This window comes from Pieris napi, chromosome 5 (genome assembly GCF_905475465.1).
Source record: "Pieris napi chromosome 5, ilPieNapi1.2, whole genome shotgun sequence".
Lineage (NCBI taxonomy): Eukaryota > Metazoa > Arthropoda > Insecta > Lepidoptera > Pieridae > Pieris > Pieris napi.
Window position 1 is genome coordinate 1,618,090 of NC_062238.1, and position 122,275 is coordinate 1,740,364.

Sequence of the window (122,275 nt, forward strand, 5' to 3'; positions counted from 1 at the left end):
TAATACCACCCGTAACACCTCGATGTACGTCGTTCTGGGCGTTTTGCCGCGCACCAGCACCGAGGAATCAGCTGCCCACTTAAGTATTTTCGAACCAATTCGACTCAGGGTCCTTCAAGAAAAGAGCGTATCAATTCTTACAAGGCCGGCAACGCATTCGCGAGCTCTGTAGTAGCAGTGTCCATGGGCGGCGGTATCACTTAACATCAGGTGAGCCTTCTGCTCGTTGGCCCCCTGTCCTTAAAAAAAAAAGTACGACCAGTGATATTTCTTTGTATATTTTGTATTTATTCTATCCTATATCTGTAGTAATAACTGTTATGATAGTTGTTAATAATTATTACTGTTAAAAAATGTAAAAAAAAAATCCGTGGCGCTGCAACCTCTTTAGGTCTGCCTCAGATTTCTGAATCTATTTCATGATCATTTTTCAATCTAATAGGCAAGTAGGTGATCAGCCTCCTGTGCCTGACACACGCCGTAGATTTTTTGGAAAAATACAGAATAAGTTTTTGCTTCTTAACGGAAACTTGGGGTCATAACTTCAGTATGACATTAACATGGCGCTAATTAATATGTATTTATGACTATAATAAATATGTAATCATATGAATAATGCATAACAAATGATTTTTCTGAATAAGTCTAATCGCATTGTTTTATCTATTAATTCGTCTTCTTCTGTCCAATCCTGCTTACGCTTTGATGAAAAGAAACAGAGCACTTTAGTTAAAATGGAAAATTATGCATTTAGAGTAATTTTTTTGTGAATAATGGGATAGATTTTTTACTCTTAAGATGACATCTAATATCAATACATATTTAGATCAGTGTACTAACTGATAACCTACCTGCTTTTTAAAAACTAGTTTATTATTACAAATTTGAAGATTTCAGGCACATTATTAGACGGTTACATCAATGTACAAACAAATTTAGAAATTGATTAAATGCGATTTTTTTACAATTATGTATGTATTTTTATATAAAGTTGAGGTCATGCCAAAGAAGAATGGAAAGAAGCATGGCAACACTGAGACATCGAAAAAGAGCAGAAGAGATAAGATCAGCGACCAAAGTAGAGGACATTATAAAGAAAATAAGGCAATTGAAATGGCGCTTGACCGGGCACATGACGAGAGATAGCAGGTTGAAATTGACAAAAATAGTTACAGAATGGCAACCACGTCATGGAAAAAGGAAAAGAGGAAGACAGAGCAAGAGATGGGCACACTATATAAAGAGAATAGGAGGCACAACTTGGACAAGAAGAGCTAACATCAGAAAAGAATGGAAGCAGCTGGAAGAGGCCTATGTGTCACAGGACACGCCGACTACGTAAAACGGGTCAAGTGACGTATTAGATTAAGTTTTATTTATGATTTAGAATTAATTTTTGTATGTAACTTAAATAAGTATTTATAATATAATTTACTGGTTGTCAGCAATAAAGGCTTAATAACTAAATAATAAAATAAAATATTTATGTAATTATATTTTAAACGAATCAAGTTTTCCGTTTATATTATAGGTAAAAAGAAATACTTACGTTAAAGTTGGTGAAGACGTTCTGACGAAATGCACTTTATGAAAAGGTTATAACTAACGAGATTGCACGAAATTGATTATAAACTGTGTAATACGATATTAATTATTAAATCAAACCAAAGAAACAATCTACAACTGCCATCTGACAAATTATATGGAGTGATTGTTAGTTGTTGTTTATAATTATATTATTAATATTTTTTTAGATACATTTTTATAAAACCCATGCGACTTTTTCAAAATGAGTTTTCTCGGGAGTTGTGTGCTGTGATATCGCGGGCTACTTGATTGTGGGGAAGTTGCATGGATCTGGTTAGCGCTGTGCCTTCTTAAGAACTCATGGCATTTTCACACGTGTATATACTTTCTATAACAATATAATTCATAAGTATCTGATTGTGTGTGGTGTGTAAGATAAAAAAAAGTGCGTGCGTACAAAGTACTCATGTCAGAAGTGAAACTTCTTTGGCAAACAAATTTTTAACTCTTTTTTATATTTATATTAATCTAAAACTTTAGATTTCCGAGACTTAGAGGGAGGGAAAAGAAAATATGTTAGGAATTTAATGAATTTAATTGTCATTAAAATATTAAAAGTGTCAAAAATTAAAACAAATAATATTTTTTTTTAAATATATTTCTTTGACAATAAAACACGCGGCACTTTAATTCACAATTCGTCATTTGAGATTTCAATAAATTATTTTGCATCAAAAATATAAAAAAACTAATATTTACTTTACGAAATTTTAATTTCAAAAATAGAATTTCTATAAGGTAATTCACCCTTTTCACTCTCTCTCAATCGGTCTCAATCGCTCTCTCCCTTTTCTTCGACGAAAACGCTGCACATCTTCGCGACGTTCCGTAAAAATTTTACCCTCATGCGCCTAAAGAAGTTTCACTTCAAAAATTAAAGACATTAGATTATTTATAATATATTATATACAATAGGATTTTTGTGAAAAAACTGAGACAGTTGAGTACTTTTCATCCTTATCAGACTTCGTCGAAGAATTAAGCAATAACGATAAAATAAGACAGTTGTTTGGACAAGTTATGAGATCACGTTTTGCTATAAATTTTTGAAAAGAACTTTCTTAGAGATTATTTTGGTGATTGTGTTGAATGTCGTACTTTATAATTGGACAAGGTTTTATGTCTTTTTACTGACTTCATATTTGGGAAATTGTTAGAGTAGATGAAAAGAATCACCATTGGCCTTTACCTTACTTTACCGGTACCTTGTGGTCTGGGCCTCAGGATCCTATTCGTGATCATTTATTTTTCTTAATAGACAAGTAGGTGATTAGCCTTCTGTATCTGACACCCGCCGTCGACTTTTTTGGGTCTAAATCATGCCGGTTACCTCACTATGTTTTCCTTTAAGAAAAAGAATCGAGCGAATGATAAACGCGCACATAGGCCGAAATACCATTGGTTCGCAGGCCCTACCCGCCTTACCTTACCTTAGGGCTGACTCTCACTTTTAAACCACTAGGCCAACACTGCTCTTGTTTGAGTAGAAAAGGTGAAAGGCGAAAAAGAAAAACAAATATATAATAACCACATGTATTATTTACAAAATTAATTATAAAAATAATTACTTACATTCTAATATTTTATTTGTACAACATAATCCTACGAGGGATGACCTTATTTTGTTTTTAAACATGCGGTCTAATTATAAAACGTTTAATTACGACGTTATTTTCTTGCAAAAGAATTACCATGGCAACAAATACCGTATTAACTTTGATCTACGTTTATAAAGCCTATTTTATTACTTTAATATCATCAATAATATTAGTTTCATATTATTCTCCTTAATTAATGGTAACAACTTAACTCTATTTTGTACAGTGCTTTTGACGAAAGCTTATAATTTAAGTAAAAACTATAACTAGACTAGAATCACAAAATATATTCTGCGAGTTAATATAATCGACACATGATTTTTAGGTGCAAAATATGCCCCATTAAGCTATTTAGTATAATAATTCCAAAATAGATACACAGGCTAAATAGACCTATGCTGCAAACTCCCAATAGCAACCGCGATTCCGCTGTTTCTTTCCAATTTAATTATAGTTATTTCAAAATCTCAAATCGAAACGCTTTTGGAAGTTAAAGAATTCCGGTGCAGGATAACTCCTTTTTAATTACTTATGTTTATTAGTTAACACTAATCTTTGTCGCTGAGTTGGACCATCCTTTTTACCTTTAGAGATATTCGGGGATTACATAATTTCGAATGCTCAAGCATGGGCAGAGCCTAACCTCCTCTGTACAGTCTTACTGCACATTTTATCTCTCTTTAAACCACAGCTCATGTCTGAGCGTCCAGCTCAGCAAGGAAGTATCGGACTATCTGTTTCCATCGGTTTCTGTCCAGCGTCTTTCTTATGACAGTGTATAGTTTTGAGAACGATGAGTCTTTCACTTGATCGGTCCATCTGTGATCAGTTTCTCCAAGTTCTCATCGCCTCATCGAACATTTTATAATGACAATTCAAATCAGTAATTTTCAAATATTAAACTAACACAAAAAGTATAAACTGACCGTGTCTTTACGCGTATTCTTGATATACATTTGACCTTAAGGAACGATAAGAATATTCTGGAGCAACCTAAACGGTGAAGATTTGCAGAGTGGACGGCCAATTGGACACGTGTACTGTCGGACACACATAGCGAACCGTCGGTCACACTCACAGAGTCGGCCTGCGCAGCCATTTATGTATGCGTTATGGAAGTTCTCTAAGGCGCATAAGGGTTCATGGTTGAAGCATGTCCAGTAGTATGGTTGGAAGTAGACTGTGTAGAATGGGCAGTGGATGTTTTCGTAGCATTTGTCGTGAAGCCTGCAGCAGCTAAAGTTTAAATATGTTACTATTATAATACTGCAAATATATTGCATACTTCTAACTGAAATCGTAATAAAGCAAGAAACATTTTTGTGTCATATTCGCTTAAAGAAACCGAAACAATTATCGCTTTGTTATTTTTAGAAAACGGCTCACTTGATTTTAAGTGATACAATGCTAATGCGTTGCCGGCTTTTGAAATCAAAATCATGACTTTCGGGGATAATGTCACTGAGGTTATACCTTTATTTATTTTTATATTATAGAATCATATATGAGGCAGTCTACAATATTTCATATTGGAAGAGAATATGTAATTGGTACATTACAAGATATTTGTATTGTACCAATTACATATTATTACTTATAAACTCCACAATTACATATAGGCCACATTTTAACAAGAGTCACACAATTATTAGCTTGTGATATAGTTTTTGATATTTAATGTTGAATTCTCAATTAGTACATATGTAATCTGTAACTATATGGGCTAGTAGAAACAATAAATACAATTGGAACGTACTTGTCAATCCCATCCGCTGGTCTCCCAGATCCTCCTAGTCCGCAGTAGCAGCCGTACCCCTTATAGGCGATAGGGTTGCATCCAGTCGCACAAGTCAACATATTGTATAGATGAGATACACCTCGTTTACCTCGATCAGTGCGGTTTGAGGATTGTGGGGATTCGACGATCCTGAAAATAGTAAAAATTTTAATCCTCTTTGCCTTATAAAAAAATAAAAAAAAAGACAGGACGTTTAAATTCGCCAATCAAAGTATTTTATTGTGATGTTTTGTATTTGGAACACATAAAATTTTTACAAGCAATTTAATTTGTACTATAAAATAAAATTTTAATAATTAATGATAGCTGTTAATGGCTACAGTAATCTAATCTACAGTAAAATTTGAAAAGACGATAATTTATAATGGTTACTAACAATATTTCACTAAAGTACAAATATTATATATGCAAAATAAATATTTATAAACCGAACGCGAACTTATTTGCAAAATGTTTTTAATTCACGTAATAATTTAATATTGATATTATGATTATATATTACAATATATTTGTACCAGCATTGCTACCACCTTTTAAACTTATTTTTGTCTAGGCTTCAGATTTCTGTATGTTTTTCGCGTTCATTTGTTTTTTTTATTAGTTAGGGCATGACGATTTCCTCGTGTCTGTGAAGTTAGCAGAGCACTTACCAGCAGAGCACAAAAAAATTAGAGTTCTGGCAGCACACTCATTAGTTCTATAGTTCCTGATAGTTTTTAGAAAGAGTTCTGGACTTTTTAGTCCTGAAAATAATTTTTTTAAAAATCGTAAAATGCTCTGCCAGCTTCCCGATCACAGCAGAGCATTTCTTACCGATTTCGATAAATAAGGTCTCATTAAAACAATCATTTCAATTGTAACAGTTCCCTATCATTTAAATCCAAAAATAAAAAGGTTTAATTATCAAAAAAAATAAAGAAGAGTGAGAGAAAACGAAATAATGAGCATTTTTGAAAGATTTTACTAAATGAAAAAAAAAACATATTGTACAGACATGGGAACTCCGCGGTTTCTATTAGATCTTTTAGATGTCTAGGCATCACAATTAAATTCTACGCCAGAACTCTTCGCTTTCTCTCAGCAGATTATACCTCTATGATGAAAATTAGCCATTTTTTTCACTTATTTTAGAAAAATTCAAAAAAATATTAAATATTGGGTCTAGACATGAGAACTCCGCGGTTTCTATTAGATCTTATAGATGTCTAGGCATCACAATTAAATCCTAGGCCAGAACTCTTTGTTTGAATTATTTGAATTATTCTAAATTAAGTTAAAAAATTGCCAATTTTCATCATAGAGGTATGCTCTGCTGAGAGAAAGCGAAGAGTTCTGGCCTAGGATTTAATTGTGATGCCTAGACATCTAAAAAATCTAATAGAAACCGCGAAGTTCTCATGTCTAGACCCAAAACTTTATTTTTTTTTGAATTATTCTAAATTAAGTTAAAAAATTGCCAATTTTCATCATAGAGGTATGCTCTGCTGAGAGAAAGTGGAGAGTTCTGGCCTAGGATTTAATTGTGATGCCTAGACATCTATAAGATCTAATAGAAACCGCGGAGTTCCCATGTCTAGACCCAATATTTAATATTCTTTTGAATTTTACTAAAATTAGTGAAAAAAATTGCCAATTTTCATCATAGAGGTATGTTCTGCTGTGAGAAAACAAAGAGTTCTGGCCTAGGATTTAATTGTGATGCCTAGACATCTATAAGATCTAATAGAAACCGCGGAGTTTTCATGTCTAGACCCAAAACTTTATTTTTCTTTTAATTTTTCTAAAATAAGTGAAAAAATTGCCAATTTTCACCATAGAGGTATGCTCTGCTGAGAGAAAGCGAAGAGTTCTGGCCTAGAATTTAATTGTGATGCCTAGACATCTAAAAGATCTAATAGAAACCGCGGAGTTCCCATGTCTAGACACAAAAGTTAATTTTTTTTAAAATTTTTCTAAAATAAGTGAAAAAATTGCCAATTTTCATCATAGAGGTATGCTCTGCTGAGAGAAAGCGGAGAGTTCTGGCCTAGAATTTAATTGTGATGCCTAGACATCTAAAAGATCTAATAGAAACCGCGGAGTTCCCATGTCTAGACCCAAAATTTAAAATGTTTTTTATTTTTCTAGAATAAGTGAAAAAATTGCCAATTTTCATCATAGAGGTATGCTCTGCTGAGAGAAAGCGGAGAGTTCTGGCCTAGGATTTAATTGTGATGCCTAGACATCTAAAAGATCTAATAGAAACCGCGGAGTTCCTATGTCTAGACCCAATAATTAATATTTTTTTGAAAATTCAAAATAAGTGAAAAAATTGCCAATTTTCATCATAGAGGTATGCTCTGCTGAGAGAGAGAGTTCTGGCCTAGGATTTAATTGTGATGCCTAGACATCTAAAAGATCTAATAGAAACCGCGGAGTTCCTATGTCTAGACCCAATATTTAATATTTTTTTGAATTTTTCTAAAATAAGTGAAAAAATTGCTAATTTTCATCATAGAGGTATGCTCTGCTGAGAGAAAGCGAAGAGTTCTGGGCTAGAATTTAATTGTGATGCCTAGACATCTAAAAGATCTAATAGAAACCGCGGAGTTCCCATGTCTAGACCCAAAATTTAAAATGTTTTTTATTTTTCTAGAATAAGTGAAAAAATTGCCAATTTTCATCATAGAGGTATGCTCTGCTGAGAGAAAGCGGAGAGTTCTGGCCTAGGATTTAATTGTGATGCCTAGACATCTAAAAGATCTAATAGAAACCGCGGAGTTCCCATGTCTGTACAAAATAGGGTTTTTTTTTTCATTTAGTAAAATCTTTCAAAAATGCTCATTATTTCGTTTTCTCTCACTCTTCTTTATTTTTTTTGATAATTAAACCTTTTTATTTTTGGATTTAAATGATAGGGAACTGTTACAATTGAAATGATTGTTTTAATGAGACCTTATTTATCGAAATCGGTAAGAAATGCTCTGCTGTGATCGGGAAGCTGGCAGAGCATTTTACGATTTTTAAAAAAATTATTTTCTGGACTAAAAAGTCCAGAACTCTATCTAAAAACTATCAGGAACTATAGAACTATTGAGTGTGCTGCCAGAACTCTAATTTTTTTGTGCTCTGCTGGTAAGTGCTCTGCTAACTTCACAGACACGATTTCCTCGCCATGTTTTCCTTCATTACTAGCGATATATATACGCACATAGAAAGTCCATTGGTGGAAAGTCAGGGATCGAACCTACGATCTTACGTTTAATCCTAGACAGTATTGCTACATTAAAGCCACACGAAAAAGAGCTAGAATTTAATTTATTAAAATTAATGACTTACCTGACCCCCTTGTGATAATCTGCCTCAGGCACGGAATACCTAAAGGGGTCATGGGTGACTCCAACGAGGAGATTCTTAGTCCTTTGCACATGTACTTCGGCATGCACAGGTCTCGAAGCGTGACGAATTTGCGCATAAGTTGTGCTATTGTAAATTTGATCGTAGGTCAAGCGACTTGGTCTATCTGGAATACATATTTAGCTGTACAAGTACCAAAATATTTATTAAAAATTCAAATTTAATAGGTTACTGGTTTGAGATCAGCAATTATTTGATCTGTTAAATACATTTATTTTAAATGTATTGCACTCGTGTAAACAAAACTAGCCCGTAATACATTTTTATTTATTTGCTGGGCGAATTAAAATAGGAAATAAATAAAATTTTGTTTCATTATTATTATTTTTTTCATATTTTTATTATTCTTCTTTTTGACTTCCCGCTAAGAAAATTGAAAATTTTCGAAAATTGAGTTTTTAACAGATGTTGACGTTTTGAGGTTCTAGGAAGACTCCCCGAATGTTTCCGCGGTGAAGTCCATATGTGTAAATTTTCATAAAAGTAAAACAGCAATAAAAAATGAAGGAACGTTGGAAAAATTACGCATCGAATGGCAGTAGTTTCATGTCTATACAATCAGTGGTTTAGGCGTGAAGGAGCCTCAAACGAATACTGTTTTTCTTATATATATATATTATTCTATATAGATTATTGTATAATATATGTAAATAAGGTGTGTACAAATAAAGGCTTATTATTATTATTATAGTATTAGTATTATGCAAGTAGTTAATGCCTGACGCATAATGTCGACAAGACTACATGCTCGTAAAGAAGGTTTTCCTTCACCATATGAACATTTTAGGAAACAACGGCAGGAGGAACCGATCCGATCGACTAAGCGATCAGTAGAACTCCATCCAAAAATCTATTAGATTGGATATAGAACATATAATAAGCGCCAAGTCTCCACTCTAATTTACACTTTAGGTACACCTTTAGTTTTGTATGCCAAAGTTTTTGACATAAAAGAGTCTGAAAATCGCCTGACGTTATGTATTTTTAGAAGGAAAATTACACATTTCAAAACTGGGAAGAGATGCAGTAAGATAAGATTAGATCATTGTATTACATAAATTACGTATCATGTAGGTAAATAATAGGGTATGATGTAAAGCCATTCAAATATTTTTTTTCACGCACTACATAACATGGACAATCGGTTCATTATAGATAGTAAAATGGTACACAGTGAACACAGTAATATGCTGCATAAATTGGCCTTAACCCATATATTTTATATACATACATTTTACAGGGTGTTTTGGCAAACCTCAAACCTTAGTTGATTGTGAAAAATATTTTTTTTTACACTTGTATAAGGTAAAAAACGTAGGGAATCAAGTAAACACGTCCATCTCGTATGATATAAATCATGTTATAATTTATTTTAATAGTTAGAGTACATTTCTCTAATAGACTAAAGCGTTACATATTTTATACTGACACCATATGCCCTCCCTAATAGAAAATATAATATAAGAATTACAAAATACATTATTTCTTTATTGACGTTCATAAGTGTACATTGTTACCTAAATGAATAAATGATATTGAATTTTGAAACATAATCAAATGTTTTCAATATTAATATGATGTTTTCCTTCACCGTTCGAGCAAATGTTAAATACGTACATAGAAAGAAAGTCAATGATGGTGCACAGATGGGGATCGAACCTACCACCTCAGGTAAGAGAGTCGCACGCTGAATCCACTAGTGACTAGGCCAACAATGCTCAAGTTTCTGTATACTTTTAGTTTTGACTGCGTTCCTGTGTAATTGGCTTCTTTGTAATTTTTATTTTATAATATAAATGATGTGTGTGTAAAATTTGTGCCGTCAGTGAAGCATGCATGTTTTGGAATGTAATAAAATTAAAGAAATTGAAGGTTTAAAAATCAATAGCGATTTCTTACCGCCTTGTTTTAGTCAAACATATAATTAACAAGACTGTTCACATACTCATTCTAGTCATAGATTCAAAATTCGGACAAGGCCTATCCATATTTGCCGACTACTGCGAAACTACTGATACTTGAGATTTCAAGTATTAACATAAACAAATATTGCAGCGTTGGTCTACCAATAACTAACTAATTAGAACAAATGTCAAGGAACTAAATCGCTTAAGGCATTTTGTTCATAACTAATACAAACTTTTGCTTGCGACACAATTACTGCAATAATTTGCGTAGAACAATACAAATTAATTACGTTATTTTTAGTCTTACGTTAATTATAATAATAGTTATTTTTAGACAATTAATCCACATTTAGTTAACTAGGCTAGTAAAAGTATGTTAGTATGTCTCAAGATGGTGGGCTGATGACTTAACAGAAATATCAGAAAATACTGGCAGACTATTGGCAAAGATAGAGTGCCATCAGGACAGGGTTGGAGCAGAGGGATCTGTAGCCACAGGCGATTTACATTTAGCTATAGTAAATGCTAAAAATACTACTACCAACATTTGATTTTTAAAATGTAAAAACCTTTTTATTATTATTATATCTCAAGACTAGTTGTTCTCAATAAATTGACTAACAAAAATATTTTGTTTTAACTTTTATTTATAAGGAGTCTATCCACACATTCTCTGATAGTTTCATACAACACAGGTTTGAGGAAAAGAAGACATCAACGTTAGACGAGGCCTGCTCAGGCTTATAACTAAAGTATTCTTCAGACATAACATGTTTGATTGTATAATTTAATTTTGAAATTAAAATACTGTTTTATTTAATATGCTTTACGGCCAACATACTACTGTATGTTCAGTCAGTTCAGTTCACATATAATCATAAATTTGGTTATAATACATTGCGTAATTGTTTTTCCTATTATACAAGTCATAGGTACATAGTACATAGTCTTATTGGAGTAAGAATTAAAAATATGAAATTAAACTGAATAAATTAAAGTTATACTGTATTACGAAGTGATTGCAGTTATAAATACAAAATTACAATGTACGACTCTTTATTTCCAACACACAAATAAACAATTCTTAACCTACGAAGTAATAATAATTAAAAATTGCTCGCTGTGGCCGTGTACGTTTAAGGCAGTATTTACTAGCTGTATGTATATTTATTCGTTGAGCGAGAAAAGTACCAGCTCTGGGGTCACCTGTACTATCTACCAGGCGCCAACTTAAATCTTTTATACAAAATTATTAAAAAATAACCGTTAAGCGAAACCGTTTCTTCAAACCTATACCTAATTTAACTAATCACGACTAAATTCTAATGAGTTATATTCTATTAAAATTAGGTGGAGTGTGGGCCCTATAAAGAATAAATGAGATACATTTAACCTTAAACGTGTTACGTATTCGATTAATATAAAACTAAAGCGATGTCAGACAATCTCGTTTTGGCAAGTGAAAGTTTGTACCCGATATATTTTGTTTACCGGTTGACCGCTGAAGAAAGTAGTTTTTTATGTAACAGCCCAATTATTAGTCATTATTCCAAATTTTATAGCGTAAAAATTATTTTTCACTTGTTGACATCTGTCGAGCAGTGTTGGCCAAGTGGCTTCAGCGTGCGACTCTCAGCCCTGAGGTCGTAAGTTCGATCCCCTGCTGTGCACCAATGGACTTTCTTTCTATATGCGCATTTAACATTCGCTCGAACGGTGAAGGAAAACATCGTGAGGAAACCGGCTTGCCTTAGACCCAAAAAGTTAACGGCGTTTGTCAGGCACAGAAGGCTGATGATACTTGCCTAGTAGTTGGCAAATGATCATGAAACAGATACAGAAATCTGAGGCCCAGACCTAAAACGGTTGTAATGCCACTGATTTATTTATTTTTTAGTTGATATCTTTTTGAATTTTTTTCTTCGCTTTCATTCAAAAATTCTTCAATTATCAAAGAGCATTCCGTCACCCTTTAATGATATTCTGCATTAACATTTATCTTTCTATATATACACATTTAAATAACGTGGCTTATACGTACATAAATCTGAATTTGATTACCGGCGAAATGACAATTGTTTAAAAAACTATTGTCTAAATGTTTATCAAATATTGTAAGTTATATTTATGTAACAATGGGCGAGCCTCGTGCCTCTATATGTGTATAGCCTTGATTCGTAAACTAAAGGAAATAATAACCAGGAACCCGATAAAGGTCAAAAAATTATATATTTAAACACTGAGCTGCAGAGACGGATAATATGCGGTACTTTTACACGTTATATAAAATATTAATTACATAATGCCTGTCGTATAATTATCTAATTAAAAAAAACAGATGCTAATAATAACACACGGTGGTAATGACGTGCAACGAGCGATCTTATCACTGATGATGCTTTTCACGATAGGACAATTATGAATTTCTATTATATAATATTTCCCGAATTCGTTACTAGATAAGATCTAGAATTGGAGCTTGGTCTGAATTCCTATGTATTTTGCATTTTGCATATATTTAAATATGGAATACATCAACCTGTTCAAACTTAGTCAGTCCATAGACTCACCTAAGACATATGCTCGCCTTGAACTTGGTGACAGATAATTAAAAAATCTTAGTGAAATACTATATTTGTTATACATTTTTTTCTCTAGAAAAGTGTCGTTACTTAGAATGAGTAGCAGTTACCATACTCGTATTCTCTGCTCTGTATTTCTTATGATTCAATATTTTCCTCTCGTAAGGAATTCGTAATTCAAAACTAAGAGGTTTTCGTTGATTTTATTTAGTCATCCAACCATCCAACCAACTTTATTACAAATACCGATTATAATATACAATTCTTTAGTTTTTTTTGTTGTATTAAGGAATGCATGCATTATAATTTATGTGTTTTTGTTTTAATGTAACGTATAAATAAAAAATAAAAAAAAGTAGTTGTAAATATTTTTTGCAAATTTTTAACTCGGCATAGCATAAGCCTTTCACAGCGTTTCTCGCGCGATGTTCGCGATTATACAACTTTCACGTAATGAAACGTACATTTAAAGAGAAAATAATTAGACAAGAGATTGATAGTGTCGCTTAATTGACTTTTAATGTGAGTTAAAACTATACACACACAAAACTTTTTTGATTTGATTGATTTTTGATAGAACAGGCGGCAAACTAGGAGTAGGCTCATCTGATAGTAATGGATCATGGACACTCTCAATGCCAGATGGCTGGCGAGTGCGTTGCCCGCCTTTTCAGAATTGGTACGCTTTTTTCTTGACTTAATAATCCAACTTTACTAATTATGTATCAAAATTTAATAAATTACTTAGATTTATAGATTACTTAGACGTTTTTAGTATTTTTTTAAAGAGTAGAAAGCAAATCTTATCTACGATAGTTTATTTCTGGTTTTCAACAAAATTACTAAGAAATATCTAAACAATTTTGAAAAACGTGAAGTTTATTACAACTAACGATTTCAAAAACTCTGAGATTTACAATTCATCGTGTTTTTTATATAGATCTTGCTCCTTATAACTTAGATTTTTGTGCACTTCTGTCACAATTAATACATTAAAAAGCGAAATGAACAAGGTAAAATGTAAAAATACGAATACGAGGTTAGAATCAATCACAGAAATTGGTTTTGCCATTAAATTATACGCCCACACACCACACAATGAATTAATTTTGTTAAAACGATCAAGTATATACATCATTTATTTGCATGTATTTACTTTTTTGGCTCAAGTATTATGTAGTTATAGAGATCGTTCATATTATCTTGTAATGGGTTTACGTGTAAATAAAACAAATAAATCGAAAAAAATCATAATGTTCAGAAGTTGGGATCAGGACAACTGTTAGTTTATGCAAATAATATATATAAATTCGTGTTTAAATCAGTTCTTACGGAAAAAACCTTAATAAGGTTAGCTTGTAAGGTTATTTGACAATGAACACGGATAAAACCGAAATCTTTATAGGTTCGCCGAGCGAGTTTACATGGCGACATTATATCATGGGTAATTAATATTATTATTATTAATGACTATCAAATATTAAACAGTTGTCAATTTATAGACCTAGCAACATTGAAAACGGTTTTGGACTGATTTTAGTTAAACGAAATGGTATGCAGCTGACATTAACGCCATTGCTCCGATATATATATTGTTTTTTCTACTTTTGAGGAATTTCGATTTTTCGACACAATTTGTAGTTGGCTTAGTGTATGTGTTTTATGAGCTGTTCGGTTAGTTAAAGAACATTCTGTTTACGAAAACTATCATCACTAATTGTAAAAACAATTGAATTCAGTACTTTGACATTTCACTGCGTGGGCCTCAATTTTCTGCATGTATCATCGATGCTGACCTAAACGACGATATACGTGCATATTATACAAATTACGTAGCTTTTTGTTTTCCGAAGAACATGACATAGTAATTTGAGTTAATGGTACTTAGGCCCTTATAAGTACTCGTATCATTTCCTTATAACTTATAAATTGGACGTCACTGTTCCATAAGGAAAAAGGATTCTTTGTTTTAAAATTTGGTAAACCACTTATGTTTTATTACCAAAAACGAGAATATGAATGTACTGTAAATTTCTAAATTTACGTTTCTAAGACTCAGAAATGGACCTGTGTTAGATTGATCACCCTTTTAAATTTAAAGGAAAGAAACATCGAATACGTGAAGTTACGTGATAAGAGAAATACAACTTTAATGCTTTTAAAGATTCTTAGATCGATACCAAATCTATGTCAGTAAAAGTGTAACTAGCGTAGTATAATTAATGCGGTTACAAGCTAATCGGTTATTTTTTCTATTCATTTACACATATACTGTCAGATTTTTTAGCTTAACAACACTTTTTGATTTTTTTACTTAACAACTTAGCATGTAATTTTTTTTTAAGTGTGTGCTTATATTTTATTACTAAATAACTACTTATTCTTCTGCGTAATATGTTTTATTGTTTCAAAATTAAACAATCGCAATGATGTCGTGGGAAAGTTGGTGTAATTAATAATTTAAAATGACGAAATATTGGGTTTTTTGTTTCAGAATGAATAGTACCATTATTGTAAATCCTATGAATTTATAAAGAAAATCCGGAAAAAAACATATTTCTAATTTAAAAATCAACGTCTACCAATTTATATATTTGTACCAATCAGTTTGAATTAAAATCTACCGAGACCGCAGATATTGAAATCATTTTTCAAGCCATTTTTTCAATCCGTATCAACAACACTATCGGATAGTGTAAAGAGTTCTTGCAAAAGAATACAGGCTCTTAATTTTGAATAGATACATTATCATGACATTAGAATATTTATTGCCTGTGCGATCTATTTTATGAGTTTTATAAAGTTCAAGGCTTTACGTAATAGTAGGTCATACCATTGTGTTGCTGTGATGGTAATTGCCTGGTAATTACTGAGATTGTCACCTAACCATAGATATCTCATATTATAAACGTATGTTCATAAAGTCATTTATTACCAATACTGGTAATAAATTCCTTTATGCGTGATCCAAGTGTTTAACGGATAAATGAAAATCAATATATTGAAGAACTATAACTGGGAAAAAATGTGTAGCAGTCGTGTAAACCAAAGACAATACGCGCAATAATCAAAAATACGTCATAAGGTTCATTTATAAATAAAAATGTTATTATTATTTTTACCACAATACGGGGAAAGTTCGATCTAGAATTGACAGTAAGAAACTGTATATTCTATTGTGTATATAATTATTGTGTTTGGCAACTATTACAAGTTGAAAATTAAAACAACAATTTTAATATTAAAGAAATATTGTTTTTAGCTTTGAAAATAGGTGTTTTATATGGTTGTGTCATTTATCATTTCATAAATAAACAGATAAGTAAAGATTAAATTGGGTATAATAACTAACTTAATTCAAACTTAATATAAGTACAATTACGATGTAATAGCTTTTATCTTAACAAATAATTGTTGTAATTGTGATAAATACCTGATTGGCTGAATACTGATGGCACGATAAGTAAATAAATAACTAGACCCGCATACAAATTCAGCGCCATAAATCCTCCTATCTTGGTAACATTTACAGCTCTGAAATAAGTTATCACAGAAAATACCACAGATAGCCACATTTTAATTCTTCACTTTAATTTTCATAAAAACAAATGCACATCAATTAAAAAGAAGTTCGCTTCATTTCGCGCCATTCATTCATTTTCCGTTTTTAAATTAAAACGATATAAAAACTTTTTGTTAAAATAAAAAGGCGCGAATGCCCACTAGACGCATGCGCGACGCGAAACGTGCGTACTGCACCACGATTCCCACAGATTTCGATATAAAAATCGAGAGTGATTATGAAATTGAAACATCTCGAACGTTTTGAAACCATTTTTAATAATTTATTACACACAATAGGTCATGAAAGTAGTAATAAATATATTGCGATCTTATATAATAATAGTTATATTATAATGCTTTTTATACTAAATCTAAACTTCTCGTTACCCAACTGGCTCATAATATATATATATATATATATATTAACTTTTACCCTAATAATACTGCGTTTTGTTTTCGTCCCATATTCAGTACTCACTATTACGTTTTATTTCAACATTTTCACATAAAACATCGTCTCAAAAAATCTCGTAAAACCAGTGATTGAAACACCTGATGTAAGTGAAAATATGTTTTATAGTCCAGTAGTCGGTAAAATTTGAATGAACAAAATGGGTCGGTATAACAGTTTTATTTGCACTGTAAACAATAAAACCTATTTATATGTCATTTAATTAATAAAATTACTCTATACAAGAAGGTAAGTTTCTTGTTGACTGTCCGACTGTTAAAAAAGTCGCTTTTTATTAATGGGGAGATTTGAAACTCCCCACTGCTTAGCTTCTCGGCCACAGATTTGGCTGATGGCGTGGCTAATTATTATTATTATTAAATGTTTAGGTTTATAAATAAAAAATAAATAAAATTCTTTTACCCAACCGAATAAATCCTTATCTCCAATTTAAGTGCAAAAAAATCGTAGGAGCCGGCGGAAATCAAATAATCGTTAATTATTTATCGATAACCTCATAACAGCTCTCGTGTCATTAAATTACGCTTTGACCGCCGTGTTCCGTTTTTAAATATTTTCTTTTTTAATTCTTTTTGAATTTTTCTATGAAGGTTCAATTTAAAATGGCTACTGTCATAGGCAAAATGTGTGTTATCTTATTGGTGATGAGTTTAAGTAAAGGAGCGACGGAAAATAGCACTGGCGCAGAAAAGAATACCACGCCGTCTTCGGAAAAGAAATGCCCACCTCTGTGCATAGTTATTCCATTTCATCCTATTCCTACCTATTATTATTATCCCTACTATTATCCAACGATTTGGGTGTTTGGCTAGGTTAGATTGAATAAATATTATACTAACTATTTGGCCCATCATTTTTAATCATATAGTAAATTATTTATTCGAAATTTGAAATAGTTTTAGGATCGAGTTTTGGATAAAGATAGTCATTTTTTTTAAATTCAGAGGTATAAATTTTTAATATGTCGTTGTTATTATATTCCTTAAAATCATGATAAATTAAATTACTTAATATACTAAATTATATTAAATTTCAGATGCTTCTTCAGATTGTTCTTATTACTCTGTTGGATGAAGGAACCGCTTATTACAGAGATTGGGGGCCTATTCTGTCCCCATTCACACCTGGCGTGGTTCCTATTCAGACTGAATGTGACGAATCAGGAAGGCCATGTCTTGAACTGCCGGATAAAAAAATTTGCAAAGAAAAATTCACACAACCTCACTTTCCTTGGCTTCCTCTGCCCTGGTGGTTTTTCTACTGCCAATCACTCATTGCCCCAAAAATGGGCCCCAGAGTTATCACTACATCAAGTACGATACATCCATATTTTTCGAAGACGTTGGAGGAGTTTTTAAGGTTCCAAAGACAAAGAAAAAGGTTTTAAAAGTAAAGTGTTATATGTAAAGGATGCTGGCTGGTTATACATTAAAAAGATTTATTCTATTTTTAAATCATACTCAGCATAAAACCTATAAACTTTATAATTATTTTACTCTATGTAAAGATTTTGTGTGTTGTATTTTTGATAATTATTAGCGATAATAAATGATATATTCGAATATAATGAGAATAAGTTTGATTTAAATTCAAGACATAAAGTCCGGGCTTATAGCTAAGTGAAATTTTGAAAATCGAATTCAATCGTAAGAAAAGACCGCCATAAATTTCCATTGGTTGTATACAAAGAATCAGAAATTTACATAACTTTTATATAAGTACTCATTTTGCTGCTATTGTTTTTCTATGATATATGATTATCATATAAATGAGTATAAAAATATCGAATTATTATACAAACTTTTGATAAGCTACAACAACTTTGGCCACGTTTTAATATAACGTCAAATATATGTGCGTCAAATATAACATCAATTTTAGTTATTTTAGTTTACTTACTACAAAAAAGGACGGAATTTTTAATGTCAAGGACATTTATTTGTTTAAATTTGCACTTTAAAACGCCTGTCAACATCCAATCGAAGAATTCTTGCTTGAAAGAGTATATTTCCCAAATGGTCCTTTAGTCACCAGGATCTAATGATGACGTCCAGGAGAAATGTAGTGAACTGATTTATTGGAAGGCAGTATCATGAAATTCATAAGTTTATTAAGTTCTTGGCATCAAAATAATAGTATTATTCCTTTGTATAAAAGTTCACTAATAATTATGCTTTATCCTTTTTTAATTAAAATTATGACGAAAGCTATTCTATTTTTAAATCTAACAGAAAACATTCAAAATCTTCATAATAGACGAAGAATAATAGTGGCCAAGAAAGTGCATATAGACTAATTTATTCTTTTGTATTGTACATTTTTAATAACCTACTTCTGAGATAGCTTAAAAGTATAACAACGCAAATAATTATGAACATTTTTTCGGATATATATATTATTTGTATTTTTATATAGTTAAAAAAAGATAGACTGGAGCACTTAAAAACTTATATGCCAGGTATGCCAAATTGTTTGCGCCTAAGATGGCGTTGTAGCAAAACACACATTTAGTGTTAATTGTCAGGAAATTTTCCATTTATAAAACCATAAAAACTTTATATCCGATTTAACGCCCATTAATTTTAATAGTTTTAAAATTAATCAGTAATAAAATCTTAGGTAAACTTCATTATTTTTGACTATGAAAACAAAGGTGATTATTGTTCAACAATCTTTTACTTAATTATTAAAAGTAAATTTGTTAATTATGTTTTAAAATTTGTCTTGTGTTATTTAGTGACAACGAGTACCATTCTTAGGTGTTTAACTGGCTATAATTAAATATATATATACATTTATTTATTTATTTCCACATCATTCTATCTTAACAGTTAATACTAATACGATAGAACGACACAATAGTACATACCTACACCAATTATCCTACATAAAAAAACATTAAAAAAATATATTATATTATAAATATATATATGTTTACAAGAGTTCGTCTCTCAACCCTCAGGTCTTGTGAGATTTTCCTTTCTATGTGCACATTCAACACGTACTTGTGGGCGAACATTGTATAGGTACCGGCAAGTCCACTAGGCACTATTTGCTTACAATCAAGAAAAAAAAAATGTATTCCTTTTAAACTCATATCATGGTATTCTTTAGGTAATCGTACTCTTGCTGTGTCTCTATTCCGTTTCCACCAAAATCTGGAAAACAACTAATAGGGATGTGCCGGGGGTCCATAGACAAGAACTGTCATACGTTACGTTACCTGACAAGGACTTCTGTCAATTTATGAGAAAAAGCGGGGGAGACGAGCTAGTGCTGCCATGGTGGCAATACTACTGCGATGAAGAACACGAGCAGGAAATTGGAAAGAAGAATGTCTACTTTCCGATGTATAATTCAATTGTTGAACGAATTCAATGGTATCGCAGTCATGGGATTTTCAAACCTGCCAATACTGAACTAAAGGAAACTAATAGCAAATTCCTGTAAATGTTTTTTTTATTTTCAATTTTGAGATACTTCAAATAAGGAAACATTCATCTTGTGTTGGGATTTTTAGTTTAAAATAAAAATACAAAAGCGTTTTATTGTAAAAATGTATATTGCAAATTATTTATGCTAGTATAGTCTGATCATGCCATCATGAGCGTGTTAATTACTATAAGCATTCTACTTAAGTCGTATTTCTCGGTAAAAGAAAAAGAAATCCTAAAAAAGAAAATCCTAAGACAGAAATTTTAAATGATTTAATTATATGAATCTACTCCTTGTTTTTTTTTATAAATCAGGGGCAAACAGGCAGGAGGCTCACCTGATGTTAAGTGATACCGCCCATGGACACTCTCAATGCCTGAGGGCTCGCGAGTGCGTTGTCGGCCTTTAAATGTCAGTTATGTGATCATTTATTTTTCGTAATAGACAAGTAGGTGACCAGCCTTGTGCCTGACACAGGCCGTAATTTTTTAGGCACGCCGGTATCGAACGAGGTGAAAAACTTTGGCGTATATAGAAAACATCTTTAGGTGCAGGGTTTAGAGGTGTACGCTCAATCCACTAGGCACTGCTCTTAGTTTTACAAGTATAATTCGATTTGGAACATTCAAAACAAACACATCGATAACATTACTCAAACAAGTGCTTTGTTTTTGAAAGTTGCAGTTAGTTTCAGTGTTATGAACAAGAATGCAGTTTTTATTTGTGGTACGTGTTACATAATTGGCTAATTTGCTGTTATTCAGCTTTAATTAATTCATTAATTATCTCTAATTATAATTTAAAGAACGGTGTTAGCTTGGCTACATTGCTTAAAATAAGTATTTTTTCTTCTAGTGAATCACTAGGTACTTCGTACGCAGTAGGGATTCTTGTACATTAATTGTGAATAATATTGAAACTTTGTGTGAAAGTCTTACTTGTTGGTTAGCACATTGGTAGTTTTAGAAAACTTGAAAATAAGTTTTATTTAAAAATAATTGAAGTCAATTGAAGGACTCTTATTAAGATAAGAGTTATCAAATATAACCATAAAAATAAGATCCTTCAAATCAATACCGTTCCCAAATCCTATATACGATATGTCATACAATACCATACTACCACTACTATACACATGTGTCATGGGCAGTCGGTATATATTGCGATATATAAAATCATCATATGACGCTGACGGTATACGCATGTCATGTCATGGTTCTGGTTTGTCTCACCTTCCTACACAAATCGTCGTAAGACCGATATAACTTATCTTACTTACTGACAATGTTCTCTTTCAGACAATACTTGCACTTCACTTAACATTAGTAGTATGCAAGCGGAAATACAAAGATTCCTCCTCCGAAGAAAGTATAGAAAACGTCCTCTACTACCAGGATTGCAAGCATAAACGCGACCAACCAGCGGCAGTACAAATGCGAGCCGTTGAACCACCGACAACCAAGAAGCCCCAGGAATGCAAAATGTGTTGTTCTATGTGCTGTGGCGAGGAGTGTCAACAGTCAAGCACTTGCAACCAACAAAAGCCTCAAATGAGACAGCCCCAGTTCACACCAGTGAAGAAAATTGAGCCAGCTCGAGCCACCCGGCCGCGCGTACAAAATCAAAACCCATTTTTTGCTAGAAGAGAATTTGGATTGACAAAAGAAAACATTAAGAGCCTTATATCTCAAGATACGGATATAAGAAAGATTTTAAAGGACTTGGTAAGAGTAACAATGCAGAAGGTGGACCTGATGCAGCTATTGAAGGCGAAGCAGACAGAGAAGCCGTTGCTGAAAGAGAGCGAGTATGAAAATGATTTATAAAGACACACATCTGTAAATAAAAAGTACACATTCTATCAAAAGGTTTCTTTTTCTTGGAATTTCGTGTTTTTAAATGCAGATTTTCTCTTGTATATTATGATGTTTACAAATGTTCAAATTTGTTTGCCAACAAATTCTATAAAACTATATGCTGTATAATTAATACAATATTTATTACAAAAATAAATTAATAAATATTGTGTAGGTATGTGGGGTCACTCTGCATCTTCTAACGCATTTACCACGAAAAGTATTCAGATTAATACCTGCAGCTGAGGGAGGGTCTGGTCTGTGTTTTTACGGTTCCCAGTACGACATGTTTGCATCGCATGGTAGCACAGGTGCAGACCTACCCTACCACATCCCTCTGATGGGTAGGGTGGCGTGGTCTTGGGAGGAGTGCAGGTCACTGAGATCCCCAAGGCAAGCTTGGTGGACTATCCTTCTCGAGGTTGCCGACCCCGTTTTTGGTCTATTACCCTATGTAATAGACGCAACTGAAACCACCAAGCGATTAATTGCAGGGATGGAGAGGTCATGTCCTTGCAAGTTCATCATCCAAAAAGATAGGATGGTGGACAGTAAATGACCTCCCGCGTGTTTGTGCCGTGCGCGGGGACCCGTACGGGGGGATGAAGGAGTCCTGGGGGTTGAGTGTGACAGTGCGCCGGGAACAGTTGTGCGCTGCACACAACATGCCTCTTTGGTCTGGATTTCTCCTCACACGGGAGGCCATGGACTAGCTACCTGTGGTCAACCGGCTGCGGTATCCCATAAGCGGGCTACCAAGCGAGAGTCGGGGTGTGGGGGGGGGGGCCGTCGGCGAGGCTCGGGACTCGGGGTGAGTTTGCGTCATCGTCTCGTGATGCGAACAGCTCCGTACTTCCTGGCAGCGTGCGGACGCGTCTGCCTTCCTACGCACTGGCTCTATACCGGAGGAGTAGCTCTGGCGTTTGCTTGCTGAGCAAGTGACGCCCCCGACTGAGGACTCCGTGGCGGGTGGAGAGCTCTGACGGTGAATTTATTACCTAACACCTCATGGACAAAGAGGCTTCAAAAACAAATAAACAGAACAAAAACAAGGCCACATCTAAGGATGTGGAATCTAACAAACAACACAGGGTTGCGTCTCAGGACGGGTCACGGTGCAAGGCGCCAGTGACACGACACTTTGATGCCCCTGTTTCTCACAAGGATGCGCCAATCCCGGCAGCGTCCAGTGAAATCGAAGGAAAGGGAATCGACTGGGGACAAGCCAAACCGGGCTGCACCCAGGACCGTACCCAATCCATCAGAAACGACAAAACCACTGCACAGGGAAGCGTCCTCCGTCGCGGCTAGGTTAACTGCGTCGGTTGAGCCAAAGGAGGTCACTCTGGATGATGCAGCAGTACTGTATGCGTCTGAAGGTGTGACATCCACGGTTAGACCGATGCGGAATACCGTGTCTGAGACGGTGAATGTACCCGGTGCAGCGTCCTCAACCATGGACATGACGGCCCTGAAAACCGCAATACAGGAACCGACCATGACTATGGTTTTGAGCTCATCAAAGAGGCGACGGCTCAACAGGGTCAGAAGGGCGGCAGAACGGCAGGAGCTGTTAGCTGCTGCTCAAGGACCTCCTGTTAACCCAAAACCAGCCCCTGGAGCTAGCAGAGCAACAGGTGGCAGGAGATGGGAACCGAAGCCGACGGCGTCGAATGCCGCGCTAAGGCCTGACGGCTCCAAGTGCAGCACGAGACCCGAAAACAGTAAAAAACCGAAAACCAACGAACGAGTGAAGGGCCAGAAACGTGTACGGCCTGAGGACTCAGTTACACCGACTGGGGAAAGGAAAAGGGTAAAACCTAACCGACCTCGAACGGTGGGAGGGACCTCGGCCAGTTACGCGGAAGCGGCGGCAGCATACAAAACGAATGAGTTCTGTGTTGCTGTAATGACCGAGCCCTTCCTCGACATGACCCAAGAACAGGCGGAAGCCATCCGCCTACAAATCCAAGGTAAGCTGCACGACGAGTTAATGGCGGATGTTGCAGCTCCTCTAACAGAAGAAACGAAAGACATCAGGTTCCGGGGCAAAGCCCACTTCGCAGATGGCGTCCTAAAAATGTGGTGCGAGGACGCCTACGCGTTGAGGTGGCTGACCAGTACCTGCGATGCCATCACCAACCCTATAACAGACACCAAACTGGTAGTTAGGCCTCAGTCAGCAATCCCCAGCAAGGTTCCATGCTTACTTCACGTCCCAGATTATTCTAACAGCACGGAGAACCTGATGAGACTGCTTTTGAGGCAGAACGGCCACTACAACATCAGATCGTGGACTCTGACGCACGAGCGGAGAACGAAGGACCCGACAGGCGTCTCTCTCTTCTTCCGAGTGCCAGAGTCCGAGATCGTAACGATCAGGAAACAAGACAGGCGTGTTTACTCCCTGCTGGGGAACATTTACATCCGCATCCTGGATAAGGATGAACCCTCGCAGGTGGCTGACGCCCCGCCTCAAGCCATTGCCAGCACATCGGGGACGGTGACACCGAGGCCAACGCCTTCCACGTCACTGACGGAGAAGGCTGCGGATGGCCGAGTGACCAAGACTCACGTTCCCATGGAGACGGCACAACTAACATCGGATGAGGAGTTATTTCAGGAGACCGGGGGGAGTGAACTCAGCGACAGCTGTCTGCGCTCCTCCCCTTCGCCGAACTGACCTCATTCAAGCCAACCTCCAGCATAGTCAAACAGCGTCGGCTTCCCTGCGCAGACTGCTGGAGACCAACCCCAAGACCATCGCCGCGATCCAGGAGCCGTGGATCCGGAATGGCAAGATATGCGGCCTGGGTAACACCGGTGGTAAAACCTTACTGGACACCCGCGTAAGTAACCCAAGAACCTGCATACTAATACCCAAACATGTACCAGCATTACTAATAAACGAACTATGTTCAAGGGACCTCACAGTTGTTAGGTTACCCAGGAACGAGCTTCCAGACATTGTCCTGGCGTCAGCCTACCTACCTGGCGACGAGGACGTGCCCACTCCGGAACTCGGTCTTCTAGCCGACTACTGCGAGAGGGAGCAACTGGAGCTCATCATAGCAGCAGACTCCAATGCACATCACAAGCTATGGGGTAATGCTAATACCAACGCTCGAGGTGAGAATATGCTTAATTTCATACTTAGTAATAATCTTATCCTAGCAAACAGCGGCTCAGAACCAACATTTATCAACGCACGTTCAAAAACCATAATTGACTTAACATTGATAACGCCAGGCCTGTCAGACCAGATACATGACTGGCATGTGTCTGGTGAATTATCATGCTCGGATCACAGGTGGAACTGGAGAGACATCGCCGGAAGGTCAGAAAACTGTTCAATAGAGCGGGCAACACAATGAGGCCTAGGGATTGGGACAAGTATACAGTCGCTAGGCGGCGGTTCAAGAAACTTCTTCGTACTAGAAAGCAAGAGTGCTGGAGACACTTCTGCACTAGTATTGAAAACAACAACCAGGCAAACAGAGTGAAATCATGCCTCTCTAGGGAAACCTATCACTCGGTCGGCTGCCTAAAAAAACCTGACAACACATATACAAAAACTGACGAAGAAACATGTGAGCTACTGCTGGCGACTCACTTTCCTGGCTGTACAATTGCCAATGAGCAGACATGGCAGAAATACGCGGAAAGAGCAACCGTCAACTCCGACTGGCAGGTAGCTGACAAAATAGTCACAAGAGAAAAGGTAACATGGGCGATCAACTCTTTTCTTCCATTCAAAGCTGCGGGCTTGGACGGGATATTCCCAGGCCTACTAAGATGGGGTGGGAGCCTTGTAGTGGACTATCTGGTGCCATTATTCCGAGCCTGCATAGCTCACCGCTATATACCTCTGAAATGGAGAGAAGTAAAAATCATTTTTATACCTAAACCAGGAAGAGAGGACTATACCCAAGCAAAGTCCTTCAGACCCATCAGTCTCACATCATTTCTCCTCAAAACACTGGAGAGACTGGGAGACCTGGAGATACGCAGTCGGGTAACATTGGCTAAATTCCTCCATCCTAATCAGCATGCCTACAGCTCAGGCAAATCAACAGAATCATCACTCCATAACGTAGTATCCCGCATTGGCAACTCACTGAAAATAAAGCAGTCAACCCTCGGCGCATTCATTGACATTGAAGGTGCATTTGACAAAACGAACTTCACGAGCATTACCAATGCACTTGTCACTTGTGGAGTACCATCGACCCTTACAGAGTGGATAAATAACATGCTGAAACATCGAGCCATACAGTTCACCGTGAACACCACCACGCGTGGTGTTGTCAGCAGGGGCTGCCCACAGGGCGGTGTCCTTTCACCACTTTTGTGGAATCTAGTGGTAAATGAGCTCATCACAGAACTAAATGCTATCAATCTCTACACAGTAGGGTATGCGGATGATATAGCTATCCTAACATCGGGGAACTTTGAAAGCACCTTATGTGATCGCATGAGGAAGGCTTTCAGAGTAATTGAGAGATGGTGCAATCAGCACGAGCTATCTGTCAACCCGTCAAAAACGGAACTAGTCTTGTTCACAAACCGAAGGGTTCTTGGCTCGTACAGGCTACCAAAACTCTTCAACTCAGAACTAAGACTAAAAGAAAGCGTCAAGTACCTAGGTGTGATTCTAGACAGCAAACTGCTTTGGAACAAACACCTTGAACATAAACTAAACAAGGCCACGATTGCCTTTTATCAATGTAAAAAGATGCTAGGCGTCAAATGGGGCTTATCGCCTAAGATTACGCTATGGCTCTACACCGCCGTAATCAGGCCAATGCTGGCTTATGGAGCCCTAGTCTGGTGGCCGAGGACAGAACTCCAAACAGTAATAACTAAACTTGGGCGCTTCCAAAGGCTTGCCTTGTCCGCTGCCAGTGGTTGCATGAAAACAACGCCAACTTCAGCATTGGAGCTAGCCCTCCAAGTTGCACCCCTTGACATACACATACAGCAGGAGGCAGCATTGGCGGCCATCAGGCTTATGGTACTGGATTTATGGGGTAAAAATCATTACAGCACACACACAGCGATCCTAAACAGGGCAATAGAATACCAACCGCTAATAGCTGCGCCATGCGATAGGATTGTTAATCAACACATGCTAAACAAGAAATACCATGTACAACTGAGAGAAGAGGAATGTGATCGATCGACCGCGAACGAGCTACGCATATACACTGATGGCTCAAAGACAGGGAGCGGCTCCGGTGCTGGCATATTCTCTCAAGATCTCAACATCAAAACACACCTACCCCTAGGCATACACAGTTCGATTTTTCAATGCGAGTGTGTTGCCCTAACCGAAGCAGCCAGAGGCGTAAAGCGGTTGGGAGTTAATAACTTTTGTATTAAGCTCGTATCCGACAGCGCGTCTGTGCTGATGGCGTTAGGGGGTAACACGACAAACAGCAAACTGGTGCTGGAGTGCCACAATGCACTGGAGGCATTAGCCCTGACGAACAGGGTCACCCTACAGTGGATTAAGGGACACAGCGGATCTCTCGGCAATGACGCAGCCGATGAGCTTGCGAGGAGAGGCTCGGAAATGTTGCCGGCAGGCCCGTATCCGCTCCTACCCTTGCCCTTCTCGCAAGTGCGAACATGGATTCGCCAGAGATCTGAGGAACTCCAGCACCAACGTTGGTCATCAAGTGTGGACTGAAGGCAATCCAAATTGGTTCTGCCAGTGACTAACACAAGAATGACTAAACAACTTTTAAATCTAACCAGAAATAACCTCAAAATAATGATAGGGACAATCACGGGCCATTGCCTCCTTAATAAATACCTTTATGTCCTAGGCGCGACAGACAGCCCCATGTGCAGAGGCTGTTTCAACGCAGAGGAAACAGTCACCCACGTAGTCCTGGAGTGCGAGGCTGTGGCTAAACAACGTACAGAAATCCTCGGAACAGTGAGGTCGCTCCGTGAAGCCTGCGAAGTGCCCAGGAAGCTTCTGTGCTTCTGGAAGGAGTTAGGCTGGCTTAGTTAGCCAGGGCTCACGTACAACGGACCTAGTGAGAGTCTAAGTGCGGAAAACGAGTCCACAAACCATAACCATAACCATACCTGCAGCTGAGTTTCATCTTCCAAGAAGATCCTTAAAAAAAGAGCGATCCAAGGCCTTAGGCGTTCTTAATGGGCCGGCAACGCACTCGCGAATCCTCTAGCATAGGGAGTGTCCATGGTCGGCGGTATCAGTTAACATCAGCCTCCTGCCCATTTATAAGAAAAATATAGCACATTTAAGCGAATTGTACTCGAAAAAGTTTATGCAGAAATCATTATGGCTTATTTCAAATTGTACATCTATTAAGTCCCTCGGGATGTTAAATATTAACAACATGATGCAAATTGTTGAGAATTCGCCGAATAATTTTAGGAAAATTTTGATTTCACAATTCTGACGCTTTTTGTGACTAACTTCTGAAATCAAGTTAAAATTTTTCGGGGCCATGTTGAAGAACTTAATTTGTGTTTTAATAATAAAAAAAACTTTAACTGAAGTTGAATATTTATCAAATAAAGATACCTATTGATCCTGTAAATATTATACTTTACTAATTTAAAAAAACTTACCTTTACTTTAAAATAATGGTGACGTTATAATTGATTCAACAACAGTCATTAAATACTATGTATAGTATAGTAGTATAGTAGTCTGTGCGGAAACAGAACTGTCGTAGGATTTGAGGTCACAGCATTGCTAAAGTACCTTTTTTGCTATAAGGCTCTCATCATCATCTTATATATAACTAGCTGGCCTGGCGAACATCGTACCGCCTAACAGTCGATTCTTTATCATTTTAAAATACTTATTCTGCTATTCGGGACACCGGTCTAGCTAAGATAAAAAAAGAAAGTTGATAATACAACAAATACATTATGTCAAAAAAAAAATTACCTTCCCGGAACCCCTCCACTAACACTTGAACTTTATGCTATGGTATTAAAGTTCAAATTGCCTTTAAATATTATTACGAATATTTTGTATGGGAATATAGAAAAGTGTTGTTTTTAGACTTTTTCACTTAATTTTTTAAAATTTTTCACTCCGTAAGAACCATCCTCGTACTTCAAGGAATATTATAAAAAAATAATCAGACAAATCGGTCAAGCCGTTTTCATGTTATGTCGTGACAACGGAAAACGGGTTTCATTTTTATATATAAGATATATTGAATATTTAAAAGTATATATATTAGAGGATACATTAAAGTACCTACGCAAATAAGAATTATACTGTCCTAAACTGTCGAATTCTCACACACATTCTTAAGTTTTTTTTTTATTTTTTCTCTTCATCATGGAACATTACGACCTAACTTAAGAGTATTAAGTAATTTAACATAAGAAAGCATCCAAAAGACTACATACAGTTTCTATTAAGGGAAAGATACTCTGTTCTTGTGTTCTATTGTTTTAATTACCATTTAACACTTAAGACTAACGTGCAACTAACTTAGTGCACTAACGCTAATTCACTAATTCAAATGTCCTTTCCAATCTTTTGAGTAGGCCCGTGGTGTCAAGAAGTTGAATATCCTCGACATTCAAGAGTTGGTGGAGCCTTTGTTCGAGCGCTCCAGCCATCTTTTTAATAATTCTGGCGACATCCTCTACCTTGAGGTCCTTATCTATGGAGGTGGCTTTTGCGAATGTACCAGGGAGCATTGACTATTCCATAGTCATAAAGTAATTAGTAGACATACACAAGTTTTGCTGACAAAATAATCACAATTCTAACCCGCCACCTCTAGGTCGGGAACTACGTTGTTCTATTTGTAAAGGCACGTCACCTTTCGTTACATAACAATAATAAAAATACAATGCTCTGGATAATCCTTAGAAACTATTTATCTGTGACGATGACAAATAATACTTTACCACTTAGGTCCACTACACTAGGACCACTTAAAAGGTAGTAATAACTCTCTTTTGTGTACAACATATTTCAATCTTTGTTCACATGTTATTCAATTGTTTTATGTTTCCATATAATATTGTGTAATAAATGTTTTTTGATCTAATATATACACTGACTAATTGTTATATTTTTCTGTGTAACAATGTTATATTTCTACAGCATAATTCTTCATATGTATACATCACTAGAGTAGAACACCAGGCCGGTTTTGTGCAGCTCTTTTAATTTCGCTTAAAATTATTTATCCTTACTTACATAGCAGATAATATAGTGTTATTTTTTCGAATTGATTTTAAAAAGGCCCTTGAGACATTTTCCTGCGCAATTTTTAACAGGTGATCACTGTGTGTAAATTATCTTTAAATTATTTTACTGATATTAGATTTAAATGGAATAAAATCTTGATTCACTCAATAAATTTTAAACACACATTTCGCAGTCCACTGACTAGCAAGCTGTAGAATAAAGAAAGAAGTCTTTGCCTGAAACTGGCTTAAATATTATTACTTTTCTCCACCGTTTGAATTCAATATTATCAATTCAAACGTTCAAAACACCGTTATTCAAAAACCATAAATTGTGTGAATCATGTGAGCTGATCAGAAGTCGATACATACTAATAAACATAATATCCTCGACTAACACAGGCTATTTATTATCAACATATTTTTAATAATTAAGGTCCATCCGAAGCTGGGCCAGTCAAACAAATTCAAAATGTATTTATTCAATAACTAGTTACATTGTTTTAGCAGGTATTTCGCTCATCTAACGTTTAAATTAAATTGTAACTTTACAATCATTACTAAAATGTTATATAAAGAAAAATATAAAACTGAGCCTTATTACTAAAACAAAGATACAGGTTTACAAAGTTGAAACGTTTGTACACACCAGAAGTCAATGTCTGTGATAATGTTTGGGAAGGGATGGATGGAATGGGAAGTATAAAGTGTAAGTCGATCATATTTCCCTAATATTTCTCTTTTCAGAATAATATTTCAATATTTTATTTATTTTATTCCATATATATCTTGTTAATGCCATAGATTAAATTCTAAGTTACAAGCATTTGATTAAAACTAAACGTTTCTCATTAAGCAGTCAATTTCTACAGTTTAGTACTTAAAGATAACATTGTTAACGGAAAACAGACATCTAACAATGTTCAATGTAATACTATCTTATTGAAATAATAATAATTATTATTTACTTGTTATGAAAAGTTTTTACTCGGGATTTTGTGTCAAATGTAGTTTTGAGATCGATTTCTTGTAAAGGATAATGTTATCAAATTGGACAAATTTGATTGGATTGGATACCGTAGGCTGATTACCTACTTTCCATAACATATATTTTTGAAAGGTTTTGACTATCGAGCCACTCAAATGGCTGTCCATGGGCTGCAATAACTGCCCTTTTTGGGCGTCCCATAGGCTCCTTTGCTCCTCTATCATACATTTATTTATATGGGACAAATGCTGAAATATTAACCTATTAGGAATTTACGGTAAATCATAAAAATGATTTAACAGCAGTGTAGGCCCTGTGGCTTGAGTGTGCCACCCTCATCCCGGGAATGGATTTTCTATAAGCCCATTTGGCACTCGCTCGTGAAGGAAAACATGGCGAAGATACTGGCATGTCAGAAAGTCGACAGCCTTTGTTGGACACAGAAGGCTGATGAGAAAGATGAACAGAAATGCGAGTCCAACACCCCGGGTTGTACTGCACACAGGGTATTAAAATTAACTATTTTAATTAAGTTTTAATTTAGCTGATCATTGAAGTATTTCCGAACCAATTCGACTTAGGGTCTAAAATCTCGCATTGAGTGTCTACGGGCGGTAGACAGTAACACTTTTTTTAATAAACGAGTCTATGGGATGCCAAAAAAGGGCAGCCTTCACAGCCCATGGATACGCATTTGTTGGCATACAAACGTTGTCGGCCTTTGAAGGAGGAGTATACTTTTTTAAACAATTAGGTAGTCCCAGGGAAGTATCCCTCACCGCGAGTCGATTTCACAGTTCGCTAGTTCGAAAATCTCAACTGAATTGGACCGTGAAAGAAAAAAGCCATCAAGGTGATGCACATTATTTTTTAATTAATACGGCTATTACTTAGCATCAGATAGCGTCCATCTCCCCGTTTTATATAAAAAAAATAGTTTTCATAACGTCCCTGTAGAATGATACATATGTCCAGAGAACCAATCATTACAGGAAACGAAAAATGGTAAAAAGGACTTATTTATTAATAACACATATAAGTCCTTACTTCATGATTATACCAGTTAAATGACATAAGAGTCTAGGAATAAAAAATAAATGATTTTTTGACATACGAGGTTATCATTCTACAGTGACGATAAACACCTATCAGAATTCTATTTTAGTATTGCTGTTGCCATTTCAAAAATCAAAACAACTCATGGGAATCATTACACATCTGATAAGCCGTAATTAAAAAGCATCGAGTGCTTCCTACAATCAACTGAATAACAACTTCATAATCAACTGATTGCAACTAATAACTTGAGTGCGTGAGCGAGAGGACGGGGTGTTGTGTTTGGTCTCGCTTATACCCCAAACGTGGTTGAATTGCGTGTAGAGCTAAATACTTTTAGACTGGTAACTGTTCGATTATTTACAGATTCTATTAATTTTAGTTATCTTCATGTACGTAATTCTTGAATTCTTTCCTCCACAGAAAAAAATTAATTCGATTGCCGTATTTTTTATTCATAGCAAATTTATGTAATGTACGAAATTACGTTTCAAATCAGCATTGTACAGTTTTGTACTTTTGAACTGGTAGTAAATGTAAATTTACAATTAATTTAACTTGACAATTCAAAAGTGTACTTGGTTACCCACTTGAATAAAGATATTTTGAGTTTGAGTTTGAGTACAGTATGTAATACATCAACTTAATAATAATGCTTTCCTAATTGTTTTAAAATGAAAGCACATGCTTCAATATAAAATTACAATTGCACTGTATATAAGAGATACCATTGTATATAAAAACGTTAGAATAACGTGAACTAAAACACAAGAAAATCGTAGGAAGGTACAAAGTTTAACCAGGTACGTATGAGCGGCCCACGCATTATTCGCTAGCTCTATGGGCGGACTTAAAAGCGCGCGGCCCGCCCGCCCTAGCGTACTTTACGTGGTAACGGCGACGCCAGTGGTTCCTGGTAACTTCACTGCAACTTGGACTTGATACGTAAGTTTTTCAACTTTTTTTAATATATCACAGTTTTAATATATTTCATGACCTGTTTATTAATAAACGTAAAATTAAAAAGCTTTGATATTTTAGTGTTATTTCTAAATTCGAAATTTAAAAACAGGGTTATTAAATTCCAGTTAATTTTTCTACGACAAAAATACAAATCAAATTAAGTTATTTTAAATAGGCTAACTTGTACAACAGTGCCATATTTATATAATTTATTTTACATCAAATATTTAATTTATCATTCGTATCAACTGTTAAATTTCTCAAAAGCATTCATTGGAATATGATAGACATTAAGAAAATCCTATTAAGAACATGAAAATTTTTAGAGTGTTAGTGATATTTAGATGCCCATCGAATTATTCTAAGATAAGAAAAATATTAATAATATTCCTAACAAGTGTTATTTTTTAATTTCATATTTTATCGTATATTAATTTTAGTCAGTTCGTTTATAATTCAGAATATAGAAACTTTAAAAATCAATAACTAAGAAAATGTTACTTCTTAGTGGTAGAAGCACCAATATATTTCTTATTATATTAGGAAACTCCTTCAATCTGTGAAATATAAAAGAGGATACAATCGTGGTGTCTCTACCATACACTAAACTTTTTATATTTTCATATCTTTATTAGCTTAGATTTAATTATGAATATTTAGGAATATTTGTCCTCTAGAAAAGTTATCTAGAGGGGTACATGAGAAAGATAACTAAATAAATACCGTGCTTAAATAGTATATACAATTATATATTATATTTTTGTCTCAAAATATGATTACTTTTTTTATTTTAGAACACACAGCTTTTTATTACTAACAAATAGTAGCACAACAGTTTTAACATTTTTTTTTATAGTCAACAATTTTTAAAAAATAAGAAGAAATAGTTTTAGGAATATTATAGTTCATATTATAATCGTTGGATTGTACAATGTACATGTTCGTAAGTTAACATAAAAAAAAATGTTTTTTTTTTGTGATAAATTTGAATTCATTATTGACATTTTGTTGTATCACTACAACGATTATTGCGGTCATACAATTTATCGATACCAATTTTATATTACCATTTGTTATAATAAAACAAATTTTCTTAATAAATGATACTCGTAATATGTTAAAATACAATTATTATTTACTAAATTGACTAAACTCATTTAATGTTTGTTGTACAATTATTATATAAATTTATTATGTGATAATCAAACAGTGTTAAGCCTTTATTTAATAACCTACGTTTACGAATACCTAAAAATACCAATTTACACATTTCAAAATTAATACAATTAATTGTTCGATTGGTAATAATTTCACAATGCAGAATATAAATTAATTCCACTGTCATTCCGTTCATAGTGTAAATATATTTAAATTTAAGGCTACTTAATTGGGTATTAAGTAATTATTTATTCCTAGCTGATGCTCGAGTCTTTGTCTGTGGTAAAAAATATACTTCATTGGTTATTTATCTCTATTTTCTAGTTATTTTAATAACTTTGATTACCCTTTTTTGATCATGTGTGTGAATGCGTCTTTTCGATAAACATTTGGCGCAATTTTAATTAAAACCTCTTTTCAACCTTTCATAATAAATCATAAATAATATAGAATACTAAAGTTATTAAGGAATAATATAGATTCTAGATAGAAAGATACTATAATATTTTATTTATAATGTAACGAAGTTTTAATAAATAAATAACGCCTAATATACTAAATAGCATTTTAAATATAAGGATAAGTTTCATAACATTTTTAACAGTCTCTATTAAAACGAAGACGCATTAAGGTTAAATAACTTATAATAATAATAATAGTCAAAATTTCTTTTTCACGTTCGGAAAGGGATATAGTGAAGCCGCCTCCGTGGCCTCAAACCTTAAATCAGAAAGGAAATCGTAGTACAATTGACATGACAGCTCCTTCAGCCATCAAAAGATGCTCCAAGCCAAAACAATTGCAAATACAAATAGTGACTTAGGGTCGATTCGACCAAACAAGAGTAAATCTTAATCTTAGAATAAATCGTCAGTTAATCGAGAGTAAATCAATTTTACGTTTTACCAACTACAAATTCTAAGAATAGTGGGCTTATTCGGGAATTGCTACTATACCGCCATTTCGCACGGAATAACAGCTATTCCTAGAATAATTTAATGGCGTCAGTCAGTACAATCAGCTGATTTCTGTCATTTCACAAATATGTATTCTGTGTTTTAATTTCAAGTCAACGCAACGCACTAAATTAATAGTTTAGCATTGTATAATGAAACGTTTAAACAATTTATTATTTATTTATTTGTTTTTAGATTTTTTATTTTCTATAATATTAGAATGAAATTCAACTGGGCTCAACAGAAGTTCCTTTTTAGACGAAAGCCTCAAACAAACAAGAAATAAAAACTTTTTGTTGTCGTTTGACACCTGTTAAAAGCTACTTTTTCACACTATAATACGGCAAAATCGAGTTGACATGATGTATGCTCTTACACTGTCCCGTTGTAGAACAACATTTATTTGCCGAGTTTTATTTTCGTTCACCATTCTCTTGCTATTCGCGTATTGTTATTCCTAGCACAATTATTATACTATCGATTACGTGGACAAACGACTATGGATTTACTCGAGATTAAAATCATGGAATAGATTATTCTTGGTATAGTTACTCGTGTATAAATTGAAGTTTGGTCGATTCGACCCTTAGTAGCTAAAGGACTGGTCTAACTTAAAAAAGAGCTTAAATCTCTCTTGTTTTATTGAATCAGTTTGAAGGGACGAAAAATTTTCTCATCTTTTCGCAGTCACGGTACTGAAACAGAATAACAGTAAAGATACGTCATGGCACTTGGCGGTTAAAAAGAGTGGCGGAGAGTTTCTTGCCAGTTCTTCTTGTCCGCTCTACGCCCTTGACTTGCGAACTGCGAATGTAAATTTAGAATTAATTTAACATCTTTTCTGTTGACGTTCATAAGTGTACTTGGTTACCTATGGATAAAGCTATTTTGAGTTTGAACCTTTGAAAAATATGGTCAAAAGTATAAAGTTTTATGGAAACTTATTGGTATCTCTTACAATTAACGTAAAAATATGCGATAACGCACGATTATTACCAATAAAGTTTTAATCATACTTACCATATCTTTGAAAATCGCGCTTTAAGTAGTTATTATTCCATTATCATAAAGCTTATTAAATGCTCATATCTCGGCTTATAAAACAGATTCCATTGTCAGTAAACTGATTCATAAAGAGACAATTTGACTGAGTGCAAATGTAATGAAATTGGTTGAAAACGTGGCCTGTTAAAATGTTTGTCATTCAAATAATTGAATATGTAGGTGTTTATTTCATTGTGTATCGGATTAAATTATTAATATTTTTAAATTTATTTTCGAATAAAAGATAGAACAGACAGAAATGAAGCATTTGTTTCATTAAGGCAGAGTTTAGAACGTGGGGTTCGCGCTTATTTTTCTTTTTTTTTATGGCTCTGGCACGATTTGTGCATTAGCCAGCGTCAAGTATAGGATTTTTTATAATTCGTGCCTGCCTTTAGAAATACGACCATGTCCTTCATGCACGGCTTAGGCACTCGCTCGGTACCGCACAACCCTCCCAAAGGCCGAGAACAAATTTAAATTAATTTAAAACTTGCTCTCGAACCTGGAATCGAACCCGGTCACCTAGCTGCCACTTAATAAGACCGCTAGGCTATGAGGCCCCTCACAGGCTTATTATAGATGAAGAAAGCAAGATTGACAGTTTCAAAGACCGCAGGGCTGTTGACAGTTGACAACTGTTGATGAACTGATGAAAGTTCTACGAATAGACAAACTATTTATTGCCATAGAACCTAACTTGAGGCATCAGAAGCACTTAGCCTAGTCACCATAACTTTAGGCAAAAAAACAAAGAGGCTTTCATTTCCTTTGCGTAATTGGTATACACGGTACAAATACAGTATTGTTATTTTCAAAAAAATCAGCCTAAAACTCAACTCGACTAGTTTCAACCTAAGCAACCCGAGGAAATGTTAAGGTATTCTGCCTCAGGGACGACTTTTTTTTCAGTTTCTCTTCGATGTATGTTGTACTGATTCTATATACATTTTGGAAAACATTAATTGCACCCTCGGACAAGCAAAAAAGCTGACGCGTCCGCAGAGCACGCTGAAAATAAGAACATCTTTCCTCCAACTTCGATTTTGTTCCCTTTGGAGTATAGACTCTTGGGCCGTGGGGTTCAAGTACACATACGCTAATTAAAAATTTAATGTGGCGCCTGGTAGATAGTACCGGTGACACCCAGCTGGTGCTTTCCTCGCTTAACAAATAAGTATCGCAAAACCGCGAGGAAATGCTGCCAGCGTTAAAGGTTCACTGCCACAGGGACCAAACTAAATTACACAAATAATCACCAGACCATGCAAGTAAATTAGGTCCTTATATATTAAACAAAGGGTTATACAGAATTCCGATTTATGTATTGATACTCAAAGATCTGTAGAATTTGAGCGCGTAAATTTTACTTGCAAAAGAAGCCTTGGGGACTTAACGTTTCTACATAATATCGATGAAAGTAAGATACTTTAAGCTTTGGCTTAGTAAGCAATACTACAATTTCAGTTAAAAACTAGATAAAAATCTTCAGATCCTACAACTGTCCAATGACCAGTGGGGTATATTTACATTGACAATATTTTTTTACATCTATATTAATGAAATATCTATAATCTTAATATGTGTGTGCGAAAGTCGTAAAGAGATTGTAACGCCTGAGGTTTCGGATTCGATTCACGGTGGAGTGCAATTTTGTTGCGACTGAATGATTGATACTCATCATCGGATAATTGTATAGCAATGCCATAAAAATACACGATTAGATCGGACATTAAACAAAGAATTTTGAAATCGCAGCAAGTAACACATAATGAGAGCATTTTAATTCATAAATATTTCAATAATTTTTAAAGGTTAGATTTATATAACAGCATACAAATTCTTAAAAGGCCGGCAACGTATTCACGAGCTCTCTGGCATTGAGAGTGTCCATCGCGGCGGTATCACTTAACATCAGTTGAGCGGAGGCTCAACTGTTAAGTGATAAAACACATGGTGAACAGATGGCAAATGGGCAGGAGTGCCCAATTGCCATCTGTTCTATAAAAAAAACTGCTAAAATATTAATTTTACTTATTGATAAATTAATATCCTTCGAAGGTCTTACTGTGAAAAACGTAGTGGAACACGATATACCTAAACAAAATAGCTTTTGGATCTATAATAACCCTTCATTTTATAAACATAACACTCAAGAATATCATTTCGCAAACAAGCGCAAAGGAATAAAGTATTTGTTATCAGCAAGATAAACGTCTTATGGGACTTGTATGTCGCGTGTCAATTGTTTTTGCGATCGTATAAAACATATCGATAAAGACAAGTAGGTCTTCAGAGATGTAATCGTTAGAAAATACATTTATGTATTGTCTAAATCAGCTTTAAATATTATATCGTGTAGTGTATTTAAATATAATTAGAACTTTTTATAAACTAGACATTTGGAAAGCGAGGTTCTGTTTGATACAATGATTTGGAGATGTAAAATGTTCCGGAGAAACAAGCCATAGTGGATGGACTGGTACACTAAATTAAATAATTTCCAGCGTTTATATGAGTTAAAGAAGTTTGATTTAGATGTTTAAAAGATATAATTAATCAAAGAAAAAACACTTTAGTGTGACGAACATATTTTTAACATTTTAAAGTAACAATACAACTCTTATAATATTAACTACATTGTTGATTTTATTGGTAAATAACACAGACAAATATTAGATTATGGCTAATTACGTAACAATAATTAACCACAGTCCACACGTTGATACAAAACTTTATCTAAATTCATTTCTTGTTCATTTTATTTTCTACATCAGAACAGGCAAATACTAGCTGTTTTTAAACCGTTTTAAAAATGATTATTACTTCTTAGTATTTTAATAATATAATAATTATCCTCACCAACTTTTCGCTTTTACATATATTAATTTACAAATATTCTAAATGGTTTTCCGAGGATGGACGTTACACATTTACTCTGAACACGTCGCCAATTAATAACACAGTTTAGGCGTCAAATACAATAACTAGCCCAACCGAATCGACTTCTTTATTATAATTCTCTATATTAACAGTCCAAAGTTTATTTCCTTTAGAAAACTTTGTAAATAAATTAGCAAAATATTGCTTTTTATAATTGAGAAGGACCCAAGACTTACACGTTAATAATAATACTCTAAGGCATTTAAGAACAATATCTATTGGATTCCATATTAATATCTATTGGATAAATAAAATAAATGAATCAAAAAGATGTTTTTGCATTGTTTATGCATTTTTTTTTATTTAGGGTCACGTGTTGGGACAGGATTGTGTTTATAGTATAAAATAAAAAATAAATAAAATTCTTAATTAATGTTCTTAATTTACATTTACTGCCAGTTCTCAAGGCAGGTTTAGAATGGACGAGAAGAACTGGCAATTAACTCTTCGTATCTCTCTGAATTTGGTGGCATTTTTGAAAATTGTTTGTAAGCAACCATTAAAACTCATGATACAGATTTATAATATACTATAATAAACAACGAGTGTAATACAATGTTATCTTTTATGAAACTTTGACACTTTGCTGTTAACCATGAACAAAGGTATCACAGATGATGTATTGTCTTTTGAAAGTTATACAAATATTCGTCAATCCCTTTTAACCGTAAATTTCATTACGAAAGTTTTCGCCATTTTTCTTGCCAAAGCCTGTTCAGTGTTCACCTTTTATGCCTCAAACTTGTGAGTTGGAGAAAACTCCACATATCTAAGGTCCTACTTTCGATTACCGGCTAAACGTTCGATAGTGCTGTTAAATATGAGCTTTTTATATAGAACCCCTGCAAACTAGTTGGAGGCTCACCTTATGTTAAGTGATACATGGACACTCTCAATGTCAGAGGGCTCGCGCTGCGTTGGGCCTTTTAGATTTTTTTTTTTTTTTACTTGGGGAAATGCATTGCGCATACCCCACCGCGGTGCGACTGCTTAGTGCGGGAAGGTTATGTGGGACTCGCGAATGTGCATACCCACTAAAACCCCAAGGCGCCACCAACAATCGCCTTAGGCGGGATGCGGTAACAGCAGAGCCTTATCCGCTTTGGGCCTTTTAGATGGGCCAACTGCCCGTTTACCCTCTGTTCTAAAAAACAATTCCTTCACCACACAAGCGTATTGATTACATGTATTATAAACAAAGTATATAATATAGTCTTTGAACGCACCTCCGGGATCACTCAACATCTACGCTTTTGTTATGTACAATGTAATTAACAATATGTTCGTAAGTACATATTGATGCTTCCTTTCAGAGTCTCAGTATATGACGTAAAAAGCAATATACCACTTAAGTAACCTGCGTGTTTCATAATAAAGAGTAAATCCAGTTGAATGCCTCTCAACATTATCTCTATACACATGAATACATCATTTGTCAGTTTACGACAAAAGCAGGGTGCTTTACGATGTTTTAGTATTCATAATATTACGCCATCTTAGCATCACTTTCGCGCCAAAATAAAAACGCAATAAAACTTTAATGACTTGAAAACTTTATAGTTTGAATAAAAGCTCCTACATCTCAGAGTCAGTCGATCATTTTTAAGAAGGGTTAAATAACCATTAAAGAATTGATTGTAAAATAAATAAATCAGTCGCGCTACAACCTTGTAGGTTTCATGTATCATGATCATTTGCATATTTAATAGGCAAGTAGGTGATCAGCCTGTGCCTGACGCACGCCGTCGACTTTTTGGGTCTTAGGCAAGCCGGATTCCTCACGATATTTTCCTTCACCGTTCGAGCGAATGTTAAATGCGCACACAGAAAGAAGTCTTTTGGAGCACGGCCGGGGATCGAACCTACGACCTACACGCAGAAGGCACTAGGCCAACACAGCTCTTTAATTAGATTAGGGAAGAACGAGGTTGAACTTTAATCAGTCATTATCTAAGTGGGGGTTTTAGTAGTTAAATTACAAAAAGATATTTAGATACACAGCTATAATCAAGAATGAAAAATAACTTAATTGACGATCCTATGGCTATAAATATTAATTTGAAATTGCGGAATATATGTTTTATTATTATGTGACACTAGACGAAATAAATTTAATTTAATTACTTAATACATTTTTGTAACAAAAATGTTTGTACTTAATAACGAAATCTGTTACTTAACGACACGGTTAAAAAGTTAATGAGTTTCATAAAGTCTGATCTTTCCTCATTATTTTAAAATGAACAAGAATATTATCTTAATTTTAACCTATTTATTAGTATGTCATTAATTAAGGAGATTAAATAGTGTTAAATAAATATCATAGAGAAACGAAATAAAGAAGTATATGAAAAAAAATATATTCAAAGTTATATTAAAATTTCTGATTAACATTTTAAAAAAGTTATAGGACTAAGAAGAAAAAGCTAAAACTTAAGAATCGTACCACCCTTTAAACAGTTGTTAGGTACATATACCATCGCGGAGTTTTCTGTAGACCATTTCAATCTACAATACTTAGTACATTATTTTGATAAATCTCGTAGGGTTCGCAATGTAAGCGGAAAAAATTTAATTATTTACAATTTATGACATCACATTAGAAACCTCAAAAATAACAGAATTTCTCCACCCATATTTAATGGATGTTATTATACATATAAACCTTCTTCTTCAATCACTCTATCTATTAAAAAAACGCATCAAAGTCCGGACAGAGAAAGCGACTTTGTTTTATACTATGTAGTGATATCATTTTGTACGTAACTCGAATTCGGTAACATATAATATATTCTCTTTATTCGATCATTTGAATACATCTCAACCAATAACATAATTTTGAACTGGGAGTTTATTTGGTGATCTGTTTAGACCCGGTGTGGAGCGTTTCGTGCATATATGTAATCAGATTGAAGCTGGTACCGAACTAAGTTAGCTACCCACAGTTACTGCGCGGTCGGAATAACATGAGCTCTGTTCAGTCACGTGTTATTTTAGAAAAGCTCTTTTCATTTCTTTTGCAATTTTAAACGTCTTCTGGCTTACGGTTTAGATCATGAGTTTAAGTGTCTCAATATTGTATATTAAATATTCAAAATACATATTTTATATTTAAAATTCAAAATTAAATTATTTAATACTGTCAAATCTTATTAGCGGAATAACATTATTTGTGTATTTGGCTGCTTCGAAAAACAAATGCACGAGTAAAGCTGTAAAAATTGAATTTGGAATTCCTAATCAAAGAGGAAATACCTATATCAAAGTTCGCCAAAACGCCAATTTCATATGTAAGGACATAATATGTTAATCGTAAAGTATTTTATTCCTTATATATTTTCTAACAACCACTTAACTTCTGTGAAATAACCCTGATTTTGTTAAATAATTTTCGTATATATTAAAAAATTTCTTAGCACAATAGTTTTTGATTTCTTCTCATATTTAAGTTATCCTTAAGAAACATGAATACTAGAATTTGACTAAACAAGGTCCCTTTTCACATCGGCCCCACAGGACATACCTAAATCTAAATATGACGCGTCTCGCACCTTTCATTATAATTTTCACTTATATTTACAACGCTGAGTACATTTTGTTGTTGAAACTTCTGCATAATACATTTTCATAAAGGTAAAAACAGGTTTTACATTAAAGGAAACGTAAACAGAATTAATGTAATCAAACTAAGTGGAACCCATCGCATATTATAATTAAGATACAAGATTGTCGTTTCAAATAATCTTATATATTAAAATGAAACCCGTTTTCCGTTGTCACGACATAACATGAAAACCGCTTGACCGATTTGTCTGATTCTTTTTTATAATATTCCTTGAAGTACGAGGATGGTTCTTACGGAGAGAAAAATTAAAAAAAATTGAGTGACAAAGTCTAAAAACAACACTTTTCTATATTCCCATACAAAATATTCTTAATAATATTTAAAGGCAATTTGAACTTTAATACTATATCATAAAGTTCAAGTGTTAGTGGAGGGGTTCCGAGAAGGGAAGGAAATTTTTATTTTTTGACATAATGTATTTGTTGTCATATCAACTTTCTTTTTTTTATCTTACTAGCTAGACCGGTGTCCCGAATAGCAGAATAAGTATTAAAAAAATCGACTGTTAGGCGGTACGATGTTCGTCAGGCCAGCTAGTTATTAATATATTATTATATATTTATCATATAATATACAATACATACAAATACTACACGATTAGTTTTGCCTTCATCTTTGAAATTTAATTATATTTTTGAAACGTATTTTTATCTACAAAAATCACTAAATACCTTCTAAGTTAAGTAATCGGTACTACATGGAGGTATTTTAATATATCAACATTTCATATTTAAACGAACAACTCCTTATATGGAATTTGTATTCGTTTTTACACCAAACTCTCAAGCAAAATTAGAGAAATATCTAAATAATAATATAAATTTGATCATTATTTAAATGATCCTAATCTTAGGATTGATTTGCTGCAATTCAAATATTTATGGCTACTCTGCTTTACAAAGATTTTGGCGATTAAAAAGAGTGGCGGAGAGTTTATGTTTTTGTCAACGAATAAGGACATTTCTAAAATATACATATAGGGAAGAGATAAAATTTTGAGCTTCTTAAATAAAGGTACGGAAATATAAAGATAGTTTGCTCCACAAATTGCTTTAATACATTTTATTTGGCCTTAAATACCCTACATACTTTGACTGAATTTCCCCAAACTATAATTCCATATCTAAGTATAAATGAAACATATGCATGATACACAGCTATTACCGTATCATAGTTTACCCTTGGTTAACACATACACGAAAAATAGTAAGATTTATTAAAAAGTGTTTTCAACTGAATTACAGTTTACCCTACTTTATTTTATTCTAGAAGTAGAGTATGAATGTTCAGAATAGGAATTGCGCGAATATGGAAAAAAATGGCAATTGCGAACTGATAGTTAATATAAATTTAGAATCAATTTAACATCTTTTCCGTTGACGTTCATAAGTGACTTAACTTGAATAAAGTTATTTTGAGTTTGAGTATAGTACATTGTAAGATTTTTCATCCACACCTTCCCTTTCAATTGACGAAATTGTTCTCATAGTGGACTACGGTAGGGTAATTAAAGGTGGTAAGCACGTACAATGTACATATTCATTATTGTACAACCTTAAATAAGCTGAAATAAACCAACTGTGCTTTTAGAGTTTCGGATTGATCAAATGGTACGCTGGTCACATGTTAGTCGATATAATCGGATTTGCGGTCATAAACCAAAGTTGACTCAACAAACTATGCACGTGATGATTAATTTGATATCTTTACTTGTTTTGAGGAGGGTTTCAGACTATCTTTTTATATATATCTAGTTATATAATCATAAGTTCAAGCTTATTTTGAATAAATGCAATGAAGGGATATTTCTTAAAATTAATTGAAGTCAAATCGACATTAACAGCTCGGTATAACGAAATATATATTTTTAATTTTGAGATTTCTTCTAATCGGTTTTGTTAGCTAATTTCGTTTAACACCGAATAATCTTGATACTTGTTACTAAGGGTACAAAAACTAAGAACCTGTACGTTGTTGTAGGTTGTCACTAATTAAAGTCGACACAAAATATCACGTAAGAATATTAAGGCCTTATCACCTCACAGTACCGAGCGTAACAGAGCTGAATTTTCTTAGTTTAACGTGTATCTAAACAGAACGATATGAAAACAAAAACAGCGGCGTTAAGGTATTCAGCCACAAGGCAATCTTTACAATTAATTTTAGTGTGTTGTTTATTTTATAGTGAAAGTTCGTTTCGCCTTAATAAGATTTTTTAACTTTGCCTACCTTTACATAGCAAATCGAACATTTGACACTGTTCGCTTTTTCGGAGTAAACACCTAAGTACCAACTAAATAGAACTAAATTTTTCAGTTTTTTAAATATTTATAAAAAATTTCTCTCCATGAAAACTTTAATCAAAGTTCAAGAAAAAAATAAAAAAAATACTCGAACCATTTTTATTAGATACACAACATATTACTGCTACATTTGTAGCTTAGGTCATTATTGTAAAGTTATTAACGATTGATTAATATTGAGTAATTTAATTAAGTAGACAGAAAATTAAAACAATAAGTAAAATTAAGTACTACTGATTGGTTTATAACAATCTTGAAAGTGTATTTAATAATGTTATATAATCCCAAAGAATCAAATTACTAATAATTGTCGAATTTCATAACAATGCTTGGACAATGGTTTCTACGTCGCGCCTTTGAAATTAACAGAAACATAACTTTACGAAATATTTAACAAAGCGGTTCTTTTATCCATAATTTATTGGTGAAACCTTTCAAGTTCAAAGTTATAAAACAAAGACGTCTATTTTTAGTATATAGCTGAGTTTTTATTTGCTAGGAACTATGTTTACTGATACATACTAACCGAAAAATGATATTTACTAACACGTTATTAATATCACACACCAGAGTTAATTAATTTTAGGTACGGGATGAAGGAAAAATGTTTGTTAAAAATTAAACGTACCGTATGTTATTTCTATTAATTTTCTTTTTTATACGAATTCTTCGCGATTATAACGGATTAAACAGTACTTATCCGGAGCTGGATATATTTGATAGTTGGCTGTTCAATTTTAAAGAAATTATATATAATAAATATAATTAATTTTAAAGAAATTATATATAATAAAATTATATTTGTATTTCATTCATACATTTTACATAAAAGAGTTTGTAACATATACCATAGCTATATGTATGATGTGGTCAACTTTAATAAATAAATAAATTGATACTTGATGACTTTTCAAAGTAGCAGCCCTGCGATTCTGTAACTCACTTTTCGAACTCACACAGCGGTTTTCGTTTCGTTTTGCGGTTTTTCGGTTTGCGTTTTCATTCTTATCAGAATGCCAAATCATAAAATGACTGCTTCACGACTGATTTGCGAGCGACCGCCGATGCGAAAACCGCTGTGTGAGTTCGAAAAGTGAGTTACAGAATCGCAAGGCAGATTATATTTTGTTATTATATACAATGTTAAATGCTTATTGGTAAGGTTAGTTTTCTAAAGACCTGTGGTTCAATGTGGTAAAATTTTAAAGCTATAAGTAATTCACTATTTATGCACTTATTTTATATTTAATTTTAAAGCTATCATATAACATATATTTTTTATAGGTACAAAATGGCGCAAAACTTACTAGCACTGTCTGTCGTCGCGATTCTAGTGATATCAGTTGGAGTAAGCGCCAAACGTGAGTATAAAGTTATATATTAAAAAACTTACACATAAAAAAATTAAGTCACCCGCGGTTGTCTCTAATATCGAAATCCTATAGCGGCTACAAAAAAAAACACTGCGAAATATGTGCGGTGCGCCGAACACGGAATGCTGAATGAAGTCCATATTTGGGAATTGCCACTGTCAAGGAAGACATTAAAAGGTTAACCGAACAATACAAAAGAAGACTTGAAAACGGTGGACTGCGTTGGGCTGAGAAGGGCGAGACTTGCCGCAGTTTGATAGTTAGCGAGTTAAGGAGGGAAAAAAATATAATTGGATTTGCAATCCCTAATTGCCTCTTTGCTTGAGCAGTTGGCCTAGTGGCTTCAGCGTGCGACTCTCATCCCTGAGGTCGTAGGTTCGATCCCCTTAATTCCTTCCAGTATCCAACCCAATAGGTCTGGTGAACTTGAGAATAGTGGTGGTGAAACAATATAAAAAAAACGCTATATGCTTAAAAATACCATCGATAATATCGATTTTGAACGATTACAATGTTCTTTTTCTATATAAATATGTACTATTTTTTAACAAGACAATCGCTATTCATACTATGAGAAAGGGGATTAATTTAGTATTATTTTTTTAATTATAACGAATGTGTTGCTCGTAGAGACTATTTTAATAGATAAACTTTCTGTTCATTCGTGATAGTTTATTATTGGTATTTTTGTTATTTGGCCCACTGGCTACTCCCCATACACTTATGGGGAGTAACAGAAATACTTTATATAGTGCGTTCAACGGAAAGGTGATTATATATTGGTTCTTGTAGTACACAGAATGACATTATTAATAAGTAAGTCACTTATTTTTCTGATGTTTTCCATGTTGATCAAAGCTGATTATGAAGCTCTTTCTATTTCGTCGTACCCAACCTCCAAAATCCAATTTACAGGCCTACTCATGTACTATGAGATATTTAGCACGAACTTAACGTCCCTAGTGCTCAGTCTAGAGTCTGATATTATGTTGCCTATATGTACTACAGGATCATAAGTAAATATATACGTATATGAACGTCAAAAACAGTACTCACTTTAAATTTTTATATACCGCCAGTACTCAAATCTAATAATTATTTATCTGCGTTAAAACTTGGTTTATTTTTTCCTAATATTTTTCTTTAATATCAAAACAATTTCGTAAATCAACGTTAACCCTACGCTTCGATTGTTTGAAAATGATTAAAATCTCAAGATTTGTTATTAAATACATATTCGTACAATGGAAACTCACGTTCTGCCTGATTAGACCTTTTCAAACTGGAAATTACTTAACTTGCGAGCTTTCCTAATGAGAACCCTTCATTTGTGGTAAGGGATAACATTGCGTTTGTTATTTTAAAATGATTTGCGCCTGCCACGAAAATATTCGCAAATTCCCTTAAACTAGTTATTTTCGAATTCGCAATAAGAAAACGTATTTAAATGAATTTTTAAACGATCATTAATAAGTTTTATTATATAATTAGAATCACTATTTTTCTCTGAAAAATGTAACACGTTTCTCAGTGGCGTAACAATAGGGTGGCAGGGCTGGCAAAATGCCTCGGGCCCCCGGACCCAAGAGGGCCCTGCCCAAGAGATATTATGTTCTATGGATGAATCTGAAGTCTCCAGTACGAGTTCAGACCATTTCCTTTCACCTAAGAAAGGAGCCATATGGCCATTAGTGGGACATATACAACGTGTAATTAAGTACGCTGAAAATCTCGAAGTTTATTAAAATGAAAATGTTACGCCACTGACGTTTCTATCACTAAATTAGGCTTATAAAGTGTTTATAGATATGGCCAGTGGAGTATTTTAATGTTGTTATGATGGAGGAAAAAAATATTAAGTGTGCTGTGAACATCTTTGTCTCTTCTCAATATTATATTAATTTTATTATTATAATACTGAGAAGATATTATTATATCGTATTCTTTATCGCGTCGCGTCACGTCTGTGTCTGCTGTCTTGCTATCCTTCCACTTGTTAGATCGGTAGCTTCACTGATCTTTGTTGTAGTCGGTAAATCTTAGTTGTTTTTGCAATTTCTATACGAGTATCAGTGATCTATTTAACAAACATAATAAACACCAATAACATTCAGTTCAGTATGATTTTTACATATAAATATAAAGTCTTAATGGATTTTGATTTCACGTATAAAATGGGTAAATTTTAGAGATCATTTAAATCCATAAGAACCATATAAATTTAAGTCGTAAAATAATATTTTCATTCCAACATCCAGTCTGATACGATCTAAGTAAACTCAAAGAGGCAAACTCGCAAAACACATACAACTAGTAAGTTATTTCCTACGTGGTTAAACTAAAATACGTAATTTAAATGTTAGTTGAATGTCTAAAATAGGTTGGACAACAAGTGAAATAAGGACGAAAACTGCTTAACATCATTATATTCAACGCATTAAAAATACAGTAGGTACAAACTTTTAGGTCTGCCTTAGATTCATTCGTGATCAATTGTTTTTTCTAATATGCTATTAGGAGATCAGTCTTCTATAATAGACACAAGCTGTTGACTTTTTTGGGTCTTAAGCATGCCAGTTTCCTCACGATGTTTTCCTTCACCGTACAAGCTAGTTAAATGCGCATATAGACAGCAAGTCCATTGGTGCAAGCCAGTGATCGAACCTACGACCACAGGGAGGAGATATGCCCCCTGTAGGTCAACTCTGCTCTCTGTCAAGTAGGTTCAAACTCTATTAAGTACATGCAACATGTATATTGTATGGTCTTCTCAAAGCTAAGCTGCGCCTTTGCTTGTTAAGAGACCCTTTTTCGAAACGAAACTGGTACCCCATGATACTCCCATGGCTATTTTTTTTATCGAAGCAGGTTTTTAAATTGTTTTTATTTATCGACGAAGGCTATATAAAATATATTATAACTACGCACGTGCACAAAGGATCAATTTGCTTAGTTGAATTTCGTGTCAATATTGTTCGGAACTTTCTAGATTATCTATCTAACGTGTGCTATCTTTATCTCTTTGTATACAACAGTTTATCTTATATAACTTTGAGAACTCTTATAGATAGTTTTTATATTTAGTTATACTTCTACATTATCAATACACGGTATAGGAACACATTTATACTTCTATTAAATACGAATTTATTATATATAAAGCGATGTTTCTTAAGTACATTATGCTTAACACACGCTTACACATTACGTTTTCGAGTAACTATTTCATGTTATGACTACCATTAGAGTCCATTAAAATGCCATATTAACGCCATCTATTGCCGCGAAGTTGGTGATTCAATATTTCGTTCGTTTTCAAACGAAACAACAAAAATGAATGATTGATGCCAAAACGTCTAAGACGCAAAAATTTACGCCGTGCCGTGTAAGTTATTATACATCATTATATATCATTATATTGTTTTGTGTGTTTGTATTGTATTACATTGTTTTTTTCACACATTATTAAATTTTCATTTTCATATAAATAATGCTGATAAAATATTTTTTCTGTTCTGATCTTGGCTTCTGTTTATTCAGATCTGTAGAGCCAAAATTATGTGACGAGTTTCGACCCATCTTCATCTTATTTCATATGAAACCGGAATCTCAAAATAAGCGCCAAAGGCATTCAGCAAACTGATTTAACTGACAAAAGACAAAATTTACCATCAAAGATATTATTGTAAAATATTAAAGCCACTCAACAACTTTGATATCTGTTGATAAGGCAACGGATAAACTTTATCACTTTGAGATTCAAAATTTCTCCATCCGTTTCTTGTCATTTTCTTGACGGAAAAGTGCTACGCATTCCATAACAATTGTGTTGCTTCAGGGCTAAGCTCCTTTTTTTGAGGTGGAAATATATTTCATCCACTCCTGAAAGTAGCAGAAGTATGTGGGACTCATCACACCAGAAACTCTGCTATTCAGTAGGTACTTCCAACAAGGCCCCGTTAAAACGGGGTGCAAACTAATATGCTTGATCAAAACTTCCGGTTTAATATACCCTACACAGGAAGTAGCACGTGGGCATACCTTCTCCTATTTTCTCCTCACGTTCTAACCCCTTATTCTTCCTAGAGCGCTCTCTCTCTCGTTCTTTTTTATCTTTCTAAAGCTCGCCGAACACTTGCTCATAGAAGAATACCAGTTCATTCTATCCTAGTCACTGCGGAGCACCGAGCTGTGACCGTCGTGGATCTGCCTGCATGGTACGGGTAACAGTTGTTTAATTTTTCTTTAAATTTGATTTTGTAGACTAGAAAATTCTGGCTAGGTTAAATTTAAGTTACTACAGTTTTTAATGGTTTAATATATTACGAATGTGGTACAGCTGAAATATCAAGTCATATTTGTAAATCGCGGCAACTTTGAGAAACGGAACGTTACTGAAATTGTCACCCGTACCAAGCTACAGCGCGCATACTATAAGAATAAACGTGAATAGAACTTTATCAAGGAAAATAGCTTGGTGACGTAATGTTTTGGGGATTAAATTAGGACCGGTAAGGTTCGTTAGAGGCTACAGATAATCCACTACATTCATACTACGTAAACAATATTATCTATTGTATTGCATAACACACCACAGCTTAAACTGAATCTATCTTAAGCTTTGTTTATGTTGGATCTTAAATGTTTACACATGTTTAATTGTAGGAATTATAATTTCTATTTAGATGACCGGTGACTAAGCGAATACGTATTCTGATAACATTGTTTGAATTAAGAATACAAATACGTTTTTTTTAGTTTCATACGAAAGCTACCTGTCTTTTGGATAATGTCACAATTTTTTTTACTTTGACTAAAAACAATAATTAGTTAGTTTTATCAAACAACGCATTACGCGCAACTTAATTCATAAAAATATTTGTAACAGACGTATTTTATTTTTGCAAGTTGCAATATGTTGCAAGAGGTTTACGTTAATAGAATAACACCAGTTTCTGATAGATCGTGAATTACTATACAATTTGTATACTTTTATGAATGTTTTGCTCACGCTGGACAAATTTTTCGTAAAGCTCTTTACCTATAGTTTGTTCTGATTCTGTTGTAATATAGAATTATTTCAATAGGCTTTCATTATAACGACAACCTGATGTGACTCTTACTAATCATGATTGCTGTAAAGCACTTGCGAATTATGAGAATGTTAGTGTGCCTAGTTGTTACAACATGCAACTATCATCCCTGGGATCGTTGGTTCGATCCCTGGCTGTGCACCAATGGACTCTGTCTATGTCCACAAATATCACTCGCTCGTACGGTGAAGGAAAACATCGTGAGGAAACAAGAATTAGACTTAGGATTGACATAAGGCTGTTCACATACAACTCTGAGAAACTTAAAAGGTGGTAGCGCCATTGCTATATTCGTTTTAATGGAATATATTTATCTGATAATTCGTATATATAAACGCAGAATCGTAAAACACCGCATTTGACAATACAAATGTTTGTTCAAAGTTACAATTGTACATGATGCTCAAATAAGCTGAGCAAATATGTACGTTACCTTGTGTCGGTGCCAGTTCGAGGTTGAAATGCCGTTTTCCTAATCTAATGCCTCCTATTGGGAATATGTTTCCTTAAAATACCTTCTTATTATTGTCTCTGGGCTGTAATTGTGTTTTGTTATCTGTATACTTTTGTCTTGTTACAGGCTGATATAAAAAAGTATATGAATCAAATGCTATATTTTATACATTAATGAAAGTTACGAATTTAAAATTTATGGGAGTGCAAGAACTTTTTAGGTTCAGTTGTGCTTTTTTAATCCTCACTGAATTACTTAAGTAACTCTTAATAAACGACTCTGTGTACGGCTGCAACTAAATGGTTAGACACAAATATAGTCTATGAAACTGGCGCTAATAAGGCCAGTCTAACTATTTTAATTTTTAATGATATATATTTTTATATGCAGCATAAGCTTTCGATGGTACTCTGTGATTTCTATTAGCGATACCGATCCCGACTTTTTGAGTATGAATCCAAGATTGATGTAGTCCCCTCAAATCCACGCAAACTTCGTAAAAAAAGTCGATATAGCTATTGATAGCTCAAACTGGCGTAAAACAATCTGCGTGGCTCTACAACATGCAAGTTTCCTCGCGATATTTCCCTTCACCGTACGAACAGGTTGATTTAAGTAAAAATCCTTAACAACCCTAAACGCTTTTGTTAACTATGAATTTTAACAACTATGAGTTTAACATTCTTTTATGTTAAACAAGATATTAAAAACTTTACTTATGAATATCTAATTCGGAACGCTAAGTGAGCGGAATTTACATTTTAAAACATTACTCCATTCTCTGTTCCAGTCTTTATGAAAATTAAGTATTATAGCTACTGTGGAAACTGAATTTATAGGAGTGTAAATATGTATTAAAACAGTTAAAATATGCAGTTTTGTGTTGTTTTTAGTCACAAATAACGTTAGTAATGTTCATTAAATTAGTTAAATAAAAAATTTAATACTAAACGAGGAGAGTATTTACAATATTCCTAACCTATATTGTAATAATAAATAAAAATTTCTAATCTACTATATAAAAATAAGTCGGGTTTTCCTTCCTGACGCTATAACTCCAGAACGCACGAACCGATTTCCACGGTTTTGCATTCGTTGGAAAGGTCTCGGGCTTATAGCAAAGAAAATTCAGGAAAAATTTCAACAGAAAAGGGGGATCACCAAACGAAATGTTACATAAAACGAAGCCATCTGGTGGCGAAACAGAGTTCGCCGAGTTTGCTAGTTACATATATAAATTTTTTTTTAAACAAATTTAAAAAGTTTGGGCCCTGTGGCAGCGTACCTTTATTGCTAGCAGCATTACTATAGTATATTTAAAAGATAATGAGATGTGCATTAATTATTATTACACATTACACTCCAAATACATTCAATTTCTTCAATTTCACTTAAGTTTTTAATATTACTATTTATTTTGAAAGCAATTACAGTTGTTAATCAGCCCGTTGATGTATTAAATTTCGACACATTTTGGCACACGATTGATAATTCCGGAGTTAGCTTTGAGCGTTGTCAGTGCAAACTTCCGTTTTACTGTCCATAGCTGTTCAAAGCTATACAAAGTGTTATTATATGCTAATGAATAATACATCTACGTGAATATTGGTATGAATGAGTAAGACACTAATTAAGTAGCGTTATTGAAGATTTTCTTATGTTTAATATCTTTTTTAGTAAATTAAGTTAGACTTAAATTACTAATCAGTCTTAAGTTAGGATCGTATCTTACGAAAAAAAAGTTAATGTATGAATAATCTTTACAATTCAACGACAGACGTTGATAATTACAGTTCATATACGCCATTGCCATTCAGATTTTTAAAATTTTTTTTAAAGACAATTCACACCAATTGACCTAGTCCCATGCTAAGCTCGTGAAGCTTGTGTTATGGGTACTAGGCAACTGATATACATACATATTATAGATAGATAGACATATAAATACATATTTAAACACCCAAGACCTAAGCACAACACCAAATGCTCATCACATCGATGTCCGTCTCAGCCGGGGATCGAACCCGGGACCCATGGATTCGCAGTCAGGGCTACTAACCACTAGACCAATGAGTCGTCTGAAAATTACGTTTAATACTTTATCGAAGTCATGGTAGAGCTACTGGTCTAGATTGTCAACGCCTCCATGTCTTACCCGTTATCCGAGTATGGCCGTTTGTCCACCGCCGACGTCACTGGGACGTCACCGAACGAGATTTTTTGGGGCCGAGTTTAAAATGACGTGACGGCGATCGTTTGTCCACCGCGCCGATATATCGGTGGCTCAGTTCTAAGTAAATTATAGATATATTAATAGTTCAGTTCAGTTTTTAAGGAGCTGCAACATACACTATGTTCCACATGGCATCATAAATAATAATAAAATAAATTAAAAACAAAGATTTATCAACTTGAAAATTCAGAGAAAATAATAATTGCAATCGGACATAAAAGTTATACTTACCTTAAAATATCTACGAAACATATGAATGACAATATTATAGATATAGTGAAATCACGTAATACTGAAATAATTAAGTTTAAACGTTGAGGAAAATTTTACCATTTCCTCACATCCATGACAAAGCGAATTTGCTTTCTGATAAACGTTGTGACCACACCTAGTCTATTATTACTTTCGTTTCATTAGTTTTCCTGGTTTTTAATTTTCCGTCTTGGAACGTTTTCCTTGTAGACTTAAAGATAGGGAAAAATATAACAGCTACATTTAACTATCGCTATTTTTCCAAACCTAAGTGGAGCTAACTTTTACTCTTTGGTTATAGAACCAAAAATCTAAATCTACTTATACAGTAAAATACTTGTCTATGGCTTTTGTTTTAATAACCCGTATATGTGTTATATAGATCTGTTGCTTATGGTATTTCTATATTCCTTTTCCAATCAAACGTCGTACCAGAATCCAAGAGTTAAAAATATATAGTGTTATTAGTTTTGTCTTATTTATTTCGTAATCCTACAGCTAACATAATTTGTATATAACAAAAAACAATGATACTAAAGATATAGCCAAAGATGGAGTTATAATAAACAGCAACTAATTCTAAATAAAAACAACTCAAAAAAATTATGGCAAACTGTCAACAATATTACAAATCGGAATAAAAATAAAAGCGACAATTACGAACTGCTCCACTGTAAAGAAACAGCACAAGAGTCTATAGATCATTGTAATCAATATTTTACCCAAGTTGGCAAATCACTAGCAGAAGGTATCCTTGCACAACAACCCGCATACAATTGTTCTGACAAAACTACTTCGAATTATCCTCACTTAACTTCATTTGTATTAAGAGATACTGACAATGATGAGGTTCTTAATGTCCTGATGGGGTTAAAATCAAATAGTGCTCCAGGCTGGGATGGCATTCCTACCCAATTCTTAAAGCTAACTGCTGATATAATTGTCCCTATTATTGTTCATTTGATCAATCTATGCTTTGCTCAAGGTGTCTTTCCAGATGCACTGAAAATCGCTGTAGTTACCCCAGTGTACAAAGGAGATGATAAAACGGATATAAGCAATTACAGGCCTATTTCTGTTTTACCACCTATTGCCAAAATACTGGAGAAAATAATTAATAAACGTTTAATGAACTACCTTAATACATTTAATATCCTCTCCCCAAGTCAATATGGCTTTAGACGGGATTTATCGACAGAAGATGCCGTGTTGGATCTCACATCGCTTATTACTAATGCTGTGGATAAAAACAAAAAATGTGCTGCAGTGTTTTTGGATATGAAAAAGGCATTTGACTCAGTATCAATTACAGACCTTATCGACAAGTTGGAGAAAATAGGCATAAGAGGAATTCCCTTGAAATTATTCAAAGACTATTTATGCAATCGAAAACAGAGTGTAAAAATAGGAAAACACCAAAGTGAACAATGTGAAATCACCTTCGGAGTTCCGCAAGGAAGTGTATTGGGGCCCACTCTATTCCTTGTATATATTAATAATTTATGTAACATGGATATAGAAGAGGGAACAATGTTCACTTATGCTGACGACACTGCTGTCGTTTTTGTAGCTGACACCTGGGAGGCTGTTAAAAATAATTCCCAAAAGGGCCTTGCAAGAATAGCTAAGTGGCTCAGCGATAACCTTTTGACCCTCAATACCTCTAAAACTAACTATGTATGCTTCTCCAATTATAACTCCTCTCAACCACCTCCGACGTTTGCTATTCAAATACATACTTGTGGCTCACCTCATTCTATAATATGCTCATGCGATTTTATTAAGCGGCAAAACTGCGTAAGATACCTGGGTACTATGGTAGACCAACGCCTATCATGGCGCGATCATATAGAGCTAGTTATGGCTAGAGTAAGAAAACTCATATGGTTATTTAAAAATCTAAGACACGTAGCTGACTCGGCCCTCCTAAAACAAATTTATACTGCTCTTGCGCAGTCAATATTAATATACTGCATTCCGGCCTGGGGTGGTGCCATTAAAACAAAATTCCTGGAACTGGAGAGAGCACAAAGGTCACTACTCAAAGTTATCCATTTTAAGCCATACAGATTCCCTACGGAAATGTTATATGCGGTTAGCGATCTTCTGTCAGTACGTAAGTTGTATGTACTGCAAACTACTCTTAGAACCCATCGACATATTGGATATGATCCTAGTATTTTGAACAGACGTAGAAGGCATAATGTGGCACCTTTACCAACTTTTAAAACTAAATATGCTCATAGACAGTACTGCTACCAGTCTGCTAACTTATATAATAAATTAAACAAGGAATTAAATCTATATAATATGAATAAATATAAATGTAAAATAACTATAAATTGTTGGTTAAAAACTCAAACCTATGAAGAAGTTGAATCTACTATCTAAGAATTACTATTCTAAAGTCTACTTTTATCTTACACTCTAAAAGAACACACACACTCAAACATATGATACAGACATATACACACATACCTCATACACACTCACTCACACACACTTACACTCTCACACATCAACATACACTTAACTGAATACAACGAACACCCCTCAATTTATCACTCATACACGATGCATCTTTTAACTTGTATAAATATTGTTTTGTTTTTGTAATATTATTCCCTTTTGTCTAAACTTACATACCTAATTAAGTGTACCTAGGAAGAGCGGATACTCCAAACACAAGTATATTATACATACTTAAATGGAGGCTCCAGCCACATGTTGTTATCATTGTAAGTGATTGAATAAATATTTTTTCATTTTCATTTTCATTTTCATAATATTTAAAAAAAGGGTTTAAATATTTAAAAAAAAAAAATACATTCAACTAAGTAATACCTAATTCGGCTGTGTTGTGTAATTTTGTGAAAGTGAGGTACACTCATTATGCAGGTGATTTAGCGCTATGGATATTCTTAATAGATAGCTTAAACAAGTCAAGGCTTAAATATTAGCCGTTGTTAAGAAATAAGTATGGGTATTAGGCCTGATGTTGAGAACATTCCTTTTAACCATTGTTAATATCAATCACGATTTGTGAAATAATATTACTGTGTACAAGTTACACGATTCCTCTACTGCCTTGCGATTCTGTAACTCCCTTTTCGAACTCTCACAGCGGTTTTCATAAGGATGGAGCTTGTAGTTTATTGTTTATCAGAATGCCAAATCGTAAAATGACTGCTTCACGACTGATTTGAGCGCGACCGCCGCACAGTGGTCCATCTCATAGGTCATAGGGCTGAAATGTCGATGGTTGAATTATGACGTCATTTATCACTACAGGGTAGACAAATAACCCTTCTACCCCCAGATATAAAAAAAATTACAATAACATGAAAGGATCATTTCATTTTGTGCAACCGAAGTGATAACATTCCAATAGTGCTAAGTAGCGTTGTCTTTGTCGGCAAAATTTCTACTGTTTTAAAGTGTTTTTTTCTCGGAAATTGATTGTTTGTGATAATTTTGTGCCATGAATGTTCAAATAGAAGGTATGTACGACATTTTTAACCCTATTGTGTTTATTTTAACCGTGTCGTTATCTGTAATCACCACCATCAAGAAAGACTTCCGATTTCTTTGAGTTTTACCGCTCTGCCATATTTAATTAGACTTTTACTTAGGAAGGAACGAATCCCCAAAGATGAAACATATATCAAAATAATCTCTTGTTTGTCTAGTTTTAGAATCTGTAAAATCTAGGTGCGCCAAAGTGCGCCGAGGATTGCTTATAGGTCATGACAAAGACAAAGTCGTATATAGGTAAATTTGATACCTTATAATTTTCATTTCTTTTATTCTGTAGGATCCATCATCAAGTGTTCTTTTCCTCGAATGCTTGTCCTAGACACGTGGTTGAATGCGACAAGTAAAGAAAATGAGGAAGATAGATCTCGTGAAGTGTTTGGAATGCTAGCAAATCATCACACTATTAATGCTACTACTGCTAATGCTACTAAACATCAATACATTTTATTAAAAAACTTGATTAATTCTAAAATACCAAATGGTTTTCCATGTTATCAAAGAGTGTTGGAAGCCAAAAAACGTTGCTACCCAACTGATATTCGCGTAACGGAATCATCTGCTGAGATTAATTTGCAATCGTTGTTAGATCATACATCAAGTCGAACATTCCCGAGAAGTAACTAATATGGATCTTTTGAACAGACTTCTTCTTAATTCAGACCCACTTATTTCTAGCATAAGAAAGTTACCTTGTAAGAAGAAGTCTGTATTAGCAAAATAAGTGTTGAATTTATTATGTACTTAAACTATATTGGCATAAAAGAAACCTGTAAATATTGTGAATTATAATGTTTTCCTATTATGTAAAAAGACGATGTTTTATATAAATCCTATGTTCAATTTTTTTATTATCTGGTAAATTTTATTATTTATATGTAAATTAAGCTATTTTCAGAAATAATTTATAAATAAAACTTATTTTATTGCTACCTATTATTTATTAGTACGGATGGATCCTTTTTTTTGAGAATATACATCTACCTTTTAAAAAATATATCTATTGTTTTACTTGTTATTATCATTAAAACCTTAAAACAATCATTTCTTAGATAAAAAAGTTAATATTTCATTTTTAATCCGACATACAACCTCTATGACCGCCTTTCTTAGGAACATGGACCACTGTGCGCCGCTGCGAAAACCGCTGTGAGAGTTCGAAAAGTGAGTTACAGAATCGCAAGGCTGAGCCGTTATACAAATATCTCCAAAAGTGTATAGAAACGAAAACAATACAACATTAACATAATACGTTATGAATATACATATTTTAATTTATCCCACTTATTAAGGTTTTAGTAATTGTAATTTTGTTTCTATTCTATATGTTAATTTTTAGGTGGGTGTTCAGCTTTTGGGCATTCCTGTTTTGGAGGACACGGGAAGCGCTCAGAAAACTCACAGGTATATATTTAGTATTAATTTTTACACGGTAAATCGTGTCGCGGTCGTAGTTTGAATACAAGAGGTTCGAGAATTGCGCGCTTAACCATATGCTAACACTGTTCTGCGTTAGAGACAGAACTGAGCCTCATGTTGAAGTCCAGTAAACCCTTTTTAATTTGGCATTTATCAACTTTTAAGAAGAAAAAATATCGTTTTGCCAGTAACCGTACTCAGTACAGTTTAACGCTGTATATTTTTTTAAATTATAACAGGGAGAAAACGAGCAAGAGGCTCATCTGTTGTTAAGTGAAACCCACCGCTCATGGACACCCACATTGCCTAGAGGCTCGCAAGTGCATTGGCGCCCTTTTAAGAATTGGTGCGCTCTTTTCTTGAAGGACCCTAAGTAAAATTGGTTCGGAAATACAGCAGCTGGTGGAGCAGTGGTAGTGCAAAAACGCTCAGTTGTGGAACGACAGACGTCGAGGTGATACGGGTGTGATTTCGTATTCTGTCACGGATGCGGTAGATTAAAGACTCATAGTATACACTGAGTCGCCAATATTTATTTATGTACAAGTTTAAACTTAGTTACTGACAAAAAATAATAAACATTGAAACAAAGTAGTTATATATATTATACAAGAATATGCCTATGTATTTTACTAAAGTTAATATAACTTTAAGCTGTGTAAGTACTAAATATGCCAGTGTCTTAGTACGGCGTAGAACAAACACTTGCAAGTAAACAAGCAACTTAAGGTTTGACTTGTAGCGATCGCCATCGCCTCAAGTGTATGTGCTTAACAAGAATTGAATATTCAAGGAATATTGATTTTTAAAGTTTAATTAGTACATATTTGTCTGAAAATAAAGCAATATATAACATTTTCAGTTTCTTTCAATTATGTATATTTTTTAAGTGCAAATTCCAGCTGCCCACTGAAGTGTTTCCGAACCAATTCGACTTAGGGTCCTTCAAGAAAAGAGCGTACCAATTCTTATAAGGCCGGCAACGCACTCGCGAGTCCTCTGGCATTGAGAGTGTCCATGGGCGGCGGTATCACTTCATCAGGTCAGCCTCCTACTCGTTTGCCCAGTTCTATAAAAAAAATTGTGCCAAGTATTTTATTATTTTATATTGTAATATAATTAATAAAAGTTAGTAAGGTTCCAAAAACTAACACACGCTTATAAGAACTCAAATACAGAGTGTATTATACGCATACACACCCATTCACATACTCATACATTAACGCATACTTAAGGTACACAACTTTTGTTTGATTAGACCACTACCACCACCACTTGATTGATTGTACCACTAAGACTTATTTTTCTTGAAATAAAAATATACCATGTACCACGGAATAATTGTACCCTTAAAACAGGGGCTCCCAGTGTGGGGTCTAGCGTTAGTTCAATTTTGTCACAACCATATTTATGTAATGGATAAAGTTTTATTATTATTATTACAATACGATTCCATATTAATAACAAAATAACACGTACCATAGGAACATAAATTCTTCGTCATGCTACGATACTTGCTACGTCGTAGCGTACACTGTTCTACGTACGGGTCTAATAACCGATATTTTTCACTAGGCATCAAGCTCCGAAATAATGAGTGGTCGACAACTAGGACAGGAAGAGACTCCACCACACCCGGTCTACCCTCACTCTGGTTATGGAATCTTGCCTTCTGGTGACGACATCATACCGATCCGGGGTGGTGGTAAGTTTTGTTTCTGGTGATTACATATTTTTATCCATTGACGGATAGAAAAAATAGTACAATTTTTATGTCAATAGACTCTACTCAAGTAAGAAATTTATTTACGCGTTAATATTTCATTTCGTTTTATGTAAAAAAACGAAAAACATATTATATGTTATATCTACATCAGCAAACTACTAAACGCGATTTCCGAAAATAGGTAATCGATTACAGTCCAATGTAATATTTGGTTATTCTAAATATTTTCTAGGCTATATAGTCTGATATATTCAAATATGTAGCCCCAAAAATCTATACAATCAATTTCTGCGCATCATCATACTCTTTTAAAGGCAGCATTCAGAAATAGACAATCGTCTGCGTATTTGTATTTCTAATATTTCACGTTTTGTAGGTGTATACGAACGCGAAGACAACCCGAGAGATGTAATGAGAATGAAGCTTCGAAATATCGTTAAAAATTGGGTAAGAACAAAACAAAATTTGTCAACTTTATTGATTAATTTAATTTACCGCATAATGTACCTCACATTCAAGTTATATTTTAAGACATTACGGCATACGATGTTTTCCTTCACCGTACGAAAATAATAATTGCATCGAAAATAGAATCAATGAATTTAAAATCCGGGTTTTGAATGAGAACGAGTCTTGAAAATCGCACACTTTACCAATGCGCTAATAATGCTAATACATTTATGGAATGTGTGCAAAAATTATGTTCATATAAATTCTTACAATAATTTGTCAGTAATATTTGCGATTCGGGCCTTTTCGATTTCCAATTCACTTTCTATTACAACTATCAGTTTGTGCCCTTCACTATTATGGCATTACTGAACCCAGGATTTCGGTTCATAGTTTACCAATAAACCATGGACTTGGTGACCACAGGATTGGAATAATATAACATATATTAACTTCAATAGAAATAGGCTTTTGTAATGTTTACAAAGTCTTTGATTAATCGACCGTCAAGTATATGGAAATTCGGTATTTACCAATAATGAACCAACGCGTTCAATTCGGGGATTTCCGCATACACGACCAGGAAAGTACATGAAAATTTGCTAACCAATTCTATTTAGGAAACATCTTGCTTCGGGTATTTCAATAGTGTGTCCATATATGCGAGTATGGGATTAGTTTGAATAACATTTTGAAATTTTTGAAGTTATACTTCTTTAGGCGCGTTATGAAAAATTTATGAGAGTGAAATTTGACGATGCGCGCGCACCGTGACACAAAATTAACAGAATGAAGTTAGTGGCGCATGTTGGCACGCAAGCCGCCTCTGTTCACTGTGTATTTATATTTATAATATTTATCCACATGCTTTGAGTTTCTACATTTAAAACACGTGTTTTCATTATTATATTATTTCACAAGTGCGAATTTTATATGTGCGTCTGAATTATAATCAGAAGTGATTTAAATTGAATATTTAAATCAATAATAATTAATATTAGAAAATAATAATAAATAAAATATTAATAAATATTTATTTACTTAATTTTTCAAATGTTACTGAACATTATTGACTATAATGACTCCTTTTCCAGTCTTTGCTTATTTAATTGTAATTAATTATTTGCATGCAATCAAAAACTATTTTTAATAATGCCAAAGAAGTATAACTTCTTACGCGCGTACATAAGTACACGCACCCTTTTTTTTATCAGCACCTCGATCGAAGCTATGTTTTATTCAACTGACTTTGCAATTATGTTCTAGAATTCCAAATTAAGCCTTATTCAAATAAGTCTTAAGTAGTCAAGACTTAGCCCAAATTAATACCTTATGTCAAATCCAAAAAAGTTCATGTTGTGTACGTACAATATAGTAAGTACGGCGGTTATAATGTTATTTAATAATGATGTATGTTACAGATGGAAAACTTCAGACGATCACAACAGAATGATGATGGACTCTACATTGAAACTTTGTAAACTATCTTAATTTATTACCTATCATAGATTATATCAATTCGCTATGAACTGTCGTCAATTGTTTTATTTACCGATGCTAATTATGACTTCTTCAAAAATGAATTATTTTGTTAAATATTTCTATTTATGCAATCATATTTCACTCTTAAAGGCTGGGTTTTCAAATTCCTATTGTATATATTATTAAAATATGTTCCGTTTTTATATTACATAGATGACCTTGTTGTATATTTAAGGAACTCTTCAAAATATGTTTTGCAAAACGTAAGTTTACCATCATAATAACGTAGTGTAGATATTTTAACATAAAAATATTCTGTTTTATTAAATAAATTATTAGACTTTGAATGTTCTTTCATTTCCTATAGAAATACCATGTTAACTCGATTTCAATGCATTACATTTAAGTAATAAATAAAGGGTTAATTCGACTAAAAGTAGTCCGGAGAATGTCTTTAAAAGGTATTTAGTAACAATTTTCCTCAATTAACTTCGTTAGTACAGTCAGTAAACAATAATTGTATTAAACGAGACTAAATTATACTTAACTTCGTAGTATATTAAACTGGATCAAGTCTGATACTTGCAAATTTAAGTGAAATAAAGGCAAGATATAGTTAAATATAATTTAATATATTTAACTATAAATTCTTCCAACCAAACTTCATAAAATTAGATTGGGTTAATTTTTTTTTAAATTACATTATAATTTTTTAACTATTCAAGTTTGAAACTAGAAATGAGAAAGAATATATATATATTGATCTATTTAGCTCACAGCTTAAATACCAAATAATGGTATGCAACAACGGAAAACATATTTCAAACATTGGAGAACATGTTTACAATTATCTTTTGTCAGGAAACTCAAGTAATTTCAAGTTTTACACGCAGAATGAATTTGGAATCAATGTTATTTGGGCCCGGAACAACTTTGAAATAAGACAAAAATAACTGGCGTAATTTTAATTATGGGTTGGTTACATTTCTTTCATGTCATTTACATTTCGAATTCCAAAGTTAAGCCTTTGAAAATATTTGAAAGGTTTTTCACTTAATCGAAAATATTTTTGTGATTATGTTTAAGTTTGATTTTAGATGAATTGTAGGTCCGGTTATATATGTTGTTAGTGCCTATAGTAGTTAGTTAATTGTATTTTTTATTATGTAAGTTTGTTTTTCCTAATTAATTTTGTATGTTTGCTTTTTGTCTCGTCTGTAAATTTTATTCACTCTTGTCAATTTAGGGTCGCCTGTTAGGGCAGGAGTGTTTTTATAAATATAAAAAAATGTTTTTTCCATGAGCTGCGTGTTATAATATCTCCGAAGTAAATGATTACCTAAATACAGAAGATCCGTCGAAGCCGAATCATTTTTGGGAAAATTTTAAGGTGTTTTTTTTATCAGTTCCACATATTGCTTGGTCAAACGACGTTAAACGCTCACGGCAGTCACACGACGGTCAAAGTACGATGGGATGAAAAGCTACGGGTTAATTGCAAGTACGTAGCCGGTCTTTTTTTGCTTTTCTCTCTTCTCTGGAATTGTATAATGATTCGGAAACCTATAATGGCAGTTGGATCCATAAAGATGTGATGCCTGGGAAAAAAAAATACACATACTAAATCAAGCTCTAACCGTTAAATCACTGCCTCCATTTCATTATTCTGCACTGCAGCCTAAAAAAATCGGTGAAATAGTAATGTATCACGGTTCCTCAAACAACTAAGATAAGGTCGTATGAAAAGAGTGTTTAATAAAAGATCTATTTAAAAACCTCTCCCAGGCGTAACATAGTTTAAGTTGAAAAGTAATTAAAATTTCTTTTGATGGGGAAAATTGTTAAAGAGTTGTTAAGTAGCTGAAATAAAGATGAGAATAAATTCGAATGTCGATAAATATGTTTGCTGTGGTTTTGTTCCAAGTATTTTCAAACGGCTTACGTTTTGAACTTTAGAAAGTATTTGCAAATTATAAACATTATTTGGATACCTCATGTATATCATAAAGTTCTTAAAGTGATTGTTGATAATTTGCTAGGTTTGACTAGTATCACCCGTCTTTGGCTTGACTTTCATTTAAGGGACAACCTAAATAGGACTGGTTTTAAAGAATTCATCAAAAATGAATAAAAAAATTGCCTGAATTCATTTCACGCGTATTAATTAACACGATTTTAATAACAGACAGTCAGATAATTAAATTTCATTTAATTAACTGAAATCGAGCGTGAATTTTCGAGGTGCCCGTTTTTTTCAAGAGTTTATTTTGAAATCTAAAACTATAGGAACTGATATAAAGTAAACCTTTTATCAGTTCACTCGACGGCCAATTAAAAACGTTATCATATATTAACGTTCTTAATTGTCCGTTTATTAAAATAGTTAATTAATACGGACATAACGGACAATTAATTTTTTTTAAGGAAATAGCAAAAAGGATAGTCGACACCAGCTGGCAGCTACCTCGGATAAAGAATTAGTCTAGCTATTAAAAGGGGGAACGCTGCCAGTATCTTCGAAACCTTGCCTAAAAGGACTCCTTTTAATAACATATTTTAGTTATTATATTTTAAAGTTAATTATTGTTGTTATATTAATTTATGTTAGTTGTAGGTTTATGACATCTTCATATCGTTTAAATACTTTGACACATTCATATATTATGTTAATTAATTATTTCCATGCATTGTGTCATGTGCCTTTTTCAAAAGGTTAGTTTTCTGAGGGTACGAATAGTAATGGCGGTCGATGTAGCCTCCTAACGTAACAATCTCGCAGCCTGAGGCCAAAGTGGTTTTGGCAGTGACATCATTAACCTGTTTTTAAATTGTCCATGGTGATTAATATAATGGCTTTATAAAATAAAAAATAAAATATGTTATGGTTATTATGGAACATAAGATACAGGTATCACTTATTCCACGTCATTAAATTTGAATCGGTAGACATCCCTACTCATCGGCAAAGAAGACAGCCGAAAAGCCGGAGTAAAAAACTCTCGGTACTCTTTTAAAATCATCATACAAAATGACTATGGCAAATAACACTTATTTTAAAACAAATATCGCAAATTAATTAGAAGTAGCCCGTCTAGCACTAGTCCCAGGCCCTTTTATCAACTAGATAATCGTTAACTTTATAGTAAGCCTTTTTACACAGCTTTTCTTTAATATATTATATAGATATGATATGGCAGTCTGAGAAGAGATAGCGGAAGAGATCACTTGTTAGCGATAAGGCCGTCATTGGACCAATTTATGTTACCGGTTGTTATAAAATAGTGTTAGTAAATAAATAAATACAGTACTATTGTAACTAAACTTCGTTACAAAAGACTTTTACAATTAAAAGATATTATTATATAGCCTTGCCATTCCCATTTATTAGCGCTAACCTAACCTAAGAGCGAAATTAATTCCTCCCCCATTTAATGGGTCTCATGTATCAAGAATACCTCGGCACAAGCAATTATTTTAAAGTTAATTTACAATCTATATCAAATAAATTATATAGATTGCTGTCTGGCTTATGTCTATACTTTTTATTTATGTAATAGGAGGCAAACGGGCAGGAGGCTCATCTGATGTTAAGTGATACCGTCGCCCATGGACACTCACATAGCCAGAAGGCTCGCAAGTGCGTTGCCAGCCTTTTAAGACTTGGTAAGCTCTCTTCTTGAAGAATATTTAGACAGGAAATATTTATTATTACTAGTCAAATTAATCAGTTTTATTTGAAAGTTTTATATTTGCGCACTTTAATTACACTAAACCTCGTAATTATGTATAGCAATTGATTAAGTAGATTTGTGAGAAAAAAACGATTTTACGAATCCATACAATAATTGGTTAGTAAACATTTTTTAATATGAGTATAAGTTGTAAAAAAATAAGTTACATTATTTTTTCGCGGTCTAGTATTGTATGGCCTCATTTAGGGTAAAAACCTCCTCCATATTTTTCCATTTCTCTTTCTTTTTTTTCTCTGATTTTTCTCAATGCATTATTGTGACGTGACTTTTTTATTTTCATCATTTCCTGTTCTTCGTTTTTCGTATGTAATGGAGAGTGGTAGAATATTTGTTACTATTACTTAAATCAAATTAAAACCAGCTGTAATTATAACTCATGGAAGACATTTGAAAAAATAATTTCCTTATCAAACATCATCATTAGCATAATTTAACGATAAGACAATGGAAGAATAGTCCCTGCGTCTGCGTATTTTGTGTGTGTGTCTTATAAACAACGTTTTTTCACTCTTTGAAACTTATTGATCCATTTTATCAAACAAACCGATTTCAGGAATATGTCTGCAGTACTGTTGTAGTTATATGCAAGTCGTATTTTCCGGTTTTTACGAACCAACGAGGTAGCTGTAATAGGGAAATGAGGAACGATCGTCAGTTTCACTTATGTCTACGACTAGTTTTATATTCGCCTTGAATATATTATTCAAGAGTATACTGTTATAAGACTAAAGACCGCTATTACTACTATCATTATTTAGTTGTATGTAGTAAAGGAGAATCTAAAAAATAAAATAAATAAAAGGCGCGTCACAATAATTAAAATTATGCACATTATATGTAAGTTCCCTATCATCAAAAACAAGATAATTAGATCTGAACAATACATTGAGAAAAATCAGAGAATAATGAGGAATGGAAAAAAAATATGGAGGAGGTTTCATACAACTAATATATTAAGAAATGTTAACTAACCAATTTTTGTATGGATTCATTAAGAAAGCTCTAATAATATGTATGAATGTGTAAAAACAAATTATATATTATATAAACTGCATATGCAATGTTCTTGGGAACATCAGATACGTAAGATTTTAAAAATTATAACGATTTAAATTAAATTTATAATATGTATTTGTGGTGTAATATGTACGTTGCTTGGCCATTAAACCCAGATAATAAATCAATAAACAAAATATTGGTTTATTCTTCATTAATCTTTATTTTATATCTCCATAAACAATCTCAAAATAATGATCAAAATTACAAATAAATTAGGCATAATATTAGAAAGGCACTTTTGAAAATTACAAGTGAAAAACATTAAAAAAAATGAATTGCTTCAGGACAAGGACTTCATGGAGAGGAAACTCTATACTTACTTATTTTAAAATAGTTTTTACAATATTTTGTATACATTGATATATGTGAAAACCATGTACCTAGAACAAATAAAACTACTATACTAAAAATCTCTTTAACAACAAATAAATATCTTTGTCCTTGACGCGACAGACAGTCCCTTGTCCCTCACATAGTTCTGGAATGCGTGGCTGTGGCTTCCCAACAGAAAACCTTGGAGCACTGAAGTCACTCCATGAAGCCTGCGATGTGCCCAGAAAACGAAGTTTCTGGAAGGAGCTAGGGTGGCTTAAGCGAGCACGCACCACGGACCCAGTATGCGTCTAAGTGCGGAAACTGAGTTCATACATAGACTCCACAAAATTCATGAAGCTAGTTAAGTACTCATTGTTACTCCATATAGATTACGAAGTGTTTCGATCGATTTGGACTGTATCATTCGGTATGTATTCGAGATAACTATGTTTCAATTTGCATCCGTCCTTCTCACAAGGCTAGATTAACTAGATGTGCCCTTATATAGGTTTCATAGTATTAGGAATCAAACTAACACTGTAAATGGTATTAAGATTGATCTTTATATTTTATGGATCAAATTAAGAATAAGTCAGACAGAGAAAAGGTAACATAAAAAAACTTACAACTAAATTTTACTGTATATACCTGTTGGTTGGAGGGGTTCAGTGATTTCTTCAACATCACCAAATGGCCGGTTCACAGCGTAAGAGCTCAACGTAAGAGAATCACTTAAATAATGAAGATTGGAAAAGAGCGTACCAATTCTCAAAAGGCGCACTTGCTCTGCTGGCAATGTGAGAGTCTATGGGCGGCAGTATCATTCTGATAAGGTCCCTCCTTGTAGTTAATTGTTTATCAGAATGCCAAATCGTAAAATGGCTGCTTCACGACTGATTTGAGCGCGACCGCCGCTGCGAAAACCGCTGTGTGAGTTCGAAAAGTGAGTTACAGAATCGCAGGGCTGGTGAGCCCATTTGGCCAATTTACAAAAACAAAAGAAAGAAGTTAGTTTTTGTAAAGGCATTATAATGATATTTACCTAATAAACTACGAAAATCCGTTATTTATTACCGATTCTTTGAGGATAAATCTTCATATGAATTATAATTATAAATACGATCTAGTAGATTTATATTTTTGTAAACAGAATCGAATTTAACGAGAGGCGCCGCACTTTGCAATTTAAATGTCGACGCGTCGTGCACAGGAACTTCAATGAATCTAGTGTTTAGCGAGATTTTTTGATTAGTTTTTCTTTCAAACCTTTACTCTTAACTTTCAATACTTTTACTCTTAACTAACAAAACTGGAGTTATTATAGATTTTTAAACGTACTCTTTAATTGTTGAATAATAGCAATTTTGATGGGCGTAAATTTTTATTTCAGAGTGTCCACGGCTGTGTACTAATGGAATCTTTCGATGTCCGCAATTAGTACTTGTTACTACGGTGAAGGCAATTATCGTAAGAATACTGACAAAAAAGAAATAGCTGAGTTTATTTTCCATTCTTTTTTTAAAAGTTCCACGCTTAGTTATTAATACAAGAAGTGACTTGGAGATCACTTGTATATTGGAACTCACAGTAATTTGATTTTAAATAAAAATTGTGTTTGTGCAAGTCCAATTAGCCGTGACAATTATTAATGCCTTATAACTGCAAGTAATAATACTTCTATATGTTCGAATACAATTTAATATGTAAAACCTGAAAAAGGCTTTTGTATACAAGTCTATTTCCCATATTAACTAATAGCACAAAACAATAAGAACTATTGTTGACCGAATGCTTTCACTCAGTTCACCTTGTCTTTCTTATAAATTTGGGTCCAAGTGTAGAGCGCTAAATTAAATGAATCATTGAATTTGTCTACTTTTTGGGTTATCTATTGAAACATTTCTGTTACGCGTTCGGTACCGCTGGATTGACAGAGTGGAGGGGGCCATGCAGCTGGAGGCTAGCCTTGCGATTCTGTAACTCACTTTTCGAACTCACACAGCGGTTTTCGCATCGGCGGTCGCCCTCAAATCAGTCGTGAAGCAGTCATTTTATGATTAGGCATTCTGATAAGGTGGGAGCTTGTAGTTTATTGTTAGAAAACCGCTGTGAGAGTTCGAAAAGTGAGTTACAGAATCGCAAGGCTGCAATTGGCGGGAGGTCGCTCAGGACAGAAAGCGCTGGAAGTATGTCGTTTCGGAGAACACTTTTTGGGTCAGTGAGCCGGAGTTGGTGAGTTCCGCGTTAATACGGTCGCAGCGTGATGATATAGATGTTACCTTCCTCAAATAGATAACTTACCTTAAACTAGGTTTAATATTGTAAATAGTAACATTGTTAATAAACAAATGAGAATAAGTTGGTTCAATAATTATTTCATTTACAAAGATACGATCAATTGTGAATTGTAACCAATATTTATAAAGTTTGTCTTAAAGAAACAATATCATTTCGCTAATAATCAATTTCTATATCCTATTTCCATTTCCACATTACGAAGTTACACTTCTTCCACGCGGAGGGACTCCACGCACTATTTTTTTTATATTCTCTCTTTCCAGGCACTGTCAAATCCTGAACAATAAAAATACAGGTTGCGTATAATCATTAGTTACGCTTAGAATTTCGTAAAGCTCTCATGAATTAAGACCCTAGTTCTTCAATGTGTATGTGCAATTAGCCCTATCCTCTGGGAGGCGCAGGGAATGCTTTTAGTAAAACCTTCTTTATTAGCCCAAAATGCTGTTCTACATGTTAAACTGTTTTTGCCAGTACATTGTCGTAATGACTTTTAATGTTGGTTCACTCCAGAGTTTAGTTCAAAGATAAATTCATTTTATTTACTTTAATTATCGACTGTTTGCCATTTGTTTTTATAAAAATAATTTCATTTTGTCGCCCTTATCTGTCAGGTTGTGTTTATACTTTGGTAGAAAGAGATAGTACGACGCTTTAATTGACTGTTAAAAGAAATAGCAATTCTTTAAGTAAACAGGTAGTCATTCATCAGTCCTTCACAATAATAAAATTTTCATTACAATTACAAGTGAAAGAAAGAAAGGTGAAATTACATTTTGCGTTATGATTTAAACCCATGAAAGGAATAACATATTTTTCTCCGAATAAGTGTTTTTCGTGTAAATAGGGGATAAAATAACGCGTTATTAAGACCCATCCCTGAGAATTGCCAAGACAATGAAACATTTAGGCATTTAAAGATAAAAATTTCTATAAGAAAAATTATAAACATTAAAAATAATTATTTAAGTAATAGGAGGCAAACGGGCAGGAAGCTCACCTGATGTTAAGTGATACTCACCTTGCACTTACGAGCCTAAGTGCGTTACCGCCCTTTCAATAATTGGTACGGTCTGTTCTTGAACGACCCTAAGTCGAATTGGTTCGGAAATACTTCAGTGGGCAGCTGGTTCCACATAGTGGTGGTGCGCGGCAGAATTGCCTTAAGAAACGCTCATTTGTGAAACGACGGACGGAGGTGATAGGGATGGTATTTTATATTCTGCCTTGATATCCAATAATGAAACTCAGCTGCAGGTATTAGTCCGAACTACTCCTCTGAACACTCTCCATGGTACATGCGGTAGAAGATGCTGAGAGGCCCTATATCTCTACGCAATGCCAAGGGATCAAGCCGCACGGAATGTGACTCGTTGCTGACGATTCTAATCGCTCCACTAAAATGAAATGCCAGGGTATGTGTGAATTGCTTTTATTTTACAGATTTACTAAACACCAACAGTAACGTTTTAACCACATCTTAGAACTATTATATAAATTGTCAGAAAAGGAATATGCTTGTTTTTAGTATTAAAAGTTTTAGTAGAATATGATACATATAAAATCGATACTATACATATGCGGGAAAGATGCGGCAGGTTTTCAATAAGTTACATATTAAGTTCATTTTAGTCTTCCTTTAAAAAATATACAGTTTTAATTAATACAAATTATCTAATAAACTAATTAAACTTATGACCTCGAACTAAATTGGCATTTATTGTGTTTTATTGAATCATTCATCAGTAATAAATAATTAATTATTGAATATACATGAAATGTATTGGTGGTGTAATTAAAAAAAATATTCTTATAGAAATATGAATTAAAATTTTAAAGGCCATAAACGATACGGCCACGAACGATAACTTTCTGTATGGAAACCTTGTACAGCGCTCCGCGGGCGTATTTGGAACTATATAGAAGTATCCTCTATCTCTATGTTTATACCATAGGAGGCAATGTGATTGTTAAGGGTTTTAAAAAATTTATTAAAATTATTTAGAATTTGAATTTCAGTTCTTCATTATATGTCTTGGAATATTTACGTTTTTATTTTTAATTACTAGGACATTCTTAACTGTATTGTTAAGAATGTCCTAGTAATTTCTTCGTTAAACCCTTCAATTTTTTTAATAATAAAAAATTATGTTTGTTACATTCATAAGAATTTTAGTAAAGCTAAGGTAGGGAAAAAATGGTTGGAAAACACGGCTCTATCTAGTTCTGTTTGAAAATGAACTTTTTCGTATGTAATATGTCTATGTACGCTGGTATCAGCTGTCATTGTCATTATAATTTAATAACATCAAATCAAATTAGTTCAAATCTATTCTGTGGTTTATTTGATTTGCTACGTAACGTAACGTTAATAAACATAAATAACATAAAAACATAACATAATATTTGTAAGAATCTGCCGCATCCACATACTATAAAATCGATCTACTTTACATATTAAAAATTCAATTTTACTTAGACAGGTACAATTTGCGCGTTCATTTATGAGTGGCACATTTACTTAGGCCATATATTACAAATAGTCAATTGCAACCCAGCCTTACAATTGACAGTTATCGAAGTTAATACTAGAGTATTAAATAAAATGTGTAAGGGCGTGTCAGTCGTTTTGTTTAATTTTCTTCTGAAGCAACTCGCTGAAAAAAATACATTTTGAGTTATTTTTATAAAAGCACGATGGTATGTATGAATGATGTTTTTGTGACCACGCACGCTGTAAAGCACGCGAAACGTCGGATAAATTTAAAATTATGTTAAATAATTGTAAATTTATAATAATACATAACTTTAATCCGGTTAAAAAGTTTTTTTTCTTTAAATGATGTTTTTATTAAGAAGCAGACAAACCCCGTATTTAATAAAAATAAATAAAATCAGAAAGCTCGTGAGTCTGCAAGCTTTTATAAGCTCGATAAGCTCATTTCTTAAAGGAGTTTTAATAATATTAGGTTGGTAATAAAAGAAAGACTCCATACAAAAGTAGTTCGCAGAAAAAAGTGCTGTATGCTAAGGGCTTTATGCTAATTTAGCACGCACTGAACAAACGTTAAATAATTTATTAATAATTAAATATCCATACCATTAACTGCCATAGTTTTAACTTCGATAGTAAATCGTCATCCAACATTGGTTTGGCTTCCGGTAACTTTGATGCAAAATCAAGAGGTACTTCTTCACTATCCCTCCTGAAAGTATAGTTAAAAATATATTAGGGAATAGCATTTCATTTTTATGCCAATAGCATTACAATGAAAACTTTGGCTATATTTTATTGTGATTATTTTAAGAACGACTAAAATGTTATGTTATCTAGAATATTATTCTCATGTAAGTGACATGTTTTGTCTTTTTTGAGAAATAAAGTAAACCTAACTTTACTAAATATATTAAACTGCTATCTATCTTCTACTCAAGTTTATTTTGATTATTATTTTTGTCTTTAGCGCCATCTGTGTATCTTACTACAAACTACGATAGCACAAAAATTCGAATAACTTACTCGAGGCGGTGGGCGTTCGGTGCATTGTTTTCAAAAACCACTCGATAGATGTCACTTGAATCTTCCTTTTTATTTTCGGAGCTTTGGTCGTGGTTCTGTAAATTAAAAATAAAATTATAGTTTTGGTAAGTTAAAAATATTTATAGAACATATAGATTGAGAGTCATTGGTACATATCGTACTCAGGGCATTTTGAGTTGTCTTTTGTTTAAAATATTTATACATAGTTTTGTTTAATAAGGTAACAAAAATATCCTACCATAACATTATTTGCAGCAATTTGCCGAAGCATTTTCGTGATGTACCAATCTGGGGGTGTTGCTGGGGCTGTCGCCGGTGGTTTTCCGGATCGCTTGCCGTGAGCTGAAATTAGAAATTAAGTGTATTAATTATATTTATAAATGAGGATCTACTCAAAATTGTGCATTGCTATTATCAAACTGATACAAGAGTGATCAGAACAAGTACTTTGTAGATTTTATAATAATTTATATAATATGCATATTATAATATATTTATTTAGAAGTGTTATGACAATATTAACTTAAATGCGCCATCTTAGTCAAAGTCAAAGATAGTCTTATAGAGTACACCAGTTAAAAGCCGCGCCGGTCGCCGTTTCAAAATATAATTTGGATTAAGCTACGATTTCCGCATTAAAAAGGTAATCCCCTTCCATTTTCTATTGGTATTAGAATGAAACAATAAATGGCTTAAATAAAGTTTGGAAAAGGTTTATTGTACAAGGTATAATAAATATTTTTTTAATATATAGAAACAAATATAAATACATATTTTTTATATAGATAACTACACATTTCGAGATATTCACTTTACGAGCCCTGAAGATGCGATGAGTGAATTAAAAATACCGTAGAAGGATCATCTAAGGATGGGATTAGTGTTTTGCTTTTGCATCGTACGCGCGGAAAACTTCGTTTCTAACATTATAAACATAAATTTTATTAATTGAATTAAGCGTAAGTTGTTTTCTAAAAACTGTGACAACCATTTTTTCACTGAATTTTCTGTGAGCTATATCGATTTTTATCTTTCAGATTAAGGTATTATAATGATAAATATGTACGTGACGGTGACGGGAACTTTAGAATAATAATTATAATGTCTCTTCTATTTAATTAGATCTTCCGTTAAGCTTTTTTTTTAAAAAGGGTTCACGTTCAAAATCGTGTTTTATATTTCGTAAACATTTTGGCCTACCAACGTGTTAATGAATAAGTTTATGGTCTGACAAACATAGGACCTTGTGGTTGCCTTGCACCCAACGATGATTTTGAGTGACGAGAAAAGGAGACTCAGAAAGAGAAGGTTTTACTCGTGTCGTGGCACAATGCCAGTTATATTATTTTCTGTCCTAGCCGCCCGTCATTCATAAGCAATATCTTGATCCGTATCGCAAGGTGACGTTATTACGTAATTGTTACCATGGCAACCTGTTTGTTAAAATTCTTGCACCCACAATGTCATTAGAAACGATTTAACCTGTTTTATAATAGGATTACAGGCTGTTTTTAATTCATTAGGCTCAGTATTAATATTCATACGACATGTTTAGGCGGGAACACCGTGTTACTGATGAGTTGAAACCTCCGCCATTTTGTTTAATATGATATTAATCATTCTAAAAATAAGAGGTTATATTTTAGGATGTCATTTTTATTTCAAATTAATTAGACGATTATATATGCATTACATAAAAACATGCACAGGCTCCTGATATAATCTGTTGTTATTTATCTAATAAATATAATTGACGTTTATTGAGATCATCGTTATATGATTGTTCAGGAAACTATATATAAATAGAATAAAAAAGAAATAAGTCATTCCGGCAGCTGAAAGCCAGAAAATGGCGAAAAGTGGCACAGGTAGTGGAAGTTTCTCGTTTAAGAGGTCAATACACATTTCATTCATAGGGAGAGTGAATCTTATTCAAATTCGTAGAAAAAGTTGGTCACTTTTAGTTATTGGTAAGAATAGAATCTCATCGGCTCACCTGAAACTTGCACGGGTCCATTTCGACATATCACTTTAGTAAAATATTGCGGATGATAATAATGTAATCTGATCGGCTAAGGTTGATATGGGCGCTCCAACGAATAGCCCTTCTCTTAGGACTGTCAAACGTTGGATCAACTACACCGGTGCGTGCTACCGAAATATTTTGCAACTTTGCGAGAAAATGAGAGTAGGCTTGTGAATGAATATTAAACTACCCGCCTATCATTGCAATTACAGAAAAAGTCCATTTGTATAAAAATCTGTAGAGATTGCATTTGTATTACTTTCACATTTATTTAAATATAATGAAACATATCGCCTTTGAATGCATTTAACGGACTGTTTCGGAACCTGCTTTGATCCAAAAATAATTATTCAGAAACATTGATCATTTAACGTTTAGAATATATGATAAACTGCATTAAATTTGATTTTGTTTCAGGAGATAAACCCACTAATAACGTAATCTGTAAAATACAACTAATATAAATGTTAAAATGCATACATTTTATAAATACCCCGTACTATTAGGTCTCTTTTGAATGAAAATAAAAGCCTTTACCTACCTAAATGAGATTATAGTTTCATACAAGAATATGAAATTCATACATAAATGTAACAGTTTTGAAATATATTACGTAGAAAAAATACATTCCATAATGTACGTGGCTTCTTAGGAAGTGGTCCCGGTAGAATGCGACAGCGACCCCGGAGCCTCTGTACCGAGGCTTTGTCGGAACTACTCGAGGTGGTTTTAGTGGGTACTGCTCACCCAGTCTCTGAATAGCAGAGATTTTAAAGTACTCATCATACGAGTATATATTAGATGTACAATAATATCTTTATCGTGTTTCCAAATTAGTTATAATTTTTGCCGTGACACGAATTTTTAATCATTTTATTAACGTTTTGATAAAGGTTAAGTTTTTTTAGTCGATTTAGGAAATTAACTTGACATATATAAAAAAATATCGCTACAATACACAGTTTTGGCCTAATACATTATTTCATCATGTATTAAGCCAAATATTATTAGTATTAAATATTATTAGTCTTTTGTGCCTTAGACGAGTTGTCGATTTTTGAGCCTTAGATAGCGTTGGTTTTCTCACGAAGTTTTCCTTTACTGTATTAGCAAGAATTGTGCAAATATGTAGAAAGTTCTATGTTAACTCAGGGGTTTTAAAACACGACCTCAGGACTGATAGTCTCGCGCTTACCCATTTAGCCAAGACTTGACCTCACACAATCTTTTTCAGCATAGTACGTTTTTGATTTACAGGCAAAAAGAGAGAGTAGTAGAATGACATTTAAGTACACAATTACCTATTAACATTTGTAAGCATTTGTATCACGGAAAGTAACTAACCAAAGTAACTAGTCGTGAAGCTCCGAAAAATTATTTGATAAATCCAATTTCCGGTTTATTACCTCTTAAATTTAATTCGTAACTAGCGACCGCGTTATCGTAATATTCCAAACAATTTACACAAAACCTTAACAAGTTATACACTTAAACCGTCCTCATGAATTTCTTAATTTGTTGGCGATAACTGATAATCTTAGTTGTTTTTGAGTTTATAACGAATAGGCCGGCGTAGCGGACTTTGTTTTATAATACACTAACTGCCCCCGCGAACTTCTTTTCTCCTCAATGCCTAGCCTACCTTTTTAGTACATACCAACATGGAACATTTTGCAATGCTACCCCAGAGACTGTTCGGTTTTCCGGAATTAATTTTTTTTAAGGGTTTTCTGTGATTTATCTCTATATAAACCTCAGAGTTCAAGTTATAAGTTGTTAACTAACAAATAAGAAATAGGGGTTGATCGTAGAGGGTAGATGAAAAATAAGGGTATCATAAAAATATAAAAACCAAATGTATTGTCTAAAAAATAAAGTAGGGGTTTGAAAGATAGATAGAAGCTCATTCTCAGACTTACTGAATATGCATAAAAAATTTCATAAGAATCGGTCGAGCCGTTTCGGAGGAGTATGGGAACGAACATTGTGACACGAGAATTTTAAATATATAGAGAATAAATTTATGAAAGCTAGGTCGACATCTAAGTTCAGCGTACGTTACTCAGCTCTATCATATCTATGATCTCATTGCTTAAGCAAGGTTCTACTCACGGCTGTTACAACCTAGCGACGTTTCTTTCTATATGCACATTTAACACTGGCTCATATGGTGAGTCGGGCACAGCAGGCTGGCCTATTTACCAATTAAAAAGATCACGAAATATCACAGAAAAATAGTTTTTTTATTAAATCAGATAATTATACTATCCACATAAGATTTGCTTTAGAATTTGGTTAATGATAAGGATCGTTGTTAGTTCCGGCTTCAAGCATTGTACACACAATGGTACTTCCTCTTAATTAGCCGTACTACATCATAGCAGTTGTAGAATAATAGCTTGGTATCATGTGTGGCGTAATAATGTCGTCTCTATAAACGTATGCACATACCAAATTCCAAAAATCTTTCAGTGCATTGAAATTTCGTTGGCGTCATGTGCCAGGTCTGTGTGGTAGAAAAAAAATAGGAAAAGCATAGGTAGAAGCTTGTATATGTAGACCAGTTGTAGGAAGGAGTCACAACTGTAATGTACAACAAGGAGATAGACTTGCTAATTTCAACAAGATCATTAGAAATAATAGTCGCCAAGTGTAAAGCACCAAAGCGATATTATGCCGTATAAACATTAATGAAATAGGTACAAAAATAAAATAATCTAATATATAAAATTCTCGTGTCGCGGTGTTTGTAGTTAAACTCCTCTGAAACGGCTTGACCGATTCTCATGAAATTTTGTGTGCAGATTGGGTATGTCTAAGAATCGGACAACATCTATTTTTCATCCCCCTAAATGTTAAGGGTAGTCCACCCCTAATTTTTGTTTTTTAATTTTTAGATAATTTTTATTCTATTTTATGATACAGCATTAAAAAATACATACAACCCCTAATTTTCACCCCTCTACGATCAACCCAATTTTGTATTATAAATGATATACATGGCAAAACGACGTTTGCCAGCTGGTAATATTATAAGTTTTCTTAACCTATATAATTGTTATTAGATTATTTAAAATAGGTCTAAAGCTACTTCTTATTACACATCTATCTGATTGAATTTATAATTGCAAGCGAGTTGCTTCACAATGCATTGGAGATTTGAACGTGGGAGAAACGGAAACAATCGAAAAAGGTTGAAAATGAGAGGTAATCATCAGTTTTGTACAATGTACAAGTTGCTAATGTTCATTTGGAAAGTAAAACCAAATCGAAAAAACCTGTATATTTCCTTAGAATTATTAAAACACACTGATCATATTTGGGCTTTTAGCTTTAATAAATACTTTCTTAAATTTAGATACATATTAATATTTTCCAAATCTACAGCATCGTAAACTTGGCGTTGAATGTTTTTACTACTTTTAATATATTTTGTAGATTAAACATCTAAATCGCGCAGTTAATAAAAGAGAAAACATATAAAAATTAGTATCCTAGACGCCGAAACTTTATTACATAAAGTAAGGCAATTTTAAGAATACTTTGGTATTCTCTGAAGAAAATCAACATGGTTTTGCTAGCATATATAACTTTGTAGAGCAGTGTTGGCCGTGCCGTAGTAGTAGGTTCGATACCCGGCTGTGCACCAATGGATTTTTCTATGTGCGCATTTAACATTTGCTCGAACGGTAAAGGAAAACATCGTGAGGAAACCGACATGTCTTAGATCCAAAAAGTCGACGGCGTGTGTCAGGCACTGGAGGCTGTCCACCTACTTGCCTATTAGATTTAAAAATGATCATGAAACAGATTCAGAAATCTGAGGCCAAGACCTAAAAAGGTTGTAGCGCCACTGATTTATTTTTTTATATATAGCCTACTATAACTGTATACAGTTATGTATAGTAATACAACATGTAATGCAAAAGATGACATATATAATATACATACACAACATACACATTTGGCCTGCGCCCAATCAGGTTTTCCCCTACAAGAAGTATGGGAATGTGCAGGTGTCGTTGACATAAGGATTTACAGGCAGCTCATCATCGATAAGCGATCTTTGATAACTCTACGATCTATCGTCGCCATGAGCTTAATATGACACTGCAATTTCATAATGACAATTATTACGTGTTATCTGTGACGTATTAGGACTAATTTATGTGTGCTTTTAATAAAAGATAAATCAGTTGCGCTAAAACCTTTTTAGGCCTCAGATTTATGTATCTGTTTCATAATCATTTGTTAATGTAATTGGCAAGTAGGTGATCAGCCTCCTGTGTACATGTCGTCGACTTTTAGGTCTAAGGGTTTTCCTTGTTTACACGATGTTTTCCTTCGCCGTTCGAGCGAATGTTAAATGCGCACATAGAAAGAAAGTCATTTGGTGCACAGTCAGGGATCGAACCTACGACCTCAGGGATGAGAGTCGCACGCTCTAGGCCAACATACGTAAATAATTATAACAACTATACGAACCTATATCGCCCTTGGTCGTGGATTGTAAATGTTCCTTTAGATTTCTTAATAAGCATTATTATATGTTTTCAATACCATATTATCGTTTTAAAATATATTTTATCGGATTGTAACTAAATAATTATTAACATTTTTTGTGATAAACTTCTCACTCGTAACGTCATACTTAAATCTGTTGGTATTAGATATTCTACTTGTTATTGTATTATGAAATATAAATAAATAGTAAAACATTACATAGTGTCTTCCAGTTATAAACTAGTAAATGTACTTACCTCCCCAACATGAATGCCCGTAGCTTAAGCAGGACCCTGGAATTAAAAATTAAAAGGTATTATTTTGTTGTAGATAATAATAATAACATATATGTAAGACAAATATATTTTTCAGAAGTCTTTGATGAAATTTAAAATAAATATAAATGTATATTATATACATAAACTTATAATTTAAAATATGTTTGTTATGAGACATTAATTTATGTTGCAATGGATGAATTCCTGTATTACGAAACTCATGTCGCACATCTCGAGGACGGACGGATGTGTCTAAAATATGTTATCTTCTGCTATTCTGTATTACTTTCACCTGCCCTAACCCAGTTTGTTCTTTTTATGGAATATTCACTAAATATTAAAAGGACTATCGAAATCCCAACAACCACCAAAGGGTTGAAGATATAATTTATACTTTCTAGAAAAAATTGTAATCAATTTTATTTATTTATATAATATATATATTATATTTTTTTTTAATATTGCGGTTTTTTCGTACTTTTTCACGAACTGAACCCGAACCATATAATGTTTTCCTATAAAACACATAACACCGATTATGTGAGGCCCAGAAAGGAAAAAGAACATAATATCACCTTTAAAATGTTATACTTGAGTTACTATGAAAAATCAGGTTTTAATACTAAAGCAAATCTATTATACCCCTACTTTATACTGAGTAGGTGAATATTATGATGCACTCCGTTCATATTAGCCCATAAACGCATCACGTGCATTACGGGAGTGGCTACGATCTAATAAGACACTAACTTGCCCCATTGCCTTGTTGTAAACCTAAGATGGTTAAATTAAAGGTTCTTTTAAAGGGAAACATTACTTGTAAGATTCTACACAGATGATGTTGCGTAGTGAAAATGTTTCGTAAATATAAAAAAATTACGGTTTAGTAACAATAGGGTATTGTTTCATTAAAAATTGTTTTGATTTACCAATAAATAAGATTTTTAAACTTCGAGGGAATTAATGAGTATTTCCCGTTCTTAAAAAAATATACCAATCTCTAATATACGTATACAATGTTATATATAGCTGGTTTCTAGTATTTTGTCAAATTAGGATAAATAGCGCTTTAGGGTTAAATTCGTGATAGTTATTAAAAACGTGAATACATGGAAAGTTCGTGTTGGTATTATAACTCCGTTGTATGTACACTAGTAGGTAATGACTTCATTTCAAGCCAAACATTTACTTCCAAAAAGGAGGTTTCATTTCATCGAAATTTTCTGTATAAATCTGATGAGGATTTAATAATAAGAACCTACACAGAAATAGTGAATTCTTTAAACTGTAGGATTTTATAGAGGCCCATGCTTCCAAAAAGCTAATTTTAGTAAGTATCTGATGATGATGATGAAGAGAACTAAGCTATCTTTTTACATAATTCAAAATGTATTTTCAATGAAATCGGTGTTATTTCTTAAAATGGCTTTATTATTAGTATACAATGCTTATTGTTGAAGGTTGGTAACATTAGTAAGTATTATTACGGCCTCCGATAGCATATTCATTACATATGTTACAATATATAACTTCGAATACATCGACGTCGAGATTAGAAATAAATTTGTACCGTATATTTAAAATATATAGGAAAAGCATGCATCAATGATTAACAATTTTAATATATGATAAGTAGGTACTTTCAGTTCCCTATCTGATGATAAATAGGAACATTTTCAATAGAACAGTTGGTGTTTAATGTCCTTTATCGCGTTATTTACGAGGAATTAACCTTGACAATGCACTTCGATGAAAAGCCTGAGAGCTTATTAAATTTTCCCAGAAACGGGTGCAAGCAAGGCTACCAATTTCCGTGAAAACATTACACTATTTAATAAAAATGCAAACGCATGCATATTTCTAATTGCCTGATCGTTGCATGATAATACTTACAAGCGAAAATTTCAAATGCAGTGTAATTAATCAATAGAGGTAGCATTCTACTGTGCAATAAGCCCATGCAATTACTGTGCTGTCTCTGGCTCTGAAGTATACTGAGTGATCTACATTTAGTTCGTAATTAGCATATGAAATAATAATTATATAAATATTAAAAACACACTTGAAAATGTTTCATACAACTGTTAATACTTTGCCAAACGCATGCTACAACATAAAAATCGACGTGAAAGTAATTGAACAACAGTTTTTAATGAACATATATTAAGGAAAAAATTAACCAAGTTAAATTCAGCACAGTTATCGCAACATACCTCCGCGCTGGCTTCTCCATCCGTTGACTTTTTGGAATAGATTTGAAGACTTGCTACCTCTACTGTTAATTCTTTGCTCTGTGGATCAAAATTATTAAAAATCATCCATTGCAGTTATTATCAATCTGATGTTATGAGAATATCACTATTGGTTTAATTTTTTTAGGTGCAAACCATGAAATGAATACTGGCCCATTGTTCCAAAGAAGATTAGGTTTAAAGAAGTTTATTCTCATTAAAATATACGTCACTTACATTTTTATATAATTATAAAAATAAATATATTATAAACATAAAAAGCTAAATATATCACGCCACCATTGTACGCTATTCCGTTAGCGTCCATCTACCAAAAAAACTTCGCTAGCGTACCTATTCAAAACGGGTCCACTGCTACTATTTCCCGTATCTCAGAAGGCAAGCTTCTGTAAAGACTCGATCCGGTTCTGATTTTAGGTAGATGTATATGATTAGTATTACCGGCTACGTGAGGAATTGAAGTAAATTTAATGCCCGTGTGTATTTGGTTATGTTATTTTTTCATAAAATACTTGTCTAGTTGCTTTATGTTCATTAATTTTGTATCAATGTATATTGTATAGTTTGATTTTGTTTAAGGATAGAATATCATCTTGCGTCTATAGTATAACGTTCATTTACTTTATATTATAATAAACATTTCGGGTTTTATAAGCTGTTATTTGTGCTTGTTTAATTAAGCTGTAACTTAACGAATCTATAATCTTAAATATATAAATGTATTGTATTAATGTTATTATGAAATCCTTAAATAAGTTTAACTAAAGTAACAACGATATTATTAGACTGTAAGGCGGAACGAACTTAGCCGGGTCAGTTAGTAATAATATAAAGAGAAAGGATTTCTATTTTTTGTATTTGTAATAAAAAATATTTTAACAAATTTTTTCACCATTACAATGCTAAAATAGACTTTATTTGTTTACTTCACACACAATAGGTTATATATATCTAAATAATTAACAATCAGTTACACTTCTTTTTCAACTGTAACATTCTATCAGCTTTCTGTCAAATTATGTTTACCCTGAATAGGTGAGATTTTTTTTTTAAAGACAATTCACACCAATTGACCTAGTCCCATGCTAAGCTGGTGAAGCTTGTGTTATGGGTTCTAGGCAACGGATATACATATATATTATAGATAGATAGACATATAAATACATATTTAAACACCTAAGACCTAAGCACAACACCAAATGCTCATCACATCGATGTTCGTCTCAGCCGGGGATCGAACCTGGGACCCATGGCTTCGCAGTCAGGGGTACTAACCACTAGACCAATGAGTCGAAATAATATAGACAATAAATATTCTTTCAATTGTCACTCGGCATTATTAGAAATAGATTATTCTAGATAAATAAGTTGAAACAACGGAACGAGTTCTGGAGCAGACGTCAAGCAGTTTAATATCTTTTTAAACGTTTATTGAGTGGAACGAGGAATTGGCTTATTTGAAAGCCGATTACATGGCGGGAATTGTCGTGTCGAGAAAGAACTTTATGGTTTTGTTGAAATGTCATTTTATTGTGGATTTTGTATTGTATTTAAAATTAAAAAAATATTGTGGCGTAAAATTGTGTGACAATTACACAATAATGTAACATTAGTGGTGTTCCTTTATGCCTGAGATTTCTGTGTCTGTTTTTTTTCTTAATACCCAAGTAGATGTAGTAGTTTTCCTAGTGGGAGTGCCATGCTGTTGCCTTCGGGCTTCAGCCAAATGGGCAGGCACGACCGGGGCAGTACCACTGTCTCTCAGAAAACCGGCGTGAAGTGATGCAACAAGTTCACCTTATTGTACTCGCGTTTCGTGCGGTGAGAGAGACTCCCGGAGCCCATTCCCCCCCCCCCCCCATGAATTATGAAGGTGCAGAAAAAAGAGAATCTACCCCAGGGGGGTACCACACGCGCTCGCGGTGGAGAATCCCCCTCTGGGCGTCCAACACCGGGACACTCTGCGCCCGGTGGTGGACGCACAGGCTGCCCTTCGTATTCTGGGGGGGGGCAATTCTGCGCTCGGTAAAAACATTAATCGTTCTCGGGGCAAACGGAGCAATTTAACAAAGGCACCCCCTTCCACACTCGCCGTGGACTTCACAAATGTTAGGGGGCTCAATTCCAACATCAACGCTGTCCACTACCACTTAGAGACTGCGAAGCCGGCCTTGCTCTTTCTTACCGAGACTCAGATATCCCCCCCGGCTGATACTTCCTGCCTCTCCTACCCGGGGTACAAATTGGAACATTCATTTGTGCCGCGGGCGGGAGTTTGCGTGTACGTCAGAGAGGATATCTGTTCTCGTCGCCTCGGGACGCTTGAAGGAAGGGACCTATCTAACCTCTGGCTGCGCGTAGACTGCGATGACCATCCGCGATTCTACGCATGCCTGTATAGGTCCCATAGCGGAAATACCGAAACTGACCGACTCATTGAGCACATCCAAATGGCTACAGATTCCCTGCTCGAAAGGGTTCCTACCGCTGAAATCGTGATACTTGGCGATTTTAACGCCCACCATGCTGATTGGCTCGGCTCAGAAACCACCGATCATGCGGGAAGATCCTTTCACGACTTTGCTTTGGCTTACGACTTGACGCAAATGGTCCCTGCGATTACGCGAATACCAGATGTGGATGGTCATAAACCCTCTTTGTTGGACCTTCTGCTGACTTCACATCCGGAGAACTACCAAGTCTCTGTTGAACCGCCATTGGGTTCATCAGATCATTGTGTGGTCCGGAGCATTGTGCCGTTCACGCGCCCTCTTCGGCCTAGCTTCACTGGCTGTCGCCGCGTGTGGCACTATAAGTCAGCAGATTGGGATGGGATGCGGTCTTTTTTTGCGTCCTACCCTTGGGGGCCCATTTGCTTTTCGTCGAGTACTCCAGATGCCGTCGCTGACTCTGTCGCCGAGGTGGTCCTGCAGGGTATGGAACTCTTTATTCCATTCTCTGCGGTGCCGGTCGGTGGCAAGTCCCAGCCTTGGTTTAGGCGTTCTTGCAAAGCGGCTTTGCGCCGTAAGCGTGAATGCTTTAAAGCCTGGGCAGAAGCGGTGACATCCTGTGATGTGACTATCGGCGAACGTAACAAAGCATACAATTCAGCCTCCAGGTCCTTCAAGCGAGAAATCGCTAAAGAAAAGTCAGAGCACATTGCCAGATTTGGTGAGAAATTGGCCCACCTCCCTTCGGGAACTCGAGCCTTCTGGTCTCTTGCCAAAGCTGTCCAAGGGAATTTCTGTCTGCCCTCAATTCCACCACTGCATAGGGAGGATGACTCACTGGCCCATACCGCGAAAGAGAAGGCCGATCTTCTAGGCTGTCTCTTTGCGTCGAACTCCACTTTGGATGATCAAGGGAAGGAACCACCGACTTTATTGCGGTGTGATACTACGATGCCCGAAGTTATATTCCGGCAACGTGCTATCCGTAAAGCTTTGTCTTCCTTGGACATCCATAAGTCGAGCGGACCCGATGGCATCCCTCCAATTGTGCTGCGTACTTGTGCTCCTGAGTTGGCTCCGGTCCTAACGCGCCTTTTCCGGTACCTTTACACGCTCGGCACTGTTCCGAAGTGCTGGAAGATCGCTTCGATACATCCGATCCCTAAAAAAGGCGATCGCTCTGATCCGTCCAACTATCGCCCAATAGCTATAACCTCCTTGTTCTCCAAAATAATGGAAACCATTATTAACAGCCAGCTCCTGAGGTATCTAGAGGGCCACCAGCTGATTAGCGATTCTCAGTACGGCTTTCGTCGTGGTCGCTCAGCTGGTGACCTCCTTGTATACCTTACACATAGGTGGGCAGAGGCAATTGAGTCCAAGGGGGAGGCGCTGGCGGTAAGTTTGGACATAGCGAAAGCCTTCGATCGGGTGTGGCACAGAGCACTGCTCTCGAAGCTTCCAGCCTACGGGCTCCCTGAGAAATTATGCAACTGGATTTCCAGCTTTCTCGCTGATCGGAGCATCAAAGTCGTCATCGACGGAGCATGCTCCGACCTGAAACCTGTGAATGCTGGTGTCCCACAAGGCTGTGTCCTATCCCCGACCCTGTTTATTCTGCATATCAATGATATGTTGCAGCTTAGCAACATTCATTGCTATGCGGACGACAGCACTGGGGATACTTTTTACACTGGCCGGGCAGGTATTTCTCGGGCTGTTGTCGATGAGTACCGGAACAAACTTGTGTCTGAAGTCGAAACTCTTCTACGTGGAGTCTCGGACCCACTTTAACCCCAAGAAGACACAAGTATGCGCGTTTTCCGCTAAAAAAACTCCCTTTGTCGCTACTCCCCTCTTTGAAGACACCCTCCTTAAAGCCTCAGCTAGCATCGGAATACTGGGCGTTGACATATCGAATAACGTTCAGTTTCGCGGTCATCTGGAAGGAAAGGCTAAATTAGCCTCCAAAAAGCTTGGTGTGCTCAGCAAGGCGAGACGGTACTTCACTCCGGGCCACCGCTTGCAACTATATAAAGCTCATATTCGGCCCCATATGGAGTACTGCTCTCACCTCTGGGCGGGAGCTCCCCAGTACCAGCTCCTTCCACTTGACCGTATTCAACGAAGAGCGGTTCGAATCGTCGATGACCAGTCACTTTCAGTGCGGCTTGATCCCTTGGCGTTGCGTAGAGATGTGGGATCTCTCTGCATCTTCTACCGCATTTACCATGGAGAGTGTTCAGAGGAGTTGTTCGGTCTAATACCTGCAGCTGAGTTTCATCATCGGACGTCAAGGCAAAATACAAAATACCATCCGTATCACCTCGACGTCCGTCGTTCCACAACAGAGCGTTTTCTAAGGCAGTTTTTGCCGCGCACCACCACTATGTGGAACCAGCTGCCCACAGAAGTATTTCCGAACCAATTCGACTTAGGGTCCTTCAAGAAAAGAGCGTACCAATTCCTGAAAGGCCGGCAACGCACTTGCGAGCCTTCTGGCATTGTGAGTGTCCATGGGCGGCGGTATCACTTAACATCAGGTGAGCCTCCTGCCCGTTTGCCTCCTATTACATAAAAAAAAAAAAAAAAAAAAAGGTGGTGATCAGTCATCTGTGCCTTAAATAAATAGATATAAAAGTCTACTGGTGCCGTGATTCGAACACAAAATCATAGAGTTAAGAGTCGCACGCTCACGCCTCATTGCTTCACCACTGCTCTTGGAAATGGTTACTAATTGATAACAATGAGAAAACTTGAGGAACGGAACCCTACCGAATTCTACATAAAATTTCGAAGTCTAGCAAATTTTATAATGGCATAATATTGTTTTCTGGGTGCTGGAGGCGAATTAAGAATACCGTGGACTGCGAAGCACACCAACATATCGATCATGACCCAACTCTGGTATCGCCTATCTACCATACGCCGACAACGAGTTATATCATATTTCGGGCATACAATGCGCAGAGGCGATGAGAACTTGGAGAACCTGATCGTGGTAACACAGAAGCCAAAACATGGCCGTTCACCAACGGATGGACCGAGCAAGTGAAAGACTCATCGCCCTCAAAATTATACAGCGTTAGACAAAAACCGAACCGGAACCGGAAACAGATAGTCCGCTCCAGACATGAACTACCGACTTTAGAGAAAATATTGTTTTACTTTTTAATTTGTCTCTGTGCAACAATTATTCGTTAGTCTGTGCACGCGTGCAGACCTGCCCCAACACTCATGTAAATACTAGCAATATGTGATTATAACGAAGTTCACAACCTTTCACCATTGATTATACTTTTAAGTTAATCAGGCTGGTAGCAAACAGTTCTAGTTTTGAATAGACAATGGGATGTTTGCGTTTGTTTATTTTTTACGGCACAAGCCTTCAATATCCTAGACTATCTGATATCCGAAACTGGAACTTGGAATAAAATGCACTACCAAGTAACCAGTGAAGTCTTGTATTTTGTAATTTTTTTTTCTTAGTAACGTACTTTTTTCCCTTACTATGGTTGCCTGGAAGAAATCTCTTGTTAGTGACAAGGGACGGTTGCTTTCCTCCATTTAAGTTACCTGTTTTAAAGTACCTTTGTAATGAAGTGTTAAATAAATCAATTGTGAATGCTTAAGTAATCATTAAAATAAAGTCTATAAAATATTCGTATTTTTATTTGTTCCTAGAAATTTTAAATTACAAATTTGTTTTATAAAATCAAGGATTAAGTCTGCGCCATACAATTAATTACTGTAGGAGAAATGTTTGTCCGGTCGTAAAACGAACGAGCACCAATCATATTAAGGTTTTAATGCCGACATAAAATATAGCCTCAAATATTTACTAAATCGTATACAGTTTTATAGATTAGGCTAAATAACTAAAAGTTCAAGAAGGTTTAATCAAAAAGAACAAATAAAAAACATAGACTATGAAATAGTAAAGAAGATCATTAAAAAGTAAATTAATTTTGACAATTGACTATCGGAACAGATTAGAAATCATTTTAAATTTCGAATTTTTCGAGTCGCGTAGATTATATCTAAACATAAACGCTTTAAGCTCCGTTTAATTATTATAATAAGTGGGCCGTTAAGTTTCCATTGGGTATTGAATTTCCATAACTCAAACGATTGTGCATTGCAACCGTTTAGTTTCCAAGTGTTCAAACGCAGTTTTATTGAATATAAATGAGATTTTATTATCATAGCAAATAATTTACAGTTTCCTTTGAGGTTTAAAGATACTCGAAATACAATTGATTATAAAAGTTGTTTAATGTTTATCTGTCCTGAAAATATTGTATGGATATTCGTCGTAGCCGTGTTAATCTATTTAAAAGTATAGAAGCATAACTGAAAAAAGTTTATATATCTATTAAAAAATTAAACCTAAAACCTCTTAAATGACTGATTTAAAGAGGCCATTTTTTCTGGATCTGTGGAGGAAGGGAGGTGCTGCTCAACCTAAAGGAAGGATTTTAGACCTATTGAACTATTGAATGGCCGGCCTGAAGTAACCTGAGTTTTGGCGAGAAGTTTAATATTTTTTTAGCAATCGGGTAAACCCGCGCCATAGCAGTAATGTTAGCCGTAGCAATCTACGGCTATGCTATCTTTAGGTGTTGCTATATATCTATGGTAAATAAACTTTAGAATAATTTAAAATTAAATCTTAAAAAACTAACGATTTAATACAGCAATGTTTAATAAGTTACTACTCAACCGGGGTCAATGCTCAAAACTTTAAGGAAAACCTTCCAAATATAAATAATCTTACAGAACACTACGAACATATGTAATTTACTATTTTTTCAACTTAATTAGTTGAGATTAATTTATTATCAACTTTGTTTAACAAAATCATTGTATTTTATTTATATTGAATGATATTTAAATATTTATCAGGTAATGATATTTAACCTGAAAGTTCACATGTTAAGCAAAGCATTTGTTGCAGAAGATTTGCAAAACAATTTTTTAAATAAATATATGGTCGCTTCAAATAAGCCAACCCAAAAATCTGATAACAATCAGAACACGTACACATTAAGACAATCTAATCAAGAAACATTTACACAAAGATGTTATAAAGTTAGTCTGTGTTTATTGAATTCGGTAATCTGTCAAAAGTACAAAGTAACGTTATCAGCTTATGGAACTACGTGATTTAAGAGAATTTTTTACCTTTCATGATCAGTAATGCGATTGTGGATCATAAAAATAGATACATAAATCGTGGTATAGGTCATAAGAAAGAACTACCAGCGGCAATACAATCCTCTCTTCGTCTTGGTCTTAGATTTCTTGATATTTTTTTGAATCAGATAAGTAGTTCAGTTTTTAATTCCACCCCACCTTGACCACGTTCCACGACAGAGCGCTTTATGGACACTTCTTGCCGCACACCACCAATTTTATGGAACAAACTGACATTCCAGGTATTTTTGAACCGTTATGACTTAGGGACCTCCAAGAGAAGAAGCCTTAAAAGCTGGCGACGCACTTGCCAACCTGGTGTTACGCGTGTCCATGGGCGGCGGTAAAATCTTAACTTCAAGTGTCGTTTGCCCCATAAAAAAGTAGACGATCAGCCTCCTGTGTCTGACGATATCGATATTTTTCGGGTTGTGGCTTGCCGGTTTTGTCACGACGTTTTCACCTTACGAGGGACTGTTACATGCGTATATATAAAGAAAAGTCTATCGGTGCACAGCGAACGAACCTACGAGCTCAAGTCACTAGGCAATAATGAAAAATTTAGCCAAAGAGAATAGTAAGATAGATTTTTCTATGACAAACTAGAGCAGTATGAACCACTTAACGGAAGCACGAACTTAAGTAAAAATCGCATTATCGAATACACGTACACGAAAACTATCGTTAAGAGCGTACTGTGGCCGGAGCTAAAGTTTTTATATTACAAGCAAAATACAACATTTTCTAATATTAATATTTTGTATTATGAGAAATGTTCTATTAGGTTCTTTTGAAAAGGATACAATATTTTTATAATGTAATATGTTCTTTTGTGAATTGAAGGGACACTAATTTACTTTCTTGAGATTAAGTAAACGTTAGGAGGTAAAATTATAATGAAATACCAATGGTGGGTTGAAGTTTTTTGTATTTAGTATCGTAGTTACAATGGATAAAGAAAAAAAGGAATTTGATTATTATATATTTATTATATAAATCTTATATTTTCATTCCATTAGATTTTCTTTGGCGGATATAAACGCGATTATGTTACGGTTGAAGTTCTTCTTAGGAACTGAGAAGGACTCAAAACGTAGATTTAGGTAAATAAAGCAATTTGGCGTTTACGAAATTTTTTAAAGCATTTCGTAAATCAGAGACATGTATAAACTTTTACTTTTATCTATATTAATAAAAATGAGTCGCAAAATATATTACTAAGCACAAAATTCCTAGACAGCTGGACCAGTTCAAGTAAGTGTTGTTTGATGATTTGCTATTTTAAAAGAGTACCGAGAGTTTTTTACGCCGGCTTTTACTCTCGGCCTACACCCTCTGTCTTCTTTGCCGACGAGTAGGGATGCCTACAAATTCAAATTTAATGACGTGGAATAAGTGATACATGTATCTTATGTTCCATAATAAACATATTTTTTTTATTTTTTTTTATTATTTATTCGTTGAACTCTAAGTATGTGTTATGGAAATAAGAATTGCACGGGAAAACCTAAAAACCAGTTTTATTCCGGAACTATAACTAATAATATGATACGAAAGTAGAATCAAACCTCATATACCTATTTGTGGTTACAAAAAATCAACGTAAGGATATTATCAAAACCCCGAAATATGTTTCTTTTTCGCAATTTAAAATAGTATTATTCGTCACAACATAAAGCTATCATACTAATAACATAATAAGAGTATTAAAGGTGGAGCGTAATTGCTTTTAAGGAAAATCGTGCCAGTTGCAGTATATAAACTGCTTATAAAGACTATTTTTGGTTGCATTATTAAATTAAAATATCTATGATTATTTTTCCGACCCAAATATCGGCCAATAGAATTGCACCATTCGACGTCACGTGGTACAACCTACATGGTATTATACTGAAAATTTTTTGTGAAAATTTTCTCTGGTCGTTGCTTCAAGAAAAGTATTAAGTAGTTGTTTTATTCATTATGAAATTCTTATTTGTTAACTGTACATTTCGTCTCATGGTGCAATTCTATTGGCCGACATTTGGGTCGGAAAAATAATCCCCCGAATACCACTCGAGCTTCAAAATTATCTGGTATTTCCCTCAAGGTTCGTTGCAAACAAATTTAGTCGTCATGACGACTGTCGTCGTCATGACAACTATATTAATTGTTTGCAACGAACCTATCGGGAAATACCCGATAATTTTGAAGCTCTTGTGGTATTACATATGATTATTTTTCCGACCCAAATATCGGCCAATAGAATTGCACCATTCGACGTCACGTGGTACAACCTACATGGTATTATACTGAAAATTTTTTGTGAAAATTTTCTCTGGTCGTTGCTTCAAGAAAAGTATTAAGTAGTTGTTTTATTCATTATGAAATTCTTATTTGTTAACTGTACATTTCGTCTCATGGTGCAATTCTATTGGCCGACATTTGGGTCGGAAAAATAATCCCCCGAATACCACTCGAGCTTCAAAATTATCTGGTATTTCCCTCAAGGTTCGTTGCAAACAAATTTAGTCGTCATGACGACTGTCGTCGTCATGACAACTATATTAATTGTTTGCAACGAACCTATCGGGAAATACCCGATAATTTTGAAGCTCTTGTGGTATTACATATGAGTATCTGTACATTTTTACCTATTACATGTTCGTGACATATTCTTTATACAAAATATATTTAATTTAGCTTGAGGCTACCTTTGTCGTGTTTAGCTTTTTATTGTTGTTTATTTTGACATTTTCCTGTGGTTTCGTCTATATTAGAACAAAATTTATGTTTATTTGTGAAAATTTTAAAAAGAAGGAAATATATTCCCGGATAATTTTGCTCTCTAATGGAAAAATAATTTTTGCAATTGGTCCGATATTTTATTCGTTAGACAAATACAAATCTTTATTTTGTTCTGTCAACAGTTCTCTTGGACTTTACATAAAAGATATTCTTTTGTATTGTACATACTGGTTCTTGATTTGAAATATACTCGTATCTAACATTTTCCTCTTCCATTACTTCATAAAGGGCATTTATAGTAAGTTAAGTAGTGTGTTTTTAAAAACAAAACGTTTTGGTACGTTCAAAACCTGAGAGACACGGTGCCATACTCTAAGTCTCTAATTTTTTTTGTAACATCGGAATTCCCTTTTACTGGGATGTTAATAGTAGAAATTTCGAGATGTCAAACATTCCTATGGTCGGTTTTTACTTCAAAGAAAATACAGATTACAGTTAAAGAAAGTCAACAAGTTCACAATTATATTCCTTAAATAAAAATTGAAACTTTTCTGTCACGTGACTGCTAACAAAAGACATTGTTTTCTATGAATACTTTTAAATTGTTTCCAAAGAGTATTTCATTTGAGAAAAATTCACGATCCACGGTGTTTTGGGGTAAAGATTTTAGAACAAACCCTTTGCATTTCGATATTTTAAAAACCATTCTAGACCCTAAAATGAGAACCCAATATATGACCTAAGATTTTTAGACACTGTTGAATAATAGAAATCCCTGAACAAGTTCGATATTCGCTTCTCAAGGATAACTTTTTTGACTCTGCCCTGGGAAGAAGTGTCGAACATTCAACGCATACGAGACCGATAAGCAACCTAAAATTTCGGACAGTTCGCAAACATAATATATATGAGGAGAACGGACCTCATATATTGTTCCGGGCCTTGTTAATTATTGACCCCTCAAATCTCAAAATAACATCTGTAAATTGCAAGATAAAAAGGTATGTTTTGAACAACCTGTGGTGATTGCTTGGCTCCATAAATTTAAGATTGTTAGCTGTTTCTATTTCTGTTTGTTTATTGTTTTCCTTTTTGTATTGATTTAATTTTTTTCTGTTTATAGTTTCACCAAGGTTGAACCGCGCCAAAAGAAGTATAACTTCAAAAAATTGGTGAGCATCAATAATAGTAAAAATAATTCAGAGCAGTGTTGGCCTAGTGGCTTCAGTGTCTGACTCTTATACCTCATAGAGATCATAGGTTCGGACTTTATTTCTGTGCACTTTAACATTTCACATTTGCTCGAACGGTGAAGGAAAACATCGTGAGGAAACCGACATGTCTTACACCCAAAAAGTCGACGGCGTGTGTCAGGCACTGGAGGCTGATCACCTACTTGCCTATTAGATTTAAAAATGATCATGAAACAGATACAGAAATCTGAGGCCAAGACCTAAAGAGGTTGTAGCGCCACCGATTTTTTTAATGATTCAGATGGTTACATTACCTGAAGCTCCTTCAGTAAGGCAGATGATAAGCAGAAGTGATAGACAGGCTGTAGCGGCAGCGCTGGGCAGACATGCTCTCGTTGTCTTCTGCATTGTTCTTGTTGTTTCCTGCAACAAATATTTAGATTTTTTACGCTTGCTTATTCCGACTAATTAAATATACAAAAGTAAGGTTATTAAAAAGGAACCTGATTATTTAGCAAAACAATACAACCTATTGGTAGTGCATATAATAAGGAGTTTAAAGAAATGTGGAGTAGGGGCATTACTCAATTTCTGAAGAGGGAAAAAAAATATGAATGTTATTTGGGAGAAAATAAATTATTCTTATTATTAAAAAAAAAGGAGCAAAGAAAGTATTGTTTAAGGTACATGCCTCAAAAATAGCTAAAGAATCTTTTTTTAAAGACAAATGTACCGCGAAATAAGGAAGCGTCGGAGGCCTATGCGGGAACGAAAATCAACTGTTTTACTTAGCCTTATTTAATTTATTTGTATATACAGTAGAACCTCTATAAGTCGAACATCAAGGGAGACGCCAAAAAATTCGAGTTATAGAGTTTTCAACTTATGGAGGATTTCGACTTAGGCGGATTTTGATTCGACATAAAGAGTTTGAGGTTTATTCTTATAAATTTTAAAAAAATTGAACACCTGACACAAAGCAAGCAAACACGTGTTTCCATGAGTCATAAATTTATTATTGTATACTCCTAAAATGTTTTCTAAGAAACAATAGTGTACTCACATTGTCGGCAAGTTCTTAAAGTCGGTAACTTATTTTTGTTCGAACAATAGAGATAATAAATTCCAAATGATCAAGTTGTAAAGGTTGTAAAATAAAACGTTCCTATGTTCGAGATACAGAGGTCAAATTTAATTTTTCGAGTTATAGAGTGAAAATATGTACCAAAATGGCTTGGAGGGACTCGGTGATTATTTCGATTAACAGAGGGTCAAGATTTCAAGTAATGGAGGTTTTGGTGTTTTAAGGGAAGGGAACAAAACATTTTTTCGAGATTTGGAGGTTTTTGACTTATCGAGGTTCGACTTAACGAGGTTCTACTGTATCTTATTAACATATATATGTAGAAATAATCATAAAAATACATTCTAAACATTTCGTTCCTCTCATTAAACGTATCATAGTATTTATAATTTGATAGAAGATAATACAACAATGTATTTTTAACTGTACAAATAACTAATGGCCTCAATCGAAAATTGAGGTTCAAAGTTGGAGAAATCATAAGATACCTTAGTGAACTTAGTACACAGAATAAACAGTCGATTATAACCGGTGTGTTTTGATTAAAAATAACAATATTACTACGAGATTGTTTAACGTCTGTTTGTTTATTATGATAATAATAATTATTCCGTTGGAAATCTTTGATAAATTATTATATTTAGATTTGAAACCCTGGAAGTATTCTCTTATCTTAATATTATTTAATGGAGACTGTAAGTAGTGTTATTGGACACATTTTTATATTAAATATCTATTTTAGCAAATTAGGTTACTTTTCAATTACTTATTAGTCAGGCTGTTTATATCGTAATCCTACAGCTAACAAAAATTACATATAAAATGAAATTGTTACACATTGTTAAAAATAAAGCCAAAGATGGAATACATAATATTTACTAAAAGCTTCAAACATTAACAAAAGGGAAAAAAACAACAAAAAATATTTAATAAATTTAACTAAGTAATACCTAATTTGGCTGAGTTTTGTGATGGTGTAAAAGTGAGGGTATGTACGTGAATGAGTGTATGTGGCGCATGCTCATGAAGCAGATGATTTGGGCTATGGATATTCTTAATACTTCTTTTAACCATACCCCGTAATCTCTAGATCCGTAATCTCTCGTAATGTTAAATGACATCTTTGTGCTGAGACAATTAAAAAAAAGGAAATGAAGAGCCAAAAAAATCTACGCCTTTTCAGTTAAGGCGTCGCAGTAGTGTCATTTAAGTAACCTAGTGTACCAAACTATTATGAACGTCAAAAACATTTAAAATTACTCTACAATTAGATTTCCAGTTCCTTTCGTACATTTATAAAGTTGGGTTTAAATGAAAAGCCTCTGTTTTATCGTGTTCAAGAAGTAATTATGTAGTGGTCATATACTGACAAAGTTCCTGTAGTTTCGACATCTTATTGTTTTCAAAACGTATAAATCTTTTCTAATCGCAGACTCCGCAGAGAACTGAGCAATGTTTTAAGTTAAGAGCTGATAGTGATAATATAAGTTTTACGGTAAATTTGTCGAATCTCGGCTCCACCTTTAATCAGTTCCGAATTTATCTTAATTATTATATTAAATTAGCAAGAATATCACTGTAGTACACCATGTTTTAAAGTATAATGATCTGCCACAAATTATTGTTTCATTTAGATTAAAGTGAATACCATACATGCGCTAATAATTAAAAATATTTCAGGCACAGAGACAAATGTGTGCTATGGCATTTATGCTAGAATAAACCATAATAATACTATTAAAAATTAACGATCATGTGTGTGTATATAAAAATGGCGGAAAAGGTAATATGTATGACTACATTGTTCATGTGCTTGCAAATGCAAATGTGCTTTTGCTTAGAACATTGAATTGAATATAAGGACAAAGCTGTGTTGCGTTATGTACTTAAAATCATCATCTATATACTTCATAAAATATATTCAATAAATTACTGTGTAACTCCAAAAACTAATCAATTGAATATGGTTTCATTTTAGATCATAACATTCATATTACAATGTAGTAGAGTGAACAATTCTCGCCTTTTAGATATTAAAAAAATATAAATCACGTTCAATTTTAAATTGTTTTCACTTAGACCTCAACGGTACGTACAAAGAAATGGCATTTATCTAAACAATGGATTTGCATGTCTTTGCTATGACGTGCTCTGGCGACTAGCTTTGAAAGAAAACTATAAAGTGGGTAATGCACGAGATAGTTAATTTAAAAGAACATTCATAAATTACATTGAATAGAAGCGTTGACAAATAATTTATTTTCGCTTTGTAAACTCCGCAGACGATAAACAATAAATTATAAACCCCACAATTATCTATGACGACCACAGGCGTCGTCAATGGCCATTTTTACATTTGTTTAATTGGTATATTTGTCTATGGCCAAGTAGGTGATGAGGCTTTTGTGCCACACTATATTCCCTGGTCTAAAACTTGCCATTTTCTATTTTTTAAAGTGTCATTTTTGCACATAGGATTAAGAGTAATGTGCCGTTCTCTGTGCCACATGCAAGGGATAGCAATTTCAACAGAAATTTTGAGTTTGTGTATAGCGCGGTTCGAAGGTTGCGATATCGCTTCTACGGATATTGAGTGAATTATATCAAAATTGCATGCTATATATTGCTATATAATGTCAACGCCAAATCGAATTTAATTTTTTTAATTATATTTTTATTTATTATAAATTATAAAGAGAACTAATAGAAGGTTGTGGATATGTAAGACATGCGATTCCCAGTCGAAGTGACCGAAGCAAACTCTAGCGTGTAAAGAATATGTATAGAATGCATATGTATATTTTGTAGTATTTACTGGAATAAATAATTATTTAATTATTTATGTTTATACTAAAACTTCGGCACTACTCTTGTAAGTTAATAACTGCTCATATCATCGCGATTTATATTTAATATATTTAAATTTTATTTATTTATTTTATAATGGTATTTATTTATTATAACAATCAAATATTCTTAACCTACATAGCAATAATAAAAATAAGGGAAAATTAAAAATAAATGTGATATGATATTTCTTTCTTTATGTAGATTTGAAAATGAACATCGCTTGTCATTTTTCTGTAATTTTAATTGCCTGACATGTTGTCTCCGGGCCGTAATTCTGCGAATAAATTAAAATAAGAAAATTATATTTTATTATGAAGTTACCGTGTTAAAATATAATAATGTGATGATATTTAACAATAAATAATTTTTGATTTTTTAATCGACATTGATTGGGGAATCCCTTGAGTCAGCCGCGGAAATTGTAATTTAGAAATTTGATTGATGAACAAATTTTGAGGGAAGTGATAATTGAGAAATATTGATATAATTTGTATTGTAATTGACTAACCCATTGGTAATAACGAAATTTCGATGCCATAGTTATTTTAAGTATTATTTGTATTCAAATGTGCGGGGTTGAGAAGTGTGGGAAGACCACGAAACAGGACCAAATAAATGAGAATAAAATGATATATATATTATATATCGTCACTATACTTAGAGGTATGAAAACAATATAATTAACTCTCGTACACTAAGTATGTAATAGCAAAACATTCATTTGAATTTCAATATAGAATTAAAACAGTAATTTAAACAATTAAGATTTGTAGTTAGAGTCGTAATACCTACATACAACAAAAGGACGTGGTATTCCTTCGGTATTTTTTTTGAATCGATCATATTTAAATGTAAAGTTTCAGTCAACAGTCTTGTAAGTTATGCTTGTAAAAAAAATATTTACATTTATTTCCAGAACGGACGAAAGGAAATAGTATGGCTAGTTGTTCCGTTTCTGCTTTAAATTTTGCCTTTAATTATATTCAAAACAAATGACTATCCGAGTTAGCAATTATAAGTTATGTTACAGAATTAACTTTTAAGGGTTAAATAGTTTCAACATTCGTACGTTTGTAGTTCAATATTGTATTATTCAGTTTTCACATCATTAGTGGAGACGTTTTACCCTATTGACAACCCGGAATTAATAAAAAAAAACATTTAGCCTAGTAACACGGTTTTAGTGACCGAATCAGTTTTTTCATCTCGGTATTTTTATATACTTTTAATAGAGTGAGTAGAAACAATCAGTTTTGTGTATAATCACCAGCCTACTAGATAACAAGTAAGTTAGTGTAGTAGTAGTTAGTCGAAAAAAAACTGTATTATGAATGCCATTTTTAATTTTTAATTAACAAATAAAAAATAGGGGTTAATCGTAAAGGGGTGTAAATTAAGGGTTGTATTTATTTTTATATGTTGTATCATAAAAAATAAAAACAAAAAAAATTGTCTAAAAGATTAAAAAATTTTTTTGGGGTGGACACCCCTTATCACTTAGGGGTTTGAAAGATAAATAGTAACCGATTCTAAGACTTACTGAATATGCATAAAATTATACCAATCGGTCGAACCGTTTCGGAAGAGTTTGGGAACGAACATTGTGATATGAGAATTTTATATATGTATTATAATATAGAGTTGACACTTTATGTTGCCATAATTTAAAAATAAAAATTGTGTACGAACACAATCATTTTACATTATAGAAAAACGAACAATGAAATAAGGTTTTCAAAAGAGTTTTAATTACCAAAAAGCTACGTAAAAGTATTAATTAGACTCACAAATATACATCGTCGGTGTCTATTGTATGATTTTAACTTTTGTTAATATATTTTCAGTTTCTCTTTTAGTATCTAAACTATCTGACTCGGCAATATTGTGCTGCCATTTACTTGATTTTGGTAGTACAAATATCGATATTTAAAAATGGAGGTTGGGTTTGATAATTTAGGGTTAAAATATTAATTTTATATCAAATCATAAAAAAATATCTATATAAATAAATATCTCGGATGGGCCCCACCTACAAGCCAACTAAACATAGTTAACAACCTATTCTTAAATATATTATAGGTACACTTTTATAGACTCAAGCATTTTTGGAGAATGTTATATAAATAGAAGATGTAATCTATACAGACGTTAATTTTATTTCATGAATTAAAATACGAAATAGAGTCAAACAGTATTTTAACGACCGAAATAGGAGATTAATAGAATTTTTTAATCAAAATCTTTTAAGAAATTTATGGCTTGGGTTGCTAATATTATTTACTTAATTTTAATATTGTATAGGCATTTGTATATTGAGACTATGAGTTTTATTTATTAAATTTAAAAAGTTTGGTACCCGCGGCAGTGTACCTTTAAAGCTGGCAGCATTTTCTCGCTGTATTGCGGTACTTATTCGTTGAGCGAGAAAAGCACCAGCTCTGGGGTCACCGGTACTATCTAACAGGCGCCAAATTAAATCTTTAATTAGCGCTTGTGTGTGATAAAGAGAACAAAGTCGAAGTTGGAGGAAATATTTTTATATTTGAGCCGTTTATTATTTTCCGCCTGCTCTGCGGCCGCCCAAGCTTCTATTTTATTATTTGTAATAGAAAATTTTGTTTCTAGTCTTAATAAGTTAAATTGCAGGCATCCAATCTGAGATATATTTAACAATAATGGTAGTTCGTTACTAATATTGTTAATTATTTTAACTTTTAATTAAAAAAGAAAACGCTGTTTTGTATTAAGTTATTGGAAAGTCAAATTGTAAGAATATAATAAAATATACAAATATAAACTTCAATTATCAGCAAAAGTAACAAAATGGTTAAAAAAAGTGTTAAAATTAGGGAAGTTTAAATAGTTTTTCCTAATTGTTTGCGTGTAAAACTTCTACGATTAGTTTATAGCAAAGTAATTTTTAATTCATCTATTTATTTTATAAATGGAAAAATTTGATTAACGAACACACACTCTAAAATTACTAGATCGATTTCGAAAGTTATTTTACCATTAGTAAAACAGGTTGCATTTAAAACAATAGACATTATACTAATATTTAATGTTTATTATTATTTAAGTTTTTAATTTTATTATTCAAAGTTTTTTATAGCTATAATTGTGGAACCTACTCCTAGCCTAGCTTAAAAATATCAGAAATGCCCGCCCCAGGGTAACAAGAATTTAAAGATTCAACATTCAAAAAATGATTATTTAAAAAAATTACTAGATCGATTTCGAAAGTTATTTTACCATTAGTCAAAAGTTTATTATTATTGAAGTTTTTAATGTATTATTCAGAATAAAAAATATCAGAAATGCCACACCAGGGTAACAAGAATTTAAACATTCAACATTCAATAAATAATTATTAAAAAAATACTGAAAATATTACTTACAAGTGAGGGTGTTCCACCGGTGGTTGCGTCCGAAAGCTATCTAACCACGGCGTACCAGCCCCGTGCTATTTATACGTGAAACGCGCCGAGTCACCTACGTAACTTTTCATTCAGAACTTTACAACTTTTCACGCAATCGCAGAATTTTATTGCCTATTGTAATTATTCGGGTATCTTTTTATATATTAGATTAAGTCTCCTACGTTCGTCTTATATATGATATGTTTTTATGTATTTATACTTTATTTTACCTGTGGAAAAGTCCGAGTCCATAGAGAAGTTAGAAAACATTAGATATAATTTTTTTAATACATTACTATTATCGCATTTTCTGGTTTCGTAGATATAGTATTTTAGCCGTAAGGCCACTTGCTGCAGTCCAAAGACTTCTATAGTTTATAGTTAATTAATAATTTTTTTTTATTTATTTATTGTATACATAATCTGAAATAAATAAGAAGTTTATTACAGTGGGGTAGAAACACAAATTGGATATTTTTTCTGTCCACCAGAGCGTCGCACAGATTTTAATAATTAACTTATATAATAATATCTGACTATCTATTGTTCGGAGTTCTTTAATAGTTATATTAGAAAAAAAGGACGCCCACCAGAAACCTGGCCAGATTTCTAGGAATAAAAAGTATAGCGGGGAGCATTGGATACTTGTGGCGAGGATGAGAGATAAGTGGAAGAATTTCGAGAAGGCGGTCACTCACTTGATGGACTACTAATGTTAAACATGGACTTAATATTATCCTTTATGTATAATTATACAAAGAATTAGTCTAGCTATTCATAGGAGGAACGCTGCCAGTATCTTCGGAACCTTGCCTTTTAATAATATATTTTAGTTATTATATTATACTTTTTTTAGGTTATTATGTATTACTTTTATATTCTGCGATTTGATTGTTATATATATTAAGAGCGAAACATTATGTATACAGGCAATTTTTTTTAATATGTTTGTCGCACAATTTCACATACATAGACAAGATGCTGAATTATTTCGTTCTCACAAATCAAAGTCACGAGAGAATAGCTGTTGACGATTAGACAACATATAAAGCAAACATAACCTGTAGTTCTGTTGTTGATGTGCCAGTCATGTTTAATAAGCGTGTTTCTGTAGTTTCGGTGGAAGTATTTGCATTTGGAATTTATGTTCCTCATATAGGTATATACCCCATAAATATTATCATGAGATATTAAACAATAGCTAGCTGATCGTATTATTTATAAAAAAACTAAATCTACGAATAGCTTTTAACTAAGTACTCTTTCGTTTCTCTTGGTCAAATTGTATTTACACCGTGAAGAAATAAATTAGTATCTAAGTTAAAACGGTAGAGCAGTGTTGGCCAAGTGGCTTCAGCGTGCGACTCTCATCACTGTGGTCGTAGGTTCCATCTCCAGCTGTGCACCAATGGAATGTCCACATTTAACATGTGCTCTAACGGTGAAGGAAAACATCGTGAATCACTAGAATTAGTGCCACTAATCATATGATTATTACTAAGTTTAAACGGTGCATTTAGACATTGTTTTATGAAAAAGTGGGTGTGGATGCTAAAGTCATTTATTATAAAGATAAATTTAAATAGTCTTATCACAACATCACGATGAAATATCATAAAACGATCACAAAGGTTCTAGGTTTATCTCAGGTGTTATGCAAAAGATTTTAAATTATCAATTTTGAAAATTTAAGGATTTTGGAAGTACTTTTTCATCCTCAAATAGGTGAATCTTTTGTCCTTATAATTGGGAGGTTAATTGGAATAGATAAAAATGCGTGATAATAATTTAAGTGGGCCGTATTTTTTGCGACGTGTGATTAATAAGTATTAATAAGTATTTATAAGTATTAATAAGTATTTATAAGTATTCATACTTTCTTTACATTACAAAAGCCAAAAGATTTAAAAATTCATCCTAAATTATTTTTTAATATACATTATGATTTAATTGTGCCATCACCACCCTTTAATTACGTAGATAAACTAGTTATAACTCTAAATGATCATTTTCAAATATTACCACTCACAGTCATAAATTAAAATTACTTAATTTGTTTAAATAAATCGTGAAAAGTCTACAATCAATTTAATATGATATCAAAATATATTTTTGTTACTGACATCGATGTCATAATAATTTCCTGTCTCCTTATCTCGAGCATTATAGAACTTATTTCCAAACAAACAAATAACTCCTACAATGAATGAAGATCAAATTTTATAGAGATGATTCATTAGAATGGCCAATAAAGCGCTAAAATTATGTGATATGAAAGCCTAGCCTAATAGCCTATAATAAGCAATGGTGTCTTTTTTACATGTTTTCAAAACAGTGCTTCTTTCCTTCTTGACTTAATGTCCAGATAACCACTAAATGGGACAGAGGGCGTCCTCAGTGACTCTCCATCGCGTTCGGTCATGAGTCTCGTATTTTACCTCGCTCCAATTCTTTCCGGCTCTCTTTGCCTTAAACGTCACGCTTTCGCTTTCTTTGCGGTTGGTTGGGGATAGGATTGGAATACCTTCGGAATATATGGTCTATCCACTTCCGTCATCTGGTCTGCTGGCTAATCAGGGTTTCTTGGCAGTGCTCCCAAAGATGCTCGTTAGAGATACGGCGAAGACAGTTGTTGACGAAGACTTGAAGTCGGTGCACGATGTCTTTAGTGACCTTCCACATTTCACACAGCCCAGATTTGAAGTTGGATCTGACTTTTTTTTTTAAATTTCTGTCCTTAGTTGCTTTTAAATAAATAGCCTAGCCTAGCTATTTATAATAAGCGCCAACTAATACCATAAAATACAAATAATATAAAACCCTTATACTTTATGGTCCAAGAGATGTGGGTATCGGAATTTTAACACATTAGAAAGTGTTAATTGCGCGCAGAGGTAAGAAAATGTTCTTTTCAGTCTTTTACAAAAACAAAATACTCGTTAATCCAATTTTAAATTTATTTTTACACTTATTTAAAATGAGACAGTTGAAGTCGACTTCATAATGTCAACTTCCCGTAAGTTCATTTAAAGATTTTATCTGATTTGTTTTACACTTATTCAAGTTTAAAATTATGAAACTGCACCTACATTAATCACATAATGTAGGAACCACAGCCTACTTTGTCACAGATAAATTCATGAACTTATGCAACTGCTGGTTTTATCACAGTAAGGTGTGGGAGGACACTATAATTGCATAAGGATTCAGAGTTCTATAATCCGATAAGAACGACTTATATATAGAGTTGAGTTTTAATTTTTGTGTGTAATAATAACCAATGGAATATATGGTAAATTACCGAATCACGCAACAACAGGTCCAAATTTTTTTATCGTTCTGTATGACTTGTATCAATGTAGTACCCCAAGTAATATTAAGTAGGCGCATGGCTTTGGAAACATTGATATGGAAACTTTTTAATAATATAAAGAGACTACTTTTCTTTACATAATATAATTCATATTTATGAGCTAATATAATTTACCCTGTATGCCACGATATCGCAATTGGTGTCAATTCAGCGACCATTGTATGAATAATTATAGTTTTCATTATTTAAATGAGCTAGACCTCTTGAGTATTCGGTTTAGTTATTACCTTTATTGAGAATGAAGAATTGTTTATAACGACGCAAATTAAGCGTTTAAATATCTAATTACCTTATATATAAGACAAAATTAGATTTATTTATAAGTTGTAAAACAAGAGCGTGCTAAAAAAATACAAGAAAATATGAAAACATAAATTTTACACACATCAATTATATTAGAACATAGAAAATTCAGTCGCTAGGAAAAAAACACAGGCAAACAGTAGAAAACCTCAGAAACAAATATTACCTAAGTAGGAAGATTGTTGAAAAATAAAATTTTTGTAATACAAAAACAGAGGAATTTGGAATTGCTGTGAAAAAATACATATTTAGTTGATATCTTTTATAATTAAGTTTACCATACATAAATTCATAAATAATTTTGTATCACAGTTGGTAATGCCAAGAGTTTCTAGGTTCAGTCCCTGTCGTTACGGGTTGCCTGGGAGAGATCGCTTGTTAGCGACAAGGCCGTCCGTTGCATCCCTAATATTTTTTATGTTAATTGTTTTTCTTTTAATGTACCAAAGTAAACTAAACAAAGTAATGTAAAAAGTAAATAAACAAATAAATAATAAATAATAATGTACAAAGCACGTGGTGCTTTATATATCTTTATCAGTAAACATTATTGTTTTTGTCTTGTACTTAAACGAACACAGATAAAAATATCATATAATAGTTAAATTACCATCTACCAAACGTGTTTAAAAATTGTTATGAAGTACAAAGCGTATCTATGTATCATATATACATAATATATCCTTATACATACAAGCGCTATCTATCAAACAATATTATTTGACCTAGAATACCACATTTTAATAAATTCCCTAATAGCTGTTAACATGTTTGTTCAGTAGATGGAGTCTAATCATAAAGTTACTAAAAGTTAAACAATTTTAAAAAGTTTCTTCTGTTCCTCGTAGCATACGTGCTACGTCGTAGCAACTTGTCCAATCTTACGCTTTAGCGCGGTAGATGGCTCTTTTACAGAATGGTATTTATAAAGTCATGACATCTATGTTTTGGGATTGATAACCCTATTAGAAAACTAAATATTGTAAAATAGTGGCATCTATGTTACAAACCTTGCAACAAAACAGTTATAACACGGGTATGAAGTGAACCCAAACAGAAATTGAAAATTAGGGTTTGATGTAATTGAAGTCCATAGAATAAAACCCGATAGATTAAGATATAAAGAGTAAAAACCAATTTATAATTTTGCTCTTTTATAAATAAAATACAAGACGATAAAAAATAATAAACTGCTACCAAATTCTTTTTCCAGTATCAACTGCTTCTATACCAAAACATACGTTCATATACCCTTTTGTATAGTAAAGTATGACCTACTTATAAAGACGTTATCTTTTTATATCTAACCCTACAGCCCATAGAAAAATTTAAATGTATTCAAATTTATTCAGAATACCAGTTCCCAACTATTCCCGAAATAATCATATGAAAACTTCCGTATAATATATGTCGCACTAAACAGCTCCGTTCAACTAGCGGCCTGAATTGTATTCAGCCGCAGAGTTTGTTACAACAATTAATAAACTGGCTGGCTAATACTTAGGTCATTCGTACGATAGGGTGATACTAGAATATGAATATGTGGAAGTAATGAAACGGTCAACGATCCAAGTCATTTGCCTAGCTGTTTAATCAATTGGCTAAATATCTTTCAGGCCGCAAGTTAAGGTTAAGGTAGTTGGCTGCGACATATATTTGTAAATTGCAAAGAAACAAAAGTTTCACACAACTGAAACAGTATCAAACACTGCAAGGAAAATTTGTAGGTGAGATGTGAGGCTTTCACGATATCGGTCGTAACCTTCAACTTTATTTCCCTGAATATAACGTTCCAATAACACGTAAAAACGCGAAGTATGATATTATAGCGTATAAAAAATCGTTATGGTATATAGCAAGTAAACTGTAGATTAATTAACCGGGGAAAATAAAACAAAGTTGTTTTATTGAACCATCAAATGCGTTAAATTGAAGAGCAATTTCTAATAAATTTAAAGGCGAGTTTCCTAAAACAACATGAGTCTCAAAGCTGATTGGGTTTACTATGCAAAACTGGTATTCGTTGTAATTGCAAATTGAGCTTTGGAAAAATTTACGAAGGAAATTGAACCTCCTTTGGTACTAAATTGAATAATTATATAAATTCGATGTCTTTTTCCATTAATTTTGTAAATGTCGTTTATAGTACATTTATTTAAATATGCAGAAGAAAATTACATTACACATATACAAATTTACGGAAAGTGAGGCATTAGCGTGAATAATATTTAAATTTCAATTGCTGTAGTAACAAAAAAGTACGATACATGTTTATACGAAAAACTTAAGAAATGCCCTATGCGCGTATTTAGAATTAAACGTAAGCATGCATCTTTCGAAGAGAATACGTACCTACAGTAAACTATATAAATTTTTAAAAAAAACGATAGCTTCGAGCTGTCAAAAATTGAAATTGTCGTGATTATACTTGACTAAACTTTTCACTTATTTAACATAAAACAACATGATTTCGTTATAAAATTCTTCGACTATCGGACTATGACACTTTACAAACTGTAGTGGTTTATACATTATATATTGATCTTATCCTTAATAATTAATTAAGATAAAAATCACAAATCGTTTGAAAGTTATCCTATACATAATAACACTTATAACAATATACTTTCACGACTTCTGATAATATAATACTGGCTGATTTAATCTGATACTAGTATCGGTTTCATTACTTATTTATCTTTATAGAATAAATGAACAGCCTTCTAGCCTAGCATACGTCTATGATTTAAGTCAACCCCGATTCCATGGAACGCAGTAGCCATATGTTTTTATTCCCAAAATACGTACGCGTACCAATTCTTAAAAGGCAGGCAGTGCACTCGCGAGCTCTCTGGCATTGAAAATGTCCATGGGCGGTATCACTTAACATCAGATGAGCCATTTACCCGTTTGGCCCTGTTCTTAATAAAAAAACCTGTGGCACTCGGGGTCTGCCGCAGTAAAACTATTGCATAGCATCTTTTATCAACTTATACAATTATAATTATTTAAGAGTAATTATGTAATTCGAGTTTTTTCGTTGATATTAATTCAATCTACCACTCTACCAGACTCAGACTAACACGCCTATATAGCCTGTCTCACTCTAACGCGTACGGGCTGCACCGGCCGCGCTGACGCTAGATCACCGATCTCGTCATAGAGATGTGAATACGCAGTATGCGTATGCGTTCTGTCCTACTTTAACGCACCTGCGCTACGTCACCGATCACGCCAAACCGATGTGTTCTTTCCCGCTCTAACGCGTATTAGCCGCACCTATATTACGTCATCGTGTGTTAGGTTTTTATTTTCGTTACGGAATTTCTTGATTTGGTCGCCGCGTGCAATAGCTTACAAGAATTTCATTTTTTTTGGTTGTTCCGAATATAAACCAGAGTGTTACTCGAAAGAAGTCATGATCATCCTATTATTTAGCAATAGTCATTACTATTTATATAAATACAAGGGTGAAACTATTGATTTTAATTACCTCATAATTCATACAGATAAACAAATGTTACTGTTATAATGATAAATAAGCATATAAATTTCAAATGGGCTCACAGGATGTACCGATACAACCCAATAGGCGAATCCATGACATGAAAATAAACCACCACAAAATAAACATGAACACTTTATCAAAACATTTCGACTTTATAGCCGAAAGCTTTATGTCTAATTTTATTTTTGTGTAAATTGACTTAATTGTAAGGATTATATAGATGAAAAATACATGAACCATGCGGAAGTTATAAATATCAACATTTTATAAAATGTATTGGGTGTTATCAAATATCAAAATTAGATAAAAACTTTTTTTTGCGAAAACTATACAAAAATCTGTTCATTCTTAATTTATGAGCTCTGTGACACATAATGACAATGGCAGCTGACAGTAGCGCCATTGCTCCTACATAATTAATTACTTTTAATAATAATTACTATGGAATCACTATTACTATCGACTATAGAATTGTCCTTAATTTATAAATCTAGCAATATTTGAAAATCGCATAAACCCAAATAATATAAACGGTTTTAAACTGTTTTGACTTTGACGTTCTTAATTAATAAGCTCTGTGGCATAAACTGATAATGACAGCTGACAGTAGCGCTGTCAGCGCTGTAGATATAATCAATAAAAGACTATTGTGAACAAATTAAAAGTATTAGTTATTTTGCTTCAATGGTCTTATTTTAGATAAAATAATTTATCCCAACGTCCACAAATACTTTGCATGCTCTCATCGGAAAATGAGGATGTAAAGAGGAAATGCCCAGACGTGGTCAATACTGGCTCGCGGCCAGACTACGGTTCAGTCATTTAAACTTAACTATGCGCTACCGAATACATTTGCTGTTAGTTTAGAATTAATGTTTGTGCTAAATTGGAGCTAGGAAACCTGAATGTGTACGTTCAGACGGGTAGAAATTTTCAACATCAAACGGGAGTATCTTGCATATTGAAGACAATTTTCTCGCAAAGGAAATATCAATAGTTTCTCGGTGACTTATGAATATTAAACTGGAATCGATAGTTTTCGTCTTAAATAACAAATTTCGATTTAACTGTAGTGGTTTTACTTATACAGAAATTCACAGTTTTATACGTATTTCTATAATAATGTTGTGGCTTCAGCGCTGTGGGGTAATTGATGTGGAACGCTTTTGAAAACATGTATTTATTATTTCATAGGCAAGTTGATCAGCCTTATACCTGAAACAAGTTTTTTTATATTTTGGTATAAGACATCCTCATTCCTTCACCGTACGCACAAGTGTTAGTGAGAGAAAAGAAAAGTATAAATGCCCGAAATCGTTCGAACTGTAATCTCAGACTGGAATGTCACACGCTAACATTTTTACATAGCATTATAAAATATCATAAATTTCTTAATTATTTATGTTTGTGTTAGAGGAAGGAAAGTTAATGAATTAATCTGGAATGTTTAAATACTACGTACATCTAAATGTTATTTTACATACACATTATGAAGCTTATATTGCCACTGATTACATTACTACGCATTTAAATAAAACTGCTTTAACGAAGCGTTGAATTATGTTTTGTGTATGTAAAAAATATAATTTCGTTTCCATTTTATGAGACAATTACATATTAAGTGTTTACGTATATTAATAAATATACACGCTCCAAGTGACCGAATGGCAAACAGCAACACGAGATATTCGAATTTTTCCTTCCCTTGTCTCAGGCTAAGACTAAGTATGAACTTCTTTTAGATAAACACTTATGAAACTGCTAGTACTTTATAGATTTATCACGCAATATGATTTAATAATAAACATGTTTGTGGATCTATTTTATGTTATTGTTATATGCACGATGATACAGATCACATATAATTATTTAACTAATGTAAACAAAATATTGTAAACCTATTTTAAAAGAGTAAGTGTGGAGTTTCTTGCCCATTCTTCTCCACACGAAACTACCTTATGGAAGGGGCTACTAGAATCTTCTTTGTATTTTGTTTGACGTTCAAAAGTGCCATTTTAGGTGGTCTAATTGAAATAAATGATTTGACTTTTGACTTTGACTTTGATAAATAAATATGCCAGAAATAGAATAATCAAGATGTTTTTAATAAACTGTTCAATTAATGAGTCTGGTATAATATTAAATTCGCGGCTTCCGCTTGATTAAGAACGTGGTTATATTGGCAAACTTCCAATGAAAGATAAAGCCTATCTGAAATGTTATATTAATACAGTTTTGATCAGCTGCATTAAATGCGAGGTCACATTAAATATATAACGTTTGATTCAATAGTACCTATGATTACTATTGTATTCTTAATTAATTATTAATACAAACACTACTGCAGTAGAAGCAAGCTTTTGTGTATGTTTTGCGTGGCTTACACATATATGTCATATTCCCCAGAACTTCTGGGGAATTCTTCCCAGACCCAGACTAGACGTTTTTTTTTTTTTTTTTTTAATCTTATTTATTTTATAAGCCATACATCTAATGATTAAGGCGGCTTAAAAATATAAGAACGTTGACAAAGGTATTACTCTAACAGTTTACTAATTAACGAGCATTTTTATAGTATTCAGATCTAAGGTTCAATGACTCTATAATATAACTAATAAATCTGTCACTAAAATCAGCAGTGAACCCTGAACTTAATATTTGATGGAGAAAGAAGAGAAAGTCGCCAGTAGAACATCGAGATTCCTTTAAGAAATCCAACCTAGCTTTTTCATTGATTTTACACTCGAGAACTAAATGTAGGAGGTCCTCTTCTCTCTCACATCGTGTACAATTTGGATCGTCTCTTTTTTTCATAATAAAATTAAACTTGTTAAGTGGCATGTGGTAAGTACGGGTTCGGAAGCAAATAACTAAATCATTTCTATTGAGAACTCTTGAGTAAAACCAAGGCTCGCGTGGAGGTTCGTCCACAATGGTCCTGTACCAGATGCCTTTGTCCTGAGAGCATTCATTAAAATAAGATTTAAATTTCATAAAATTGTGATTTTTAATTTTTGGGAGATGATCAATGTAGTGCGGTACGATGTCGAGAGGTATGCCGGTCTGTAGAGCTTTGGATGCAAGAGAGTCCACAAACTCGTTACCCCTGACACCCACATGTGAAGGAATCCATTGTAGACGAACTTCAACCCCGTTACGTATCAATTTATGGATACATTTAATAATAAGGTAAGCTTCGTTTCTACCGACACTACCGCCCTTAGCACATCCTAACAAATGTTGTAAACTGCTTCTTGAGTCTGTAAAAATAACTATTTTATGGTATGGTGTCGACTCTATGTAATGTATTGCTTCATTAATTGCCGTCAGTTCAACTCCCATTATAGGTATACTTGGATTTTCAATAAGAAATTTTGCCCCAAAATCTGTAGCCTCATCGTAAAACGCGCAACCTGAGCCGTCTCTTGTTTTGGATCCATCAGTGTAAATTTTAATATAGTCCGAGAACTGAACATCTATCATATCTTCGGTACGTTTCTTAAGATCGTTAATGGGTAGTTTAGCTTTCGATTCATTAATAGTGTTAATTCTATGTAATATGATATTATCCCAGGGGAATGATTTAACATCAAATGAAAGAAAAAATTGGGGCAACATCTCAAATTGTGACATAGCCAAGTTGGAAAACTTTCTGAAACTCTCAAGCAGAAGTGGAATTTGGTCTTTGCGCCAATATCTAGGACCCGAATTTAAATCGTTGTCTAATGTTTCCAATTGATTTTTCAATTGGTCAGATGATCTGCAAGAAAGTTTCAGAAAATATTTGTCACTTAAATATGATCGTCTCAGATATAGGGGTGGAATACAAAGTTCGCTTTCCATGGCAAAAATTGGCGTGTCCCGAATAAAACTTCCACAAAGGCGAAGACATTGATTTTGAATTACGTCCAACCTCTGGAGAAGCCTAGAGTTGGCGTTACCGTAATTAATGCATCCATAATCTAGTCGGGATCGTACCAGAGACAAATATAATCTTCTTAAGTGAGTTGGATGGACACCCCACTTTGAACTACTTATGCAACTAAGGATATTAACATATGCAACACATTTTTGGGCAGTTTCTAAAACATGGCGGGTCCAGTTCAGGCGGCTGTCCACCCAAACACCTAAGAACTTTGTACAATTTGTAAACTCAATTTCAGTGTTATTTATTCGTAAACTAATAAAAGGCACTTTATATTTTCTAGTAAAGATGCATACTTTAGTCTTTGAGAGAGATATTTCTAATCCAATTTCCTGTAACATTGTCATAAAAGTGTTAAGACTTGATTGAATGATACTAGCACAAAAATTAATATTTTGATTAATACAGTATAAAGCGAAGTCGTCGGCATATTGTGAGACCTTAACTGTCTTAACGAGTGAGTTGCACAATTTAATTGTCACTATATTGAATAAAATAGGTGACATTGGGTCACCTTGAGCTAAACCTTGTCTGCTTATTCTAGTTATTTCTGTACCATCCCCAAGCCTATATATCAAAACTCTTTCTTTTAAAAATTCTCTAATATATCTAAATATGAACGGATCGACATCAAATTCAGCTAATGAGGTTATAAGAGGTTCAATTGCCACATTGTTATAAGCGTTACTAATGTCTCCGTAAGCGCACAAAACGTATTCCTTGTGTATAAAAGCCGTTTCTGTGTCTACAATAAACCTACTAAGATTGTCTTGACAAGAAAGTCCACGTCGGAAACCCAAAGTGCTATTATTAAATAATTTTTTGCTTTCGAAATGATGCTCAAGCCGACGAGCTATCATTAAATTAAAGGTCTTACAAAGGCAGTTGATGAGTGAGATAGGACGATACTTATCAGTGTTTCTCTTAAGTATGGCAATAAGTTTGATCCTACGCCACTGCTCTGGTATCTCACCTGTTTTATAAATAGTGTTAAATATGTGCAAGAGATATTCCTTCGCGTTATCCGGCAAATGGTTAATCATAGAATAAGTTATGTTATCTAAACCTGCCGAAGTATCTACTCTTTTAAGAGTCAAGATAAGTTCTGTAAGAGTAAAAAAAAAAGGACTTAAACCATCAATATTGGAATCTAGGGGCTGAATGGAAACACTGTCAGGAGTGAGTTCTGTTAAAAAGGAGACTGCGGTATTTTCTGGTAAGTAATGCTTTGGGCTTCGGTAACCTTTAATCCATCTGAGTTTCCTCCAAACCTCATAACTGGGCGTACTGTAATCTATGCTATCACAAAACTGTTGCCAGGAATTCCTTTTAGCAAGTTTAATTAGTTTTCTAGCAATAATTACTTTTTCCCTGTAAATTATATAGTTTTCGACCGATCGTAGTTTCCTAATTTTTTTAAGAGATAATCGTCTCTCAGCTACTCCCTTCGATAAATCAGAATTCCACCAAGGTTTAGGTTTGAATTTTTTAGGGTTAAAACCGGTTTTAATATATGGGATGCTTTTATTAGCACTTTCTTCAATAACCTCAATAAGTTTATCGTAGTTATATTGAACGTTATCTCCGTAATCTAATCCCTCACATGCAGATTCTATGTGTTGAGTGTAATCTATCCAGTTGGCCTTTTTGATGTTCCTTTTTAATTCGGGGCTATTTTGGGTACTGTCTAACGTTTTAATAGAAATAATGAGGTGATCACTGCCAAGAGATTCGTTAGTGACGCTCCACTCAAAGTCTAGTGAGAGATCGGCACTACAAAAGGAGACATCAGGTGATGTGCATATCATACTGTCATTATGCTTAGCGCAACGGGTAAAGTCTCCATTGTTAAGAAATACGTAATTATGTGATATGCTAGCGTTCGATAAAAGCCTACCTCTTGTGTCAGTAGTATATGACCAAGCCATGTGATGAGCATTGAAATCTCCGACTATTAGAGTTTTCTCAGAAAAGTGACTAAAAAGCTCCTGGTATTCTCCAACGCTAACTGTGACATTTGTAGGAGAATAGACCCCTATGATATGTTGAAGTTTATTGCTATTAAGGATTTCAAGGCACAAGACGTCAATATTATTAAAATTACTTGGGAGAAGTTTGAGATTACAGTTTATAGATGTATGGACCAGGATAGCTAAGCCTGCATATCCATCTGCTCGATCCTTTCTAAAGACAGAGTAACCTGCTAAATTGATTTGGTGATCGCATTGCAGCCAAGTTTCAGAAAGAATGCATATATGTACCTTTTGATAATGTAGATATACGTCCAATTCACTTAACTTTGGTATAAGACTTTGACAATTCCATTGAATAATATTAAGTTTGAATCCGATGGTCGAGACCATCAAAACACACAAAAAATAAATATATTATGTAAATAGTATTGACTTAAAAGTAACTTATTTAATTAAATTGGGATTTTTCTTTATAGCTAAGAGCTTAAGTTTACCTATAATACGAGAAAGTCTGTTCTTAACACTACGATATGATATGATCGGTATTAAGTCAGAAAACATTTCAATTAAGGCACTAATGTCTTCTGTATAACTGTAAGTTATTTTCGATATATCCTTAACCCGATATGTGTGAGTGAGAAAATCTTTGACTTGTTTTCCAGATAGTGGGTACTCTTTACCGGAATTGGTTGTAAACTTTTCAACGTGATCCCAGTCGATCGATTCAAGATCGCTATGAGGCGATGTTTTAAGTTTTTTTACACTCTTGGATATGTGTACTTCATCTAAGCACCCAGACTAGACGTCTTTAATAAAAATTTTTCGTTAATTAGGATAAGGAATTATGTTACATATCAGAAAAAAGCTCAAGCCTTTTTGGCAAAATGGTTGCCTTGAAGAGATCGCTCGAAAGCGATATGGCCGCCAATTTTTTTTTTATTTAATTCCTTTAATTGTACTGTATATCTGTTTTACTGCAACGAATTATCTTGAATTATTAAATGTACATTAACACATATCTAATATAAAACATTATTTACCTTTTTAAACACATTAATATCAAAAGATATTTAGACCACAGTCGGTCATAAAAAGAATTCCAGCGGATTCAATAAGTGCAATGTCCAATAAAGCATGAGCCATAAAACGGTGCCGTTGCATGTGTCATAACATAGAAACGACCGGAACTAAATGTCCTATGTTATTTATGTACTACATATGAATTCGCTTATTGGAAAAATATGCCAGGACTTAGTCACAATAGAGTTAGTGAGTTGGAAGGATAAATGGTGCTAAAAATGTATTATTCAATAAATGATTATTTGCGTGAGACACTGTAGTTGATGTTAATTTAATAACGCACGATATGATATGTACGATACAAATATAAGAATTGACCTATTCATATGACTAATAATGTGAAATGTAAAATTCCTTTAAAGACAAATGGCAGAATATGCGAACTTACGATTGTACCACTTACACATTTTAATATTTATACTTGATTTGGTTGATTACACACGTAAGAAGTGAAACTTATATAAAACCTTTGTTGTACGCTGAGCCATAATTGGATTGTTTAAAGTTTAGAGGTCCGAAACTATTTCTTTAAACACAGTATATTTTGATACACTGCCTAGCATACAATTTACAAATTAATTGCTGCAAATTGCGATTAGCAAATTTCAAGTCGAAAATGTAATCCGTTGTCAAACTTCAAAGTCAAAAACATACTATATGTCATATTTTAACGCCGATAAAGAAGTTTGACTTCAAAAAGCAACATGGCGCGTAACGGAAAAATGTGACGCGTAACGCAAAAATGTTACACTAAATTTTTTTCCAACCCCGATAAAGAAGTTTCACTTCAAAAATCGGATCATCCCTAATTGTAATCGCCTTTTTTCCTGTAAAAAACCGATGAAGTTTTCAATATTTTTAAGTATATAATATCCCAACTGAGACCAAAGTAAATTGAATAAAAAATGTTAACAATTTACCTCTCAATTCGGGCCATTGTCCAATTAGAATTTATGTCACTAATTGAGGGTGGTTTTACTGCTTCGTTATTTTTATTGGAACCCTTTCAACCGCACAGAATTTTGACCGTCCATTATTTTTTACGTGTATGTTTATCTTTTTAATAGTGGTTCAATGGTAAAAGTTAAAGAATTACATTTGATTAAATACTTAATATTCACTAAGTATTCACAACTTCAAAAATGAGACTGCTAGAATATCTATCTATTTAATTCGTTTAATACTTAAAGAATAACGATCGTATCTAAAATTAAAACATCGTGATACAACCAGCGCTTGACCCATACATACAAACATACGTTTCAGGCATAGACGGTTTATCACCTACTAAGAGGGTGAATTATGAAACAAATGAAATAAGGTCAAGTCCCATACAAGAGTGTAGCGCCGGTAGCTTTTGTTATTACTAGAAAAAATAGAATTGCTTCATTAAAATCATAGGAACAAAATACCATTTTTAGTAAATATTGTCCAAGCATAATTTAATAAAAGTGGGCTCTGCTAGGTATTTGTACATTCTCGTAGAGAAAGTTTATTAATGATCCTTAATAAATAAAACAACAAGTATAAAGCTAATGAAATTTAATTAAAATCATATTATGCTGTCCCGCTTCCCATGGGAAATGGGGCAGACACATTTCTGTACTACGGGATTAGCAGAAGCCGACTTTGAACAGTCCCTTTTACAACACATTTTATTTATGTTGGTTTCAGATAAATTATTTTTAAAATTTTCGTACTTTTTGAATATTATAAAAACCAACGAACAAACTCTGATTAAATCTTTTCTGTTGCCTAAATTCAAAATATTAAATGTGTTTTTTAGCGTATCTTTTTCGTAAATAAATGTTAATTGTCATCAGTTTCAATATTAGAAATAAATTGATTTGAAATCGCCATAGTAAATCTAAATAAGTTCACAAAGTTCGGTCAGTAAGGTCACGTGATTAAATATACTATTAATAATAATAATAATAATCTTTATTCATTTTTCTCACAAAGACTTAGTACATAAACAAGTGACAGTTATATACTATTATAAATAAATAATTGTCTTACTTCTGTTTAGGGAAAATGCTAGTTTGTGTGAGACTGATGCCTGCTAAAGGTAAGAGTACCTGTGTTACAGGTCATCAGACCTCTTCGGATCGACAAAAGTAGAGAAAAATTTAGTGAGAATAAACAATCATTATTACATAGGCTGCAAGGTTAACAAAAATTATTTATAAGCATACACATATAAGGAAACCACATGGGGTATGTGTGTGTGCGTAAGTGTGTGTATTTTTGTGGGGGTGCGTCTGTGTGTTAGTGTGTGAACTATTGTATTAACACTGCTCTGTATCTATTCAATGCTAACTAAATCAGTGTTTGTCAACCAGTTGACCTTTTTAAAAAAAAGGGCGTGAAAACTACTTTATTTTATATTAAATTTTCTTCTCTCTATATTTAAGCTAAAATAATGAGAGCAGAAACGTCATTCGCAAGCTAATGAGTTGAAAAAATACAAAATGAGTCTTGGCAAAGGACTGCATGCCTTTAGCCAACGTGGAAATAGTCTACCGTTAAAATTTGAAAAGATTATAACATCAAACCAAAAGGATTTTAAATAAAACGAGCATTCTATTTACATGGGTAAAATTTAAATATTTAAATAATACATTTTAGTAGTTTTCTTTATGTATCCACATAGAAATTATATCTTTACAGTTATTAATATTGCGATGAAAGTAAACAAAAACACCGCACCTGCATAATAAATACTACTTAAAATATAAAAACACCATCTTATAACTAATAATTAAACAAGCAACTCATGTGACTGCAGCTAAAATACGAACAAATGTGTCTTCATCCAAATAAACCTTATTAATTAGATTTATCGCTCGCTTGAGCGGCGTTTCGCTAACTAAGTTTGTGTGTGGGCGCGGTCCTTCTAACAATTGCGACCTCCGCCGGAGATTCTTGCTTGGAAACCACCCACGGCTGTCCATTATAATATCTACATCATGCACCAGGCCCATCACGGAAAGTGTTCAGAGGAGTTGTTCGGATTAATAAATGCAGCTGAGAGAGACGTCGAGGCAGAATCGTTCCACAACTGAACGTTTTTAAGGCAGTTTTGCCACACACCACCACTATGCTGTCCGCTGAAGTATTTCCAAACCAATTTGACTTAATGCCCTCCAAAACGTACCAATTCTTAAAAGCTCTCAGGCATTGAGAGTGCCATGGGCGGTAGTATCACTCAACATCAGATGAGCCCTTAGTCTGATGGTTACAGCTACAGCTACAATAAGAATCCTAATCCTAAATACGTAGCTCTGTTCTGAGGCGTAACTGGTCCTAACCAACCTAGAACAAGAATGACGACTGATTAAATGTCACTTAAGAAATTGCGCGTCGCCTTATAAAACTCTTTGGTGATATATATGGGACATTAAACTTGTATCGTAGTAGACATTATACAATTTCTATTTGGAGTTCTTATAAAAATTAATATTATAAAATATATTTTATTATACTGTGTAATAACTTTATTAGTAATCATAACAATAAAATATACAGTATTTACAATTTTCTTAACCTACATAGTAATAATAAAAATAATTAAAAATGAATACAAATAAAAATAAAATTAAAACAAATTTGAAAAGTTTGCAGTGTACCTTTAACGTTGGGACCATTTCCTGGCTGTATTGCGATACTTATTCGTTGAACGAAGAAGTCACCAGCTTTGCGACTTTTTAATTAAAAAAATATTTCCATATTATGTAAACAGTACGTTATAAATTGTGGTATTTCGGAACGACATAAGAAAAAAACGAACATGATTTTCCATACAACGCTTAGAAGTTCTAAATATATTCATATTATGTGCATTACTTAACTAATATTTTCAATAAAAGTCAACGTAGGCTTTGGCATTGTGATGAGATGCTAATCTCAGTACTAATACGTGCTGAGATACGAGTACGATGTTGAATATTGAATTCGTAATAGGATTGAAGGTACTTATTGTGAATGCTTATTAGTTATTAGATTATGTAACATTTGGGAAGAACATGCAAATGTTAATACTAATATATTGTTATCTATTCTGTTAATAAACACTATTAATAATAATAGTGTTGCAAACATACTATAATTATTATCTATTTACATCGACAAAAAAAGATGAAATTTTTTGGTCTGAGGTCGCAGGTTCGATACGCGGCACCGATGGACTTTCTATGTGCGTATTTAACATTCGCTCGAATGGTGAAGGTAAACATCATGAGGAAACCGGCTCAAATACTGCTCTTTGTTTAAACATATAGAAATAATACGCTTTGTAAGTTAATAAAGAGCAAAGATTGGTATTTTTTTATATTATAAACACAACTGAATTGATGTCAAAATGTTTATACTTTTTAGCTTTGATATTTTGCGTGTTTGATAGTCCCGGATTCCAACAATGGGGCAGACACATTTCATTTTTATTATTCTGTTCTAACGCGTCGATTTATAGATCTAAGACATGTCCATGTTCCATGCAAGAAAATAATTTACCAATTTTAAAAGGCCATCCATGCACTCTTCAGCCTTATGGCTTTACATATCATAGGGTAAGTTGTTATGCCCGTGCTTCTGTCGATGCGATGTTTTAAGTATTTACAATCACAGAAATAATTATCTATAAGCGCAGAGTTGCACGCACAACAGGCTGAAAATCGCAAATTTAGTCAGTAAAACACTTTTATTTCATATGCACTTTAATTAAAACACAAAAAGCAATTTATTACTAGCCTTTGATTAAGCAAAAACGCAATTTACTCGGCCATTACAGGGTAAAACCGATATTTTATGTCCCATTCGAATAGAAATTCATAAAGTCAGAATGCGAAGTAATCATGACTCGCGTGTTTCAATTACAGCTTAATTTCAAGAGAAGTCTCCGCATTATGAAAATTAAATTTATAATTAAGACGAAAATAATTAAATTATAATACCGCTATTGTAAGGCAATTCAGTTGTTACAGTTTCTTTAAGAGTCAATTATTTTAAGTACGTTTCGTCGAAATGCCCCGAAAGTGGTGTGATTCAATGCCTATTAGATTTAGTAGTACTTGTGGGCGTGGTTGGAAATTTTACTGTTTCAATTTTAAACTTGGAACTTCATTACGAGTATTTTTAAAAGCAATATAATGAAAGGTAATTAAAATAGCAATTTGTATTGTGTAAATTGTGAAATATGTAAAAGTATTTCATTCAAGTTATTCACTGTGTCAAATAACATTCATCCGAATCACCTCGACGTCCATCGTTCTACAACTGAGCGTTTCTTAAAACAGTTTTTGCCGCGCACCACCACTATGTGGAACCAGCTGCCCACTGATGTACTTCCTAACCAATTTGACGGATCCTCCAAGAAAAGAGCGTACCAATTCTTAAATGGCCGGCAACGCACTTGCGAGCCTTCTGGGAATGTGAGTGTCCATGGGCTATCACTTAACATCAAGTGAGCCACATGTCCGTTTGTTTGTTTTTAAAAAATCCATTTGCGCAATTTTCTTAAAAAATTAACGAAATTTTTACACAACACACAACTATATACCATACCCTTCCATTGGATTTCGTTCAATTGGCATTCGTAATATATCATTGTGACACACTATTCTTTAACTTACGAAAGAAAAAGGTATTATAGAAATCCATTACTTGGCAACATTAATCCCGACCACATTAATAACAAAAACTTCTGACCACAAATGGAATCGC

General features: G+C 33.7%; 4 protein-coding genes and 1 long non-coding RNA gene across 5 annotated transcripts; 3 read left to right on the forward strand and 2 right to left on the reverse strand.

Moving 5' to 3' along the window:
* Nucleotides 1–3,118: 3,118 nt before the first annotated feature.
* LOC125049994 lies at nt 3,119–16,630 on the reverse strand. Its single transcript, XM_047649577.1, has 4 exons — nt 16,302–16,630; nt 8,302–8,485; nt 4,942–5,112; nt 3,119–4,421 (listed from the first exon to the last, which is right to left on the reverse strand). The coding sequence occupies exons 1-4, from the start codon at nt 16,441–16,443 to the stop codon at nt 4,148–4,150; spliced, it is 771 nt and encodes a 256-aa protein (XP_047505533.1). The 5' UTR covers nt 16,444–16,630; the 3' UTR covers nt 3,119–4,147.
* Nucleotides 16,631–20,977: 4,347 nt separating this feature from the next.
* Nucleotides 20,978–22,185, forward strand: LOC125049839. Its single transcript, XM_047649306.1, has 2 exons — nt 20,978–21,065; nt 21,638–22,185. Exons 1-2 carry the CDS (start codon nt 21,048–21,050, stop codon nt 22,163–22,165), a joined length of 546 nt encoding a protein of 181 aa, XP_047505262.1. The 5' UTR covers nt 20,978–21,047; the 3' UTR covers nt 22,166–22,185.
* Nucleotides 22,186–33,254: 11,069 nt separating this feature from the next.
* LOC125049672 (neuropeptide CCHamide-2) lies at nt 33,255–63,739 on the forward strand. The gene is made up of 6 exons (XM_047649078.1): nt 33,255–33,386; nt 46,718–46,794; nt 59,712–59,776; nt 61,367–61,496; nt 61,894–61,964; nt 63,389–63,739. The coding sequence occupies exons 2-6, from the start codon at nt 46,725–46,727 to the stop codon at nt 63,446–63,448; spliced, it is 396 nt and encodes a 131-aa protein (XP_047505034.1). The 5' UTR covers nt 33,255–33,386; nt 46,718–46,724; the 3' UTR covers nt 63,449–63,739.
* LOC125049673 lies at nt 58,054–59,179 on the forward strand. The gene is made up of 2 exons (XR_007117042.1): nt 58,054–58,338; nt 58,653–59,179. It is a non-coding gene; the product is annotated as an uncharacterized LOC125049673 (long non-coding RNA).
* A 9,300-nt stretch (nt 63,740–73,039) lies between the features above and the next one.
* Nucleotides 73,040–102,400, reverse strand: LOC125049932. Its single transcript, XM_047649472.1, has 8 exons — nt 102,372–102,400; nt 95,354–95,462; nt 83,435–83,512; nt 81,201–81,236; nt 74,653–74,756; nt 74,394–74,488; nt 73,974–74,079; nt 73,040–73,530 (listed from the first exon to the last, which is right to left on the reverse strand). Exons 2-8 carry the CDS (start codon nt 95,445–95,447, stop codon nt 73,507–73,509), a joined length of 537 nt encoding a protein of 178 aa, XP_047505428.1. The 5' UTR covers nt 95,448–95,462; nt 102,372–102,400; the 3' UTR covers nt 73,040–73,506.
* Between the last annotated feature and the right edge of the window lie 19,875 nt (nt 102,401–122,275).

Excerpts from the sequence above, each read along its gene's own strand:
- LOC125049994 (XM_047649577.1), bottom strand. The coding sequence starts at position 16,443 with ATGTGGCTATCTGTGGTATTTTCTGTGATAACTTATTTCAGAGCTGTA. Across the intron at positions 8,486-16,301 it reads ATCAGTATTCAGCCAATCAG|ATAGACCAAGTCGCTTGACC; the intron begins GTATTTATCACA and ends TATGTATTCCAG. Across the intron at positions 4,422-4,941 it reads CCAGCGGATGGGATTGACAA|CTGCTGCAGGCTTCACGACA; the intron begins GTACGTTCCAAT and ends TTTAAACTTTAG.
- LOC125049672 (XM_047649078.1), top strand. The coding sequence starts at position 46,725 with ATGGCGCAAAACTTACTAGCACTGTCTGTCGTCGCGATTCTAGTGATA. Across the intron at positions 61,497-61,893 it reads CATACCGATCCGGGGTGGTG|GTGTATACGAACGCGAAGAC; the intron begins GTAAGTTTTGTT and ends CACGTTTTGTAG. Across the intron at positions 61,965-63,388 it reads GAAATATCGTTAAAAATTGG|ATGGAAAACTTCAGACGATC; the intron begins GTAAGAACAAAA and ends TGTATGTTACAG.
- LOC125049932 (XM_047649472.1), bottom strand. The coding sequence starts at position 95,447 with ATGCAGAAGACAACGAGAGCATGTCTGCCCAGCGCTGCCGCTACAGCC. Across the intron at positions 83,513-95,353 it reads CCTTACTGAAGGAGCTTCAG|AGCAAAGAATTAACAGTAGA; the intron begins GTAATGTAACCA and ends TTTGATCCACAG. Across the intron at positions 74,080-74,393 it reads CCGAACGCCCACCGCCTCGA|GAGGGATAGTGAAGAAGTAC; the intron begins GTAAGTTATTCG and ends CTATACTTTCAG.